We start from the raw sequence: 144,179 nt of genomic DNA on the forward strand, positions 1-144,179 counted from the left end.
TCCGTCACAGTGAGGGCCCTTAGATCCGCCACCGCACCTTTAATGGTGACGGCGGCGGACTTCAGGGCCCGAACGAACGTGCCCTTCAGGTTGCCCGACCTGTCGGCAACCTGCAGAACGACGTCGAGCGCCTCCTTCACCGCCGCGTCCAGCGCGGCAGACGTCTGCGGCACGTCCACGGTCACGCCGGGTTGGCGTTTCTCTGCTCGGGCCGCCCTTTCTTCAGTGGCCACCTTGGCCGCCGCACTGTACGCGGCCAGTGCGTCCTCCGCCTCGTACCGCCGCTCCTTTGCCTTAGCGGCTTTTAGCTCCTCGCGGGAGCGCCCGAGGCCGACGTATTCGCCCGTCGTGGGCGGTCGACCACGCCCCCTTTTGGGGGAGGGCTTCAGCCATTTGCTGATGCCTGACCCCGAGAAGCCGCCTTCGCTCATACCCGCGTCGCTCTCGGAGCCGGAGTAGCTCTCCGGCCCAGGACGGGGCCGCTTCTCGCCCTTCCGCCGACGACAGGCGGGGTCTCTCGAAGAGACCATCACCATGCTGGTGGCCGACGAGTCGGACTCTGAGAGTCGTTCCAGTCGGACCACCAGTTTTTTGGACACGAGAGTGTCTTTGGTTTCGGCGCGCGCTATTGGGGCGCCCGCCTCCACCGCCATGTTATCTTTGTCCATATGATCGCCGAGTCCGTTGTTTTTAAATGTTTTGTTTTGTTTATCCATGTATAATCCCACGAGTATGGGGGAAATAAAAAGTCCACCAAGGCAGAGCCCCCTGTACCTTGGTAACCCTATATACACCGTGAGGTCGGGTGGTATCACGGGATCTACAAACTAATGTTTTTTATTGAGGTTGTCTCCTCTTGGCCCAGCCGGTTAAGGCAAGGCCCTCGGTCCCACCACGGGCTGCGAGACATGTCCACAACACCCGGACGGGGAAACGAGTTTGAGAGGCGGTGACCTTTTAGTCTGTCCACCCAGCATCGATACCGACACTGGGCGAACCCGCCTCTCCCACCTCCTTTCTCCGGCAGCCCAAAAAGACCCCGGAGACCAACTCTAACTCGACTGACTCCACCATTGGGAGTAACCTCCAATAAATAAATAAATGAAAGATGTAAAGTAAATAAAACAAGAAAATAAAACAAAACAAAATTAATAAAAATGAGACAGAAGAAAAGAAAACGAAACGAAACAAAACGGAAGAAGAACAAAACAAAACAAAGAAAGAAAGCAGAGAGCTTCTTCCTTCCACCTTCAATTTGCCACAAAGCCGCTCGCACAGTCCAGTCTGCTGAACAGAAAAGTACCAGGAACGGCCCGTGGCATTACCGTCGCGTCAGTCTCAGCCGCGGTCGACAGGCACTCCGAGAAAACATCGGATTACTTGTCGACCCCGTTGCCCAGGGTGCACCACGTGGAGGTGACTGACATGCACCCCAACCTAACCTAACCTAACCTAACCTTTTTTTTTTTTTTTTTTTTTTTTTTTTTTTTTTTTTTTTTTTTTTTTTTTTTTTTTTCGAGGAGGAAAGGCATTTACGCCTGCCGCCCGGACACGACCGGGACGGGTATGTGGGACTCACGGGGCAGAAGGCCATCGTCCTACCCACTAAAACCTCCTCGTTTCCTTCTCACCGCATGGTGGCGGGGTTACGGGAACGCGTTAGCACACCACCGCGACCCCACCTGCGGCCGTCGCTTTGGGTGAGCGACCCACCTGTTGTTTTTTATTGAGGTTTTCTCCTCTCGACCCGGCCGGTGAAGGCAAGGCCCTCGGTCCCACCACAGGCTGGCGCCTGGATGGGGAAACGAGTTTGAGAAGGCGGTGACCGAAGTCTGTCCGCCCAGCATCGACACCGAAACTGGACGAACCCGCCTCTCCCTCCTCCTCTACTCCTCTACTCCTCCTGTCTCCGGCGGCCCAAAAGGACCCCGGAGTCCACCTATTTGCCACGAAGCCGCTCGCTGGTCCACTCTGCGCAACAGAGAAGTCCCAGGAGCGGCCCGCGACACTTCCGCCGCGTCAGTCTCAGCCGCGATCGACAAGCATTCCGGAAAACATCGGATTGCTGGTCGACCCCGTTGCCCAGGGTGCACCACGTGGAGGTGACTGACATGCACCCCAACCTAACCTAACCTAACCTAACCTTTTTTTTTTTTTTTTTTTTTTTTTTTTTTTTTCGAGGAGGAAAGGCATTTACGCCTGCCGCCCGGACACGACCGGGACGGGTATGTGGGACTCACGGGCAGAAGGCCATCGTCCTACCCACTAAAACCTCCTCGTTTCCTTCTCACCGCATGGTGGCGGGGTTACGGGAACGCGTTAGCACACCACCGCGACCCCACCTGCGGCCGTCGCTTTGGGTGAGCGACCCACCTGTTGTTTTTTATTGAGGTTTTCTCCTCTCGACCCGGCCGGTGAAGGCAAGGCCCTCGGTCCCACCGCAGGCTAGCGCCTGGATGGGGAAACGAGTTCGAGAAGGCGGTGACCGAAGTCTGTCCGCCCAGCATCGACACCGAAACTGGACGAACCCGCCTCTCCCTCCTCCTCTACTCCTCTACTCCTGTCTCCGGCAGCCCGAAAGGACTCCGGAGACCAACTCCTCCTCTCTCTCTCCGGCGGCCCAAAAGGACCCCGGAGTCCTCCTATTTGCCACGGAGCCGCTCGCTGGTCAACTCTGCGCAACAGAGAAGTCCCAGGAGCGGCCCGCGACACTTCCGCCGCGTCAGTCTCAGCCGCGATCGACAAGCATTCCGGAAAAACATCGGATTGCTGGTCGACCCCGTTGCCCAGGGTGCACCACGTGGAGGTGACTGACATGCACCCCAACCTAACCTAACCTAACCTAACCTAACCTAACCTAACCTAACCTAACCTAACCTAACCTAACCTTTTTTTTTTTTTTTTTTTTTTTCGAGGAGGAAAGGCATTTACGCCTGCCGCCCGGACACGACCGGGACGGGTATGTGGGACTCACGGGGCAGAAGGCCATCGTCCTACCCACTAAAACCTCCTCGTTTCCTTCTCACCGCATGGTGGCGGGGTTACGGGAACGCGTTAGCACACCACCGCGACCCCGCCTGCGGCCGTCGCTTTGGGTGAGCGACCCACCTGTTGTTTTTTATTGAGGTTTTCTCCTCTCGACCCGGCCGGTGAAGGCAAGGCCCTCGGTCCCACCACAGGCTGGCGCCTGGATGGGGAAACGAGTTTGAGAAGGCGGTGACCGAAGTCTGTCCGCCCAGCATCGACACCGAAACTGGACGAACCCGCCTCTCCCTCCTCCTCTACTCCTCTACTCCTGTCTCCGGCAGCCCGAAAGGACTCCGGAGACCAACTCCTCCTCTCTCTCTCCGGCGGCCCAAAAGGACCCCGGAGTCCTCCTATTTGCCACGGAGCCGCTCGCTGGTCAACTCTGCGCAACAGAGAAGTCCCAGGAGCGGCCCGCGACACTTCCGCCGCGTCAGTCTCAGCCGCGATCGACAAGCATTCCGGAAAAACATCGGATTGCTGGTCGACCCCGTTGCCCAGGGTGCACCACGTGGAGGTGACTGACATGCACCCCAACCTAACCTAACCTTTTTTTTTTTTTTTTTTTTTTTTTTTTTTTTTTTTTTTTTTTTTTTTTTTTTTTTTTTTTTTTTTTTTTTTTTTTCGGGGAGGAAAGGCATTTACGTCCGGTCCGGGGGGACCGGGACGGGTATGTGGGACTCACGGGACAGAGGGCCACCGTCCTACCCACTAAAACCTCCCCGGATTTCCGCCTCTCCGCAAGGCGGCGGGGTCACGGGAACGTTGTGACTTACAACCGCAACCCCGCCAGCGGTCGTCGCCATAAGGCGACCCATCTCGAGAGCACGCCAGGATGTTGGGGCGCGCCTCCCTCCTCTCTGTGCCTCCGTCCTGTTACGTGACGGACTCCCCCGAGTCCGCCACTGGAGGCTGGGCGTCAGGGCTTGAAGCCCCGCGGCGGATCAACAGACTGGCTCCGCCGCCAACCACACCTTAACTCTGCGGCAGCGTCCGGCCTGCGAAGGCACGTCGCCGTCGAAGAGGTCTCCTTCTTCGTTGCGGGAGCGAGTCCACGTCGTCCTCCCGCTCCCGCTCTGCCTCCTCCTTTTGCGACATGACACATGCGCTGAACCGTGACACTGCCGCCCAGATCTCTTCGCTTCCGGCCATCTTCTCGACGACGGCCGGAAGCGACAGGTCCCCACCTACAGCCGTGGATAGGACCGCGCGAGGCTCCGCCCAAGCCGGGCACTCTACGCGCGTGTGTTCCGCCGTATCCACGGCTCCTCCGCCACAATGGTGGCACTCCACCGTCGGCTCCCTACCGACCACCTCACACAGGTACCGGCCGAAACAACCGTGGCCGGTCAAAAGCTGTGTGAGGTGATACGTGGGTGGGCCGTGCTTGCGCTCGACCCACTTCCTCAGCACCGGCCGAATGGCCGCAACGAGGTCCCGGCTAGCACCCGGGACACCCAGTCTCTCCGACCACTCGGCGAATACCCTCTCGCGGGCCTCCTCTCGCCACGTCCGAACCTCACGTGGGTGGGGCCGGTTCTCCTCCGCTCTCACTGCCGCCTTGATCCGCCAATAGACCCTCGAGTTAGCCTCGGCCTCGAGGTCCCATGGCGGGCTTCCGGCGAGCAGGCACGCCGCGGTGTACGACACCGTGCGGTACGCCCGAGCCGCTCTGAGCGCCATCGCTCGCTGCGGACGTCGCAGCGAGGCGACGTTACGGGCGCTCAGAGCGTCCGCCCATATCGGCGCCCCGTAGAGCGCCATCGAGCGCACGACGCCGGTGTACAAGCGCCTGCAGGCACCTCCTGGCCCACCCACGTTCGGGAGGATCCTCCCTAGCGCCCCGGCTGCAGCCACCAACTTTGGGGCCAAGCGCCGGAAGTGCTCTTCGAACTTCCACCTGCCGTCGAGCACGAGTCCCAGGTACTTCATCGTCGACCTGACGGCGATGGAAGTTCCGCCCACCGTTATCGCCGCCCCCGGAGGTGGCGCGTTCCGAGGCCCGTGAAAGACGAGGGCCTCGGATTTGTGTAGGGCCACCTCGAGGCCCAACGCGCGGATTCGGTGGACTACGTGCGCCACCCCAGCCGTGGCGCGATAGGCCGCCTCCCGGTATGAACTGCCGCGGGCCGACACGAGGGTGTCGTCAGCGTAGCACGTGACGCTGACCCCCCGCAACGTGGCCCCGCGCAGCACAACCTAACCTTTTTTTTTTTTTTTTTTTTTTTTTTTTTTTCGAGGAGGAAAGGCATTTACGCCTGCCGCCCGGACACGACCGGGACGGGTATGTGGGACTCACGGGGCAGAAGGCCATCGTCCTACCCACTAAAACCTCCTCGTTTCCTTCTCACCGCATGGTGGCGGGGTTACGGGAACGCGTTAGCACACCACCGCGACCCCACCTGCGGCCGTCGCTTTGGGTGAGCGACCCACCTGTTGTTTTTTATTGAGGTTTTCTCCTCTCGACCCGGCCGGTGAAGGCAAGGCCCTCGGTCCCACCACAGGCTGGCGCCTGGATGGGGAAACGAGTTTGAGAAGGCGGTGACCGAAGTCTGTCCGCCCAGCATCGACACCGAAACTGGACGAACCCGCCTCTCCCTCCTCCTCTACTCCTCTACTCCTCCTGTCTCCGGCGGCCCAAAAGGACCCCGGAGTCCACCTATTTGCCACGAAGCCGCTCGCTGGTCCACTCTGCGCAACAGAGAAGTCCCAGGAGCGGCCCGCGACACTTCCGCCGCGTCAGTCTCAGCCGCGATCGACAAGCATTCCGGAAAACATCGGATTGCTGGTCGACCCCGTTGCCCAGGGTGCACCACGTGGAGGTGACTGACATGCACCCCAACCTAACCTAACCTAACCTAACCTTTTTTTTTTTTTTTTTTTTTTTTTTTTTTTTCGAGGAGGAAAGGCATTTACGCCTGCCGCCCGGACACGACCGGGACGGGTATGTGGGACTCACGGGCAGAAGGCCATCGTCCTACCCACTAAAACCTCCTCGTTTCCTTCTCACCGCATGGTGGCGGGGTTACGGGAACGCGTTAGCACACCACCGCGACCCCACCTGCGGCCGTCGCTTTGGGTGAGCGACCCACCTGTTGTTTTTTATTGAGGTTTTCTCCTCTCGACCCGGCCGGTGAAGGCAAGGCCCTCGGTCCCACCGCAGGCTAGCGCCTGGATGGGGAAACGAGTTCGAGAAGGCGGTGACCGAAGTCTGTCCGCCCAGCATCGACACCGAAACTGGACGAACCCGCCTCTCCCTCCTCCTCTACTCCTCTACTCCTGTCTCCGGCAGCCCGAAAGGACTCCGGAGACCAACTCCTCCTCTCTCTCTCCGGCGGCCCAAAAGGACCCCGGAGTCCTCCTATTTGCCACGGAGCCGCTCGCTGGTCAACTCTGCGCAACAGAGAAGTCCCAGGAGCGGCCCGCGACACTTCCGCCGCGTCAGTCTCAGCCGCGATCGACAAGCATTCCGGAAAAACATCGGATTGCTGGTCGACCCCGTTGCCCAGGGTGCACCACGTGGAGGTGACTGACATGCACCCCAACCTAACCTAACCTAACCTAACCTAACCTAACCTAACCTAACCTAACCTAACCTAACCTTTTTTTTTTTTTTTTTTTTTTTCGAGGAGGAAAGGCATTTACGCCTGCCGCCCGGACACGACCGGGACGGGTATGTGGGACTCACGGGGCAGAAGGCCATCGTCCTACCCACTAAAACCTCCTCGTTTCCTTCTCACCGCATGGTGGCGGGGTTACGGGAACGCGTTAGCACACCACCGCGACCCCGCCTGCGGCCGTCGCTTTGGGTGAGCGACCCACCTGTTGTTTTTTATTGAGGTTTTCTCCTCTCGACCCGGCCGGTGAAGGCAAGGCCCTCGGTCCCACCACAGGCTGGCGCCTGGATGGGGAAACGAGTTTGAGAAGGCGGTGACCGAAGTCTGTCCGCCCAGCATCGACACCGAAACTGGACGAACCCGCCTCTCCCTCCTCCTCTACTCCTCTACTCCTGTCTCCGGCAGCCCGAAAGGACTCCGGAGACCAACTCCTCCTCTCTCTCTCCGGCGGCCCAAAAGGACCCCGGAGTCCTCCTATTTGCCACGGAGCCGCTCGCTGGTCAACTCTGCGCAACAGAGAAGTCCCAGGAGCGGCCCGCGACACTTCCGCCGCGTCAGTCTCAGCCGCGATCGACAAGCATTCCGGAAAAACATCGGATTGCTGGTCGACCCCGTTGCCCAGGGTGCACCACGTGGAGGTGACTGACATGCACCCCAACCTAACCTAACCTTTTTTTTTTTTTTTTTTTTTTTTTTTTTTTTTTTTTTTTTTTTTTTTTTTTTTTTTTTTTTTTTTTTTTTTTTTTCGGGGAGGAAAGGCATTTACGTCCGGTCCGGGGGGACCGGGACGGGTATGTGGGACTCACGGGACAGAGGGCCACCGTCCTACCCACTAAAACCTCCCCGGATTTCCGCCTCTCCGCAAGGCGGCGGGGTCACGGGAACGTTGTGACTTACAACCGCAACCCCGCCAGCGGTCGTCGCCATAAGGCGACCCATCTCGAGAGCACGCCAGGATGTTGGGGCGCGCCTCCCTCCTCTCTGTGCCTCCGTCCTGTTACGTGACGGACTCCCCCGAGTCCGCCACTGGAGGCTGGGCGTCAGGGCTTGAAGCCCCGCGGCGGATCAACAGACTGGCTCCGCCGCCAACCACACCTTAACTCTGCGGCAGCGTCCGGCCTGCGAAGGCACGTCGCCGTCGAAGAGGTCTCCTTCTTCGTTGCGGGAGCGAGTCCACGTCGTCCTCCCGCTCCCGCTCTGCCTCCTCCTTTTGCGACATGACACATGCGCTGAACCGTGACACTGCCGCCCAGATCTCTTCGCTTCCGGCCATCTTCTCGACGACGGCCGGAAGCGACAGGTCCCCACCTACAGCCGTGGATAGGACCGCGCGAGGCTCCGCCCAAGCCGGGCACTCTACGCGCGTGTGTTCCGCCGTATCCACGGCTCCTCCGCCACAATGGTGGCACTCCACCGTCGGCTCCCTACCGACCACCTCACACAGGTACCGGCCGAAACAACCGTGGCCGGTCAAAAGCTGTGTGAGGTGATACGTGGGTGGGCCGTGCTTGCGCTCGACCCACTTCCTCAGCACCGGCCGAATGGCCGCAACGAGGTCCCGGCTAGCACCCGGGACACCCAGTCTCTCCGACCACTCGGCGAATACCCTCTCGCGGGCCTCCTCTCGCCACGTCCGAACCTCACGTGGGTGGGGCCGGTTCTCCTCCGCTCTCACTGCCGCCTTGATCCGCCAATAGACCCTCGAGTTAGCCTCGGCCTCGAGGTCCCATGGCGGGCTTCCGGCGAGCAGGCACGCCGCGGTGTACGACACCGTGCGGTACGCCCGAGCCGCTCTGAGCGCCATCGCTCGCTGCGGACGTCGCAGCGAGGCGACGTTACGGGCGCTCAGAGCGTCCGCCCATATCGGCGCCCCGTAGAGCGCCATCGAGCGCACGACGCCGGTGTACAAGCGCCTGCAGGCACCTCCTGGCCCACCCACGTTCGGGAGGATCCTCCCTAGCGCCCCGGCTGCAGCCACCAACTTTGGGGCCAAGCGCCGGAAGTGCTCTTCGAACTTCCACCTGCCGTCGAGCACGAGTCCCAGGTACTTCATCGTCGACCTGACGGCGATGGAAGTTCCGCCCACCGTTATCGCCGCCCCCGGAGGTGGCGCGTTCCGAGGCCCGTGAAAGACGAGGGCCTCGGATTTGTGTAGGGCCACCTCGAGGCCCAACGCGCGGATTCGGTGGACTACGTGCGCCACCCCAGCCGTGGCGCGATAGGCCGCCTCCCGGTATGAACTGCCGCGGGCCGACACGAGGGTGTCGTCAGCGTAGCACGTGACGCTGACCCCCCGCAACGTGGCCCCGCGCAGCACAACCTAACCTTTTTTTTTTTTTTTTTTTTTTTTTTTTTTCGGGGAGGAAAGGCATTTACGCCTGCCGCCCGGTCCGGGGGGACCGGGACGGGTATGTGGGACTCACGGGGCAGAGGGCCACCGTCCTACCCACTAAAACCTCCCCGGATTTCCGCCTCTCCGCAAGGCGGCGGGGTCACGGGAACGTTGTGACTTACAACCGCAACCCCGCCAGCGGTCGTCGCCATAAGGCGACCCATCTCGAGAGCATGGGGCGCGCCTCCCTCCTCTCTGTGCCTCCGTCCTGTTACGTGACGGACTCCCCCGAGTCCGCCACTGGAGGCTGGGCGTCAGGGCTTGAAGCCCCGCGGCGGATCAACAGACTGGCTCCGCCGTCAACCACACCTTAACTCTGCGGCAGCGTCCGGCCTGCGAAGGCACGTCGCCGTCGAAGAGGTCTCCTTCTTCGTTGCGGGAGCGAGTCCACGTCGTCCTCCCGCTCCCGCTCTGCCTCCTCCTTTTGCGACATGACACATGCGCTGAACCGTGACACTGCCGCCCAGATCTCTTCGCTTCCGGCCATCTTCTCGACGACGGCCGGAAGCGACAGGTCCCCACCTACAGCCGTGGATAGGACCGCGCGAGGCTCCGCCCAAGCCGGGCACTCTACGCGCGTGTGTTCCGCCGTATCCACGGCTCCTCCGCCACAATGGTGGCACTCCACCGTCGGCTCCCTACCGACCACCTCACACAGGTACCGGCCGAAACAACCGTGGCCGGTCAAAAGCTGTGTGAGGTGATACGTGGGTGGGCCGTGCTTGCGCTCGACCCACTTCCTCAGCACCGGCCGAATGGCCGCAACGAGGTCCCGGCTAGCACCCGGGACACCCAGTCTCTCCGACCACTCGGCGAATACCCTCTCGCGGGCCTCCTCTCGCCACGTCCGAACCTCACGTGGGTGGGGCCGGTTCTCCTCCGCTCTCACTGCCGCCTTGATCCGCCAATAGACCCTCGAGTTAGCCTCGGCCTCGAGGTCCCATGGCGGGCTTCCGGCGAGCAGGCACGCCGCGGTGTACGACACCGTGCGGTACGCCCGAGCCGCTCTGAGCGCCATCGCTCGCTGCGGACGTCGCAGCGAGGCGACGTTACGGGCGCTCAGAGCGTCCGCCCATATCGGCGCCCCGTAGAGCGCCATCGAGCGCACGACGCCGGTGTACAAGCGCCTGCAGGCACCTCCTGGCCCACCCACGTTCGGGAGGATCCTCCCTAGCGCCCCGGCTGCAGCCACCAACTTTGGGGCCAAGCGCCGGAAGTGCTCTTCGAACTTCCACCTGCCGTCGAGCACGAGTCCCAGGTACTTCATCGTCGACCCGACGGCGATGGAAGTTCCGCCCACCGTTATCGCCGCCCCCGGAGGTGGCGCGTTCCGAGGCCCGTGAAAGACGAGGGCCTCGGATTTGTGTAGGGCCACCTCGAGGCCCAACGCGCGGATTCGGTGGACCACGTGCGCCACCCCAGCCGTGGCACGATAGGCCGCCTCCCGGTATGAACTGCCGCGGGCCGACACGAGGGTGTCGTCAGCGTAGCACGTGACGCTGACCCCCCGCAACGTGGCCCCGCGCAGCACCCAGTCGTAGCCGATGCACCACAGGAGCGGTCCTAGTACCGACCCCTGCGGAACACCGCACGACAACGACCTGACGGCCCATCCGTCCGCAGTCGGGAAGGCCACCGCCCTGCCCGAGAAGTAATCGGCCACGGTACGCCGCAGGTAGCCCGGCACACCGTGGAACCGCAGGGCCTCCATCACCGTTTCCCAGGGCAGGGTGTTGAAGGCATTGGAAATATCCAGCGACACTGCCAACACCACCCCGCCCCGAGACACCTCCTCCTCGGCCAGGCCCCTCACCCTGGCGATCGCGTCGAGCGTCGAGCGGCCGGGACGGAACCCGTATTGCCGCTCGTCGAGTCCCGGCTCCATACAGCACAACCTAACCTAACCTAACCTAACCTAACCTAACCTAACCTAACCTAACCTAACCTAACCTAACCTTTTTTTTTTTTTTTTTTTTTTTTTTTTTTTTTCGGGGAGGAAAGGCATTTACGCCTGCCGCCCGGTCCGGGGGGACCGGGACGGGTATGTGGGACTCACGGGGCAGAGGGCCACCGTCCTACCCACTAAAACCTCCCCGGATTTCCGCCTCTCCGCAAGGTGGCGGGGTCACGGGAACGTTGTGACTTACAACCGCAACCCCGCCAGCGGTCGTCGCCATAAGGCGACCCATCTCGAGAGCGCGCCAGGATGTTGGGGCGCGCCTCCCTCCTCTCTGTGCCTCCGTCCTGTTACGTGACGGACTCCCCCGAGTCCGCCACTGGAGGCTGGGCGTCAGGGCTTGAAGCCCCGCGGCGGATCAACAGACTGGCTCCGCCGTCAACCACACCTTAACTCTGCGGCAGCGTCCGGCCTGCGAAGGCACGTCGCCGTCGAAGAGGTCTCCTTCTTCGTTGCGGGAGCGAGTCCACGTCGTCCTCCCGCTCCCGCTCTGCCTCCTCCTTTTGCGACATGACACATGCGCTGAACCGTGACACTGCCGCCCAGATCTCTTCGCTTCCGGCCATCTTCTCGACGACGGCCGGAAGCGACAGGTCCCCACCTACAGCCGTGGATAGGACCGCGCGAGGCTCCGCCCAAGCCGGGCACTCTACGCGCGTGTGTTCCGCCGTATCCACGGCTCCTCCGCCACAATGGTGGCACTCCACCGTCGGCTCCCTACCGACCACCTCACACAGGTACCGGCCGAAACAACCGTGGCCGGTCAAAAGCTGTGTGAGGTGATACGTGGGTGGGCCGTGCTTGCGCTCGACCCACTTCCTCAGCACCGGCCGAATGGCCGCAACGAGGTCCCGGCTAGCACCCGGGACACCCAGTCTCTCCGACCACTCGGCGAATACCCTCTCGCGGGCCTCCTCTCGCCACGTCCGAACCTCACGTGGGTGGGGCCGGTTCTCCTCCGCTCTCACTGCCGCCTTGATCCGCCAATAGACCCTCGAGTTAGCCTCGGCCTCGAGGTCCCATGGCGGGCTTCCGGCGAGCAGGCACGCCGCGGTGTACGACACCGTGCGGTACGCCCGAGCCGCTCTGAGCGCCATCGCTCGCTGCGGACGTCGCAGCGAGGCGACGTTACGGGCGCTCAGAGCGTCCGCCCATATCGGCGCCCCGTAGAGCGCCATCGAGCGCACGACGCCGGTGTACAAGCGCCTGCAGGCACCTCCTGGCCCACCCACGTTCGGGAGGATCCTCCCTAGCGCCCCGGCTGCAGCCACCAACTTTGGGGCCAAGCGCCGGAAGTGCTCTTCGAACTTCCACCTGCCGTCGAGCACGAGTCCCAAGTACTTCATCGTCGACCCGACGGCGATGGAAGTTCCGCCCACCGTTATCGCCGCCCCCGGAGGTGGCGCGTTCCGAGGCCCGTGAAAGACGAGGGCCTCGGATTTGTGTAAGGCCACCTCGAGGCCCAACGCGCGGATTCGGTGGACCACGTGCGCCACCCCAGCCGTGGCGCGATAGGCCGCCTCCCGGTATGAACTGCCGCGGGCCGACACGAGGGTGTCGTCAGCGTAGCACGTGACGCTGACCCCCCGCAACGTGGCCCCGCGCAGCACCCAGTCGTAGCCGATGCACCACAGGAGCGGTCCTAGTACCGACCCCTGCGGAACACCGCACGACAACGACCTGACGGCCCATCCGTCCGCAGTCGGGAAGGCCACCGCCCTGCCCGAGAAGTAATCGGCCACGGTACGCCGCAGGTAGCCCGGCACACCGTGGAACCGCAGGGCCTCCATCACCGTTTCCCAGGGCAGGGTGTTGAAGGCATTGGAAATATCCAGCGACACTGCCAACACCACCCCGCCCCGAGACACCTCCTCCTCGGCCAGGCCCCTCACCCTGGCGATCGCGTCGAGCGTCGAGCGGCCGGGACGGAACCCGTATTGCCGCTCGTCGAGTCCCGGCTCCATACTGCCGACGAGACGGGCAGCGAGCACCCGCTCGAAGAGCTTGCTCACCTCGTCGAGCAACACGATCGGGCGGTAGGCTGACGGCTGATCGGACGGACGCCCGTCCTTGCGGATCAGAACGAGCGTGCCCGTTTTCCACCGTCGCGGGAACCTACCCTGAGACAGGCATGCGGTGAAGAGGCGCCGCATGCTCTCGCCGAGTTCCTCCGACGCGATCTTCAGGGCTCGACCGGGGATTCCGTCGGGCCCAGGGGCTGTCTTTTTCGACCCTAGTCTGATGACAGCCGCCTGCAGTTCCGCCTCGGTGATCGGAGTCACCGGTGACCCGTCGTCCTCCTCTTGGGGCCTGCTCGCGGGCGGCACCATGGCCGGTGGCACGAACTCTCCCCGCTCGGGGAAGAGCGTGTCCACAACCCTCGCCAAGAGCTGCGGCTGGAGACTGCTGGTCAGCGGAGGAGCCCAGGGTCGGAGCTTTTGTCTCACGACCCGATACGGACGCCCCCACGGATCGCCGTTGAGCGTCTCCAGCCATTCCTCCCACGCCGCCTCTTTGGCCTGTGCTATGGCCTTCTGTAGGGCCTGGCAGGCGGTCCTATATCCGGTGTAGAAAACCCCCTCCGCGTCGTCATCACGAACCCTTCGTCTCCTACACCGAACGTAACGGCGCCGTGCCGCCACGCACGCCTTGCGCAGCCGACGGAGCTCCGGACGCCACCAGTACACCCGCCGACGTTGCGGGTGCGGCTTAGCCCTCGGCATCGCCGCGTCGCACACTCGGGACAGGGCGCCGTCGATCCGGTCGGCCTCCTGGTCGATCCGGAGGACCGGGTCGGAACCGGCCCCCCAAGCTTCGACGATGGCCGCCTCCTTCGCCAACTGTCCGTCGAGGCGGCCCAGGCACCAACGCGGACGACCTTCCGTTCCTCCGACAACAGTGGGCCGAACATCCCAACGAGCCGACGCAGAGACATCGAACCGAATATATCGGTGATCCGACAGTGTCTCCACGCCAGTCTCGACCCTCCAGTTTTGAGCACGGCGGGCCAGGGCGTTGGACGCGAACGTAATGTCCACGATCGATTCGCCCTGCCGCCGCACGCACGTGCTCTCCGACCCACTGTTGAGGACCGCCAGCCCCAACGAGACCGCCCACTCCTCGAGCACCTCACCCCGGGCATTGGCCACAGGAGAACCCCAAGCCGTTGATTTGGCGTTGAAGTCCCCCGCGACCAACACCGGTGCGGGCGCCGCTTGCCCGATCAGAGTCCCGACCTCTGCCAGCATCTGCTCAAACTCGGCGAGACTCCGACTGGGCGAGGCGTAGACGGCGACGACCGTCACACCGCCGACGACGGCCAGCACGCACCCCCTGCCCCTGGCCACACCCTCGATGGCCGGAGCGCCAGCGACCGCAGGGGCGACGATGGCCACGACCCGTTCGTGGTCGGAGACCCAGTCGTCCCGCGAGGGAACGAAATAGGGCTCCGATACCACCGCCACGTTGATCTGCCACTCTGCCATGCTTTGGACTAGGAGGTCCTGAGCCCTGGCAGAGTGGTTGATATTGGCCTGGAGGCAGCGCAGGGCCATCACTGCGTGGTCTCCATCGGCTCCGCCTCTGTGCGTGGAGACGCGGCTACCGGGCCTTTCGTCGCCACCTTCCTTGTCTTTTCCCTCTGCGCGGCGCCCTTTCCGCCCTGGCACGACTTGCTGCAGGCGGCATGGGCAGCTGGCTTACCGGCCGCAGTGCAGACCACGCAGCTGGCTACGGCGGCGGAGCACTCCCGAGCCTTGTGACCGGGCTGACCGCAGCGGAAGCACAGACGGCTTCGGTCGACGTCCCGGTCACACTTTGCCCCCATGTGCCCCCGCTCGAGGCACCGGAAACAGTGCAGCGGTCTGGGGTCGAGCAGCATGACTCGCGCCGACACCCACCCGACCCTTATGCGACCTACCTCCACGACCTTCTTCGCGGCCGAAACGGGGCAGCTCAGCCACAGAGAGCCCGAGCCGCTCGAGCCGCGAGCGATGATGCCCAGTTTAATGGCCCCGGTAGGGCAGCCGCCTTGTTCAGCGACCGCCGCCACGGCTTCCGCCACCGTCACGGAGTCGTCCAGGTCTAGTACCCTTAGTTCGACACACTTTGTGGGTCGATGGATCTGGACGATCTCCGGGCTGAGGGCCTCGCGGAGCTTTTCCGCCAGGGCATCCGCCGCCTTCTCGGCCTCGTTGGTGCCCGGCGGCACCTCGAGCATCCGCGCTCCCGTCGCCGCGGTCCGGAACCGTACCGCCGTCAAGCCGACCTCCCGGAGGCTGATCCGGCTTTTGGCCAGGGCCAGAGCCTTCTCGTAGCTCCACCCCTTTTCCTCAGCACCGGGCTTCAGCGTCAGCGTTATCGCTGCGGTGCGAGGGGGGCGGAGTTTCCTCCTAACCGGGACCTTCTTGGTGGCCCCGGAAGAAGTCGGCTTCGCCGCCGCTGGCTTGGCGCCCGTCTTCTCTGCCTTCTTTGGCCTGTTCCTAGCGACCACGGCGCTCCACGTGGCCGGAGTGGCGGCCGGCTCCGCTGACGACTGAGGAGCCACCCTCCTGGCTGCCGCCTCTTGGGCAGCCATACTTCTCTTAGGTCGCTTCGGCCTGACAGCAGCATGCTTGGCGGCGCTGGCCTCGACGCCCTCAGTTGCGTGGGAGGCGGCTGGAGCCTCCTTTCCCGCCGCGGCTACGGCCGCTGCCTGCGCTACCCTACGGCGGTCAGCGGCGAGTGGAGGCCGCAGCCGAGGCTCCGGAAGGAGGCGGCCCTCGAGGCCCTCGAGGCGAGCGTTCAGCATCGTGCTGAACTGCTCGCGGTTCGCGCGCAGCGCCTCCTCCATGACGTTTTGGAGGTTCGCCTCCGTCGCCGCCACCGGCCGCTGGCGCATTTCGGCGACTTCCCGGCGCAGCTCAGCCAGTTGGCCGGAGAGTCGCGTGTTAGCCGCCTCCAGCCGCGCCACCTCCTCCGTCACAGTGAGGGCCCTTAGATCCGCCACCGCACCTTTAATGGTGACGGCGGCGGACTTCAGGGCCCGAACGAACGTGCCCTTCAGGTTGCCCGACCTGTCGGCAACCTGCAGAACGACGTCGAGCGCCTCCTTCACCGCCGCGTCCAGCGCGGCAGACGTCTGCGGCACGTCCACGGTCGCGCCGGGTTGGGGTTTCTCTGCTCGGGCCGCCCTTTCTTCAGTGGCCACCTTGGCCGCCGCACTGTACGCGGCCAGTGCGTCCTCCGCCTCGTACCGCCGCTCCTTTGCCTTAGCGGCTTTTAGCTCCTCGCGGGAGCGCCCGAGGCCGACGTATTCGCCCGTCGTGGGCGGTCGACCACGCCCCCTTTTGGGGGAGGGCTTCAGCCATTTGCTGATGCCTGACCCCGAGAAGCCGCCTTCGCTCATACCCGCGTCGCTCTCGGAGCCGGAGTAGCTCTCCGGCCCAGGACGGGGCCGCTTCTCGCCCTTCCGCCGACGACAGGCGGGGTCTCTCGAAGAGACCATCACCATGCTGGTGGCCGACGAGTCGGACTCTGAGAGTCGTTCCAGTCGGACCACCAGTTTTTTGGACACGAGAGTGTCTTTGGTTTCGGCGCGCGCTATTGGGGCGCCCGCCTCCACCGCCATGTTATCTTTGTCCGTATGATCGCCGAGTCCGTTGTTGTTTTTTGTATTCTTTATAAATTCCATACTTAATCCCACGAGTATGGGGGAAATAAAAAGTCCACCAAGGCAGAGCCCCATGTACCTTGGTAACCCTATATACACCGTGAGGTCGGGTGGTATCACGGGATCTACAAACTAATGTTTTTTATTGAGGTTGTCTCCTCTTGGCCCAGCCGGTTAAGGCAAGGCCCTCGGTCCCACCACGGGCTGCGAGACATGTCCACAACACCCGGACGGGGAAACGAGTTTGAGAGGCGGTGACCTTTTAGTCTGTCCACCCAGCATCGATACCGACACTGGGCGAACCCGCCTCTCCCACCTCCTTTCTCCGGCAGCCCAAAAAGACCCCGGAGACCAACTCTAACTCGACTGACTCCACCATTGGGAGTAACCTCCAATAAATAAATAAATGAAAGATGTAAAGTAAATAAAACAAGAAAATAAAACAAAACAAAATTAATAAAAATGAGACAGAAGAAAAGAAAACGAAACGAAACAAAACGGAAGAAGAACAAAACAAAACAAAGAAAGAAAGCAGAGAGCTTCTTCCTTCCACCTTCAATTTGCCACAAAGCCGCTCGCACAGTCCAGTCTGCTGAACAGAAAAGTACCAGGAACGGCCCGTGGCATTACCGTCGCGTCAGTCTCAGCCGCGGTCGACAGGCACTCCGAGAAAACATCGGATTACTTGTCGACCCCGTTGCCCAGGGTGCACCACGTGGAGGTGACTGACATGCACCCCAACCTAACCTAACCTTTTTTTTTTTTTTTTTTTTTTTTTTTTTTTTTTTTTTTTTTTTTTTTTTTTTTTTTTTTTTTCGAGGAGGAAAGGCATTTACGCCTGCCGCCCGGACACGACCGGGACGGGTATGTGGGACTCACGGGGCAGAAGGCCATCGTCCTACCCACTAAAACCTCCTCGTTTCCTTCTCACCGCATGGTGGCGGGGTTACGGGAACGCGTTAGCACACCACCGCGACCCCACCTGCGGCCGTCGCTTTAGGTGAGCGACCCACCTGTTGTTTTTTATTGAGGTTTTCTCCTCTCGACCCGGCCGGTGAAGGCAAGGCCCTCGGTCCCACCACAGGCTGGCGCCTGGATGGGGAAACGAGTTCGAGAAGGCGGTGACCGAAGTCTGTCCGCCCAGCATCGACACCGAAACTAGACGAACCCGCCTCTCCCTCCTCCTCTACTCCTCTACTCCTGTCTCCGGCAGCCCGAAAGGACTCCAGAGGCCAACTCCTCCTCTCTCCGGCGGCCCAAAAGGACCCCGGAGTCCTCCTATTTGCCACGAAGCCGCTCGCTGGTCCACTCTGCGCAACAGAGAAGTCCCAGGAGCGGCCCGCGACACTTCCGCCGCGTCAGTCTCAGCCGCGATCGACAAGTATTCCGGAAAAAAAAAAAAAAAAAAAAAAAAAAAAAAAAAAAAAAAAAAAAAAAAAAAAAAAACATCGGATTGCTGGTCGACCCCGTTGCCCAGGGTGCACCACGTGGAGGTGACTGACATGCACCCCAACTGCGGCACACAATAATGCGTACGGCACGTCGCTGCAACCGGTCCAAGGCCTCAAGTAGGTACTTAGCGGAGCCATCCCAAAGGTGCGAGCAATATTCCACGCAAGACCGTACCTGTGTTTTGTACAGCAGGCACAGTTATTGTGGCGTGAAAAAGCGCCGCACCTTGTTCAGAACTCAGAGTTTCCGTGAAGCTGTTTTTATAACAGCCTCGATGTAATCCCTTGGACTAAGGTCGCAGCGAACGTCAATCCCCAGCATGGCGATTTTGCTTTGCATCACCAGCGGAGTACCACAGAGGGAGGGAAGAGGGGAAAATGTTGACTTTTTCGCCGTGAGAGCGCATACCTGTGTTTTCTTGGCATTAAACTCAACAAGATTATCAGAGCCCCATTTGGCGATGAGATCTAACGTCCTATCGAGTTCAATGACAAGATTCTCCCGCCTCTCCTCAGTTTCCGCCCGCCCAGCCACTGCGCGTCCGTGGCATCCACCATGCACTGTACTATCATCTGCATAGCAATGTATGTTCCCAAGGAAGAGCATATCATTGATATGCAAAAGAAAGAGTGTGGGAGATAGCACAGATCCCTGGGGGACCCCAGCATTCACTACATAGAATTGTGAAGCGCAACCATCTACTAAAACACGAAGGCTACGCTTGTGTAGGAAGCTGGCAATCCAGGTGCATAGCTGAGCAGGCAGACCATATGCCGGTAGCTTGGAGAGAAGACTTCTGTGCCAGACCCTGTCGAAAGCCTTGGAGATATCGAGGCTGACAGCCAACGATTCTCCATGCTTGTCGATAGCTTCACCCCAGAGGTGTGTTACGTACGCTAGAAGATCACCTGTGGACCGTTTTGGTCGAAACCCGTACTGACGATCATTAATTAGACAGTGATCTTCTAGGTAATGGATCAGTTGGTTGTTTAAAATCCGTTCCATCACCTTACAAAGTACTGAGGTGATAGCTATTGGCCGATAATTTGCCGGGTCAGACCGATCCCCTTTTTTGGGAACCGCTTGCACATTAGCTCTTCTCCAAGCCTCCGGCACACTTCCCGAAGAGAGAGAAAGTTGGAACAGGCGCGTTAACACAGGAGACAGCTCCGCTGCGCACTTCTTCAGCACTATGGCTGGTATTCCATCGGGACCGCTAGCTTTCCGTACATCAAGTGATTGCAGCTCCGCACGCACATCACGTTGCCTGATTTTAATGTCAGGCATCGTATGGCCACATGCAGGTATTGTAGGTGGCAGTGCACTACAATCATCGATGACGGAATTGTCGGCAAAGAGTTTAGCCAGGAGATCAGCTTGCTCTTGCGGACTGTGAGCTAGCGATCCGTCCGGATTTCTGAGCGGTGGCAGCGAAGGTTGGCAGAAATTGTTTTGCACAGACTTGGTCAGACGCCAGAAGCTACGGGAGCCCCTAAGATGCGAAACAAGGTCATGACCAATCTGTACAATGCGCTGTGCATCCGCTCTCGTGTATGCCTTTCTACAGGACTTGGAATTTTTATTATAGTTTGCTTTCAGTGAGTCAATGTTAGATGCCCCGCTAATACAGCCGTTGATCCACTTGCGATATGCCGTCTGCTTAGATGATACAGCATCGGCACATTCACGAGTGAACCAACGGTTACGCGTACTCCTACTGACGAGATCTGAGCTAGGAATGTAGTATTCCATTCCCAGCATGATCTCGCCAGCAACAGCAGCGGCACTAGCTGTCGGGTCATTCCCACTGAAGCAACGTTCCTTCCAAGGGACCGACGCATAGTAATCGCGCATACCGTCCCAATCCGCCGACTTATAGTGCCAAACGCGACGTTTGCATACCGCTAGTGGCGGCAGCTTGGCCTGTGGCACTCTGGTAGAAATAAGGCTGTGATCCGAAGAGCCAAGAGGAGCCTGAACCACAACCTGATATTCCACCGGGTGAGAAGTCAGCAGAAGGTCCAGTAGAGAAGGTGCTTGCCCATCAATGTCTGGGATCCTGGTGGGCTGATCAACCAGTTGGGTCAAGTCATGTGTGAGAGCAAAAGCATGAGCAGTCCTTCCAGCATGGTCAGTTTTGAGGGATTTCAACCAGGATTCGTGGTGAGCATTAAAGTCCCCCAAAAACACCAATTCCGCGTTAGGAAATTGCTCTTGCGCAGCATCTGCCACCCGACTAAGATGGTCAAATAATCGGCTTGTCTCCAAGTCACCATTGTGGGATCTGTAGAGGCACACGTAGACTCGGCTCTGACGAACCAGGTCCACACGTACCACCAACATGGAGAAGGAGGGGTCCTCCAAGCAGCGCAGTCGGTGACAGCAAACATCCGTCCTGACGAACAAGCATACTCCGGCTTTCGCTTTGAAGGATTCTTCAAGCGTGTAGCCGGGATAATTAAGGTAGCTGGTATCGGCAGGACGGAGTATTTGGGTCCGTTCACACAGACCGGCTCGGAGAGCATCGGCCTGCTTTTTTCTTTTCACACAGACCGGGTCGTATACGCTTGGAATTGGCCGGAGCGGAGCCGCCAACTATTTCACATCGACCGGCTGGAAGAGATCTGAAAGCGGGTGCGAGCGAGAAAGAGCACGCAAGCGGAGCCGGTCGGCTCCTTTTATTACTTCACACGAAGCGCGTTCAGGCATTTTTAATGACAAAAAAGGTGCAAATGCAAAAATAAACTTTACTACAATCACTCAAAACACTGTTTCCAACGTGATAAAAATCTGCTCTCCTCTCCGAGCCGGTCTGTGTGAACGGACCCTTTGTGTCTCCGTGAGAAACAACATTGCTGGCCGTGCTGTCTCGAGATGGTGGTGGACAGCGTTGAGGTTAGTGTGGAGTCCTCGGATGTTAGAGAACTCGACCTCAAACAGCGAGGTCGAGTTCTTAGACATTCCTATAGATTTCTTCCTTATTCCTAACTGTATTAACGTGGCCTAGATGGCCCATTGGTTAACACTCGTGAATCTTAACCGATGATCGTGTTCAAGGCAAGCCCCACTAAATTTTCATGTGCTCAACTTGTGTTTAGAATTCATCTCGTGCTTGACGGTAAAGGAAAACATCGTGAGGACACCTGCATATGTCTAATTTTACTGAAATTCTGCCACATCTGTATTCCACCGCATTGGAGCAGCGTGGTCAAATAAGCTCAAAACCTTCTCAAAAAGGAGAGGAGGCCTTATCCTAGCAATGGGACATTCACAGTCTGTTACTATTATTGTGACAAACTGTAAATTTAGATTTTTTAAGTTTAAAGATAAAAACGATTTAACTGCATTTCAGATTGCAGAACAGTTGCAAGGTTGCAACAATAAATCAATAAAACGCCATAAACCGGAATAATTTATTGGAAACATAATTCATATCACATTCACATAACACGTAAGTCAACTGTCGCCGCGCACTCGACCCACGGTTCCTCTCGCTGCTGACGGACAATACCTTTTGTACGCAATTGCCTAGAATGTTGCAGGATAATATGAGCCTTAACAAAATTACAAGTTATTAATTTATTTGATTACAATTATTTTTTTTCGAAGTTCGATAATTTACAAACATTTACATTCCAGTTTTGTTAATTACCTGCTAAAACAACGTAACTCTACACGCACTTACAAAATTAAATTCGAAAAAACGCTAAACGTCGAGACGTTTTGTCATCGGAGAAGTTATTCAATAGTTTTAATTATTTATATAAATCTTACGCTAATGAAATATACAGCTAAATCAGTTTGGAGACGTTTTCCTTTGTTGTACTTTATGGTCAGCAGACAAATAAATATATTTTAAAATGTAGAGGTATTTATCTCGCATTATCGAAATATTTGTATAAATTATACAAAACCGCTATAGTTTTGGAAATCAATGGCTCACCTCGATCATGTTCTACCACCGGGGCCATCTTTAACTAACAGTTTTTATATCAAAGAATAACAATAAATGACGTAAAACAAACAATGAACTAATTAATAACAAAATAATAAAAATAAATATGGCGTAACACTTGTAACGCTACTGAAATGACTGTATTACACTATAATACGTAAAAATGTCTCCAAGCTGATTCATCTGTAGACAGGTAGAAATAACGACAGATAATAAAAGCATTAGTATGTTAAAATATCAACTTTAGTATCGAATAAACGAATATATATACTATAACTTAAATAAAATCTGAATAGAAATGATGAAAGTACAATAATATTACGAATAGCCGACACGTCGGCGCGGTCGGCGCGGTCGGCGCGGCCGGCGCGGTCAGCGGTACTTCGGAACGCATATTTCAACTAAATAACAAACAACTTTTTGGTAAACTCGTTACAAACTTAAAATCTCAAGAGTCGCGGCGACGGCGCTCAGCCGCGGCTCCCTCTGCGCACTGCTGGACGCGCCTACGACTTCTTCCTGCAACACAAAGGGACCTCGTCAGTGCGCGCGAGCGGGCGAGCGGGCGGGGCGCGCCGCGGGCGGGGCGCGCCGCGGGCGGGTACTCACTGGTCGTGGTTGTCGGTGTCCGAGTCGTCGAGCTCGGGCTTGGTGCGGCGCTTCTCGTAGACGAGTATGATGGCGCAGAGCACGAAGACCTCGGCGCAGATGCCGAGGAAGGGCCAGAGCGCCGCGTACATGTCCTTGACGCGCAGCGTGGTGACGGCCGGCAGCAGCGCGCCCGCCGCGCCGCAGCGGTAGCGCCCCGCGTCCGCGCGCCGCGCCTCGTCCAGCAGCAGCACGCCGTCCGGCACGCCCTGCTCGCTGTCGGCCAGCGAGGCGCGCGAGCCCAGCACCTCCGTGGCGTCGGTGAAGTTGGCGTCGGGCTCGGTCGAGTTGGTGTACGCCCAGGAGACGCGCGAGTACGGCTTGCCCACCACCTTGCACACGAGCTTCAGCTTCTGCCCCTCGACGACGTTGGTGTTGGCGGGCAGCTTGAGGTGCGGGCGGCCGCGCACGGCCCAGCGCTGCTCGCTCGCCTGGCCGGTCAGCGCGCACGAGTAGTTGCCGAAGTCGTCCTCGTACGCGCGCGCCACGCGGAACTCGGCGCCGCCGCGCTCCAGCTGGTAGCGGTCCTTCAGCTCCCACACCTGCTCGATGTCGGTCTCGTTCTTTTTCCTGGAAATGTTCGTTGCCGTCATCTATGACGTCATTTATCGAATCGTTTCGGACGACATTATGTCGAGAGTTGGAACAAAAGCTACGTAACATACAGAGAGCATATGCGGGACAAGGTCACGGGCTCCTCGACTGCTAGGACAGTATTGTACATGCCGCCCGCACACTGTGGTGTTTACGTCAATTAAAACACGCGGAAACGGTCGATTAATACGTCACTCGTTATCTAAATATAAAATTAAGATAATTTATCCTTCTGACCCTCGAAATATTTACTTCGTTAACAGATAATGATGTGTACATATTTATTATATGTTTAACAATCAACATTTTAAGAAAAATAACTTTTTTACTTTAGATAAATATGAAACTAAAACTGAGTATATCGTTAGCAGTACATACAAGTTTAATTAATAATATTTCAACGTCGCACATGCACTATAACTCGTAATAGTTGAACTCGTAATGCATGTAGTATTTTTGGCGGTAGAATAATGATGACCGGCTGTCGACGAATGCCAAACACAACGAATAATAATTCATAAGTGGCAAAATGTGTCCAAAGCTGGGCGAGTAATTTGCATTTTACACGTACCAAACGTAGGCGAGACTGTTGTCGTTGGGCAGCTGACAGTGAAGAGAGAAGTTGCCCCTCACGTCGTACAGAAGCTCGGGCAGGTCATCGCTGGGGACGGGGGCGGGCGCAGAGGCGGGAGCGGGCGCGGTTGTGGGCGCGGGCGCTTCGCCTGTAACACGCGAACGCGTCACTCTCAACCCTTGAGCTCCTGCACTATCTACCAACCTCTACGTAACGTATGCCGTATAGGGCCGACAAACGAAACCCCGCTGTGTGGTTGCGGATAGTCTATCTGGGTATCCTACTGTAGTGGTATGATATATTGTACTAAGAATAATACAACAATAGGGCTTATTAATATATAAGTTCTTATATTTAAGACATCAATAATGGCATTCAAGCTCTATGAACAGAGCGCACTCGATTGGTACAAAACTGTGTTAAATGTATGTTACAAAAAATACCAACAACTATATGACAAAAACTAAAAAAACTAAAACATATATGACAAAAATCTAATATAACTAAATGAATAACGTTAATATTTCTTATACCATGCATTATATTCCTCTTGTCGCGACATATGTATTTGCATGTATACGCAAATCTGCAAATCCCAAACGAAGGTGGCAGGCACGCTACCCGCTGCGTCAATCGTCTCACAATTACAAGGTTTTAAAACTTTTTTAAAGTCTATAAACATTTGATGGCGAGTAAATATTGATTTGTTTATCTATCGATGTGATACTTACTGTAAACCATTAAGGTCGCTACACTCCGTTATTGGTGAGTCGGTTAGTGTAAAACTTGTGCATCCAAAAACAAATCAATATTTCAATAGTGTTTTTAATAATTACGTGTACTATCAAAATCGTTATTACTTTACAGGTCGAATCCTAGCTACTCGGATTCAACCGACTGCCTGCTGACAAGCTCTTCAACCTTAACTCACGATACAGTTGCCTGGATAGCAAATTAGAAAGCAGTTTATATCCTAATGTTAAACTAATATATCTACTATGAAAAATTCCTATTGTCTACAATTTTCTAGAATATAAATAAAACATAAAAATCAAATACTAAAAACAAAGTAATAATTTATGAATGGCGATTAAAAACGTGCGCGTCCATATAAATGTTTGTACATCACATATCAGAAATATGTAATGTAATAAAATACAGTAACGTTAACAATCTTGCGCTCAGGCATACTTCGACTTGATAAGAATTACGTTCTATAATACATTATTTTAATCGAAGATAACAAGTTAACTTAATCTGTGTCGATTGTCCCGCAATATAAACGATTTAAATGCGTCGATATACATGTTAATATGAAACGAGGACGAAGCGATAGTCGCGATTGGCAACACATCGCAATACGTAATAACGAAATATTAAAAAAAAAGATAAGAGATACTTTGTTTTCGAGATTAATACGGATAATTTAGCAACTGGAGGTGAAGCAGACTTTGTGAAAGGTGTTCCTCAATATTTCCTCAATGTCGTTCTGAAAAGGGCCTTATCCGATTTGGCCTTCCGCATAAAATCGATCGACCTCGTCCTGCTTCTTCGTGTCTGCGCCCAATACTCAACGATCTACCAGCAATCACATATATTTCCATACGTATGCTATATACCTACGTATTAGAACCTATTATTATTATTATATTAATATTAAATTGCATTCAATTTCTAATATTAAGTATTAAGATTGAATAATAATAATATACACATATACATAAATATAACATAAAGAGTGACAGCAAAAGGTTGTGTTAACAGATTTGTAAAGAATTTTTAAGAGAGATTACAAATAATATTTTGTTAAACAAAGTGACAGACACGCACACACAGTTAAGTGAAGGCGGCACGCCCTCGCGCGCATTGTGTCACGTCTCGTTCTTTATTATATGGAATTGATAAACAAAATGTTCAAAATATACTAAAGTATCAACGAATACACCGACCACCTAATTAGAAAAGCACTACGTCTAATTACGAAAGAAAAATACATTGGCTCTAACGGGCAGTACTCGTACTATTGCGTCAGTCAGCGATACAGACGATACGACTACAGTTCTATACGCCAAACTACATAAGAAATAATATTCCGACGGTGGTCGTAAATCGAAATCTAGCTACAGAATGACGACCCGTCCGACCCCGGCCCGACCCGGGAGGCGAGCGCGGCGTCGCCGGGGCCGGGCGGTCGCGAGCGAGCACGAGCACGGGCAGCAAAGCGGCGGAGACGGTGCGGTGAGGAGCGGCATGCGGCGGTACCGGCGGCGGGCAGCACCACGACGCGCACGCGGTGGTCGCGCTCGCGGCTGCACGTGTAGAGGCCGGCGTGGTGCGCGCGGGCGGCGGGCGCGCGCAGGCGGGCCGCGAGCCGCGCGTCGGGCGCGGGCGCCTCGGGCGCGGCGCGCAGGTCCGGCGGGGGCGCGCCGCCGTCCCGGCGCCACTCGGCGCGCTGCTCGGGCCGCAGCCGACACTCCACCGTTAGCGGCGCGCCGGCCGCCACCGTCACGCGACTTTCCTCGCCGGCCACGCTCGACACGGCCGCCTCCGTCTCTGCGCACGATGCTTCCTCGCTACTATCGCGCTCCCCAGACACGCGTACGCTTGTACCCCCCTGAGCACCTCCCTCGCGACCCTCTCTCGTGTCGCGAGAGATACTTCTTTCGAAGCTGTTTTTTTTGTATCTATTCTATTGATAGTCGTTTTGTTTATATTCGTCGGATATTACCTCTTTGACAATAGACGATTATTCAGAACGATTTAATTGTTAATTGCATTTCACGATGCCTTGTCCTCCTTTCATTAACAATAATTAGATAGAGTACAATTGGTTGCAACTGCTGTTTACATACAGTTACCAGTTCCTTTAACAAACTTAATTAATTACCAATCTCCTATAAATGATAATTGTAAGGCTCATTGAAAGGGAAATTATCAATATTTGAAGTAGAACACGCACAGATGTAGCTAAAGCTAGAGCTGTGGATGATCAAATGTGTTAGAAAAGACAAAAATGAAAAAATATCTATTTTATTTAACTCCTCATTTTAATCATAGAATCGGAAACAATGAACTTGAAATCTGAGAATGTGTGTGTATGGGTTTATATTCGAATATATTGTTATAATTATATATTTATAGATATATTTATTCACCCTACTTTCCTCTTCATTTTATTTGATCCACATTATTAATAGAAAACTATTATTCTGAAGCTGAACGAGATGAACTGTAAAAGTAATGGTAAAGTCCCAGTAAATAGAGCCTCATGCAGACAAGAGCAGAACTAACAAATAAAGCCAATTGCGGTGTTTGTTAAGACTTTGATACACAAAAGATAATGCTATCTCACTATCATTCATGATAACATGCGCAGATTTATACTGAACTATAAACTGATGCCTATCTCTAGCTGCCAGTAACAAACAGGATATTCATGACTTGTAATTAAAGTGCATTTAATATGTTTCCTTGTTATGCGAACTTAACTTCATGTTCAATGGCATTGCATTGTGTCTGTTGCACCAATACGCAAAGGGGTTTTTCTTTTGCTTCAAAATGATTATGTTATGTAACAAGCTATACTTGAAAACAACTTAAAGCTCTTTATCAATTCAAGTATCACAAAACTTTACTGAATTAATTAAAGCAACCGAATAACATCTTATCTGATAAATTATTCTTAATCTAATGATGATGTCTTTTGCATAAAATGATTCATTAAATAAATTAATTTATGTTAATTTAATAACCTCTGAATGAAATCTTGTAAAAATAGAAAAACCATTTGTCTTTAACAAAATCAAATCTTATTAACAGACGGATTTTAAAATAATACATTTTAGTGTGACACATAACAATGTTTTTGTTTAAACTACTGGTATTTATTAAAATAATACACAATTTACAATCGGAACCAAGGTATCGCTAATGGAGGGGAATAAGGCTGTTGCAAGGTTTTACAAAGATTCGAGTAATTTAATAAAATTAGAAAAGCGATACTACTCATGACATCACCCAACAGTCCAACACCTTCAACTAGAGCATCATTTCATTGACCTACAAAATACTTCGACATGCAATTAACTCTTTAACGATCATCATTTATCTAGGAATATCACATTAAAATATGTTTAAAATGATAAAATAAATTATTACTTACTTTGTGCCTTTGATGAAATTACACTTGCTAAAAATAGAATTGCCAAAGGCAAACAAAAAGCAGTCCGGCCCATGGCTGACACCAGCACGATCTTCTTTCGCTTCTGTGAGATTGAAAACTAGTAACCCGACTGTAATCGAATACAGTCAGGACAATAAAACTAAATATATTAGGCCCACCCAAGAACAATGGTGCGCAAAATGGCGCAGTATTCCTTTTAGAACAGTCACTGTCAAATGTCATCTAAACGAGTGAGTCAATCGGCGATCGAGGCCACTGCCACTACGGTGTTGCCAAATCCTAAAATTCTATACCTTTAGAACAGATTAGTCTTTTAACATGTATATTATCATTTTTCAAATACAATAATACCGTTTGAAAGTCGTAGTTGGTTGATGAGAATAATTTTATAATTAAGTTAGACATTAATAAACGATCTTATGTATTTGCGTCTATTAAAAAAAATAGTCATACTACCTACTAGTTTTAGTCTGCGTGTAGAGGGAGGCTTGTTATGGTTTAGGTTAATACCTAATGTTTTAAATATCAGCCAAATGATTATCGAAACTTAAGTTGAATTGGATATATATAGTAGTGTTGTGTTTATTATAAATAAACAAATTATAAATAAAATTAAAGTTATAAATAAAGATACAAAGTTGGTCACATGCTGTTTATAATGCATAGTACCAAGTTTTTTTATTCGATTCCTTCTTCGATTGGAATTGAATAGGATAGACATCTAACATTAAGCAAAACAATTTCTTTGTTATTTTTAATTATATTTGGTATCAGTGGCTTTTAATAAGTTGAAACATTTTGTAAATAATAGTATTTAATACTCTACTAATAAAGCTGTGAGTTGTGCCGTCGCAAATAAAACAGGAAATAAACATTGAATTTATTGATAGAAGGCGGGATCACACCACGCAAGGTACTTTTCCATTTAAAATATAAGTTTATAACATAGATTCTCACTAACATCTTTATTTGCAACTTTACAATAGGTTTGAATTAACATAATGTTCCACAAGTCAGTGGCAGTACTATGAAACTTTCAGTCGAGACAAAATTATCTCTCTCATAGTGAAGATCCTATTTCACAAAACATGACTTGCCAGCGACGCAGGCTACATTGAACAGGGAATTATGCTTCTAATCAACACTCACTAATAAATTAGAACATAGTAACACCTCGAAGCATTCTCACGTTTCCGATCACATTTCTCTATCACGAATACAAACGTAAAGATCATCGGGAGGTGCAGCCGCAGGAGCCGCTCGTCGCACACTCGACGGAACTATAACAATACTCATACTCTCTAAATTGCAGATCTCATGGAGCTCACGACTAGATCGTCGAATCGAGAAATTTCTACATAACTCGCAATAAATCGGAAGAACGTCACAAACAACGAACGTAAACCAAGGGGCCGGGCAGTCAGGCCCACACGCGCAGCGTGGCGTCCCACGAGGCCGTGGCCAGCGCCGTGCCGTCGGGCGCCAGCTGCACGCGCGCCACGCGGTGCTCGTGGCCGCACAGCACGCACACGCGCGCCGCCCGCAGCGCGTCCCACGCGCACGCCGTGTAGTCGCTGTAGCCCGCGAACAGCAGGCGCCCGCTCACCGACCACTCCACCGAGTTCACGCCGAAGATGACGCTGTCCTTGCCGTAGCGCGCCACCTCGCGGTCGGCGCGCAGGTCGAACAACCGGCAGCACGAGTCGTCGGAGCCGGACGCCAGCGAGTCGCCCGACGGGTGGTAGCGCACGCTGTTCACGTCCGACAGGTGCGTGTCGAAGGCCTGCACGGCGTGGCCGGAGCGCATGTCCCACACCAGCACGGCGCGGTCGCAGCCGCCCGACACGAACGTGTCGCCCATGTCCGTCGGCGCCAGGTCCAGAGCCATCACGTCCGCCGCATGTGCCTGTCGAAACGAAGCCAGACGTCAATGATACGTTTTATTAATCCTAAATCCTTATTTCCAACGATGTGTTCACCTGAAAACTTTGCAGCAGCTGACCCGACTCCACGTCCCAGAGCGCGCAGGTGCCGTCGCCGCCGCCCGTGAGTATCTGTCGGTCGGTGTTGGGGAAGAGACAAGCCGACATGTAGGAGGTGTGCGTGGCCACGGTGCGCTTGCGGGCGGCCGGCTCGTCGTCGCCCGCGCCGCCCAGCGGGAACACCGTCACCTTGTTGTCGAGGCCCCTAAAAATAATAAAATATGGCTAATATTAGAAGAGAGCACATGTATAAACAGTTCACGTGTATATTGCTGTAAGCCGACACTGCTGATGTAAACAAATTTATCCTTCTGATCGGTACCATTGTGTGGTATGTTACGGAGCTCCGTGCTTCGTCGCCGTAACCGAAACCATATTCGTTTCCGGATCCACATTCCAGCTTTTAATAAATGTGACAACTTAATATGCTTCGATTTGCACGGAAAGTGGACAAGTGTACTAACCGAGGGAGGGAGAAGGGTTGTTTGATATTTGTTTCAAAAAGTATCAATCACACAAGTCATCACATTATTCATAGTAAAAACAACGTATTTATTTTTAAAACTCGACCTCAAATATTTAGTTAGCTATGGCGCTAATACTCCTATTAGGTCATCAACCCATCTAAACTAATTATTGTAACTGATAAAAAGCGACGTTTGGAAATATCTAAGCGTTATCTAGAAACGACGAGCGAACTAAATTAACGGCATTTAAAAGCCTACCTAAAGCCTAAACGTGAAACCATGTCCATTTAAATCAGTATTAGAAGTAGCCCGGCTGAAGAATACACAACTGCAACAGTTCGAGTATCGGATACTAATCCTTTGAGGATCCTACAAGATATTTTGGCTTGGTAGCAAAATTATCGTCTTCAACAGCCATTTGGAATACACTGCTCTCACATAAACCTTTTCGACGGTGCATCTACGCTCCCGGTTCTTCACCTTCCACATCTACTAGGGCCCCGCTACCTTCTTAGTCTTCGATCCTCTTGGATGATCACTCCTCGCCGTGAACTCCATTTCATGATTTGTCTACTTGAACAGTGATCAGTCCGTAAGTTGCACAGGTTAAAAACCTTCATCTTCAAACCTTGCTGTATAAGCGACTTAAAGACTTGAGGAAGTTTGTCAAATAGTAAGAGAATTAGTAAATTTAATGCCTTGATCTGAATATACATATCTGTATTCACCGATTCACAGCGTGCTCGTTAACCGTTAACCTTGGGTTTGTCCAAGTTCCTACTTGGTACGTGCTTCCTAACTAAATAATTATATAATTATATCTCTGTCGAGCCGCTTCCGCTTACATTTTACATAAATTTCGTAAAATAGACCTAATACAATTAGAGCTAACCTGTCCATATAGAATGCATAGGAAATGCTGAAGTAAATAAATAATTTAAATCTGAATATTATAATTGTGTCCGAGATTCGAAGTCTCCTGCAGCCGATTCGCAGATGAGATAGAACTGACTTCAAGTAAAATATTAAAACAGTAAAATGAAAAATATAAATTATTTCTACGAATCATGAAAAAAAGAAAATATTTGTGATTTTTTCCTGATATCATGTCAGTGTATCATTATGTATTATCATATAATACTTTATGATAACACACATTTAGTTTACTTGGATACATGTTACATTACTTGAATTATTTGGAAATAAATTAACCCAATTGACAACTCCTTAATTAACATTGACAAAACATTTATATGTATGAAAAAATGGAGAAATATGTATAACTTATTTTCTAAATATTAGCATTAGTTTCAGAAATGCTAGTCAAAGACAAATCAAGTAATTTAGCTTTAATCTGACAGTTAACTTGTCGCCGAAGGCATCATCAGCTGCCTCCTACAACAACCAATAGGCAAAGCCAAATTATTAGTTTATTATATTTTGGCGCAGAGCTACTGTTTATTTTGTAAAAAGTGGTAAAGATTAATTCAAAGGTTTATTATGCAAAAAAAGGCCATTTTCAAGTGAGCGACAATCACTATTCACTGAATTTGTAAATATAGAATGTCCTACTTACCCTGCTGCAACCATATTCCCTGAAGGAGCATACGCACAAGCCATGACCCAGGTACTGGGCATGGAAATTGTAAGCTCCTTTGTTGCAGTAAATGCATCCCAAATGATCACCTTCCCATCCTAAAAATTAGTTTCGAGTTATTTTAACAAAAGCATATGAAATAATATTAAATATTATTAACTAGAATCACAAAATTAGAGAAACTATGAAATAATAACAAGCAACAGAATGAATTATACAAAAGAGGAAGTATCTATATATAGTGTTAAGAATATCTAATATAATTATCACTACTGGTTATGCTTTTACAGATTATTAGGTACCACTATTTTTTTTAAGGAATACTTTTTATTTTTAATAGAAGTATATAAAGGTAAACAAACCTGTGAAGAAGATACTATGTGACGTTTATCTGGAGACCAATCGGAGCATAGAACCTTAGCCTGATGACCTTTGAGGACTCGACGTAACTTGAGATTAGGGAAAGTGATAGGCTCCAACCTTTCAGCAACACAGGACACTGTGATAAAAATCAATTATAATTTTATAATTAGGATTGCAATTCTATATTAAAATCTCCATTGCAAATTTTAATTAGAAAAAGTTAATAAATTTAAAGAAACATTAATAAATACTTTATTGAAAAACTTTTTTCATAAAACTAGCATAGGTTAATATTTTTTCCAATTGAAAACTAATTGATAGAACTAGTCTAATATTAATAATTATACGTCATTGTGCATAATTCAATAAATGTAATCACCAATTTATGTTTGAGAACACTGTCACCACAAATTAAGCTTGCATACGGATATTTATACGGTACTATTTGTATGATTTCTATATTAATAAACTACTATCATTAAAATGTAGATTAATCTTAAAAAATCATCAGGCATTAAAAAAATCATACGCGTAACGTCGTTAAGTTTTTGCCGTTCCTCTTCCAGCTTTTGCTTTAGAGCTTCAGCTTCCCGCAATAACGATTCTAGAGTCTCCTCAGGGCTGGCAGCCACCGCCGTATCTGCCGCCATCGTACAACTACTTTTTGTATCTTCTATCGCCACATTCTCACATGAATATTACACAATCATTCTTACACAAAACAACCCCTAACAATTATAGGTACAATGAAATTAAAAAACGTTTATTAATAACATTTTGAATAATTGTTTTAGCTCCGATCGCTCTCTTCCCTAACAAAACTATTTCAGAAATCTGAATCGATAACACTAGACAAGTAGACAGCGTCGAAGTCGAACGTCGATCACACTCACAATGTACCTATCTATACACATATATATTTACCTACTAGGTACATCAAATCCTAGGAAGAATGTCTGTGTCATAGAGAATAGAATGATTATAATATAAAAAATATTATTATTGTACCTATTATTTTATATTTATATGAATATTTTTATACATATTGAATGAAACGTATGACTTATGACAAAAAAAAAATTAAAATTGTATAAGTGCTTTATAAAACTAAAGTTAAGATACAATTATGGATAAATATTCGAATATATCCATAATTATTCTTAATCTGTCTAAATAATTACTCTACTATCTGTGTTTCTCTATTCAAAACCTGTTTAGTGATTATATATGTACTCTGTGTCTCTATTATGACATTCGTAGAGTGGAGTGGCAGTTATTTTAAAGTTACAAAAGGAATAACCATTAATAGGATTATTATAATTAATAAAATAAATATAACTTTAATATGATGAGCTCACCACTTCATGTTGAAATTTTACAAAAACGAGAAAGTCTTGCAAGCAAGGACTACATCAAAGATATTGTTCATTCTTACTTGGCAAATTTTATTACGCTTAATCCTGGCGTTACGATCAAAATCAATGAATTAGAAGAAAATAATAGTATCAAAGATCACGTACAATCTATAACATTATGTGACGATGAACACGATTCAGAAGTGGCTATTACAGAATGCGAGTTTGTATACCATGTATATCAATTTGATATTTTCGGTGTGGAGACCGACACCATGACGGATGCTGCGTCTGGTGAAGAAATTTCGGCAGCTGATATTTGGGCACTGCCAACCGAAGAATTTCATGGCTTGTGGGAAAGTCTCATATACGATTCAAAACTTAAAGAAGAGACACTACGTTTTGTAGAAACTGCTTTTGAATTTGCTGATCGCCGCGTGGACCCCAATATTATTAGTTGGAATCGAGTAGTACTGCTACATGGACCCCCGGGTACTGGTAAAACCAGCTTTTGTCGTGCCCTTGCCCAGAAACTAGCCGTACGTTTAGGACACAAGTTTCCGCGCGTACGTCTTCTAGAAATTAATGCCCACGGTTTGTTTTCTAAATGGTTCTCTGAAAGTGGAAAGCTCGTTGCAAAACTATTTGAACATATACGTGAAATTGTAGAAGATCATAGTCTTCTTGCATGTGTTCTCGTCGACGAGGTTGAGTCACTAGCACATGCGCGTCGATCGGCGCTCGCGGGCCTGGAACCTTCAGATTCCATACGTGCAGTGAACGCTATACTAACTCAACTAGATAGACTAAAAAGGCACCCGAACGCACTCGTCCTAACCACTTCCAATGTGACAGGGGCGATCGACCTTGCGTTCGTCGATCGAGCAGACATTAAGCGACGCATTGGTCCACCTTCAGAACGTGCCGCTTATGAAATTTTACGGGGTTGCTGCGACGAAATGATGGCACGCGACGTGGTCACGCCCCGGGAGCAATTGTTCGCGCTTCGCATCCTGGAGGCGGTGCGCTTCGCGGACACGGAAGGGTCACGCGCCTCGTTGCGGCTGTGGGCCGTGGCGCGCGAGGCTGCGGCAGCGCAGATTTCGGGCCGGGCTATGCGCCGCCTGCCTTTCCTCGCTCGGGCACTGCACACTCGTGGTAAGCCATCCCTTGCTCAGTTCATAGATGCATTACAAACTGCTTTACAACAACAACTGAGTGATGCCAGAGAACTAAAAGATGATTCTCAACTGCCAAATTGTACTAAATGCGATCACTGATCAATTGTAATAGTGATATATAGACTGTAGTTACATTTATGTGATATATTTGAATACCATATTTAGCAAGTGTCATTAAACTAAAATATATAACACTACATATGTTATTAACAATAAGTCTAACGATTTATGTAATAATTGTAAAATTATATTATTATTTGAATAAAAAAAAAAAGACCTCTGAAATTGATTTTCAATATTTCCTATGATACATAAGTTCAAACAACATCTTTATATATTTCATGCATTTATTTAGCTTTTGAATCATAAGGTTTGACTGGTCTATACCAAATTAATTTTATTAAGTAGTTTTTAAAATCCACTTAGCAATCATATATACCAAATGTGTTTGTTTATTTTTTTACCATTATTTTAAAAGAAAAATTGTATTAGTTAATTTTTTTGTTATAATTAAAAAAAAAATAGTTTCAAAATGAGGTTTTTCAAAATTTACTGTATGGGGACAATAAATACTATTGCAAGTCAAAATACTGATTTTATTGAAGTCTAAAAGCGATAAAACCAAATATCGCGACAGCTTTGTACTGCGAGTATTATATAGATTGACGATCAGCGGCCGATAATCCAGAGCATGTTGAGGCCGGCACGGCCGAGGTGGGTGCGCGCGAGTGCGGGCGGGTCCGAGCGCGCTGCCGCCGCCAGGAACAGCAGCAGCGTGTGCAGAAGGTTGTTGCGGCCGCGCCCCACGTCCAGCGTCTCCTCGGCTAGCGCTAGCGCGTAGTGCGGCGGGCGCGCACTCACGCGTACCACGGCGGGCGCGCCGCCCCCCCGCCGCGCCGCGCTCGCCTCGCGCACGTGCTCCGCGCTGAAGGGCCTCGCGCCGCCGCCGCCCGCCAGCTGCCCGTCCAGGTACGTGGCGAACAGGTGCAGCACCAACTCTGCGTCCGTCGGCTTCGATGCGTCCCAGTCGGAGCCACCGCGGTCCCACCTGTAGCTGCTCAGACAGCCGCCCTGGGCTAACTCTGTGACAGTAAACAACAACTCAACATTTTCCACTAGTGTAGAAAGAAACTTTATTTTAGTATTTTACTAATACATTTTATTGTTCAATCAACAGCCAATCGTTGTCCACTGCTGAACATAGGCAACATTTATTGTTCATATAAATTGTAAATGTGAAATGTATTAGTACTAAATATTTAAAAATATTTACTTAACAGCTCCACTATTTTTAAACCATAATTTTCAGACTAGCACACAGGCAACCAGATAGTGAGTGGTAACCACCGCCCAGAAGTATGTATAAATGTACCACCAACCTCGGGAACTAGGATGTTATGTCCCTTGTGTCTGTAGTTACATAGGCTGTTTGGCGGTAGAATGTTGATGAGTGGGTGGGACCGCTCCAGGTGGGCTTGCACAAAATCCTACCATTTATAAAATGAATAGTTTTTCGCTGGTAAATCGGTAATGGAAGTTCTCGGCTACGCACCCGTTATGCGTCGAACTACGTAGCATTGGTCGGGGAAGGGCTCGAGGAAGGGCAGCAGCGGCGCCAGCGCGGGCACGTGCAGCGCGAGCGCGCGCAGCCGCGCCGGCGCCGCGCGGCCCGCCCGCAACGCGCCCGCCTCGCACAGCGCCAGTCGCGCCAGCTCCTCGTCCGTCGACCGGATCTCGTGCACCAGCCGCTCCAGAATCGTGACGTGGATCCACTGGATAGTACAGTACATGGTAAAATCCCATTAAGTCAATAAGAGTTTTGCAAATGTATTTTAATCATTAATATCTTAAGAGATCTTACGAGTCGCAGATTGAGGTTCCACTGGGTTAGACGCTGTGGATCGAGATCTAGTCGCCACCACACCTGCGGAGATCCCTGCGGTGAACTCTCCTCGAGTTTTCCGTGTCCTGTAATGCGCGATCGGTTTCTACTTGGTTTCGACGTAAAAAGGGTCCTTAAAGATTAAATTTTAATCAATGATTGTGCTGACCCGCGTCGGGAGAGGCGAGCTGGTACACCGGGGGGGGCGCCGCGCGTGCTGGCCCTGTACCCTCGCCGGCCGACTCGGCCCGTGAGCGCTCCTCGTAATGTCGCAAGTAGTCGGCAAGTGAGCCGCGGTCGGCAAAGAAGTGGTCGCTGACTGCGTCGAAGGACGACGGCGACTGCGAGTGTGCGGGTGAGGGTGCTCGACGCGATGACGAGACCGGCGAGGGGGGCGACGGGGGGGAAGCGGACGCGCGCCACGTGCGGGGCGACAGTGATAGCTCGGCGTCAGAGGTCGGCCACTTGTCACCATCACTTTCACTAGCCTGAATGCGAGAGCATTCACTTTGTGTCAAAATGAATGATGAATCTGGAAATAATATTAAGGAAAATATTATATTTCGTTTCAGTTGCACAGATATTATATTATATATGAATTAAATTAAATATATTAAAAGAATATAAATGATTTCATTTTTACCTAAATCGGCGCAAGAGAGACCGAGCAATTTTTGCTGGTCTCGTGAAAGGGGCAATTTAGCTGCTTTGCTGGGTATCATAGATAGGGCATACTGAATTAAGTTGGCAGCCAATACACCAGCACAAATAAGCTCCACATAGTGTAATATTGAAGTATGTCCTGGACATTTACACGACCTAAAATTTATTAAATATTATTTTATTGTCATAAGTGAGGGTTCTAGTTTTTTTACAGATACAAGGAATAAAATATCTTAGTTCCCATGTTTGGTACAATTAGAGTGCTAAACTCGGCATTCAAGTGCTGGCAATTACAAAAAGTGAAAAAATTCCACAGGACTACATAATAAATGCAGATATTTAAAATTAATTTATAATATAATACTAGCAACCATTGCACAAGTGTAATGCACTAATACAGAAAATGAGAACTTATGATTAGCAAAATATTAAGTAGAAATATACTTTATTTAGTAACATTTATTTATTACTTTTAATAAAAATGTGAAAATAGAAATATGAATTATATCAAAATTGTTTTGAATTGGGATTTTATGGTGAAACATAGATCAAACATTATTCATGGCTTATAGATTTGGGTAATATTATTGGCCATTGTCAAAATTTTATCTGTATCACAACAATTTTTTTGGTTGCAATTTAGAATTGATTATAACTTTTTATGTATTTACTCAAATGATATAGTGTAGTGTAAAAGAAAATTTTATATATTTGATCAATATTAAATGCCCAAGGTATCAATCATAACTATCTTAATAATGATAAATGAATGGGAGAAAATATTTTCACTAATCTATAGATTTTTACTAATGTGTAAAAGTTAGAAATAATTATTATAAGTGTACCTTAGAAGTAGACACATGCTATCGCAGACTTTTGTAGGCATTATATAATTATATATATACCCACAATTTTCTAGTGTATTGTTAAAATGTATATTCCAAGGTTTAGCTTTGTAAGTGTACGAAATCTGTTTTTTTTTTCAGAATGTCATAGTTCAGGCATTTTGTACAAATATTTACAAATTATATGTAAAACCCTTCCATATTTATCACTCTTTCTGTTAATAAAAACTGTATCAAATTAATTGCGTGGTTTAAAGTATAATAAGCGATGATATAAACAAGGGCAGATATCTAATATAAAAAAAGTTACTATTTTGGGAAAATCATATGAAATATTGAAAATATATTTTAACATATATATAATCTTACAATAAATTTAAATGTTTTAACGCTATTCTTATGATCAAGACTCAACTACTCGTACGCTGTAGCCTTTACAACAAAAATATAGTTAATGGTTTCTTAAATAATACTTACAAGTCATATGCAAATATCAGCAAAAATACAGCATTTACAATTATCCATTTTACAGAATTGGAACGTTTTTTATTTATATAATTTAAATCGATTGTTCGTTGAACCAGTTTTGAGTTTGAGCTGGGAGACCTAAAACAAAATAATGAATTAACCTCAAATAAAAATACATACACGGACGATATAAAATATCATACAGAACCTACATTTTAACGAGAACATGTAATATCACACGTGGTTTTTACACTAAAATCTATCGATTACAATAGAAGCTATCGTTAGGCTTCCCATTAGTATTTTGGAGGCAAAAATTATAAACGAAACAAAATTAAAAATGTAAATAAAACCACAGGCACCGGCAGCGGAGCACACTTAGTAGAGTGTATTAGTATATAGTGTATTAACTATTATCTATGGTAGAATGAGACAAATTGACATTTGACAACTTAACAACGACCTCTATAGAATGTTGGACGACATTAATAATGATAGAGCAAATGACAAGTACCTATGACAAATTATCAAATTGAAAAGTTTTAAAAATTTAAATAGGTACCGTAGACAGAGAAATTAATAAACGCAATGGCGATTTCTTTCTCACTTACACAGGAAAGAAAATCACGTTATAAATGATATACACAGATAGAATTGTCAAATCTTTTATCCCTTATCGCGTAACCAGTTTTATCAAGGTCCACTACTCAAGTAGCGAAACAAACTTGTCAGTTGGTGCGTTCATTGTGTTTATTATTTAATTTTTGCTTATTTTTATGTTAGAAAACGATTATAATTCAGTAAAAAGACAGAGAAACAGTCCTTATATCGTATCGAAAATTTTACAATGGTGCATTATCATATTATTTCATGTTAAAGCGATAGCAAGAAGAAAATTGTCGGCGTGTGTTTTCACGCGTAAGTACGACGGTTTTATCCCTAAATATAGTTTCTCTGTGATGTTTATTTATGACATAGCACGACGGAACCTTATATTGCATTAAAAAAGAAGATAATAGGATTTTCCAGTTTTTATCATTCATAACCACAATCACATTAGTGCTGCCAGCGTCAGCTAAAAATGTCTCGATTTTCGACAAAAAATATCGACTCGTCGCGTCGACAATGTAAACAAATAAATACGGAGTCCAATAATAGCCTAAAGTACTTCGTTATATATAAATATGTTATTTTAATTTATTCGTTCTCCTATTTATAATTTCCTAATTACATTTGTATTATTAAACATTCTTCATGAATTTATAATATTATTAGATTCCGAGTCAAGAGGTTAACGTAGCAATATATGTGGCAACCATTCTTTATTAATAATTTAATTGAGTGTTTTAGATTTCAACTCACTACATGAGATGACAATAAAGCCCCATTGGAGCTTAAAGTCCGAGATTATACTCAAGATTATTATTCATTTTCAAATGTAAACAATTACTTTTTATATTGGAAATGCAACACATTTTGTTTATTAGTTACTAAGTTGTTAACATTAAACAAATATTGAACCTTTCATTTTGTATTATTTAGTTCGTCCCAGTTTTTATCGTGAGTGCATATAATGCAATATCACGAAAACCGTGTAAATACGGCAGATCATTAATAAAAATTAAAAATCACTAAATCGCGCTTTGTGGAACGCCATTTATAGAAACTTTTTTAGTTCCGTCCCTAAGATAAGATTTCAGTAACTCTAAAGCCTCTAACGCCATATTAACTTAACTTATGAAGCACAATATCGTGTTCAACACAACCGAAAGCCATAGATACATCACAGAACACACCAATTAGGTACATCTGTGACTCTACCCAGTATACATGCTTTAAGAAGGCATACATGCAGGTGTGTGAGGGAGGGGTAGTAAAACTGTATTGTACAATATGTCGAAGGGAAACCTCTTGAAACCGTTGGTATATGTATACCTACCTGGATTATGTCATACAGATCGGTAGGACACCTTGGAGAAAGAAGTTGATCGCGGTGACAATGTTTGACAAGATTTTTCAACCAACGCGTCTAACCTGCCAAGACACACGGCGCCGAAGCATGGTCACAAATTGAATTGAAGCAGCTCGCTTAAAGTATCATTCAAGAATAAACTCAAAAATGACATTTAGAAAGCTTAATCTTTCTAATGTATATAATTTTAATAACTATTGCGATAATTTTACGATACATAAACATATGATTAGAAATTGTTTATTGTAAGGAAGACGATATAAAACAATATGCCCCCACCTAAACTGAAGGTCATTATAAATTATCTGTTTATTAACATAGTATATACTTACTTATGTTGTGGGAACAAGTTAGAATAAAAAAAAACACAAAACATTTTAAACCATAAGATTCAACTGTATTTTTAAAATGGTATTTATTTTCAACTGTTGATATAATTCAATTATATTAACAGTTTATTTACAAATCTTGCATAAATTAAGTGAACATCACCCAGGAAATAAACAATACCAAAATGGTAAAAAATTTTTAACTCCAGTATAAACATTCTGTAACTGATACGATACTCGTACTGAGGCACAATTGACTACAACTAATGTCCTGTATATCGGATACAAATCGGGGTCAGGTGAGAGTCATTGTCAACTATCCGCTATCGCTCAGTCGTGGAGTGATCCAGCGAGCTGTGCAGTAATGTGTCACACGTGATTACATTAATGAATAATTTGACATATCGTATCGTATGACGTAATAATTCATTTTAATTTCAAACGTTTCTCAAGGACCCTAAGTATTTAATTTATCATTTAAATTTACATTTCCCATAAACAACAAAAATGATATTGTCGAGTCGCGGTCGCCGGGAGCGGCTCCACGATAATATTATTGAAATAATTCTAAGACACCATTGGTTTCCATTCAATTACTTATCTTTATAGTTTCCCTTTGCAAATGATAACAGCAAGAAACAAAGCAGCATTTTATCATTATAACATTCTATTCATAGTAAGCTGGTTCATAACCATTTACGTCACCGGCAAACAAAACAAACAATTGCTTATTTTTTTATGAATCTAAAACGCTCAAAGTTATCGCTACGCTTTTTTAGTATTGAATGTTCGGTTCGATAACGAATCCATCGAACAGAGATATGTCTCTTGCAGTCGGTCGCTATCGATAACTATTTATGTATACTTGTCGTTCACCGACAACGAAGCGTAGTAAATAATTCCATATTGCTATAAGACCTCGACGTCCGAACCGTATCACGTGTGACGCACATCGTTCGGCACACCAGAAAGTGCCGGCCAGCACACCGGCTTCCGCTAGAGCTCCAACAGGTGCAGGTCCACGCCCCAGCCCGTCGCGGCCACGGAGGCCGGCAGCCCCGCCAGCAGCCGCGCGTGCCGCTCGTGGCGCTGCCCCGCGCCGAACATGGCGTGCCCCGCCGCCGACACCTGCACCCAGCCGGCCGCGCCCGCCCCGCCGGCCCCGCGCGCGCGCTGCACGGTGCAGCGCAGGCGCCAGGCCCGCGGGCGGCGCGCGTGGTGCAGCGCCAGGAAGTACGTGCGGCGCGCGCCCCAGCGCGGGCCCGGCTGCGGCGCGCCCGCCAGCTCCGAGCACCACGGCACGTGCGCGCCCGCCGCCGGCGACAGGATCACCACCACGTGGCTCGGGCCCTCCAGCTCGAGCGACAGCGTGCGCGCGTCGGGGCTCGCGTGCGGCAGCAGCTCGGCGCGCACGCGCAGCTCGGCCAGCGGCGGCGCGGGCGCCGGCAGGCGGTGGCCGCGCGACACCAGCGACAGCACGGGCAGGAAGTAGGGCGCGCCGCAGTACAGCCAGCGCGCGCACTCGGCGTCGGAGCTCGCGCGCGCCTCCCGCATGCCGCCCACTGCGGGCGAGGCGGTCGGTGTCGGTGGGGCCGGGCGCCACGCGCGGGGTGGGGGGAGGTGTGCTCACCGTGCGCATCCAGCGAGTGCGGCGTGTTGACGTCCAGCTCGGGCAGCCAGTAGAAGTCCTCCACGACGGGCTCCGGAGTGTGCAGCGTCCGGCGCGTGTGGAACAGCATGACGCGCTGCGGGCGCTCTGCGCTGTAGGGCGCGCCTAGCGGCGTCAGCACCACCAGTGCGCACGTCAGCGCCGACACCAGCACGCCCGCGTATATCTGGCCGTCGATTTCGTACTCGTTAATTGTGTCCGACTGACATATTGTAATAGTTCTCCAAGTGCACTGCAGTCCTGGCACGTCGAAATACACGAACATATACTTTAATAAGAAATGAAAACGAGATAGACGAATACCAGCGGAGCAGGCTTGCGCGCGGCCACCACCAGCGGCAGCATCCAGCTGAACGTCATGAGGGTGAGCGACGACACGACCAGCGACATCATCACCTGCGAAGCGATAGGCCCGAATCATATTAATTTTTTTTATTAAATTGTGTTCGAGCCGGAGGCATGCGGAGAGCATACTGACGTCGGCGGGAAGAGGAGCGGTGCCGGCGCGGCCCATGATGGGCACGAACATGTCTATCGAGCCCAACGCCAGGTAGGCGGTCTGTAGCGCCGGCAGCGCAGACAGCGCCGCGTGCAGCGCCGAGCCGGTCGCGGGCGAGCAGCGCGGCAGCGCCGCGAGCGCCGGCAGCGTCCACAGTAGCGGCAGGAAGGCCGAGCGCAGGCCCGCCAGTGCGCCCGCAGCCAGCGCCGCACCCGCCCACAGCGCCAGCGCGTCGCGCCACGCCCGCCACTCCCACCAGCCGCGCACCGGGGCCGCGGGCCGCCACGCGTAGCGCGCGTCCGCCCACGCGCCGCACAGCGCCGGCAGCGCGTACAGCGGCACGAGCAGGCCGGGCGACGCGTAGAAGGCGAGGCGCGCGTTCGCCACGTGCAGCAGCAGCGCCGGCAGCAGCGCCGCCGCCGCGCCCGCCAGCTGCGCCAGCGCCACGCCGCGCGCCGCGCGCAGCACCGCGCGCCACCACGCCCGCCTCGAGATGTACACTACGGTCATTGAGACGCTTTTAGACTGCGGGTTACAGCGCCCACGAGTGCGAGATGATAATGGACCTACGTTGCTTAGCGGCGTCGTCGGCGGACAGGTGCAGGGACAGCGCGAGCGTCATCAGCGTGACGACGACGGCTAGTGCGGCGGCAGGCGCGCGAGCGGCGACCACGAATGCGCCGATCACGTCGAAGAACACCGGTTGTCGCTCTCGTTCCGTGTCGAGTTCCAGGCGCTCGCTGCTCAGCAGACCTGTGAGCACACGAGCACCGTCGGACCGGACGTCGCAAGGCGAGACGCCTCCCCGTCTCACTCACCGAGCGTCAGCGCCAGCACGTTGTCGCCGGTGCGTTGCAGCGCGGCGGGCGGCACGCGCGAGGCGGTGTCGAGGCGCGTGTGGTACACGTAGCCGTTGCTACTCCACGCCAGGTCGACGCCCGACAGGTCACCGTAGTCGCGGAAGATACGGAAGTCCGTGTCTGCCGGGATGAGCCCGCTCTCGAACAGCTCCTGTGCCAGCGACGATGCGAACGGATGCGGCACCGCGCCCGCGTACACCTGCAGACCAAGCGAGCATCAGATCACGATGACTTTACTCAACGTTCGGCACTAAAGTTAGAAGGCAACCGAAGAATCACCTCCATGATCCAGGGGTCATGCGGGCCGGCCTGGAACAGCACTTCGCGACCGCCCGCGCCGCACGCCTCGATGTTGATGAACGCACGCACAGACTTCGCCCATCTGCTTATAAACATACCGTCGTCACTATCGCGGGCAACGTCGGCCGTGTAGGGCGAGGAGGGTGCGCTCACGGGTGCTGGGAGACGAAGGCGTGCGAGGCCTGCAGGATGTTCTCCTCGGCGCCGTTGAGCAGCACTATGACGTCATGGCGCAGCGGGCGCGGCGCGGCCACGAGCGCGCGCAGCGTCTCCAGCGCCACCGCGCAGCCCGCGCCGTCGTCGCTCGCGCCTGCCTCGCCGACAAAAGCCACTTTACATATGTGATATCGCGCAATGAGCAACCGATTGCTTCTATTTTATTTTTATTGAGCTGCAGTTTCTTTCAATTCTTATGCTTTTACCGCTGTGTTTGTGTTTTGTAGTTTTTCCCGCACTCTCACTTAAAAGTGTGATATTTTTTTCACCCAGGTGAAAGCCTGAAGAAGATATAAGGTAGCCTGCTGTATTTCCAACTAGCTATCCTTAGCGGCTTCGCACAAAAGAGACCGTTTATTTTTCCTACATTACTTTCCTTTCAAACTTAGAGTCAAATATATATTAATGATAGAACAGAGCTTAGCTAAAAAAAATGCAATTTTTTCAGGAAAGACACATACAGAGGTACCTGTATATAATATACCTACATTAATTGCTCATTTAATATTTTGTTAATAAGATATATCAAATCTAAACATTTTTATTGAAATAAAACTTTCTTAGTTACTTACACAGTACAGTGTGCAGTGAGTTGGAATGAAGAAGATGAAGATTTATAATTTATACAGCTTATTTGAATGCGACCTGACCGATTTCGACAACGGCGGCCAATATTAAGAGCCAACGGCGCAGGATATATTATGGTTCACTAAAGTGATAATCTTTAAATTAACTTTAAGCGTCCTCAAAAGAACTATAATGTTTAAAGTAGGATGGTAACTGAATATGCTGTAATGTAACAAATCGTGCACTTTTTTTCCTGTATACTAAACAAAAAATAATACGGTTGTGGCTTATCTTTAAAATGTAGACGTCGTATAATTATATGCTGTCACTGACATTCCTTTCGATGTTTAAGAAATCAACAAATTCATAGTGCGAATTGATACAATATTTCGCCTCAAAACAGCCTAAACTAGTTAATTTCTCTATAAGTAAGTTGTTTTATAAATAGTACCGGCCGCGGCTCTTTGTCGCGGGTAAAGCGAGATTGTCTCACCACCTCATCGTATTGGAGCTATTATTAGGCCCTTGACCTGCTGTCATGCATGTCTAAATAACTTGTTACGTCCTTCTATAACTTCATCTAGAAATAAACTCACAAGACTAGCCATTTTGTCGCCCTATGTGTCCTTTCAAATTATGTTAAGCTTTTTGTCGCCCGTTCCCACTTGGAGCGAGTGCTGCTTTCGGGTCCATATAACCTTAAATATCTTCGTTTGCAGCATAACAATGAAAGTTTTCAATTAATTAATCTTTATATAATATACTAGCTGATCCGTACCCACTTCGTTGGCGGTAAACATTTTTACTTGCGATCGATTGGCCGAACATTAACAAAAATGTCTCGCGTATTTGATATTTTAAATTATCTTTTAAGCTACGCAACCAAAAAACAAACTGTAAAAAATTAATTTTATCTAAATAAAATTTCCTTAGTAATAAAACAATTATTTTTAAATAGATTGACGTATTTTATATGAAAAAAACCGTGTAATAGAAATATCACTCAATAGATTACGACACGGTCGCGGTTCCATACCTATGTACGTCGTATTACCTCTTTAACCCTTGGTCCAAATTATATGCAGTAAAAGGGAAAAGTCTTTTGTTTTAAGCACTTCAGATGATAAGTTTACTTATTTTGATAAGAATTCATAATTGTTAATAGTATGACGAATAAACACGACCTAACGATTTAAATTATTTTTTAATATAAAAAACTAATTTTGGTGTCTTAAATATAAAACTTAGATACATGCTGTCGCTGACTTTTTAGGGCTTAGTAGGCATTATCATACCTAACAATTTTTCTCTAGAACTCAATCATATATATATATATATATTTTTTTTTTTTTTATATCGCCGGGAGGGCAAATGACTCTACTCCACCTGATGGTAAGTGGTAGTAGAGTCCAAACGCGACGACGGCCAGTACAGACGGGAAAAACGTTCTGCACTAGCCGCCTTCGCCTTGCCGGCCCGCAAGATGCCTCTTCACGCCTCGTTTGAAGGAACCCGGGTTGTAAGAGGAGGGGAATACGTGAGCTGGTAAGGAATTCCATTTTTTGGAAGTGCGACAAAGAAAGGAGTTGCCAAATTTCTTTGTTCGCGATGGAATTGATGTCACAGTTAGGCGGTGACATCGAGAACCAGCCCGCGTGGACTTAAGAAGGAAGGGGGAAGCAGGAATTAGAGAGAATAATTCCTCAGAGCACTCGCCGTGATACAGTCGATAGAAAGCGCTCAGTGCTGCTATCTCACGACGCAATTGTAAAGGTTCAAGGGTGTTTGTGACCTTTACGTCGCCAATAATGCGTACGGCACGTCGCTGCAACCGGTCCAAGGCCTCAAGTAGGTACTTAGCGGAGCCATCCCAAAGGTGCGAGCAATATTCCACGCAAGACCGTACCTGTGTTTTGTACAGCAGGCACAGTTGTTGTGGCGTGAAAAAGCGCCGCACCTTGTTCAGAACTCCGAGTTTCCGTGAAGCTGTTTTTATAACAGCCTCGATGTAATCCCTTGGACTAAGGTCGCAGCGAACGTCAATCCCCAGCATGGCGATTTTGCTTTGCATCACCAGCGGAGTACCACAGAGGGAGGGAAGAGGGGAAAATGTTGACTTTTTCGCCGTGAGAGCGCATACCTGTGTTTTCTTGGCATTAAACTCAACAAGATTATCAGAGCCCCATTTGGCGATGAGATCTAACGTCCTATCGAGTTCAATGACAAGATTCTCCCGCCTCTCCTCAGTTTCCGCCCGCCCAGCCACTGCGCGTCCGTGGTATCCACCATGCACTGTACTATCATCTGCATAGCAATGTATGTTCCCAAGGGAGAGCATATCATTGATATGCAAAAGAAAGAGTGTGGGAGATAGCACAGATCCCTGGGGGACCCCAGCATTCACTACATAGAATTGTGAAGCGCAACCATCTACTAAAACACGAAGGCTACGCTTGTGTAGGAAGCTGGCAATCCAGGTGCATAGCTGAGCAGGCAGACCATATGCCGGTAGCTTGGAGAGAAGACTTCTGTGCCAGACCCTGTCGAAAGCCTTGGAGATATCGAGGCTGACAGCCAACGATTCTCCATGCTTGTCGATAGCTTCACCCCAGAGGTGTGTTACGTACGCTAGAAGATCACCTGTGGACCGTTTTGGTCGAAAACCGTACTGACGATCATTAATTAGACAGTGATCTTCTAGGTAATGGATCAGTTGGTTGTTTAAAATCCGTTCCATCACCTTACAAAGTACTGAGGTGATAGCTATTGGCCGATAATTTGCCGGGTCAGACCGATCCCCTTTTTTGGGAACCGCTTGCACATTAGCTCTTCTCCAAGCCTCCGGCACACTTCCCGAAGAGAGAGAAAGTTGGAACAGGCGCGTTAACACAGGAGACAGCTCCGCTGCGCACTTCTTCAGCACTATGGCTGGTATTCCATCGGGACCGCTAGCTTTCCGTACATCAAGTGATTGCAGCTCCGCACGCACATCACGTTGCCTGATTTTAATGTCAGGCATCGTATGGCCACATGCAGGTATTGTAGGTGGCAGTGCACTACAATCATCGATGACGGAATTGTCGGCAAAGAGTTTAGCCAGGAGATCAGCTTGCTCTTGCGGACTGTGAGCTAGCGATCCATCCGGATTTCTGAGCGGTGGCAGCGAAGGTTGGCAGAAATTGTTTTGCACAGACTTGGTCAGACGCCAGAAGCTACGGGAGCCCCTAGGATGCGAAACAAGGTCATGACCAATCTGTACAATGCGCTGTGCATCCGCTCTCGTGTATGCCTTTCTACAGGACTTGGAATTTTTATTATAGTTTGCTTTCAGTGAGTCAATGTTAGATGCCCCGCTAATGCAGCCGTTGATCCACTTGCGATATGCCGCCTGCTTAGCTGATACAGCATCGGCACATTCACGAGTGAACCAACGGTTACGCGTACTCCTACTGACGAGATCTGAGCTAGGAATGTAGTATTCCATTCCCAGCATGATCTCGCCAGCAACAGCAGCGGCACTAGCTGTCGGGTCATTCCCACTGAAGCAACGTTCCTTCCAAGGGACCGACGCATAGTAATCGCGCATACCGTCCCAATCCGCCGACTTATAGTGCCAAACGCGACGTTTGCATACCGCTAGTGGCGGCAGCTTGGCCTGTGGCACTCTGGTAGAAATAAGGCTGTGATCCGAAGAGCCAAGAGGAGTCTGAACCACAACCTGATATTCCACCGGGTGAGAAGTCAGCAGAAGGTCCAGTAGAGAAGGTGCTTGCCCATCAATGTCTGGGATCCTGGTGGGCTGATCAACCAGTTGGGTCAAGTCATGTGTGAGAGCAAAAGCATGAGCAGTCCTTCCAGCATGGTCAGTTTTGAGGGATTTCAACCAGGATTCGTGGTGAGCATTAAAGTCCCCCAAAAACACCAATTCCGCGTTAGGAAATTGCTCTTGCGCAGCATCTGCCACCCGACTAAGATGGTCAAATAGTCGGCTTGTCTCCAAGTCACCATTGTGGGATCTGTAGAGGCACACGTAGACTCGGCTCTGACGAACCAGGTCCACACGTACCACCAACATGGAGAAGGAGGGGTCCTCCAAGCAGCGCAGTCGGTGACAGCAAACATCCGTCCTGACGAACAAGCATACTCCGGCTTTCGCTTTGAAGGATTCTTCAAGCGTGTAGCCGGGATAATTAAGGTAGCTGGTATCGGCAGGACGGAGTATTTGTGTCTCCGTGAGAAACAACATTGCATCACACCCCCACCATACCCTCGCTGTTTGAGGTCGAGTTCTCTAACATCCGACGACTCCACGCTAACCTCAACGCTGTCTACCACCATCTCGAGACAGCACGGCCAGCAATGTTGGATGGACGTTCGCTGCGACCTTAGTCCAAGGGATTACATCGAGGCTATTATAAAAACAGCTTCACGAAAACTCGGAGTTCTGAACAAGGTGCGGCGTTTTTTCACGCCACAACAACTGTGCCTGTTATACAAAACACAGGTACGGTCTTGCGTTGAATATTGCTCGCACCTTTGGGATGGCTCCGCTAAGTACCTACTGGAGGCCTTGGACCGGTTGCAGCGACGTGCAGTACGCATTATTGGCGACGTAAAGGTCACAAACACCCTTGAACCTTTACAATTGCGTCGCGAGATAGCAGCACTGAGCGCTTTCTATCGTCTGTATCACGGCGAGTGCTCTGAGGAATTATTCTCTCTAATTCCTGCTTCCCCCTTCCTTCTTAAGTCCACGCGAGCTGGTTATCGATGTCACCGCCTAACTGTGACATCAATTCCATCGCGCACAAAGAAATTTGGCAACTCCTTTCTTTGTCGCACTACCAAAAAATGGAATTCCTTACCAGCTCACGTGTTCCCCTCCTCTTACAACCCGGGTTCCTTCAAATGAGGCGTGAAGAGGCATCTTGCGGGCCGGCAAGGCGGGGACGGCTAGTACAGAACATTCTTCCCGACTGTACTGGCTGTCGTCGCGTTTGGACTCTACTACCACTTACCATCAGGTGGGGTAGAGTCATTTGCCATCCCGGGGCATATAAAAAAAAAAAAATCTACTTAACCGATTTTGAAAATTCTTTTACCAATACTACATATTCACCCGAAAAATAAAAATACTTTTCGTGTTATATTTTTCGTGTTAGTGGGATTTGCAAAGTAAGTCGGAGAAAAAACAGTCGAACGAAAACGTTTCTTACGAACGCTGCCTTAACGATGAGAGGTATATATATATATATATATATATATATATATATATATACCTCTCATATGTATATATATATATATATACACATTTTATCCGTGCAGTGACGGAGAAAGAATACATTTCACTGCCCCTCTCTTTCCCATGGGTGTCGTAAGAGGCGACTAAGGGATATCTGAGCGACCATCTGCTCACCTGGTGGTAGGATGCTAACATCCGCCTGGCTTGTTACCACCGTACGCATGGTGAAAAACTCGTGAAGTGGCTTGCAGCCGCGTTTCGAGGTCAGCCAGCGTACAGCCAGAGCCCGAGCGAGTATTGCCGCGATGGGTGTTGGTCCGGTTGGAGACGGCTGTTGAACCAATGCCGGGGGAAACTGTATTGACCTGCCGGCCAGGGAGACCCGAAGAAACGGCTGTTCCGCTGGCCGCCCGTGGCATAGTACAGGGGCCCGAGCGTGCCTAACCAGCTCGTGAGGCTGCCCCACCAGGCCACGCATAATCTCGGGGTGGACCGTCGTGCCGGTTGGTGACCGGTAGGTGGGGTCCCGGCGGCCACTTCCGGGGGGGTTCGGGGGCCCTTCCGTCCGGCGGGTCAGTGTATTTTTCCTTTTGGCAACCACTTGGGGAAACACGCCTCCACACTTTGCCCATTCCTATCGTGGCAATACATCGCTCGCTTCACGTCTCTTTTCCATTTAATTTCTCCCAAATGGCGCAACAAAAAAGAAATAACGGTCGTACAGCGGTGCTCGGTCTGCCGTGAGCGACGTATTGCCACGATAGGGATGGGCAAAGTATGGAGGCGTGTTTTCCCAAATGTTTGCCAAAAAGGAAAATATACTGATCCGCCGGACGGAAGGGCCCCCCAACCCCCCCCCCCCCCCGGAATTGGCCGCTGGGACCCCACCTTCCGGTCACCAACCGGCACGACGGTCCACCCCGAGATTATGCGTGGCCTGGTGGGGCAGCCTCGCGAGCTGGTTAGGCACGCTCGGGCCCCTGTACTATGCCACGGGTGGCCAGCGGAACAGCCGTTTCTTCGGGTCTCCCTGTCCGGCAGGTCAATACAGTTTCCCCCGGCATTGGTTCAACAGCCGTCTCCACTGGACCAACACCCATCGCGGCAATACTCGCTCGGGCACTGGCTGTACGCTGGCTGACCTCGAAACGCGGCTGCAAGCCACTTCACGAGTTTTTCACCATGCGTACGGTGGTAACAAGCCAGGCGGATGTTAGCATCCTACCACCAGATGAGCAGATGGTCGCTCAGATATCCCTTAGTCGCCTCTTACGACACCCATGGGAAAGAGAGGGGCAGTGAGATGTATTCTTTCTCCGTCACTGCACGGATAGATCCAGATATTACCTCCTACAACCTCGCAAACTTTACCTCTATAATATTAGTATAGTTAGAAAAGTTGGGGGGTAGGTACAAATGTCTTTATGGTGTAAAAACATGATTTTTAAAAATTATCTCGATACTAAAAAACCTTAATTTACCACCAAATAAAAAAACACCTTTATTAAATATTAAATGTATATTACACCAATTAAAAATGTTATATATATAGGTACTATGTGATTTTTTATTTACATAAGAATTACGATATTTACATTAAAGCCTTTAATATATGTAAATAAAAATTAAAAATAGCTACTGTACAAATCATTACCGCGTGGAACGGTCGCAACTAGCAAGAACGCTAGCAGCATTTTCCCTTTGAATTGTAATTCCGTTTCTTTGGGCGAAAAGAAAGTCATTTTTCCCTAGTAAAGGCAGTAAGACGAGGTGTGGTTTACATATTTAAAAAAGGCTTTTAATTCGACTTTAGAAATTTAATTATGAAAAAATGTCTTTTTACCTCCCGACCCGCACCGCCGAACCAGAACGTACATTCGTCAAATTTGTTTGCCGTGTTAAAATTTACCTCTCCATGATATAAAGAAGTATGACTCACCACGCACCACGCGCATATATATGACTCACATTACCAAACTATGCTATCATGATATACGTAACCGTAATAAGAATGATGATTACAGATTAATTAGCATTCCTGTTTTCCTAATTAGTATTTTATGTGTTTACAATTTTAGCGATTCTTGCAATTAGCAATCCATTAGGTTAATAAGATATAAGATATTAATTTGTCGTTCGTTTTTTTTGACAATAATGTAAATAATATTTTTCAATGGCTATAAAACGTATTTTTTTATTCGCAGTGATTAAATCTCGTCTACCTTGACTCCGGCGTTCGCTCAAACAATTATTCAGTTAAGCGGACGACACGCTCGCCTCATTTTATGACTGCTCTACCTCCAAATATATATAAGCAGCTGCGAGACTCAAAATGACTGACCAAATGTGTCGATCATGTGTTGCTATGTTAATTTTCACGCAGGAAACTATTTTTAATTAACATATGTAAATAATTTAATGGGTAATAAAAGAACTACCGTTTCTATAGCCGGTTCTTCTCGGTTGAATCTTTATTCTATACCGGCAGTAGCTTTTCATCATATTAACCGTACTTAACATTACAGCCAAATCATGTTAGAGACAGTTTTGCATTTGTATGAGTTAAGTAGGCCGCCGTCATAGGACCAGTAACAGCCTGTAAATGTCCCACTACTGGGCTAAGGTCTCCTCTCCCTTTTTGAGGAGAAGGTTTGGAGCTTATTCCACCACACTGCTCCAATAAGGGTTGGTGGAAAACACATGTGGCAGAATTTCGGTGAAAATAGACACATGCAGGTTTCCTCACGATGTTTTCCTTCACCGAAAGCACGTTACGAATTATAAAGAGAAATTAAGCACATGAAAATTCAGAGGAGCTTGCCCGGGTTTAAACACATGTTCATTTGTTAAGATTCACGCGTTCTTACTACTGTGCCATCTCGGCTTCATCATCTTCGGTAATATAGTGGTAAGTATCCCCGCCTGTCATAAGACCAATAAACAAACATTTTTTATATATATTTTTATTGTTATAGACACCTAATATTATAAACTTATTATTTATTATAATTTTATATAAGTTATTATTAAACTAATAAATGAATTAACTTAAACTTCAGCTCCAGGCATCTCGTAGTTTTCCTCATCCTCGCTTACATCCGATGACTAGTTTAGTTGTATTTAAAGCCTCGTCTCTACCCTTAAATTTCTATTGCTCTTCAATAGCATGTCGCCAAACAGAACTACATTTCTCTACAGTTACAGCATTTATTTCTACAGCTAATGAAACTAAAGCATTCAAATTCAATGCGATACATTTTTGCGACGTATGTTTTCACTATCGTCCATATATTTTCTATTATTAAATTGAGGGTTGTACGGCGGTACGGAGCACAGTATGACCGTCGTGACACACAGCGTCGCGTGGCGATTTGAAAGGTTTTCGATTATTATTTCATTGCCTACAGTAAATTCATTTTATTGAACACGTTAATGTCCCTCAATTCCATTAGCTGTAGCCAAAATTTTCGTCAAAGAATTGATAAAATATTCTTTTAGCCGTTTTCGTTTTCTATGTTTTGATCATTCCTATTTTTTCGACAGTTTACTTGAGGTTCCATATTAAAATAAAAGTTACGGTGTAACGGTAGAGAACTGGTGATTACTTGTTCACGTCATTGGTGTTCTTTTCGAATGTTTCGTTTAACTTGTTGATGCCTGCATTTTTTTATTTCTACTACACTAATGAATTATTATCTAACGAACGCGGAATGAGTTCTGAGAAAATACGGTATCAAGTATTTGTTATATCCTATAACAAATTTCGCAAATCTTATAAAAGATTAAAATATCTAAATCTTGTTACATTTTGTTAGACCCGATGTAAGCCGATTGTGAAAACAGTTCATAGTGAAGGTCCACGGGACCGGGATTAATTAAAAGAAAAAATCCAACACGAAGATTTTCTTAGTAAGCTTTTTTATTTTGTGAAAACTATTTCATAATTAATATAACCAAAGGAAACCTGTGTTTCCTTTTTTGAATTCTATTTTAAGAAAGAAGGACGTACTAATGTATGAGTAATGACTATGTAGGGAACTTATTGAAAATATTCCTTATCCATCACTGCATATCTCAAATTACTGTCAATTAAGTCACAAGATGTATATTTCTAATTATGAAATATCAACGATGAATCACTTCATTTACGACGTGATAGCCGTCATGGCGATGATGTTCTTCTGCGCGCGTTCGGGCGCAACAGCCACTCGCAACGGAAACTATCCAACACCGCGGGAGAATTTTTCCTGCACAGTCGGCTCGGCCGAGCTAGAGCAGAATATGCTTTTAGGACGGTAGGTTTATCGGCTTTATATTTTAAATAAAATAAGGGAATAATAATAATAGCTTAAAATACACATATATATATGACTACTCCAAGACGCGACGGCACTCACCGGGGCTGTCGGGCACGGTGTCGAAGTGGCAGTTGAGCAGCAGCGCCGAGCGCGCGCGCGCCGCCCGCCCGCCCGCGCCGCGCGCGCGCGCCGCCACGCTCTGCACGTCGCGGTACACGTTGCTCATGCCTGCGCACGCGACCGCTCGTTAATGTTTACCTACACCTGCGCCGTCCCCGAGAACTACCCGTATGATCTGTATTTATTATCAAATAATTCATTTTGTAAAGAACATAATGAAAGGATCTTTTTTTATGATGATAGTTTATTGTCGGGGAATCGAAGCCCCGTTAAGGAGTACGGCGCCTCTCCGGATTTAAAATTATTAGATTTATTTAATAAAAGATATTTAGTTAGCACGAAGGAACCTAAAGCCTATTAAAAATATTAATTATATACAAGCTCCTATCATTTTGTCCATACATTGCATGGATATACGTTATTATCAAACAATATAGTTAAAAAGATCTTATGTTACTTTATGATGCTACCCACATTTATAGCAGGTACATAATTTTTATGAGTCATCACTTTAACAGAAGAATGAATTTCAGACAATCAAAAATACAACTAGCGCCAACATAAACGAATTTGGGTTTCCTTTAAAAAATACTACAATAACCCGTTATGTCCGTTTACTGTTCAAAATGCTGACGCAAAACGATAGTCAGTGAAAGGCAACACCTACAGCTGTTTCAATCCACAAACTTGTGGCGAAATCCAGCATCCATATGCTCCAGTAATTGTCGGAAGCTCTATGACGATTGACGATCGATCTATTGTCCCACCTCGTGTCGTTACCACTTACCGTCGAGGAAGGTAAGGGAGAAGGCGCCGCTGGCCGAGAACACGTCATAGTCGACGCGGTTGTGTGGGGACGCCTGCGCCGCGATGCTCTTCACGGCCTCCACCAGTATCTGCACCGCTAATACCTCGTTTTCGTAGCTACCTGCTACCTGCGACAGGCCGGCACTCTTTGTATACAATTCATATTGAGAAGCTCGACATAATTCTGATACGCCACACGCCTGAGTAATTCATTAAAATAAATTCACAAATATGGTCATTGAAATGATGTTAATGAATCTAACTCTGCCAACATGGACATGCCGTATCATCAGAGAATTAAGCAATTGAAAGAAGCCTTATAAATAAATTAATAGTTTTAATCCTCATCAGCTTCGATAAGAAGCGTTTTGTTAGCAGAGTATTGCTCAGGGCGGAGGGTCTTCATAACATTGTACTTTACTCTCGGACCGATGGAGGTGAGGTTGACGAGGTGCTCGTGCGCTATCTCTGCTATGAAGCGGTCGGCTGGCGCGGAGCGGTCGAGAGGTTCGGGCAAGTGGCGGTCCACCAGCGCCGCTACCGCCAGCGACAGCGACGTGACGACGGCAGCTACCGCAATCCAGCGAAGTGGTACCACGCCCTCTTCGAATACGTTCTCCTTTACCACCTCCCCGTGCCTGTGCTGTGCCGTCACATAACATAGTTTTTATATCTTGTATGTATATTATATTAAATTTTTTATTTATTATATCTTGTATGTATGAAATTTATATTTGCGAAACAGATTCCTTTATCGGCGGGTAGGTAAATCTGTCTCTCCCGGTCGATTGGAAGTTTGTAGTTTTGTTTTAAATTTTAAGAAGACCGGCAAGTGGGCTACTTGATGTTGGTAGTCACCACCGCACCGCACCGCATAGACAGTGGCACTGTAAGAAATATAAAATATCGACAATGTTGTCCACCAACCTTGGAAACTGAAATGTTATGTCCCTTATGCCTGTTGTTACACTGGCTCGCTCACCCTTCAAACCGGAACACAACAATACTAATTGTTCCTATTTGGCGGTGGAAATAATGAGTGGGTGGTTTCCACACCCAGACACACTTGCACAGCAGTGGAACATTTCCGGTACGTAAGCGTGTGCCTTGACATACATACATAAATAAATACAAAGCTTTAAGCTAAGTTATAAAAAGTTTATAAGAACTAAACCAGAAACTGTAAAATCCCCGTTTCTAAAATAAATGTTGTTGCAAGAGTATTTGTTTTTATTAATTTGCTCAGCTACCCGCCCCGACTTCGCACGGGTAAAATAAGGATTTAATCCGGTTCTATTTTTAAGTAATCTTTATAATTAAAAATAATTTGCTAACCGATCTGTTTTGTATTTCTGCGCTAATTCATTATACAACATACGCCGCGTATTTTTTCACGCGTTATTTTAATAAGTCGTATATCGTAATATTTCTAAACTATCGGCACGAGTTTCAAGTGTAAAAGTCGACATGCATCAAGATAAAAGTTTAAAACGTTATATATTGTGAGTTAACTTAATTTACTAGTTAAAAGATAAGTATGTGCCGTCGCCGAGTTTCCTGTGGACATTCTGGAGTTCGGAGCATCGACCAAATATAGGGATTACTAATTATACTTATAGGTACAAAAGAAAATACATAAATATGTTAGAACAAACTTATTGTGGTACGAAATAACATTGTGCTGCAATAATTTCGAAATCAACCAACTGATCTGTTAAGGTAATAAATATAGCTTAAATAATGTCATAAGACAAAGTGCAGTATGTGATATATCTATATGAGTGTATCACGCTGTAAAAGTTTTGACTTACCTGTTAATTCGAGATTGTATATATCATTAAATTTTGTATAAAACCATAATACCTGTACGGTCGTTATATCGATTGCGGTACATAATTTAGCCGTCCAAAGCTTTTGACCTCGTGCGAAATGCCGCACTATGTAATACATCATATAAAAATATATGTATTTACTTTGGGAACATTACACGAATTCGTCAAAACTTTAATAATTAATATAAAGTATGCCCGAAACAAATCTATTGAAATAATTAAAATTACTAAAACAAAAAAAATAAAAAAAAATAAAAGTCCATGTCACGAAAAAAAATTAATTGTTAAGCGTATTTTATTTGAATTAAAAATCAAGATTGAAGGAATGATTACAAGTTATAATAGCATGAAATGAATAACACAACTTGTTTTTCAAAATACCATGAAATATTACCATTTTAATAAAATTACTCTTGTTTGGTAAATGGATATAAATTTAAGTCACATATTTTAACTTTTATTACAATAAAAATATTTTATAACACGGAATTCACAACAACTACGACCGGATCACATACAAAAACATCGAGAATCTGACGTATATTTGACAAATTAATAGACTTAAGGTTAACAGTGCTGATTTCTGTTAAAGTGACAAGTGACAACCAGAACATAAGGATAGATAAAGCAGAATAATATGGATGACGTTACATGTAACTAGCCTGTGCTTGATTGTGGTTGCTTTTTGTGTTTCATGTTTATTATTTAATCTGACAAAAATGTATCAAGCTGGTATACCTTACTTTTGTATACCGTGTTTTTGTGGTTAGATGATATTAGATACCTCCATGTCCATATAATAATATGTCTGTGACATTCATGGTTTTAAGTTGCTTGACTTTTAATTTATTATGAAATAGGAATAGCGTAAAATGTAAATGTTTTCAAAGAACTGTGTATATGAATTAAAAAGAAGTGATATAACTTATAATCATTATTTATATTGAATAACTACTACCAAACAAAATATCTTTAACTATTTTTAAAAGTAGCTAGATTATTTAATACGTAATGAATAGATATAAAGTATAATTGTCTTGTATTAGTGAGTCCAAAATGCATTTGTATGATGACAAAATCTAATATATATACTTTTTTTCACCTTATCGCCGTCCACTGCTGGACGAAAGCCTCTATTTAATATCGATACCAAAATATCAAATCAGTCAGCTTGTACATGTATATTGTAAGTGTACCTAGACTTGGGCAATATGCAAACAGATTATTAAAGATTACGATTACAATATGTAATCATCAAAGTAATAAAAAAATAAAAAGTTAATAATTCAAATAAATGCTCCAGAGCATTTCCATAGTCGGGAGTGATGATTGCAATGATATCGTTGCAATCGTAAATCATTAATTTAATAACATTTTGCCCAAGTCTGAGTACATCAATAAAATAAAGAAACCAATCAAAATTTTCCAACAAAAGTTAACCTTTCCTTGTTTGTCTATTTTTGTCTGGTATTCAGTCATTTTTCGTAAGCAAACATCCTAACACAAAATATACCTACCTTTTTACTTTATATTTCATAAAATTTAATCCTAAGTTGGTATAGATGGGAATTAAAGATTTCTAATTAGATGATATGGTAACACTTATCTGTTGCAGCGGTTATCAAAATAAGACCTGATGCTGATATTAATTTCGATTTCGGCCGTATGTTTAAAAATATTAAGCATTACGTTTGGCAGCTCGTTATGACAATTTGCTGCTTATTTCACGTGTTTGTCACTGTCATTAGTTATAATTGTCGAAAAACATGTTATTTTACGAATTACTAGAGAAACAGAAAAGTAGTACCTACCAATTTGCATTTATTAAAATACTTTTCAATTGCCACATAAATATTAAAAACCTTATGTAATACAAACAGATGTTTAAAAATTTTGAATTGACTGTTATTTTTAACTAAGTTGTAAAAATGTCAAAGTGGATTGGCTACGCTGTGTCCGTCAACTGTGGTGACCCATTGGGCTGCTATCAGGGTACAATATTAGAGGCCGACGGTACCACGATCACACTGACAAAAGCATTTAGGAATGGCTTTCCTTACCCAAAATCACAAGTAACTTTAAAGTAAGTTTCATAGTATAATTCAAAGTTTGAATTTTTTTAATAACACATACTATTTGTAAACAAGTCATTAACTAAGAAGTAAAAATTGTTTAAGCATGCTTTTAACAATGTCATTCTAGTTTTATTATAGTATAGCATGATGTTTTGTAAAAGTAAAATTTATTGATTCGTAGCGCAGCTGATATTAAAGATCTAAAAATAATTGAGGAAGCAAGGTTAAAACCAGCTGAACAGACCCACAGTACAGTAGCTGTAACAAAAAATAATAAAAAGGGTCAAAGAGCTACTGTTTGTGAAAATTTACAAGCCAACCCATCACACTCAGGTAACTGCCCGACTTAATGGTATTTAAGTATTGCATGTAGTTTGTTTTATACAAAGATAATGATTCGTAGGTAATCAGCAAAATGTAAGCAATACTAGTAATAAGAGTGCACCTTCCCGTGGTCCACTGTCAGTGCCCACTCGCAGCAAACCTATAGACATACAGGGGACAAGAAATAACAAAAATAATCATTCTGGTGAGTTTTGAAATTCATTCATTTGAATTATCAACATTACAAGTGTCTTAACAGTCAGTTTACAGTTTCAATTTAAAGAGCATACCAACCAACCATAGTGTAGTGTGCCGAGTTTTAATTGGTAATGTCATGTGAAAGTGGAATAAGGTATTAAGGGATAATACCTTTTCCTCAAAAAGGGAGAGGAGGCCTTAGCCCAGCAGGGGGCCATTCAGAGGCTGTTACTGTACTGTACTATATGTGAATATGGGTACTTGCTATATGTTATGATAGCCTAAAAATTTGGGTGTTAATGAACCTGAAAACAATAGACTGTTACATTACATTACATAAAATATTGAAATACTTAATTATAAATATAATAATTTGTAAACTAGATTGACAATTTAATTATGAATTTTTTGCAAAAAAATTATATATTTTGTGCAATATATAACTATGCACCACTGGTTTGCTATTTATGATGACAGAGGTAAGATATCAGTAGCTATGTGTAATAGCGGATCCTGGTAAATTCTAATGTCGTGGGGAAATACAACAATCATAATTTTATTTGTACTTTTTCAGGTAGTTATGGTAATGCTGGCTCTACACCCAAAGGTCGTACCGGGGGCCCCTTTCATGAGAAAGCACGACGTCGGAACGAGGCTTGTTTCGGAGATATGGCCGATCCTGCTCTCGACGATGACTTTGACTTTGAGGGAAATCTCGCTCTCTTTGACAAACAAGTAAGAAATAAAGTGAAAATATTTTTTCTACATTCACTGTTTTCTATTTTTTATCATCTTATATAGTCTTAATTATTATTGAGCAATAAGTTTCAATATTTGTAGTGTTACATTAAAATTGAATGTAAAAAAATTTGAATATACTCTGAAGACGTTGCTGAAAGTAGCCGACGGATGACATTGCCTTTTCTACAAAAATAATTTTTTTAGAAAAGTTTAGGCTCGGCAATGTCATCTGTCGGCTAAATTCAGCGACGTCTGGGAAGGTCTCCCCAAATATAATAAGAAGGTAAAATAACAGTCGGTATATGTGAATTTCCTAGTCTAAACTACGCAGGAAAAATTGGCTGAAAAAAACTAATCGTTTTGTTGTTAAAACTGATAAATATACTTTATAATAAAAAAAAATGTCGAATAGTTTATCAATATTCAACGAGTATTGAAATTTATCGACATACTATTTTATATTATGACAATTTTTGAATTCGTTCAACTGCTGGGCAAAGGCGGCCTCCCCTCTCGAGGCTCCGACTCGAATCATTGGGAATATATCGGCCGAGTTATATTCTCTCCGACGAGAGCACGATACGACCGCCTCCCTAAGGCCGCAACGCAACGTGGCAGGCGCTGTGGGAGGAGATGCGCTCGGCGGCGCGCCCCGACGTCGTGCGCGCGGCCGACGACGCGGCGCGCTTCCGCCACGACGAGAACGTGCTGGGAGCCGCGCCCGCCCTGCCCGCCATCCGCCTGCCCGACGAGCTGCGCGGGCCCGTCGTGTACAGCGCCGACGACGGGCGCCGCGTGCCGTCCGCCGCGCCGCGCCTGCGCCGCGACTTCTGGGACGCCATGCGGCGCTGCGGCCTGCTGGGCGCCGCGCACTCGCTGCTGGCGCGCGCCGCCGCCGACGTGGCGCTGCGCCTGGCGGGCGGCGGCCGGCGCCTCGAGGCGCGCAACGCGCACCAGGCGCCCGTGGCCGTCGTGCTGGCGGGCGCGCACCGCGCCGGCGCCTGCGGGCTGGAGGCGGCGCGCGTGCTGGCCGCGCACGGCGTGCGCGCGCACGTGCTGCTGGCGAGCGGGCCGGCCGCGCAGGACTGCCCGGAGCTGCGGCGCGAGCTGGGCGCGCTGGCGCTGGGCGGCGTGCCGGCGCACGCCAGCGCGGCGGCGCTGCCGGCGCCGGACGTGGTGCTGCTGGCGCTGTACGACCCGCTGCTGGACGACGCGCAGGAGCGGCACGCGGCGGCGCTGGACTGGGTGCGCGGCGCGCGCGCGGCCGTGGTGGCGCTGGAGCCGCCGGCCGCGGGCTGGGACGGCGTGTGCGCGCGCGCGTCGCTGCTGGCGGGGCTGCCGGCCGCGCTGCCGCCGGCGCTGGGCCGCGTGTACCTCGCCAACGTGGCGCCGCCCGCCGGCCTGTTCCGCGAGCTGCGCGTGGCGTACCGCCCGCCCTTCGGCGCCGCCTCGGTGCTGGCGCTCGACTGAAACGCATCGAACGATTATATTGTGAATATATTAGAACGTGCATTTTAAAAAGATGAATAAATTTTTATACCTAGAGAATGTGAATATTAATTGTCGCACCGCATTAAATCCTGTTGTTTATTCATTATTTATTAACAATTATCATATCCACTACGGGAGCAGAATTTGATCATGGAACTATGTTCACATTTATAGTTCCGGCGAAAGTTATTTCGCTTATAAAGTTATGCATTAATAAAAGTATCGATTTGACGGCGGACGGGTAAATGGGCATGATGTTAAGTGGTAGCCCGTAGACCTGGGTTTGGTTCAAATTAAATTGATTTATTCAATATTGAAACATTACACTTGCTTATTGATAGACCAGAAACTGCCACCGGTTCGGAAAACAAAAACACCCATCCTTGAGAAGAACCGGCGAAAGAAACTTAGCGGGTTTTCTTTTTTTTACATTTGTCATGTTTCCTTTACAAAAAGAAAAGAGAGTGAAATAACCATGCGGCGATCGTCTCATTCCCAAGGTGTGCATCATCCATAAATTCATTAATTGTATAATAACCTTTAGCACACAAACGTTCATTTACATTTTTTTTTAATTTAGCAACTGAGGCATTTTGAACGCTTTCTAGGATCCTGTTGTAGAACCGTATACATTGCCTCACAAAAGAGTTACTGACTATGCAGTCGAGTAACGAGAGTTATTAATTTGTGTTTGTTCCTTGTACCAATGTTATGAGTATCACATTTTCTCACAAAATCATTAATATTTATCCGTACATACATAACATTACATAATATAGTTAAGACTTATATAATATAACAGTTAATATTTTGATTTCTTTGAATTTCTGTCTTAGAAATTTAGCTCTTAGGTTATAGATTGCGCGAATAGCCCTCTTTTGCAGCACAAATATCGTATTGATTGCGGCAGCATTACCCCACAGTACAATGCCGTAAGACATGATACTGTGAAAATATCTAAAATATACAAGGCAAATCGTATTAACGTCGGTGAATAATCTTATTTTTTTAACCGCAAAAGCTGCTGAGCTTAGTCTATTCGCCAATCCGTCAATATGGGGGGCCCCACTGCAAATTGGCATCAACAGTAAGGCCAAGGAAGGTAGTAGACTCAACTGGATCCATTGACTCGCCATTGATAAGTACATCGACTTTTACATTTTTTTCATTTGGTGTACTAAATTTTACAATTTTTGTTTTCTTATTATTTAACATAAGATTATTGACACTAAACCAATGTACTATATCAGAGAGAGCATTGATTACATCGTCATACTGTATTTGTTTTCTTTCAATTTTAAAAACTAAAGAGGTATCATCAGCAAACAACACTATGTCATGTTTGTTGCCTACAAAAAAGAGGAGGTAATTTATATATATGAGGAATAGAAAATGTCCGAGGATTGATCCCTGAGGGACCCCCATACCGACTGAAACCCCAGGAGATCTTTTCCCATTAATGTCGACCTTCTGAATTCTATTGTTAAGATAAGAAGTCAAAAGCTCGAGCGCACTTTCTCTAATTCAATAGTGATTTAATTTCCTGACCAGAGTATCATGTTGAACACAATCAAAGGCTTAAGATAAGTCACAGAAAATCCCTAAGGCGTACTGCGGCTCCTCCCAGGCTTCACAGATATTTTTGATAAGTTCGATACCTGCGTCAGTTGTTGAGCGACCCCTCGTGAATTCGAACTATTTTCTGTGAAGCAGATTGTTTCTGTTAAAGTGAGCAAGTAATTGATTTAGAATATTTTTTTCAAATATTTTACTGAGGGTTGGCAATATTGAAATTGACCTAAAGTTATCGGGGTCTGTAGAATTACCAGATCATATATAGATAGATCAGCAGTTTTTTTGATCTTTAATGACTTAAATGTACTCATTATATCATTAGTGCTTATACTAGTGAAATTAAAGTTGCATTACATTCTCTCACATTTTCTTTAATCAATGACTCTGCACAATTGGAGAAGAAATAAGGGACTTTGTTGTCAATATTGGAATGTCGGCAAAGAATTTTTCAAAAACAGAAGCAACTTCCCGATCATTACTTATGACTTTGTTGTTACTAATAACAGACATTTCGGAGCTGCGACTGCTGATTCTACCAGTTTCACAATTAATAATATTCCATGTCATTTTTATTTTATCATGTGCATTTTTGATTTTATTTTTGATGTGTAATGATTTTGCCAAAGAGCACACTTTTAAATAATTTTGAATAGTTACTTACATAATTAGCAAAAGCAGAGCACTATGATTGTACGTTATTTCATTGTAAAGCTCGTACAATCTTTTGTAAATTACAATAGTTGCCCAGTCAATGAATTTTGAGAAGGTCTGTTTATTAACTGTTTTAGAAGTGAATATGGCGTTGAATTTGTTTCTAATTAATTTAAGCAAGGTGTTATATAAAATATTGGGAATCACATTAAAAGGTATGTTTACTGGTGGTAGGGCTTTGTGCAAGCTCGTCTGGGTAGGTACCACCCACTCATCAGATATTCTACCGCAAAACAGCAATACTTGATATTGTTGTGTTCCGGTTTGAAGGGTGAGTGAGCCAGTGTAATTACAGGCACAAGGGACATAAAATCTTAGTTCCCAAGGTTGGTGGCGCATTGGATATGTAAGCGATGGTTGACATTTCTTACAATGCTAATGTCTAAGAGCGTTGGTGACCTCTTACCATCAGGTGGCCCATATGCTCGTCCGCCTTCCTATTCTATAAAAAAAAAAAAAATGTATGGGAGACTTGCCACAATATTACATTAATTTCTCTATACAAAAGCCATAAGCCGAGATGGCCCAGTGGTTCGAACGCGTGAATCTTAACCGATGAAGGTGGGTTCGAACCCGGGCAAGCACCTCTGAATTTTCATGTGCTTAATTTCTGTTTATAATTCATCTCGTGCTTTTCGGTGAAGGAAAACATCGTGAGGAAACCTGCATGTGTCTAATTTCATCGAAATTCTGCCACATGCCACAAACCTTCTCCTCAAATAGGGAGAGGAGGCCTTAGCCCAGCAGTGGGACATTTACAGGCTGTTACTATACTACTATACTTCTCTATACGGCTTGTGGTCAAAGGAACAAACACTATCTTTTGTATTTTTTTTAATCAAAGTTAAATGATGCTAAGTGACCACAGTGGTCTGAGCTTAATTTATTAATAATTGTTTTATTTTGTGGAATATTCAAAAATTCAAAATGTTTTCCAACTTTTCCTTAAGTATACGCCAGAATGCCTGGCAATGCGGAGTTCGTTTGGCGGATTTTATTCTTACATGAATAGATTCATTCAATACCAGTCCGTGAGTTTCATGCTATTTAATACTTACTAAAAATAAAACACAGTTGTAAATTCATTTATTTATTAAAAATATACATAGTCTCAAAAAACACTCCTCGGCCAGAACATAGATGGGTATGAACCGGACCGCGGTTAAGAAAACACTCGGTATCGGGTCGGAGTCCAGTTTGGTAATTTGTACAGGTTACATTAAACTTCGACTCACGAGCGCTCGCTACCGAGGTCGCCGCGAGCGCCGTGGCGACGCGTGTTCACGTTCACATAACTTACGCCTCCCTACGGTACACGTAAATACTTTGTCAACAATCCTATTTTTAAATAATAATATTAAGTTTTAGCAGCCGATTTTTTTGGTTATGTATTTTTAGTCGATTACGAAGTTGTATGAAAACGTAAAGTAGTGCTTTAGTGTTATAACACAACTAAATAATATCGAGACGGAAGACTTTTTTATACAAATGTCTTTACATGAACACCTCGCAACACGCCGTCAACTCATCGACTGGTAACGCAAACAAGGAGACGGACGCGCATGCGCAGTTAAACCCCCCCCCCCCGCCGACCATGATCACAACACATATGTATACTTAACATCACAGCGATATGTACAACAGCTTGTAAGTTACCTAAATTATATACCTATAATTTAACATTGAACTTTAAGAATGAATATAATGATCTCTTCAAAAATAATATTATTAGTTATTGGATTTAATTATTTTCACTCCGAGTGAAGTCGAACAGTCTTTGGTCATGAGATGGCGACGGCGGCTCACCGACAGTTGACGACGTACATCTAGTAGTTAATTCCGCTCCAACACACATACAACCTACAGTGTTACACATCAGAATAAGTTAATTTTTGTGTAATCAAGTTTCCACATTACAGATCAATAGAAGTCAATAAATGATGTAAAGTAAGTTATATGTACGACCTATTACACTTCGACGGGTAGTACTTTGTATAATTCCAGTTTTAGTTGTAGTAGTAGTAGTGGCGAGGAAGATATACAGAATGTAAATGACACGAGTGGCTAGATCTGTGTATAAAGTTATCAAAACATTATTTCTAGAAGAGGATACTCACTGGAAGCTCTTAATTTACAATCTGAACGAAGAATACATTCTTCATTAATATTATCTTTCCAAATTATTATAAAATGTATAAAGAAGACAAATTATTAAAATATTGTTTTTATTCATATTATATAACTTTTTGAAATGTAGGCGCTCTATATAATAAATATTGTGTAAAATTATATATATAACTATAAATTAAAAAATAAATACGATTTTTTCATATTGAAACATATTATAAATATATTCATACTGATTGAGACTAATACCAACAGCAAGTAACACCGACCACCACACAAGCACACACTACAGGTAGAAAACATTGATTCGCGTTATCACGTACGCACTAAACAAACATTTCAACTCGGCTCCGAGCCAGCGTTTGTCTCTCAAAAATATATTATTATATAAATACGTAAACAATTACATCCATTGAGATATTAGAAAATAAAACTATTTTATAAGTCGAATCAATTCAATTCTTGTTGATTTCTTTGACTCGTTATTAGCTGCACAATACCAAAATTGTTTTTTTTTTAAATTTTATTTGCGATTATAATAAATTACAAAACCCGCTAAAGTAAGCAATATAACTTGAACGGTATAAATAAAATAACAAAAATTATTAACAGGAAACATTGAATGTAGACTGGTCCTAACGAGAAGACTGAGTTGCCGTGTGATGTAAATGTAGCGAAGCATCGACCACCGCGAGCCAAAAACTGCAACTTCAGAGCGACAACGTTAAAATGTTTGCAATGGCATTTCTTACTGGTAACACTCAACACAGACGCGGCTACCGAGCACAGTGCACTCTACTATCTCTTAGTATTGTATATTGCATATCATATTATATTATAGTTCATTGCACCAATTTTGTCAAAAAAATAAGTTTTGTTATGAATATTTTAGTTTCAGTGCAACTGTATAAGTTGCGCCTTCCCTCAACACGCTTATCTAACTAAGTGAATCATACATCTATCGCTCACTTCGAGCAGAACGCACGATCGTAACACCAATATAGGAAAACCCTTCAAACACAAGAGAATATGTAGTAAGTAAATGCTTCGGCCATAACTACCGAATTCATTATTTTAACATTACAAGATATTAAAAATGTTTTCAAAAAAGACATTACCCTAGGTTTCAAATGACTTTAAAAAATACTCGTAGAAGCCGAGCTAGCTGCCGCTCGCTTGTTTTATTTTTTCTTGTTTTATTTAAACGTCAAAATAATTGTATAACTCTCGAACATCATATCCATATAGGTACATAAACTGCTTGTGCGCAATCAACTTTTGCGTTTAAATCAAGGAAAATGAAAACGTTCTTTGTAAACCATAACAATGTAAAGATTCGTATAAAATGTTAATTGTTCTATTTAGAAACTTAATATAAAAAACCTCACGTGGCGCACTACGACGAACGTTGATATAAAATCGCGCCCGGGCCGGGCACACCGGGGCCGGCCCGGACGTGCTATCGTTCCCCCGTAACAAAAGCCATCTTCTATCATCGCGTCGTATAAACCTCGACGCACGCGTCACACGATCGCTCAGAGGATCGAGTCGGCACAGAAACAATAGACAGACAGGACCGCAGCGACGGGTCGGGCTCACAGGTCCTTGTCGGCGTGCTGGTCGGCGTGCTGGTCGGCGGCGGCGGAGTGGTGGTGGTGGTTGTGGTTGTGGTTGCGGTTGCGGTTGTGGTTGTGGTTGTGGTTGCGCGCGGGAGGCTCGTCGGCGCCGACCGCGCGGCGGATGAGCGCGTGCGCGTGCTCGCGCAGCTTCAGCAGCTCGTCCTGGATGCGCTCCGTGATCACGCGCCGCGTCTCCTCCTCCGACGCGTTCGCGCTCTTCAACCTGCGGCCGATCGAATGAGTCGTTTGTAAAGTTTTTTTATTGTTAGCAGTAGTAGGGTGATCAATAGGGTCCGTTCACACAGACCGGCTCGGAGAGGAGAGCAGATTTTTATCACGTTGGAAACAGTGTTTTGAGTGATTGTAGTAAAGTTTATTTTTGCATTTGCACCTTTTTTGTCATTAAAAATGCCTGAACGCGCTTCGTGTGAAGTAATAAAAGGAGCCGACCGGCTCCGCTTGCGTGCTCTTTCTCGCTCGCACCCGCTTTCAGATCTCTTCCAGCCGGTCGATGTGAAATAGTTGGCGGCTCCGCTCCGGCCAATTCCAAGCGTATACGACCCGGTCTGTGTGAAAAGAAAAAAGCAGGCCGATGCTCTCCGAGCCGGTCTGTGTGAACGGACCCTTAGGGTGTTCGTTGCTGATGGAGCATGTAACCGTACTTAACTTTACACATTGAAAAGTGCGTGCGTGAGAGTCTTGAAATCATTGCAGAGAGGTTCTCTTTCACACCGACACGCAGTAGTACCTACAAAGTGGTCATGGCAAAAGGCGAGTCGTACTTATCGAGCAGGGCGTGCAGGCGGATGGGTTCGCCCACGGCGAGGTAGAGGCGGTTGCGGCAGCGCAGGCGGTAGGGCTCGGTGTTGGGCAGCACGCGGTCCATGCCCTCGTGCCACACGGGCAGCACGACGGGCGCGCAGCCGCGGGCCGCGCTGTCGGCCACGAGCCGGCCCACGCCCCACTTGAAGCGGATGCGCTCCTTCTCCACGTTGACGCGGCCCTCGGGGAAGATGTGCACCCACTCGCCGCGCTCCAGGCGCTCCACGCAGAAGTCCATCGCCGGCTGGACACGGACAGTGTACACATAACGATCGAGGAGCGAGGAGACAGATCGGTCGGGGTTTTGACCGGCGAGCGGCTTGGAAGGAAACGACAAACTAAGAATCTATGGACGATTATGATGAGGGTGGAGGGTTTTTCGATGTGATCTATCTGAGCGTTTGATACCTATTATAAGAATTTAGAGATAGTAGTATTTTAGATAAAATTTGTCGAATTAAGTGATTACTTACTGATTAGCAAGGATAATAAAAAACGGTAACAATAATATTATGTAAGTGATGGAGCTCGTAACACGTCGCGTGAGCGCTTCGCTCCGTGTAAGGGATCGAAGGTTAACATTTACTTTGTAAAAGTTGAATATTTATATCTTTGTATTTTGTGTAATGTGTTTTCAATTTGAATATATTTATTTTAAGTTAAGTATCCGTATCGTCTCGGTCTCTGAAACCAAAATCGTAGCGTTGCTTATGCAGTGAAGTCGATCAACAAGCTGTACACATAATATTATCTCTCATAATGTGGTATTTAAAATATAAGCACACAACAATCGCGAACACAACAAGTTGACTGCGAAACAAAGGATGTAGTTTAGAGTTATGTACAAACACCAATCGTCACCGTCTTAGTCATCAGCATAACATTCCAGAACACCGTTTATACCTCGCAGCAGCAATGTCTCTACGCTTAATATTTTTTAAAGAATAGAAAAAGCAAATGGGTAAAGAAAAGCAATGTCGTTTTTTAGAAATTACTGTTACTACAATTTTTGCCCCAATTACGCCTAAAATTTGTGTGAGGAAATGGGATTACAGTAGACCAAAGGATTGAGATAGAGGTTTTTTCAAATCAGACTGACAGATCGTGAGATTCGACGAACAATTTCAAATAAATAAACTCTCTACCTTTATAATATTAGTATAAAGAAGTCTTTGTCCAACTGAAATGGTACCTGATAGACTCCAGCTCCGCGCACGACGGGCACACACTTCCCGAGCGCAAAGAATGCGGAGTGCAGCGCGTTCGTGAAGCAAATGTCATGCGCCGCCAGCGACCAGCGCATGCGCGCGCCACGCAGCAGAGTACCCGTGTCCAGCACCCCTGCGATTGTAGAAAAATATGATTTGATTGATTATCTTAATATTTGGTAATAAAATTTTGAACCGTACTTACAAATCTCAAATCTAATCTACTTCCTAGATTTGTTTGAATACTACCTAGTAACGATATCTGGTACCAATCGAGTGAGCTAACTGTAATAATATACAGCGTATTAAAAATAATAGAAGACGAGGCGACGTCGATATAAGAGCACAACACATACCGTCTGATGTAAGAGAAACTTCCGAGTTTCTAGCCGCTTCTTATCAGTAGTACTTACATCCCGAACCTGTTTATTATGGCGATTCTAAAGTGCTAATAGGATTTTTTTTTCTTTTTCTTTAGTAAGACTGATGACCTACGTGCTATACATGAAAGATATATAACGCCCTACACTGCCAGCTATGCATATATATTAAACTGGCAAATTGGCGGCAATAATGAATTAGTTGTAGCATTTTTTATTTTAGGCTTACAGCGTGCTACGTTTGGTTCTTCTGTTTTTACAGTGTTTTGGTAAAAATAAGTGTTTTAATTAAAACATATTTTTTAGTATTCGATGTAGTCATTCCGTGGAGTACCGGCTTAGAATAGTACTCCCCCAATCTCATCCCGTGGGTGTCGTAAGAGGCGACTGAGGGACGGGGAAAAGGGGGGATGGGCAGCAGCGTCCCCCCTCCCATAAACATCTTACCCCCCTACTGCGCTCGCCAACACGCCTGCCCAGCGCGGCGAGTATGGGCAAACCCCTCCCTTAATGGCAGATGCGCCCAAAAAAAGGCCCCCAGTTACCGGCAAGCCCGCTAGGCCCGACCAAGGTAGCGGTCGCGGTATCGGCAGGGCAGGAGGTGCTAAGAATCACCGGTTCACGGCAGGCTACCGTATAAAACGACTGAACATGGCAACGTATAATGGACGCTCGATGAGGCTGGACCATCACCTCGCCGAATTAGAAGTAGAGTTAAGTCATATAAACTGGCATATACTGGGGTTATCTGAAGTCCGAAGACAGGGGGAGGACACGATAACTCTAGAGTCCGGTAACTTACTCTACTTCCGCGAAGGTGATAACCTCTCCCAGGGTGGTGTCGGTTTTCTAGTCAAAAAGGATCTCATTAGCAGCATTGTGGAAATCAGTAGTGTGTCGAACCGGGTAGCGTACCTTGTCCTAAAACTTTCCGACAGGTACTCCCTGAAGGTCGTACAGGTATATGCGCCAACTTCGACATACTCTGATGATGTGGTCGAAGCGATGTACGAGGACATCGCAAAGGCCCTCAACGACACCTCGAAGGCCCACTACAATGTTGTTATGGGAGACTTTAATGCTAAAGTGGGAGTACAAGATAGCGGTGAATCGAAAGTCGGACCTTACGGCTTGGGCTGCAGAAATCACAGGGGGCAAATGCTGGTAAACTTTCTCGAAGCGCAGGGGCTTTTTTTGATGAATTCTTTCAAAAGAAGCCTCAGAGGAGGTGGACCTGGCGAAGCCCCGATAACGTGACAAGGAACGAGATAGACTTTATCATTTCGAATAAAAGGCACATATTTAGAGATGTTTCAGTGATCAACAGGTTTAATACCGGAAGTGATCACCGCTTGGTTCGAGGCACTCTAAATATCAACCTAAAAGCCGAAAGATCGAGAATGATGAGGTCTACTCTCCGACCTACCATGCTCCAAGCTGCTCAAGGCTCCGAAAAGTTCCAAATGGAACTTCAAAATCAATTCACCGCGTTGGAAACCATAAGCAACATTGATGAGAAAACCGACACGCTGGTCAAAATACTGCAAAACACATCCCGCAAGTGTTTTCCGCCACAGAGAAGAGACAACGCACCAAAACTCTCTGCTGAGACACTCGAGCTCATGAGAAAACGACGAGAACTACCATCGTTTTTGTCAGATAAGGCCTTAAACCGAACAATAAAAACGCTGATGCGACGCGATCTCCGACGCTCCAATACACGTGCCATCAAGGCTGCGATTGAGCAAAATCGGGGGTCGAAAGTGTTCGCTCACAAGTTTGGGAGGCCGCGTCTGACAAAACTTAAAACTGAAAATGGTGGGGTCGTTACCTCTAGGCCTGAGATTGTCGGAGAAGTAGAGAGGTTTTATGGGCAGTTGTTCTCTTCAAGATCGGATAAACCCGTGGGAATCAGTATTGATGACCAGCGCGCCCCTCTTATGCGCCATTACTCCGAGGAGCTCCCGGTCGTTGACCAAGGCGAGATTAGGGCGGCTCTAGAACAGCTTAAAAACAACAAAGCTCCGGGAGATGACGGAATCACAACAGAGTTGCTTAAGGCAGGCGGGACTCCGGTCCTGAAAGAGCTAGCAAGCCTCTTTAATTCCGTCATCCAACATGGCAAGACCCCGGAAACGTGGAGCGGGAGTGAGGTGGTACTGTTTTTCAAGAAAGGTGATAAAACCCTCTTGAAAAACTACAGACCAATCTCCCTCCTGAGTCACGTGTATAAGCTGTTCTCAAGAGTCGTCACGAACCGTCTCGCCAGACGACTTGACGAGTTCCAGCCCCCAGAGCAAGCCGGCTTTCGATCAGGCTACAGCACCGTGGACCACATCCATACTGTTCGGCAGATTGTGCAGAAGACCGAAGAGTACAATCAGCCGCTGTGTATGGCATTTGTGGACTACGAGAAAGCCTTCGACTCCATCGAAACCTGGGCAGTGCTCGACTCATTGCAGAGATGTCATATCGATTGGAGATATATCGAGGTACTGAGATGTCTGTACAACGCCGCTACAATGACTGTCCACATCCAGGACTGTAAGACGAAGGCGATCCAACTGCGCAGAGGGGTGAGACAGGGGGATGTAATATCCCCGAAACTGTTCACCAACGCGTTGGAAGACGTTTTCAAAACGCTGGATTGGACTAGGTATGGAGTCAATGTAAACGGCGAGTACATCTCACACCTTCGATTTGCCGACGATATCGTCATCATAGCAGAGTCGCTGGAACAACTCACCGAAATGCTGCGTAGCCTAGGCGAGTCTTCCCGGCGTGTCGGTCTCGGTATGAACTTGGACAAGACCAAGGTCATGTCATGTCAATAGGCATGTCGTGCCGGGACCGATATACGTCGAGGGGAAACCTCTCGAAGTTGTTAGTGAATATACCTACCTAGGACAGATAATACAAATCGGTAGGAACAACTTCGAGAAGGAAGCCGATCGAAGAATTCGCTTGGGATGGGCAGCATTTGGCAACCTTCGTCAAGTCCTCAAGTCGTCTATACCGCAATGTTTGAAGACGAAAGTCTTCAACCAATGCGTCTTACCTGCCATGACATACGGTGCCGAAACGTGGACACTAACTGCGGGACTAGTCCACAAATTCAAAGTCGCTCAGCGTGCTATGGAGCGAGCTATGCTCGGAGTATCTTTGAAGGATAAGATCAGAAATGAGATTATCCGGAAAAGAACCGGAGTCACCGACATAGCTTGCAAAATTAGCAGGCTGAAGTGGCAGTGGGCTGGTCACGTATGTCGTAGGACCGATGGCCGTTGGAGCAGACGAGTCCTAGAGTGGAGACCGCGAATCGGCAAGCGCAGCGTAGGGCGCCCTCCAGCCAGGTGGACCGACGACCTTAAGAAGGTGGCGGGCACCAACTGGATGCGGAAGGCGGAGGACAGGGAGCTTTGGCGCACCTTGGGAGAGGCCTATGTTCAGCAGTGGACAACGATTGGCTGTTGATTGATTGATTGTAGTCATTCTTGGTTTAGCTTATTAACCTTTGCAGTGTATTAAAATACAAAGGGCGACCGGCGACCCCTGTCAGCACGTATGCATCGTGTATTATTAGATCGAGCACTTCGTCCTTTCTTCGTTCTTCTTCGTCTCGTTGCTTTCTTATAAGACTGCAGATCTCGACCCAAAGTTCATCAAGTTAGATAAACTTGGGTTAGGGATTGTCTGTAACCGCGCATGAGGAAATAAAGAACTATCAGTGTCTGTTTGCGTTCACATTTGTGCACTACGTATAATTCCCGCACACTTGACTCGACGCAATTTGACTTTTGACGGAGCCGGAAACTTCGAATGATAAGTTTACTTCTCGTGTCCATACAATTATTATCGCGTCGTGATTGTGTTGTTTTTTTTTTAATTAGGTACCTGTATTATTGTGACGTGCTTATAAGAGCGTACTCATTCGATGATACGCTATTTTGAAGTGAGTATCCTTTTATATCCTATCTATCACTTACTAACATTTGACGAACGATCGTGACGAGTTCAGCGATAAAACACGAGTTTGTTTGTTCTTACAGCAACAGACTAGGTTTTTTTTTAATGAAATCAATTTTAATACTGTAGCCTAAGCCGGTACCCTAATATTATAATACTGTGAAAATAACCAAAATGTAATAATAGAACAGTATGCATTCTTTCAAGCACGATACGATGAAATGTGGGAATGCCGGTATTGGAGGCACGCGTGGTAATATTATGTAAGTAGGTAAACAGCGTGTTATAGTTTATTGAGCGCGTTGCTCACACAGGCGTCGCGCGCAGTGGGCCGGCATTACCGTTTCATAGACATATTGTACTCGTACGCACTACAGATAATGTACATGCCTAAATATTAAATATTATCTATGGTATGGTATTTTCACTGGTGGTGCAAGCTCGTCTGGGTAGGTACTACCCACTCATCAGATATTCTACCGCAAAACTGCAGTACTTGGTAATGTTGAGTTCCGGTTTGTAGGATGAGTGAGCCAGTGTAATTACAGGCACAAGGGACATAACATCTTGACGTAAGCGATAGTTAACATTTCTTTCAATGATAATGTCTATGGGCGGTGGTAACCACTTACCATCAGGTGACCCATTTGCTCGTCCGCATTAACGGCTTACTTTTTGTTTTGAAAATTTGTATAGAGATGACTTCATGAATCATTTCAATCGCAATCGCATGATTGCGACTTTTGTCCTAATATACCATATACGATTGCGACTGCGATTCCTTTTGAATTAATGAGGATTTCTTGACATACTAATGATTCGTCCGAAGTGCGAGTCTTTTTATAAATGTTAAGACATTTTTTGGAGTGTCTATTTTGTTGTAAAAGACACAAATTTAATCAGAAGACTAATTGCATGCTTAAACACAATGGCTAGGGAGTTGGCAAGCGACTAGCGCTAGCACCAATTTTCTCAAAAAATATTCATATGGTCTTTCTTTGGAATATGGTCTAGTTGTCTCTGTTTTTATTAGAAATGTAAACATTCCTGCAACAGGTAGGCGTGAGCAATTTACATAACACACCTTTTTTCAATATCTGTAAATCATTGTTAATTGTCAACGCAGAGACAACATACTGGCACGCCATTTTGAATTGCAACATGTCATCTGAATTGAGACTACAGAGGTCACATTTCAGAACTGCTAGGTGTGCATATAATATATATATATATTATAAATCATAAAAAAAACTAAATTAGATTAGTCTTTCTACGTCGACAACGACGACGTCTACTTTTTTACAAATTCAAAGTGCTGTCATTTGACAATATTGCGCTGCCGTGGTGCGGTCCTTAATGTTTCTTATGAACTAATAACACTATTATAATATCTGCCTCGTAACCATAACCATAAATAAGTGTTGTTCGCCAGTTCCCTCGCCAGAACTGGCACAGTCGGAGATATTATTATAAATCATGATATATCAAGTATCTCATTATTGGTGGTTATTTCTTTGAGGCCTCAGAGCCCGCGCTCCTATGATTTGCTAAGGATCAGGCAGCTACCTTTAGTCAACTTGGTGATCAATTTATAGAAAAAACCATATAATTGGTCCTGATTTCGGATTCAAACCTCGGGTCGAGTCAATAAAGAAGTCAGTGTTACACATGTGTTTTATGGCTTTCCCACCGAGCGGCCATAAAGCCGTTCTATTGGATTATGGTGAAGGAATAGAGAGTAGGTCTTTATGTTCACACACATAGGCACTACAATATTTCAAGCACAGTTGGCTATTCTCCGTTCAGAACGGTCAAAATAGGGGCATTATTATCGCCGGAGTATTAATTTTTTTTAATTAAAATAAAAAGACACTTGTAAAAACTATTTGAATGTCTATGAAACTTGGATAACGACCCACTGTGCGGCGCACCGCGGGCGATTCGTTCACTCGTTAATATATGCGAAGGATAACACTTGTTCATCGACAAAAAACACCGTTCAGTAGTCACCAATATTGCGCAATTCGTTGTATTCGGGTCATTTATACCGGCGAGGATTGTACAGACATTCAGCACTAACTGTATCGCCCGACATCAATATTACCTATTTTTTACCACCGTGTCATCGTGTAGTGGCGCGAGAGTAGTAGTTGCCATGTATGTCGGCCGTTAGCTAGTTTTTAATAAATATAATACGTGTATTATGCGTAATATAATATCCAGGCCGTAGATGTTTTATAATTACTTCAAGTTTAAGTTATCCGGTTCTCGGCGCGCTGCGGTTTATGACCTCCTGACTCGTGTTCGCGTGCGTCACACACATACACGCGGCTTACGTTACACGTTTTACGTTACGTTAATTGCTACGTAATTGCAAAACTTGTAAAATGACTACCGAATTGCTTTCTTCATAACACATATCATCGTCTTCGTAAAATACTAGACAGAGTCCATGAAATTTAAAGTGCTATAATTATCGCGATAGGCGATATTTATACGCACCTCGTTAGTTCAACAGACTATTAATATATAATAGTGCACTTTTATACCTACCAAGGTAATTTTAAAATAAGTTAAGATTACAGTTTAAGATTTGAAGTATGTGCTACAGATATTCAGATATATATTAACTCGTTCGCTGTTTTTCTGCGTACGCGGTGGACGATCGGTTCATCGGATTTATCAAAGATAATGAGGGCGGTCGGTTGCCGCGTCGACGAAATCGAAATCGTAGAAAAACGACAATCGAATGAACTATGGACTGCGATGTTGAAATTATATCGTATGGCAGGAAACTAGAACGCATTCTATACACGTGCGGGAAATATCGAACGCGTGGAAACGCTGCTTGCGGCCGATGCTCGTTGGGGAAAATTTTTGATTTATCACGTAACATTCAAAATTTGAAAAGTTGTTAATCTTCGTTCTTATGTTTAAAGAAACTTTTACGTGTACTTTTTACAATACATACTTATGTCATGTATTTATTATAATATACATTTATTATAATCGATGATTACTGTATATCATAATCGCGACACGCGATTATATCAGCTAGTGTGACGTATGTGATACAACTAGCATGGACAATAACGTAACGATCATGTTCTGATGTTATTCATTAAATAAGTCTTATTGTATCCTATTCATATAAATCTACTAGCGCTCATCACAAAGACGCCCAAATCGAACATTTTTACTAAAGTACGTATTTACACAAAGATGACCAGCGACAGATTTCGGTCGCGGCGGCCGTTTTCGGACTGCCAGGAGATACTTTAAAGTAGGCGCGTCTTCCCAAGCGCGGCAGGAGACTGTCAACAATTTTTCTCCGAGCAGCTATTGAGAATTGATAGAAACGAAACAAGACCTAATGTCCTCGGGATTTGCACCCTTATAAACGAAACACACGACTTATCTTGGAACCTGGCTAGTAAATGTACCCACATTTGAGTTTACATATATCTGAAAATGCCAACCAACGTATAATATTTTTGCTATTGGTGATAACAAACTAGTAGGATGACATATTTTAATGTCCTTTGTCATATTTTTATGAAAAATGTATTTATTTTCTTTATCATTTTAATACCGACATGTCCTTAGTTCGAGGCTTTCCTAGATTTATGTGCAGATTTTATAAGCACGGAAGTAAATAAGAACGAGTTAAAAGAGGGAATTAGTTGAGGCCGAGCGCATATATTTCAAAAGCTGACTGACAAAAAAATACTTTGGCACATCGTCAAAATGTCAGCCTCATATGATTGAAACAAATCGCCTATGACATAAAAAAATGCCGTAGTATGTTTGTAATCATGTCGGAGTCTAAAAGCTTAGCTGGGCCGAGCGCGGCTAACATACGAAAGAAATTCCGAAAAAATCACATTCTCCACTGCCGATACCTTCATTAGTCGAATGATTATACTAGAATTATTTTTGGGATTATTATTAAGTAATTTCTATGAACCTTTGCTCGCTTTGGTTTATTTTTTTTTCTTCTTAGCTTTTTAATAACTATATCATAGTCGTCATTTAATTTCATATAAATTTTCTGTTTAACTCTGTAGGAGTACACAGCAAATAATGTTATTCGTAATTACCAAAAGTATTAATTTACGATAGCAGTAATCCGCCGTTACGATAGTAATATTGACGCCGTTACTATCTCGTTATCTTGAATAACTGTTACATTTAACGCAACGATTTTGGATTGAGATAAAAATACTGAAGGATAAATAAAAAAGATAAAATATGGCAAACTTTAATAATTTTCTTGGTATATTAAGTGTATTAGTAGTTTGTGCAATAGAGTGAAAAGCGTATAGCAGTGTCATACCCCAAAGCCCCGGGTCGTCGAAGCACGAGTGGTGGTTGGACACGGTCAGCAGCGGCACATCGGGCGGCCGCTGGACGGCGCGCAGCAGTGCCTCTCGATTGTACACCGTCGTCTTGTTGAGAAACTCTGCAACACGCGGCGTTGTCGACCTTAATGTCTATAAATATTTTTATAAAATGATACCCAATAAACTAATCACTATTCTACATATACTTAGGCTACGTGCATCCGCATGTGTACTGGCCGCGAGGCGTACAATGAAGCACGTTGTCATAATTTTGTGTAAATTACACGTCGGTTAGTGTCATTTCGTTTTTATTGACATGCATGCATCTTTTTGTTTGGTATGCCCCGTGCATGGGTGGTAAGTATTCTTCGAAGCTCTTTCGGCCAATGCGAACGACTGACGCGGCGGGTGGTGGCATACGGGTCGCTGATGGTACTTCTCTAACTAGCAGACCGGGCCGTGCGAGGTATCTTATGAATGAGACTCCTCCTGCAGGCGGACGGCGGACGGTAGCGGATAGTAGTCTCGCGTTATTGTATGCACTAGCTGATCAATCTGATGCGATCTTCACCGAATTCGTGCGTAACACAAACTGCCGTGCAGGTGGGAATTGAGACGGTAATTTTCCTGCTCGGAGAAGTTAACGGTTGCGTTACGACAAAACGATCCCATAACACCTCTGTCCCAGAAGACAGTCATTACAGGAGTTTTAGTAAGTAAGAAACCCAAATTACGCGAGCGAGTCCCAAAGAGCCGTTTGAACGTGATGAAATTATTGTCGGCACCCTAGCGGTTTTTTTATATATGGCTTAGGCGCCATTTATACGGAACCGTATAAAATCGTATTAAAAATACGATGAATATTTCTTTAATTTCTAATTTACATAAAATCTATTCGTATAAATTGTTGTGGGTCGCTTTACTGTATTTGACCGCGACACCCCGCCCTGGCTCGTCATCTACGTCATCGCTGAGACATGTCCCTGTCTGCGATGACGTAGATATATAGGGGTGATCTTCAAGTGATTGTGTAAAAAGCGATCATATATACTGTTTTGCATTTATCCTTGAATACAATTCTGAGGAAGTTTAATATTCATAGACATTAAATGAAGCTTGATGTTATTCCAACTAAGTTACTTAAAATTCTAATAGTTTTACAAAAACAAAAATTATTATCAATAAAATATGAATAATAAATACCTACCTGATTAATTATTTATTATAACTTGTTATCAACATATGAATTTCATTATTAATTTATAAATTAGGAAAGCAAGGTAGGTAAGTTTACAGGAATAATTATTAAAATAACTTATACAGCAATACATTACATTATTTATACCAAGTCAATACTCTTCCTTAGTGCTCGGTAGTCGGGAAACAGTAAAGTAATATATTACAGCCAATAACCTAATAAAGTGCTAGGCTATAAGTTGAACTGTTTTAAGAGAAATTGGCTCACTTATTCATTCATTCAATCTAACTGAGAACATGTCAAAGAAATGTATTACATCTGGGCATAGTGCTGATATTGTAAGAGACGACCAGGTTTGAATGGTGAGTGAGCCAATGTAATACAATTTACCCCATTGGAAGGAATAGTTAATACATTTTGCAGACCCCATATCTATGGGCAGTGCTAATCTGCCTTCTAAATATAAATATACTATTAAAACTATAATAATAACTATAATATACTATTAAATATAAAAATACTATTAAAACATAACTACTACTTCTCATTTGCTATAGTAAAATAATCATTTACATTATTATTTGGGTTTTAATGTAATTCTGTTAAGGTTCATAATTCCAACTCAGTATGCTTAAGTAACAACTGTATTAAACTTACAATAAGTTTACATTGTCATGCATACATTTTATTTTTCTCAAAAAATTAAGCATAACAAGTTTATGTTTCATATAATATGATACATATACTTGACTTTTTTTATTACTCTCCCCTAAATAATTAAATTTTAATCATTGTCCATCTTGGGAGTTATTTTTAAAGTTAATATAACAATACATTTTATACAAGCAACAAATACATCAGATAATACATTAGCTTCGCTTGTGGTATCTGAATTATTGTATAATATGCTATATCAAATGAGTCAACATTTTCAATTGCTCAATTTGTTTTTCACTAATAAGTTTCAAATGACAAAGGAAGTTATTTGTGGTCATCATCATTTAAAAATTTGATTCGAGGTAATAATGACTAAATTAGAAAATTGTATGATAAATTACATTTATATAGTATAAGTTTTGATACACTTTATATTAATGAGATATGCACCGTAAGCAGGGTAGATCAGTTTTTGCTGATGTAAAGATATTTATTTAGAAATACTTGTTACCTTTTAATATATTTTATATTTTGATTAAAATTTCCTATGTATTATTGTCATTTAAAAAAGTAATTGAAATAGGGATAGTTTAAGAATCTTACCTACAATTAACTTGCTGAACAAACCGACCACTGCCACCGTGATGGAACTGGCACAGTACCACAGCCGACCCGGGTTCCGCAGGCGCGGGATGATCCACCCGATATCGTAAGCCATGTTTGCACGAGCGCACCACTCACAACCATTACAGTAACATTGATTTTTTGCTTATTTTATCATGAATTTAAATTCACGTCCATTCACCTCACGTTCTTGTGCAACCTTGCTGCTCATTCGTATTTAATTCACTTTGTGTGACATTTGACAATGACATTACTTGAAAAGATGAAGTACAATGCAAACTACTAACTCACATGACGGTCGGTATTAGTGTTGCTACACGATAATATAATATAATTTAAATCTAACATGGTACACAACATTTTATTAATAATATTAAAATATTTTTAAATGCGATTATTTTGATGGATTATATATTCTCAAGTTTCAAATAAGGATGAATTGGTACAATCAATAATATTTAAGGATTATTCTTAGAACAAACTTAACTTGTTGTAATAGAATTTATAATGATTGTTTAAAAAAAATATTAATAAAATATGTTGTTTTATATAATTTCCTTTCTATTTAAAATATAATTACCATGCTATTATGAAACAATATTTCTCTAAATTATATTATGATTTTTATAAGTTTTAAATAACAAAATTAAGCTTAAAGTCCGTAACATAAACTGAGATTCATGATTAACATTGCGCTATGGCATGTGGCTAGGCTCCACACTCTTCGCGCTTTATCTCATATCTAAAAACGGGTAAGCATATAAAAAATAGGTTGAAATAAAATTTATAAAGAAATCAAAGCTCATGCATTTATCACAAAAAATACATTTTTGCTCACGATACAAAGCATAAGAAGCGAGATATTTAAGAAAAATTGATTTATGCGACCTTTGACCCTGAAAATATTAATTATTTACTTTTTTTGAAATAATATATTTATGTAACATGAAATAATATTTTTAATATATGGGCAGTATTTTATTAAATAATTGTAACTAATACCAGAGACGTCTTAATTTTATACAAATATAAATAGGATGTTTACATTGATACATAACAAATAAATAGTGAGTCGCCTCACGCATCACTTCTAAAAAGATTAAACTCATACTCCACGTCGTGTGCCGAATACGCTTCCTTCGGTTTGAGTTGAACGAGCAAGCGTCTTCTTAATAATGCTGGTCTCACACTTGTTATTTCTGTGGTCATTGCAGTTTCTTCGTTTTCAGGGAACAGGTCCTTAAGGTCGTAAATGATTTCGGGGTCGTCGGCCACGTTGGGTTCTTGGTAAACAGGTACGCAGTATGCGCATGTGCACAACACCAGCAGAGCGAGAAAGGTGTGCATCTTTAGGAGTTTTGTTTCTTACTGGGTTTTCCTGTATTTATACTTAACATATATGTGGGATATCGTACAGTCGTCTTCAAATGTTTTATAATACATTATATTTATTTGATATCAGATAATTTTACTTACATTTTCTCGTGAAACGTATCAGTTTTTGCTGTAATGAACTATAAAATTATTCCATAATTAATGAGGACAATATAAGCGCAAAACGTTCTCATGCGCGTTGTGTATATATATAGATATATATATATATATATATATCTATATGCGCGCGGCGATATGTGACGCAGAAACATAGGGAAATTAGTAAACATAACTACGTAGCTGATAATATCCTATGTTTTACAAAGCGTGGAAAAATAAATGGACACATTTATGAAAATATATTTTTTTCAAACATAGCTGCGTCTAAATAATATTCCAATCTATAAGAATAATAGTATACAAGTTGATAAGAACTAATAGTATACAAATTGTAACATAATAATTGCGCTGAGTGTACGCGGTCGTTTTACAAAGAACTGAGAGTGCAATGGGAAACCCCAGCAATAAAACCGTTGAGTGGTGCGGTGCGTACCTAACTGATGCTTCGGACGAGAGCGCGATCACGTGCGGGCGCCGCGGTCCGTCCTATGATCAACTAAACCGTGAACCTATTTACATATTTAAAACAAAAACTAAGATATAAACTAAGATAGTTATGGTAAGTCGGAACTACATTTTAAAATTAAATAAGTTTTTTTTTATATATTGGATTTTGTTTCCGTATAGCGAATCGGATTGCGATTATTACGGAACTTTCACATTTGATAGTTTATAGTGCAAAAAGTGATATAAGCATAGTATGATTATATGTTGCTTATTTTTAGAAGTGTAGCCTTTGATCAATTACATTAACTATCAGTCTGGATATCCGGTGACTATGCCTGCACTTGGACAAAAGGTTTAGGAGATAAAGGGATAGGAGACAGTCACGTGTGTGACATATTCGCAATACGGCTGAAGAGATAGTAAGCTACAATACGTATTCGAATCTCATTATTTACCTTACCTTAGTATAACACGTGGCAAGTCGGGACGGGCAGGTAGGAACAAACATATATATAGGCCTTTGCATCTTTGACAGATGATTTAAGCGGCATCGCGAAGGCACTTGCGTTCATGACTGAAAAGACCAATGCGAGAGAGGATCCTTTGGCCGCACTTCCGACAAGTGTATGCGCCCCCAGATGGGCGGGGGTTTGAAGCCCGCTCATGACGCCTAGTGCGTTTTTCTTTTAGTAGTTTAAACCAGTCATTGTCATGCTTTGATTGACCTTCGTGAATAAGGCGTCACCACTTGGCACGGTCCTCTGCCAGTTCCTCCCATCGATTGCTAGGGATGTTAAACGCAACCATATCACGCTTAGCGCAATCTTTGTAACGGAGCATAGGCCGCCCAACAGACCTCTTTGCATCCACAACCTCTCCCAGTAGCATTTGCCTTGGAAGACGGGTCTGCTCCATTCGATGCACGTGTCCCAGCCACCGTAACCGTTTTTTTTTGAGAATGGCCATGATGCTAGGCAGCTGTGCCTCGCCTAGAACAGACTCGTTTGTCACGCGATCCTGCCATGTGATGCCCAGAATGTTCCGAAGACAGCGCAAGTGAAATGTGTTTAGTCGGTGTTCTTGTTTTGCGTACGTTGTTCACGTTTCTGCTCCATACAAGAGTGTGCTTAGGACACATGATTGGTAAACAAGCATTTTCGTTTTTACCGTAAGGTGTCTGTTATCCCAAGCCCTTGAACAGAGCCTCCCGAACGTAGAGGCTGCTTTGCCGATGCGAAAGTCGATCTCTGCATCAAGCGAGAGATTGCTCAACAAATGCGACCAAGGTAGCAAAATTTGTTAACCACCTGTAAAGGTGCGCCGTTAAGCAAGGTCACTGGTTACCCTAAACATCTTTGCGCTAAAATAACGGTCTTCTTGCAGTTTATGGACATTGAAAAGAGGTCGCACGCTCTGGCAAATTTGTCTATTAGACTCTGGAGTTGAGCTTGGTCATGAGCAACGAAGGCAGCGTCGTCAGCGAAGAGGAGACTATCTACAAATAGGTCCTCCCTGTAGCGTTTGGACTTGAGCATTGAGATGTTGTACAGCCTACCATCGGTTCGCGTGTGTAAGTGGACGCCTTGCTGTTCATCTCCAAAAGCAACCTTCAGAAGCACCGAGAAGAATATTCCGAACAAGATGGGGGCCAGTGCACAATCTTGACGAACACCACGGCGTACGTCGAATGGCGTGGATGCGTTGCCATTGTGCAGGACGGTGACTTCCATACCTTCGTGGAACGATTGCACTATCCTTAGGAGTTTTGGGGGGCATCCAATTCTGACAAGAACCGAGTACAACCCCTCTGCTCACGGAGTCAAAAGTACAAACATAAGTATGTGAATAATATTCAGTTTCTCAAGTAAAAAAAAAATTTCATACGTATTATAATTACCAGTTAATATCAAGAAAAACTTTATACCGGAAAAACATTTTTTGTCTAGTGCATGGTATGACTGAATTTTAAGCACGTGCATAAGAGCAACTATTAATAATAAGGTTAGTATACGTTTAGGTTATCAAATTAGCAATCATTCAATATTGGCGCCATTCATTGATAACGTTGGTAAATTCCAGATCGCATAACTGCTAAAATAATAAGTATAATTACTTATCTAGCGACTCCAGCATAGTTATGAGAAGTTTTAATTATAAAGCGTCGTTATTCTTGTTAAATCTTTTTTTATTGGCGATCTACAAAACTTAAAATACTCCGCATGGAGTCTTGTACAGACTTACAGTATAGTTGACGCAGTTCTAAATATTAGAAACAAAAGGAATACCTAAGAAAGTTACAGTGTGTTCGCCAAACACAGTGCGGTGTAATACTTTATACAGCATACATGACTGTATGCCGTATAAATTACTACACGTAGAGTGGATTGTACAAGTATCTTAGTATTATTTTATTTAAATGCACATACTCGGGAGCCAAACTGAAAATCAGCGTCGAGGTCAAAACCTTGACTGGACCCAAGTGGTCTCATATATCATTGTTTATCATTTTTTGATCCTATGTTAATTTATTGAGTACCACTATGTAATATTTCTTTTTTTTAAATTCTGTTTAATCATTATTTAATATGCTCTGAGTCTCTATAAATAAGTCTTCTAAGTCCTAAGATCTGGTCTCCTATAAATAATTGAAAGAGCACACATATTTTAAAACATTATCCTAAGATGTAATGTTCTCGTAAGTGTGTTGGAGATTCTGATTAAATAAATAAATAAAGTGATGTCTTGTAATGTATTTGGAAGGTCTTGTTAAACATTGTTAAAATCTATCTAAAAGTTTTTTATCACCACTCATTCATTTTTACTAATTTGAATGATTAAAAAGAATAACCATTGAATTTATCAAGTATTGCTAATGTTTAATTTGTTTTAAGTTTAATAAGTTTAATCCTCAATTTTGTATTAGGTATAATTCTTTTAAAACCGAAAGACTGCTTTTTTTTACACCTTCCTACAATTATTATTAAACGATCGCACAAATCACTTTGTATCTTGTAATGAACTTTATCGTGTTCTGGCCTAACTGATGCATGTGGTCTCTTTTAGCTCTAATATTCTATATTATAATTAAGTATATCTATTCTATTTTTCAATTGAAAATTCAAATAATTGCATTTGTGGCTGATAATAACGCCATCTATGTGTACTAGTCTGCTTAGCGTAGAACGAAACAGTTATTTAAGTCATCGCTAGATGGTACTGCACTAGAATATTAACTAAGTTTGATTTTGTTAGGTTATAAAATATTATTTTAAATTAAATAGTGAAAGTTATTTATGTGACTTTAAGATATGTAGTTATTAAAAAAATATATTTAAATGCAATTATTCATTGTGAAACTTTATTTTAATATAAGTTTGCTTATTTCGGTTACGTATGTAACGACTCCGTGGCGCAACGGTAGCGCGTCTGACTCCAGATCAGAAGGTTGCGTGTTCAAATCACGTCGGGGTCATATCAAAGATTTTTTTGTTTTTGCGTGACCTTTTTGATTATAATAATAGTTTAAAGAGAAATATTTTTGAGATAGAATAAGAATTGCCACTTTTTGACCGATCTTAAGGCAATTCATTCTACAAGGCACATTTGCCTTTTTTCAATGTTTTTTTACTACCTAAGCTGTTGCTACTCGCCGCTAGAAATCCGGGGCGCATCGGTACAATAATAGAGATGTGGTTATGTAAGTCCGATCTGGTCTGTCCTTCTAGGTTTTTCTAGTAATAAAAATTATGCCCAAAAAAATTGACATAATTTCGACTTTTTTTTTATATAAAAATGGAGATGCCGGGGATCGAACCCGGGGCCTTTCACATGCAAAGCGAACGCTCTACCACTGAGCTACATCCCCAGGCAAGAGTCAATGTCAAATTTAATATCTTATATCTGCGTTTCTCTTAAGTCGGCAGTTTTTACATTCTATTTAATCATAGTACCTAAGCGACCGACCTGCGCTCTGCGTTTTTTATTATATTATTTTATTTTCGCTAACTTAGTTTAGGAATGACATCTATAGATAAACAAAAACTTTATTAAAAATCTTTAAAGAAAGATATTTTCATTTTATAATATCTAACGTTTTATATCATAATTTCTATGTGTTTAAAATGTTAAATATTTTTTTGTAGTAATTTATTTAATTTAGCACAAAAATCAAATATACCATTTTTATCATTTTTATTAATGTTATTACAACACAAAAATTATACAAAGCCAAAGTCGTCGGAGGTATCGCTACTTATATATATTATAGTGTATACCTATGATTAAAGTGCATATTTGCAAAAGTGCGTTTAATTATAAAACATTATTGCAATAAAATACAACCACACATAATATATTTAAAACGGTACTTGATATAATGTTGTATTTACATCATAAGTATATTTTCTTTGTATAAGTTTGTCATTACTTTGTTGCATCTAATAGACGTAAAAACCAAAAATCAAAGCGGAATGTTCCTTCCAGTTTCCACTCACAAGCGAGTCCTAATAATTGTTAGATATCCAATCAAATCAGCTTACGATAAAGTTTCTGTGAATTATGTACTGGGGTTTTGACGGAGGGAAGATATTATTAATAATTAACGCCTTTTAACGGCTTGGAGGATACTTAATTCAGTGTACGCTTCGGTCACTCACACAGATCTTAGTGATCGAAGAGCGTCCGTCGCATTTTATTATAAATAAGAATTTATTATATAAATGAGTGACGTACTCAATATATTACGATATAAGCAGTAGTTTTTGTTGTTTTATCTTCATTAGCAGGTATCTACAACAAAATACATGTGCTAAACTAATGAACGCGCCGGATCCGTTCATCTCGCCTCGGCTTCCATTATGAACTCAGCCATCAGCAGCTCCATGGTGGGCGCGATGCCTTGTGCCTGGCATGACACTTTGAAACACTCCGCTACGCGCAGGATCCGCCAGCAGTGGTCTTCCTCCGCGTCGTGATGCTGCTCACATTTATGGATTAAATCCACCATTAACTTGGACAGCACCTCACCTTGTAATAAAAATGTATTAATATAGTTAACTGACAACATTAAATCTATTGTTATCCAATAACTACTTAATCATTTTATATACATATTATCTTTGTAGTTGAATGTATTGAAGTTTTTATCTAACTTTTATATATCATTAGTAGTAATAAGTAGTTATTGTTAGGTAATAATAATAATATAAATGTAACAAAGGTGTATTACACATAATATTGTATATATATCTACTTAATGTGCTATCGTTGAGAGAAACATTGTTGTAATATATAAAAATGGAAAGTTAATATTTCTCATAACATTGTCTATATAATATGATGTACATAACACATATCCTCTTATTTGTTATGTTTTTATTATTTAATAGTATGTATCTATAAGAATTGTCGACGGTAAAACTCTGGTAAGTTTATATTTACACCTTATTTTTTACTGTTTACTGTTACTGTAATTGTGTATTTTTCCTGATGTATAATGCGTTAAAATAAATAAATGAATCAGGGCAGTCAACTATAGTCAATATATATATAGAATAGAGACAACACAATTAATGCTAATACAAATACCTAAAAAAAAAAAAACTATTATTTTTTTATTATTTTTTTATAAAATCGGACCTGATATTTCTAACATCTAAGGCAGTTTTTGTTTAGAAACTCGACCTGTTCTATTGTAATTATCTATCGCAATACTTTTAAATTTGACGAAGAATACTTTGTCCTAAAACTATTCGCACACATACTAACAGCTTATTAAATTCAGTCAAAATAAACGTCAAAACGTTTTAGTGATGTTTACGATGGTTATGTTAGGGCTATGTGTTGCATTGGATTTTTGCAGAAATGTATTTTCTAATTGTTATAGATAAGACCCTTAATGGTAACGCGTTAGTTGTGCTGCTTTATACTCTTTCAATAATTCACTATGTAGGTTTAAGATTTCGGTCCTTCGAGCCGGTATACACACATAAAGCTATGTTCTGTAAATATTATGTTTTTTAGATTATTTAATAACATCTATAACATGAAGTCGAGATGGCCCAGTGGCTAGAACGCGTGAATCTTAACCGATGAACGTGGGTTCAAACCCTGGCAAGCACCTCTGAATTTACATGTGCTTAATTTCTGTTTATAATTCATCTCGTGCTTTTCGGTGAAGGAAAACATCGTGAGGAAACCTGCATGTGTCTAATTTCATCGAAATTCTGCCACATGTGTATTCCACCAACCCGCACTGGAGCAGCGTGGTGGAATAAGCTCCAAACCTTCTCCTCAAAAAGGGAGAGGAGGCCTTAGCCCAGCAGTGGGACATTTATAGGCTGTTACTGTTACTGTTACTGTTACAAATACCTACATTATAGTAGCAGAAAGTAATATTAAAATCTATCAATTATAATATGTCTATGGATTATTTGATATTTCGTATTCGTGGACGCGTGTATGTATATGTATAAGAGTGGTTGGCTACCATTAGGGAAGGACTGGATGAACTTGTCGGTGTTCTCGTGGTGCATGCGGTGTGAGTCGGTGAGCAGGTTGAAGTGAGAGCTCATGCACTTGATGGCGCAGCCCAGCTCGCGATCTTCGAACTTGAAGTCGTCGCGCCAGAAGTGAAAGAACTCTTCCATTTTGTCTTCAGACAGTTGACTCTAATCAAAATAATTAGTTAAAATATTTTTACTAATGTTACGGAGGCAGTCGGTCACTAAGAGGTTTTCGTCACCAATAGGTATGTTGGGAGATATATATAAATGGGAAATTGACATCGGAACAATACATCAATATTTTCATCAGTCCTTCCTGTCCTTATTGAAACGACTCCACTCTAATTAAAAACATGTAAGTAAGAGTACATCTGACTACGATTAGCAAGTAAGTAAGTATGTAAAATTAATTCATACAGCAGCTCTGCTAAAATATATTTTAAGATGGAATAGTATTTGTAGTAATAATATCGTAATAAAACCAATTAATCCTCATATACAGGATCACAGAGCCTCCGGGCTCGGCGACGGGAACTGGCGGGACCGGTGCACATGACTGAAATTGGATCACAAATATATCACTATAGAGATTAATTATTGATTATATGGCCATTCTGAATAATTACTTACTTCTTCTCGACAATGCTGCAATGCCTCTCCAAACCCCAGTGTTACATCTTTCATGACATCTACATTTCCTCGAACGACTATCAGGTTGCAGACCAGCGCCACCGTCCACAGGATCATGCTCGGTTGGTACACGGAACGATCCCTTCGCGGTATCGACATGTTAGCCTTTGTTTGCACAATGACTAGTCACTTCGCCTGCTCCCCTATATAGTGCATCGTAATTATAAGGTTGACAACAGTCAGTAATGTCGGATATTTGTCGCTCACAGAACACACAGTGGGCGGGCAGGCTGTTTGTCATTTTTATTGGCGTAGGCTATTATTAGAGCTTTGTCTGTTTATTGTCTTTACAATAGGTTTATTGTTAGGAGTTCAATTGAAAAAAAATCCTGATGCTGACTTGTTGTTACATTATTTAGTTTTTAATGCGCAATCATTTATTTTTGAGAATATGCGTGCAGACGTTGTATGCTAGAAAACGACATAATGACACTGTTTACTCGTTAAGCAGTGTGCGATTAACGAAGGCCATAATAATATTTTCACGCCTTATCAATACTGTGTGTGTTCACGAACGAACTTAATTGCAAGACACGTTTCACATGTTCTGCTGCAAACATGATCTGAATTTACGTCCATTAATTTTATTATTAGCAACAAAGTAACGAACACATCTCGCTCATCGCGATAGAATTAGTTTTTATGGTCAAAGTCAGATCACTTAATTGGACTCTTATCTGTCATTAGCCGATAGCAACAACAAATAATACCTGACTATACATACCACGCACATCCTAAGCCGGTGGGTCTAACAAGATGAAATGCACATTAATTCCTTATGGAACATTAGTGAGCACTAAGAAAGGATTTTTCAAAATTCGTCTCCTAATTGGAAATCGTTATTAAGGCTCACGTTCCATACAAACTTTCATTCTAATTTTTACCGTCGTAGGCTGTACAATTTCAAATATTTGTAACATCAGAAATGACAAATTTCCATACAAACCTTCATCACCAATTTCAACCTCTTGATGATGAATTTTAAAAACGCTGTTACAATTGTCCTACTCATAAATAGAAGCATAAACACTAATTTTGTTTCTATAATTAGCCCTAAATTCCTCCCTTGATTTATATTCCGTTTAAAAAAAAGGTTCTACACCAATGTTCCGAAACATACATAAGATAAACTACATTATTTATAATCATTATTATTAGGACCTGATTTTGATTGTAATACAATCAAAAAAGTAAATTAATATTAGGAGTATGAACGTAAAGAATAAGTGTAGTGTATTTTGTAGGACATATTGTGATACTCAGATAATATTTTGTGCACTCCTTCTACATAGGTATAAATAGTTTAACTATGCCAAATCTCACATTTATCAGTTTTTTAGATCATTATATATTAAAGACAAGAACTGTCTCTAATTATTTTCTCATATCCGCCGACCGCCACACGAGGCGTGCCTCCTCCTCGTTTGACGCTAAACGTGACATGATAGCAATATCACTATTCACTTATTATTTTGTTAAAAATTGACCTTGTTTGCTTCTAGTCCTTATTTGGTACACTTTAATAAATCTGTACCAATAAAATTGTCAGGGTACGATTACGAAGTAAAGACTTACTAAATCGAACTTCGTAATTTCTTAGTGTTAGGAGGTTAAAGCATCGCGTGTGCAAGTTGCGTGTGGCGCGAACACTGCGCGGGCGCATTTCTGCATCGCTTCCAATTATTTTCCCAAATCCGCCACACGAGGCGTGCCTCCTCCTCGTAACCATGTACACTTTAACGCAAAAGTATAATTGGTGATTAAGGTATAATTGTATAATTGATTTGAATAACACAGGATCACGGTTTTAAGAGGGTAATAATAATTTTCGAATCGATTTTCGAATTCCAAAAAAATTTTTAATTATTGAACTGTCTGTAAACAAAAACCATTTACGTTGGTCTACTGTTTAGTTCATCTGTGCACTGATTTAGATCTATCTTTGTGGGTAACACAAAGGAGATTGCATATTTTAAGATTATTAATTTAATATTTAAAAAAAATTGTTTCAGCTACTTAAATGTCTGATAAAACATAAGATACGTCATTCATCGCATGTTTCGACAAAGATTTCCTCGCAATTTATAAGCAATATGCAGAAAGTAAATTTAATATTATTAAATGAGTAGGCGTTTTTGAAATATCAAAAATAAAAATATTATACGGTGTACCGTAATGATATATGATTTATTATTAATTTGATTTCTATGAAAGAGGCCGACTTCTCTATTGTATGTATGTGACGTATTAATAATATTGCACATTTCGAACGTATTCTTCTACATCGGGTGCGTGAGCGTCCGGCGCGGCGCGGCGTGCTGTTGATCGTCGGGCTAGTGTGGCCGGCCGGACCCCGCACCCTGCGCCCCGTCGCGTCGGCCTTATCCGTGGGCTAGTAAAGTTATTGTGCGATATTGCAGTGACCTTGATCCGAACAACAACGAATTTACCTTATTAATACGTACATTTTAGACATTTTTCTGCTGTGCTAGAATACTATTTACTTTAGTCAGTTATGTTTATGGAACCAAACTTTAGAAACTAGAAAGTTAATAAACCAGTTAAAAGCAGAAGATGTAAAATAACACCACTCCCGTTCTTCCAGGAAGGTATTTCTAAAGAATTGATAAATTATGTGTATCTCGATAATTCACCATTAGGTATACTGTACTAGTAGTTATATACAAGTATTATATACTATGTATATTTACAGGACATTAATTATGTATATCTCGATAATTTATCATTATGTAATATCCTTCTGACCGATACCGGCCACGGCGGCCAATCTCAAGAGAGATGAGCCAATTGCATAGGACATATAATAGTGCACAAGTGTGTATGCAAACAAAACCAACAACTTTTTACTGGCCCTACCTGGTATTTGAACCCAGGGCCACCGGGTCTGCGTCCATAAACCTAGCCACTAGACCAACGAGGCAGTCAAGGAGGCAATATATACTATGTACATTGTACATACACAGGGTAATTAATAACATATATTTTGCTAAATCATCATTATATGCAATGTACATATACTTTGTATTTACGAGATAAAAGAGTACTAATGTCTTGAAATAGGACATAGTTCACTTTCTTTACTTATTATTATTTCGCAAAAAAAATCGGCGTTTCAACGTAGTACAGATTTATAATACTTCACTAGAACGAAGTTACTCTAATTAACAAGGTATTTACATATATGTAAATACATTTTGTTCATATGCTACGCTATCACAACTAGTGGTATATGAATACCAACACGTTCCGCACACAGACGCACACAAGAATGAGTCTGGTGAGTTGTGAAATGGCCTTTTTTGTCTTAGTAGGTGGTTTAAAGCTCAGTCAGGTAATGACTAGTGACAGGTCACGTCCGCTTCGATCCTCACTAGAATGTTAATTGCTCGCAACGCTACGAGCGCTACGACCGCTCGCGACACCATAACTAATATTAGTAATAAGTTCGTGTTAAAAACACGTTTAAACATGTTTCCGTTTTAAAGGTTTTGTGCAGCTGATTAATATTTAGAACTTTTTGATGATTATTGTCGTCTGTCCTAACGTATAACGCGGTCTAATTTACCTTTGGAATGAATCTCCAAACAAAACGCGGTTATAATAACGTGACTGGGGCGCCTAACTATTTCTAATCACAATTACAATAAGACCAGGCATCAGTTGATATTGATATTATATTATTAGATGAAGAATTATCCTCGAAGTTACTGAACGCAAACATTTTAAATGTGTACTCCCTCAGATATATGTGATGTTTTGTTGTTTACCAATAGTGTCTGAGAAGACTGCGTTAAAAAAACAATTCATTAACTTTCGATATATAAATACAGATTTATAAGGAAATAATTACATATTACCTATATAAGACACCCTTGCTCGGTGTCGGTAACAAAACGCACTTGGTCTTTCGTTATATTCTGTTCATTATAAGCGAATGTCGCATGTTTTAAGGGTTTATTTTTAGTTCGTTTTATTTATAAAGTGCTTGTTGGTAATATTGGTGAGTAATGTCTCTGTCAAACCGTCCACGAGATAGTGCGGATTAACACAGGTTTGCCGACGGAATATTAAAGTTAATACAACTTGATGCGCGACTTTGTTTACAAATTGTCAATTACAATGTATGTAAATGGATTATTATTTATTTATACTTATATGTACGAATATTGTCAACACACTTGTATGTTATCATATTATGAGTATATGTGGTAAGTATATTACATGTAAAAACTTGTTATATATTTAAATTGAAAACTCAACGATACAAGTTTATTCTTCTTTATGAACCATTGCTTGTATAAGATCTAGCCAATAAGTTATAGATTTATTAATTAAAACACACATTCAGACCTAATAGGTTTTAACCTTAATTTCAAATTCCATTAGACTGGCCCGACGCACGGGACAGATAAAAGTGAAGCACGGTACAGACGGACAGTCGATTTATCGTTCAATTTAAGATACAAGCGAGTTGCATCGCCAACCGCTAATTAGCGTTACATTTAAGCTAAAAGCATGCGACGCAGATTAAGCGCTAAGTAGCTAAAAAGATTATCAAGACCCCGATACGCCGACAACAGATTATTCGGAAGCGGCGTCCGATTGTAAGCAGCCTGAGCCTTGAGCCTTTCATTCAAAAGTAAGTTAAGTAAGTAAAACAGTATTTAGCATAAATACTACTGGTAGGCAGTAGAAACTGCCTACCAGTTCTGATTCTACCGAGAAAAACCGTCAAGAAAAACAGCCGTTGTTACTTTTTTCGACTAATTAAATTACATAGGTAGGTTAATTATATATATTTTAATTATTATAATTAATTCTTTCATGAAAATCAAGCAATACCTACTAACAACACAATTTTTTTTTATGTATATAATCTTGCATTGAGCAGCTTGATAAAATCGATAAAGCATTTAAAAATAATTTCCTAAATGGCTTAAAATAGTTCAATCAATCCTCCGATGACGGCTTTTAATTGTAAATTATAACAGGAGTTCATCCAGTGCTGAAAGTTTTGATGTCGGTGCTTTGTGCCAGTGATGTCACTCGAGACGTCGTTTTGGTCCTCATTGGTAACCTGTAATACATTACCGCATTACAAGTCGATCGATAGTATACGAGATAAATATGTGGTTTTTATATATATAATCGAGAAATCCTTCGACATGAAAACAATGTTTGTATAAATTGTGATGTGTGAATGTTTGTGTGTTAAATATTCAGTAAACTAAATAAAAATAGGATTTCGTCAATGAAATAAATATATTTTCACTAAGAGACGAAGGAACGAAGTTTATACAATATTATATACACGCCGCGCACATACACGGGAGAATAGAGCGTCGCGCCGTCACGGCATACAAGTCGGTCCCACCAGCGCGGCGCGACAATAGGTTTTTTCACGTAATAACTTTGGTATTTGAAATCTACCGATACAACCGACAGCACAACCGCGAGATTGACAGATCGCTGGTGCAAGATAAATATTGGCATCCTGTACCTTAGCAAACTGGTCTAAAGGTCTTATTAATTTAATCAACTTGCTATAATTATTGATTAACCAAAACATTAGATACGAGTACAAGAAGGAAATGTAAATCGTCATCGGAGTCGCTACGGATTTAGGAGAAGTAGCGATACTAACGGAGCATCATTAACAACGTTTTACACGATGAGGATGTTATCACCTTAAAAAAGGATGAAATATATTTTCCACCAAGATTTTTATTTTAAGGAATTATGTACAACATTTACAATGTGTATAGAATGGCAAGGAAAGTACGGCGCTGGACAGTCGGTAGAAGTCATAGTGATTCCGCCAATTAGCGGCAATTATCGCGCTTTGATGTCGCCGCCGCGCCGCGGCCGCCCTGTGTGTCCGCCGACGACGATGACCCATAAACATTTATGAAATAACTTTGCCAAAAAATAAAAAGCTTTTGATTCATCTTCTACACGGCCAATTGCGCGCTAGGCTACGAGCACCTACATGATTATTGCACGGATTTAATTGGATGAACGTCAAAAAACAAACGACTTTCATCCATCATTCTGAATCGTCACTTCAAAGATTCTTAAAGGCTCAACCATCAGGTGCAAATACCGTCTCACCTTTTTTACAGAGAGTGCTGAATAAAATAACATTACGGCAAAGAGTTGCATCAAATCAACTTAAAATATTTTCTATTCGTAATACTTTCTTTTTCATTTTTTTTTTATTTTTAATATACGCAGAACGATTAAAACAGCCTATCCTTTAAGTCTTGTTTGTAAACGAATCACGTAACTTTTTTGCAATGTGAGGATATAATACGTGAACGTAGTAAAAATGAAATGATTAATATAGATACACAGATAGACAGCTCTGAACAGCAACGAGTGTGCGTGTGTTGCATCAGTCGTAGGTCCTGACACACGGACACAAAATTATTAGATACTAAATCGTCGTTGTCAACGGACTGATCTGTATTCTATATCAATTAAGAGTAGAAAATAAAGTCTTTATAGCATCCATATCCATAACTTTGTCTTAGTATTATCAGTGTTATAAATAAGGAAGACGCAAAAAGTCGGCAAAGGTGATGTAGGTGTCCGTGTAACAGCCGTTACACGAGTCGCGAGTAGTTGTCGACGTAGGCGCGGCGTTTAACGAGCCCCGTGAAGTATCGCAACGCATTCTAATGGCTGACAACAAAATGTCTCAGGATTCATCAGGTCGCCCATTACCGTGACGTACGACGACCAATCGCAGTTATTTGATACAAAAAACGTTATGTGCGAAGTAAAGACGACACGCGAGTGCCGTTTCTATGTTCGCAACACTTTGTTTCTGTTATTGTGAATATTGTTTATTACCTACTAAATTTCTTTGTATCAAATTAATTATTATATATATTATCGATGTGTTAACACGAAATAGTAATTGTAGTAAATGTGAGTAAAAATTACAACGTATTGTATTTAAGTGTTTATTTTCAGAAAATTACTTGAATTTACGATACAAGATAAAAAACTTTCAACCTGTTGTACGGATCCCTTAAGTAAGGCGAGGGACAGTTTAGTAATGCTATAACTGTGCATCATTAAGTGTTGGGCGGTAATTGAATAAATTTACAATACTAATGCTATAATATATTTCTGTGTGCAGTTCCTCATTTGCTACTACAGGAAACCATTTAAACTGACTAGATTTGAAGTGGCCGTAGATTAGTTTAACTTACACCTTTGTCACTGTGAGTAGGCAATGGATTTCATTCGAGGTATCGTTTGAGGACAGCGCCTCCATATTGGTGTGCTGTAAATTTCGCTTCGCGCCAATTAATTGGATCTACGAGCTGGCGTCTGCGAGTCTATTGCTTATTACAGTGTATACACGAGTGTGTACAGGACAACTGTAACACCGTTAGCTTATAAACTGTCGAAAATGTATTTATTTGTTAAACGAAATCCACAGCATTATTATAAAATAGACTTACAACTTTATATAAGCCTGATTAGATTTACATGATTTATGCGTAACCTGCAATGATTACCTAATTAGTTACAATTTTACTGTGATATATACCTATCTGTAGATAGTCGTAAATAGCATTACTCTATAAATTTCACTAACTAATGATTTTTTTGAGTTTAATCCTTTAAAAAACTTAATTTTATTTCTTAAATTCAATTTTCTGCTTTTCCGAAATTTCAAAAAATACAAAATATAGTTAATCCGAAAGATTATTATTGATTTAAAATGGATCTTTTGAAGGCAATGCTAAAAAGGGTAATCGGTACTAAATAAAAAAGAGTCCGTCCGTCTGTAGCCACAGTCCAGTTCGTCCGTCATCTTAATCAGTATTTTATAACGAGTTGAGTATAATAACGGTCATAATTGCGTTTCATGCAGATGGATATAATTGTTATAAGTTCAATTAAATTGCTTATTTATTTATTATTAAATAAATATTATCTTATAAGTAAGGCGAGACACGTGCGGACTTTATAATTTTATCTGATCCGTCGAGTTCAATATCATAACGAAGAGACATATAAATAGTTTTTGATTAGAATATTGTATAACCTAATTGTAACATCATATATATACATACTTGTATTCACACATACTTTTAAATTAATTAATGTTATAGGTATAATCCTAATACTTTTGTGATAATATTTAATATATTAAGTACGTCTGTACGTTCATACGTTGTTTGGGGTGTTACCCGGTAGTTTTGGTACTGTGAGACTTCAAAAATAAAACCACCGAGTATGTACTGCTGGTCAGATAGTGTAATTGTTCTTTTAAAGTATTTCCAAAAACTTATATTGTACTTTAGAAAAAACATTCCTATAGCGCGATGTAAAATAGATCTAACGCCATCTATTGACGTGAAGGTAAACTAAGCAATACTAGGCATAATGTAATCTGATCTTGAACATACGTACAATATTAAATGAACTTTGTACTTGTATATTATTTTGTTTTACTTTTTTTTATTATTATGTTTGATGTGTGTGTTTTAATATTTTTTAAGTATATGTTAGTTTGTCTAGACTTTATGTTTGTTATTTTAAGCAGCACTCAAACAAGATGACAAGGCTTATCGGTGTCACGAATAAAAATAAACATTAATATTTTGTTGCTAATAAATAAATAAGTAGTTAAGACGTGAAATCGTAACAAGCAAACAAACTGACTTTCGCATTTATAATATTAGTAAGGATTATACTAATTACCATCCTCTGGAAATAACATGAGATGCAACAAATAATCTTGGTTGGTTCAGTAATCTTCGACATTTGTCGAATATTACGAATATTGTCCTTTTGCATTCAATTAATGATGACAAAGTTTATATATTAATACTTTTATCGTCAGAAGTTAATAAATTTTTAATGCGCCGCCGTATATCGCAAGTCCGATTTCATTTCCGTATAATATTAAACGTAAACATTTTTTCATGTTATCTGTTTCGGGCGGGCGGAGAGACAATTTGCATAATTATAAACATCGGCCGACTCACTCTGTCTACACTGACTTACAACCCGTTCTGTAAAACGGACAGATTGACAAATCGGTTCTGTTATAATATTAATTTTTATTTGAATAAATTAGTCACTTGTCTAGTTTATCGACCACGAAACACACCATAGACAATGCTAGGATATACGATAAGTAGCTATTTTTATAATTATATTATGCGATAAAATAAATATATCCGATATACTTAATACTACTTTAAATGCGAAAATGAGTTTGTTTGCTTGTTACAATTTCACGTTTTAGCTACTCAACCGATCATTATGATTTTATACACGTTGTATAAATAAGTGGAGGTAGGAATGTCAAAACTAGTAATTACAGTAAACATTTAAGCTTTTTTGAACTAAACGAAATTAATGCTTTTATTTAAGTAACTAAATTAAATAAGTAAAAAAATTTTTCTTTTAATCAAACACTAATGAAGTCGTCACTGTACGGATATTATAAATTATGACAAATCCTAGACAACCGGAGCCCGGAGCCTGCAGACCGGAGACATAAAGATTCAAGACATATTCATTAATACTCATACATTACTGTGATTTCGTCTCGATGCTTTAGCAAAAACTCGACTTATAGCTGTTCAGGTCACACGGAGCTATTATATCAGCGTCTGCGACCACCCGGGTCGCTGATACATCGACGGCATCATAGTAAATACTTCCGAGCGGTAAGTAAAAACGTTAAATTGCCTGTCACACAGACAGGTCGCCGATATAATAGATAATCTGTAATTTATAAAATAATCTTATTCATCACATTCATACCATTACACGTAAGTCATACACACATCATACGACGAGATATTTTATGATTATTAAATAATAGGTAAGTAAGGAGATACCCACTGGTTTGGTAATGGTGCTGGTGTTAGTGATGAACTATTTCGACTTTTTTGTCCTATACAAAATGCAGTATTTCGTAAATATGAGTATACGACAACTCATTAAGTAATACTAAAAAACGATCGCGGGCTCATTAGTCAATAATACAATGTTGACACATTGTCACAAACGATCCTCATCGCTGGGCTCGTACTGCGTGGTGACGTCGTCTCCAGAACCTGAAGTCGCTTCTGTTCGGGCTTATTATAAATTAATTGCATTTCACATGCCCATACTTAGTATCTCGTTGCGTCATTAGCTCGGACGGTTTATTAACAATTAATTCTCAAGTAAACGTTGAATAGTTATTAAAAATAATTAACGTTGCGACACCTAATTATAAAGTATCGACTTTTAGTAATATTCTCTAAAGAGCCGAGATGGCCCAGTGGTAAGAACGCGTGAATCTTAACTGATGATCGTGGATTCAAAGCCGGGCAAGCACCACTAAATTTTCATGTGCTTAATTTGTGATTATAATTCATCTCGTACTTTACGGTGAAGGAAAACGTCGTGAGGAAACCTGCATGTGTCTAATTTCACTGAAATTCTGCCACCATGTGTATTCCACCAGACCGCATTGGAGCAGCGTGGTGGAATAAGCTCCCAAACCTTCTCCTCAAAAAGAGGAGAGGAGGCCTTTAGCCCAGTAGTGGGACATTCACAGGCTGTTAGGGTTACGGACTTTTAGTAGTCTTGTGCAGCAATAGTTAACGAAGAGCAAAAATTCAAGTTATTTATGACGTCACAACATCGATTACAATATGATGTGATACTCGTATTTGTACAAAAGTTAATGTTATAAATATAAAATTTTTGAAAAATCTTAAGTTACAGAATTTAAAAGTTTTAAGTATTTATATCGAATCGTAACTTAAACGTATAATTTTACTTAAAAGTATTTTGAATTAAACTTCTCATCAATTTAAAAACTAAACTGCATTCTTTACGGTTTCTATGCAGTGACCAACAAATGTCTTACGCTGTGTGATTGATTGCCCATTAAAATGTTATTACAGCTACATTTCCAGATATTATGTCTTTTTGCTCCTCTTTTTAGGATTTAAATACTTACGCGATGTCGTCGGAGCAGTTTCGATCAACGATCGACGTGAACAGGTTTTTTTCAGTTTCAACAAAATTACATTTGTAATTGAAATTCAATAAACTACTGCGTACTGTTGCCGCTTTATCTTCAAAACAAACCGCACTGTGATATTACTGTGGTTTATATAGGTTTTAAATGCTCCTAATACAATAATTACCTTCAAAGCTTGCAAGTAACCGGTTCGCTCGTGAACACATTCCTTCGCTTCCCTCGCTTGTCCTCCGTTCTACATCGAAGGCTCTGCCGACGCTTTTTAGTTAATGTCATTAGCACTATTAGCCATGTTGGAGCGAATACACAGATACTGTTAACGTCTGTCAAGTTTTTCATTCCTCGAGTGATAGAAAGGTTACCGTCCACCGAGAAGACGTCGCTACGACGGCCTGAGATTTATGATGCTATTGCTGTATCATCTTTTTATATTTTGCTTTTTTGCAAACACACATAGGACGGATAGCACCTCGTGGTTTGTATAATGTGCTCATTACATATGATCATATTATTTATGAAATAAAAATTATAATGCAATCTCGCAATATGTAAAGAGATTTAATATTAATTCTAGAATGTTAGGGCGATATTGATGATGGTTGATGACTATGATGACAAAATTCTTAAATCTCTTGTAGCATAACATATAATATTTTACCAGTCTAAGTATAAAGTAAAGCCAATAAGAAAAGCGAATTTAACATCACCAATATTGGACACTGTTGGTAGCCCAGCATAGTGCGACGCGTGCCTGGAAAGATCGGTTGTTACTTTTTATCGCAGTTAGAAGCGGTCGTGTGAATTATGTTAAACTGCGTGAAGCCAGCGCCAGGCTAGCGATGAGACGTCCGGCTCAGATAATGCACCTTCATTAGCTAGACCGAGGTGAGCTGGGATTAATATTATATGACATGATTTACATTTGCATTTATTTTAAAAAAAAAGTCAAAATCAAAATCCTTTATTCAACATTGAAGTATTACTTACTTATTGATAGTCAAACTAGAATTTTTTTTTTTTTTTTTTTCAGCCTTTTGCCGTCCACTGCTGGACGAAAGCCTCCCCCATAGAACGCCAACCATCCCGATCTTGGGCAGTCCGCATCCATCCCGAACCTGCCACCTTTTTTAAATCGTCGGATTTTTAAATCGGTGGTCTCCACTCCAACACGTGTCGGCTCCATCGGCCATCAATGCGCCTGGAGACATGACCAGCCCACTTCCACTTCAGCGAGCTAATTCTAAGCGCGATGTCGGTGACTTTAGTTCTCTGGCGAATGTCCTCATTTCGGATTCTATCTGCCAGAGAAACCCCAAGCATCGCGCGTTCCATTGCTCGCTGAGCGACCCTAAATTGGTGGACCAGTCCTACGGTAAGTGTCCACGTTTCGGCACCGTAAGTCATTACAGGTAGAACGCACTGATTGAAGACCCTGGTCTTAAGCGACTGTGGGATCGACGATTCAAAAATATGACGTAACCTCCCGAATGCCGCCCAGCCCAAACGTATTCTTCTTTTAGCCTCCTTCTCAAAGTTGTGCCGGCCAAGTTGTTTAGTTTGGCCCAGGTAGATATATTCCTGCACAACTTCAAGTGGAGAGCCATTTACGACCACTGGTCTCGGGGATACATGACGGTTTGCCATAATTTTGGTCTTTTCAATGTTCATCCCGAGACCTACTTGTCTTGAAGAATCGCTCAGGCTGTTTAGCATCTCTTCCAAATCCTGCAGAGTCTCCGCCATGATGACAATGTCGTCGGCAAATCGCAGATGTGTAATGTGTTGGCCATTTATATTAATGCCGCGTCCGTTCCAATCGAGCGTCTTGAAGACGTCCTCCAATGCATTGGTAAAGAGTTTCGGTGATATTACATCTCCCTGTCTTACCCCGCGATGCAATTGGATTGGTCTTGTGCTCTGATCTTGTACTTGGACGGTCATGGTTGCGGCTTCGTACAAACACTTTACCACCTAGACATACCGACAGTCAATTAGGCATCTCTGCATGGATTCCAGAACAGCCCAGGTCTCGATGGTATCGAAGGCTTTTTCGTAGTCCACAAACGCTAGGCATAGAGGCTGATTATATTCCTCGGTCTTCTGTATTATTTGCCTTAGTGTGTGTATGTGGTCTACGGTACTGAAGCCTTTTCGAAACCCAGCCTGCTCCACGGGTTAGAAGTCATCGAATTTTCGGGCAAGACGATTCGTGATTACCCTCGAAAACAATTTGTAAACATGGCTTAAAAGTGAAATGGGGCGGTAGTTTTTCAGAAGAGCTTTATCGCCCTTCTTGAAAAACAGCACCACCACACTTCTGCTCCATGTCTTCGGTGTTATACCATTGTGGAGGACGGAATTAAAGATGTTAGCCAGCTCTCTCAGAACTGGTGTGCCTCCTGCTTTGAGAAGCTCTGAGGTAATTCCGTCATCTCCTGGAGCCTTTTTGTTTCCAAGTTGCCCGAGAGCAATCCTAATCTCGCCCAAATCGATGTCGGGAAGATCGTCTGATAGATGGCGTGTTAGTCTGGCTCGTGGGTCATCCGCACTGTGGGACTCAGGTGGAGGTACTCGTGATGAGTATAAATCGCCATAGTACTTTTCGACTTCAGCTAGAATCTCTGGTTTTGAGGTGACGGTTGTGCCTTGTATGGTTCTGAGTTTTGTCAGGTGACAACAGGAGGTATGTGACTTTGCAAAAACCTTTGAGTGAGTGCTATAGCATCTTCAATATTCCGGGTATTCGCTCGTCTTGTGTCACGCCTTATTAGTTTTTTAACCTTCCTGTTAAGTGCCTGACACTCAGATGGCGTCATGTTCTGCTGTTCTCGTCTCCTCGTCATCTCGTTCAGAGTTTCGCCTGAGAGCTTCGACTTACGTCCATTGCTCTTTTGTCGAAAGTAATTCTGGCCTACCTCGCGGATGACACGCACCAGACCATTGGTGGCGTCGTCAATGCCCTGCCTGGTTTCCAACATGGCAAATCGGTTCTGTAGTTCCAGCTGGAAGCTTTCGCAACCAGCTTCGACCTGAGGCAGAGTTGGTCTAAGAGTCGACTTCATTAACCGCGATCGTTCTATTTTAGTGTTAATATTCTAATAACTAGAAAATACCTCCTAGAATATCTTGTTACACATTAACTTTTTCAAATTACTTAAATTCATTTCTTAATTAATGACTCTCACCTACCTATTGTTTCCAAAGAGTTGGCAACAATATAAACAAAAGGATGGAATATTTTTTTTCATTCCAATGCAGATTTAACGTTTTAAATCTTCAGATATGCGCAAAGTCTGTCAGATCGGTGTGATAAAATAAATTGATTAATATGGTTAATGAATAAATGTCCTCGCAACTTTTTGCTTTATTTGCGAGTCCACCCGACGTGTTTACAGTCGACATGCTTTATGCACCGCACTTACTGATGTAAAATAAAAAGAGATAATTAATCAAATAGCAGTGCTACCGGTATTGATGTGTATTTGCATAGCTGCGACGAGCGTCGCCCGCGAGCCCGCAACCTGTTGCGCCCGACGACTGAGGAGCTGCGACAGGCTGACGTGTACGAAACCACTGTAAGTACTGACTTCGAAGTTCGTTTGAGTTGATATTATAGCAGTTATGTTTTGTCAGTACACATTTATATTGATCTCAATTAGATTTAGTCAAATTATAAACAAAATACACAGGAAAATAATGATATACATTAAATTTTTTATGACAAATATTTAAATTTTAAGAAATTAATTATATGAACCTGATAATTATTATTAGAGCGTACGGTCAGAAACTTGAAGATAAAAAAGAGCATACGGTAAATAATGTTACGCGTCCTGAAGTCCCTAATAAGAGGATATTAAAGTTGCAATCCTTCACGAACTCTGCCATTAAGGAGATGGCATTCGTGATAAAACAAACCGCAATTAGTCTGATTATCTAAAGCGACTGAAGCACTCGCTGGAGGCAAAGAGAAATGATAGTCTATACTATATTTAGCGTATTAGAGCGTATTAGTTTGTTAGATCGTCTGTGTACTTTTGAGAGTTTAATTATTGAAAACAGCATAACACCAGAGGACACTAAGTATTTATTTATTTCACCTGGTCAGGTCATTGCCAACTTTCTTCGATAGTTATAGCGTCAGACTTGTTACTTTATCAGGTACACCACTTTGTTCCGCTCTATATTAGCGCCGTTATAAGAGCCTTAATTTCTGCAATTACGCGTCTAGATTTATTTAATGTAAATCAATACCTTATCTAGAAATAAACTCTTCAAACTCTGACCACGACCCCGCCGCACGGCCCTGTGTATCTGAAAATATCTACAACGTATTTATTTTTCGCCTTAAATTTTCATTAGCCTTTCGGTATGTGCATGTTTCTCTCAACGATAGTTATGACAATTAATTTCAAGTAGGCGATCCATGTGACCCTTCTCACCCTATATCTACACGAGTTATATTTTACTTAAACAACAAATATTGCAGTCACACGGTAAAATTACCTAATTTCTATTTTGATAGGAGAATTATAAGAAATTTGTTCATACTTTTTAAGGAAAATGAAATATTATTCCAACATTTAGTTGCAAGACACTTAAGCACAAAAGCAGCTAAAATATTCATAATATTTATTTATTTCTGATAAGTAACTCTTTTTGACATCAGTACACCGTGACAGTTTATTATATTCGTAAATGAATTCGTACTTACATAAATACGTACGTAAATAAATTATACTTATGCAATTCAAAAGTATTAAAATATAATGTAACTTGGAGCGAGTGTGCGAGTTGCTTGTTTAATATGACTCTAATGGAAAAGTTTTTATATTTCAGTTACCGCTTTGGGATCTAAAACATGTCACTTGTCTGCCTGTCTTGCCTTATGAATTATGATATAATGTAATTAATTTCTAGTTCCAGTACCTAATTGGCATAACACATTACGCATGGAGATATGTATCAGTTGCATCAGGTCAGGCGCTCGCCAACTTTTTACATCTAATGTCGAGTTGCTTGTATCTAAGATATCTAAATTCAAAGATAATGGTTGATATTATTATCATTTACAATTTTTATTGATTTTGTGTCGATTCTTAATGATATGCCATAATAATGTAAAATAAGGTAGTATGATTCTTTTTTTAAAAATATAACTCAAAACTTTCTCTTCTCATTTGGATCTCTCAAGGTTAAAACGTTTTTTAAACAAATTTAATTTAATCTGTCTACATACTTACTCCCATTGATCCATTGGCTGCCTAATTAAAGTTTAGATTTAAGATTTTTTTTATTCCCTTACTTTAGCTCTTTATGCAAACTAATCGAAGGCACCGTTTCGCCCGCGTGGCGTCAGCTTGTGACGAAAAACCCTTAAAATCTCTCACCGTGTCTTCTTAAAGTTTTGGTATTTCCTAAATATAATAATAGCGCGTGCGGATAAAATAGCTCGGTATTGGTTTTTATTCTAGCTTGTTTTACAAACACCATTGTCTCAAGCTAAAATATTGTTATTATTATTAAAATAAAATAAAGCCTGTATTCATTCTGCACAAAGTAGATATCTAATAGAGAAATAATGATTAAAATTGGTTCACAAGTTCAGAGTTTTTCGATTATAAAAAAACAAATCTTCGTAATTGAAATTAGGAAATTCCTTTTTATAATATACTTCAGTACATAAAATAATTAATCCCGCAGGAATCGCCTGATGTGTGGTAATGTCGAAGCTTCAAAGTCATTGCGATACGACCAGCTGTCATCGGTTGATGCTGAATACGTCTCGTGCTGCGCTGGTGTGGCGAGTGAAAGAGACGGCACTAGAATAGCGGTGAGAAGACGTTATAGAAAACACTATACCTTACACTAGCTTAGCCAGGATTTGATCCTGCGATCTTCGTTTAAGATTCACGTGTGTGTTTACGCGTTAAAATTCATTGGGCCATGCCACACCTCATCTTACAGAGAGATACGATACGATAATTATTCTTTAGGTACAGACAGATCAGTCGGTGAATTTGAACGAGAAATATACAAACTAAATTATATTATAGAATACTAATAGCAATTAAATAAAGTTTATTCGGATGTGAAGTAATATTAAATATTATAATTCAATAATTATTGAAAGCTTTATAATGCTTAATGGCTATTATTGGCGCTTCGTTCATTACGTCATTAAAGCGGGTTCCTTGTAATGAAGTCAATTAAATAATAACCTTATAAAAATCTATTTCATTAATTGCAAAAGGTGTTGAGTTCAATTTGAAGTCGGACTGTCTGATTGGCGCGCGCTCATCGCCTCCCGCCCACTTCTTTTGATAGTTATTCGCTCACCAATCGCCAATGTTACCTTGGAAACCTTTTGCGTCTTCTGCTTGTCCGCACGACGGCAACGAAGTAACCGGAAGTAATCGTTCAATACGAGTTTTAAGGCAACATTTTAAGCTGAAATATTCTTAATCAAAGTAATGCAGTTAATATTTATACATAAAAATGAATAACAAATATGGTATGGTTACGCTCGAAAGGGTCTTAAGATAAAATAATATCTTTTGATCTGTGACAGGCGTATCAAGTGTGACATGCGAATCATTTTATACGAATTGAGGTAAATTATGTATTATTTTTCTAATTTTTATTTATAACTTTGAGTAATTTTTAATTTAATATCATTAATGTTATAAGAATATACTAAGAAAATAAAAAAAGAACTATACAGACATGATATTACAAAATCACTCCTTCCAAACGATAGTCCTGTGGCATTGTACCTATGACGTTGACACTGTTCTCTCTCTGAACCGCTTATATTATATTATATAGTTTAGAGGACATTTTCAATAACTGATCCCCCATTCGGTTTTACTACAACTTATTATATTTTATTATATTATAAAACTTTAATTGATGGCAACAAGGCGAGGCGAGTACGAGGCGAAGTATTTATACTTCAAGTGAAATCGATGTACGCGAATCGATGTACGTACATATGTATGTCTGGGACACGTGAGATGTTATGTACATGAACAATTGTACAGTAAAAGTCTGCGATAAAATCTTATTTCGTTGCTATTGAGTTTATCTAATTACCTAATATTTGTGTAATCTTTTGCGTTATATCAAAATGTTTTGAAAAATATTTCATATTTTATTATTTCGCTTTGAAAGATGCGACTCTTTGTATCTTTATTAAGTTTGTAATCAAATTGACAATCGTTGGTATTTGTATAACGGTTGATTTCGTTTTTTGATAATTCTAGAAGAAATAAATATTTGTATAATTTTAGGTACTGCCCGATTTTATTTTAAATTTTTAACATGATTAATATATAAGTACATATTTACTTTAATCGAAGGTATTGTTTTATAAAGTGATTCGCGACTCGTCTTGAAGGAACAAGGGGGACTTAAAAGTGCACTCGTGAAGTTGTCTGTCACGTCTCGTCGAAGGCTCACGAACAGAGAGCAGGTGCATCATCAGTCATGCGATTACAACTTTAATTGCCGTTTGATAAGAGCGGAAATCGTAATGTATAATTTTATGGGCCCATTTATAAAGGCATTAAGGTTTATGATGGACATTCATTAGTGGGGATAGAAATTAAGAAACATGCACTTGAAGCGCTCGAAAGCGCTGTTCAAGATTAGAGATATTAGCTTTTACGATTGCCAATGTCTAGTCAATGCTATCTTTATTGGGATTTTATATTATTCGAGAGAGTTCCCATTTAATGTGTTTATTTTTGTTTATGATAGTACTATTCAAGACTAACTGTAGAAGATTTAGTTGATTCAGTTGTTCAATATTTTGTATTGAGCGAAACAAGTGTTTATTGCATACGTACTTGACTATTGATTGTGTTAAATGTTAAACAATAATAAACGCGATCGAGCCGTACTGTCGTGACTATAATGTAAGTCTCCCGCCGCCTGTCGACGTGTTCGCGCTAATTTCGGGACTACTATGCGGTTTTTATTTCGTTTGTTATTGATAGAATATTAAGAAAAATCGCTATTTAAATGATGTGGAAAAAATTGGGCAGTGGCTTATAGTAGGCTGGTTGTTTATCATTTATATACTCTACATCTACATACCAGGTTAGCCTGTCATTCGCTAGAAATTAAGCTACATAGTAGGTATTACAGTAGGTACATACCGTGGCTTAGCTATTACATGACGAGGCAATGCGGTGCACCAGGACTTCTTAAGGTATCCCTCAATTTCTCCCCTAGGAGCAATATAAAATAAAAAACAAAATTAAGAGTTATTTATTTAACTAGTTCATATTTGCATACTAAAACTACCATGTACCAACTAAATATTGTTGACAGTCATAAAATTCTACTAATAGGTATATTATATAACCAGCTGGCACCGTCTATGGCCTCCATGTGTGAGTGGTGGTGTCATCTTACTTTCGTCCCACATTATGAGACAGACCTTTTGAAAATGGTGGCCCGTTATTTGTTTTCTTTTTAATAATGGTCAATACCACCCATAGACACTGGCACTAAAAAAATATTAACCATCCCTTACATCGCCAATGCGCCACCAATCTTGGGAACTAAATCGTCCCTTGTAAATACAGGCAGTATTTACTCTAGCTCATTCACCCTTTAAACGGAACACAATACTAATTGCTGTTTGGGGGTAGAATATGTGATAAGCATGGTACATACGAATGATACTCACCTCATCATCATCATCATCATATCAGCCGAAAGACGTCCACTGCTGGGCAAAGGCCTCCCCCAAGGATTTCCACGTTGGCCGGTCTTGCGCTGCCCGCATCCAACGGCTTCCCGCGACTCGTTCTAAGTTGTCGGTCCACCTTGTAGGGGGCCTGCCCACGCTGCGTCTTCCGGTTCGTGGTCACCACTCGAGAACCTTTCTGCCCCAGCGGCCGTCGGTTCTGCGAGCAATGTGCCCCGCCCACTGCCACTTCAATTTAGCAATTCTTCGGGCTATGTCGGTCACTATGGTTTGCCTGCGGATGTCATCATTTCTGATTCGATCTCGCAGAGAAACTAGCAGTATGAAATATCCATAAGTCATCATTGGCAGTACTCACCTAGCAGTATGAAATATACTTTACGACTTATTCTCATACCTACCAAATATACATAAAAAATTTCATCGCAAAAATTGATCGAACCGTTTCGGAGAAGTGCGACCACAAACACCGTGACACGAGATTTTTGTATATAAGATTTATATAAAAAAGGTTTATTAGCGACATCTGTAACAAAAAATGCAAGGCCACACCGCCTTCATCCGTGGTGGTAGGTCTTTGTGCTAAGTTTCGGCTTGAAGGGAATATTTGTCAGTGTCATTACATATCTAACATCTAAGATTTCTTGGTGACGTATTGACGGTATAGTGAATAGTTATACCGCTTAACATAGTGACCTATTTGTATCTTCGTATTATAAATAGGAAAGAGTTCAGCATATAAATACTAACTAACCCAATTTATACATGACAATTCCAAGCCGATGGGTACATAATGAGATATTCAAGTGTATTATCATTGTAAATAGTTTTCTCAGGAAGTAATATCTTGTAATTACAGCCAGTGTCTGGTAACGAGTCCTGCGCTATTACATTGATATGGCGGTATAATTGCAACGTACTATTACATGAAATTATCGACTGTGCTGCCGCCGGCGGCCGCGGGCTCTTGTGCGAAGCGAGAACATATTTTTTAATAGACGCGTCTGAGTGTGAACAAGGTAACATTTGACAATTATGAAATCAGTAAAACGATAGGATTTAGAAAGCAATAAATGATTGTACTAATTTGTTATTGTCTTATGTATGTGGCGATTTCCTTATCCATGGCCAAATGTAAAACTCACAGAGTTCCCTTAGAATTTAATTACCATTTTATTTTTGTTCTTAATTAAACTTTTTATCTAAATTATATATCAGTGACATATTAGCCAGATAAAATGTATTTTTTTAAATATTTGATATAAATGATTATTTGTTAAAACATTTTATACTTGTATGGAAAAATAAATGAGGCCCAAGTAAAGAAAACGGTAAGACTCCCAATAAGCAGTGTACGCTGAACTGGCAACTAATTTGGTGAGTTTTACGTTGTTTTTATTAAATTAACAAATTGTGACTACTGGTTACGTTTGTTCTGACGCAAAGTAAGCCCATCTGTGTAGAAGCCATCGACTCATCATCATTTAAATTCTAGTTACAAGTGTATTTCAGAATAGAAAAAAAAAACAAATATGTACCTTTAATATAAAAGTAATTTAGTTTTACTTAATCTGTGTGTTTGTTTCCCTTTGCCAACTGTCTATTGAAAATTAACTGAATTATATTTTATATTAGAGGCGCTTTTATTAAAGGGTCACTTAAATTTTAATATTTTGTTTAAATAATGAAGGATTCATAAAAAAAGAAGTAGGTAAGAAGCAAATGTGAAGTGAAGTGGAAATCCCATATTATGTACTTTGCGTTAAATAAATCTCATTAATATAGAGTTATATACAAGTCGGTTTTTGACAGTGACGTGTTTCAAATGTAAATAATATTATTTTATAAAAATAGTAATATTCTATGGAGATTTATGACACAGTCATTTGAATATCTATTACATAGTACATTCTCACATGAAATTAATTACGCGTGTGTCACGGAGAAAGGAATTAGTGATACAACGCGGTGCGGGTTCGATTATAGATTGGAGTTCAAACAGATTAATATCATACACTTGTTGGAATAAATCAGACGTGGGAGCGGCGAGCGGCGAGCGGCGGTGCGGTGCGCCCGCGCACGCGCAGATACAGATCTATCGAGTGCCGTACGGTGTTGTTCGGAATTGATATTATGCTCAAATCAAATGGTTATCTATATTATTTATTTTTAGAATATATATACTATGACGTATACACAAGTTATTGTAATTGGTTGGATTTTTGACAAATCAACGTCTTTAAAATGATATTTATGTCTTTCTTATGTCATTTCGGGTCTAAAGAGTTATTTAATATTATTTTTCTAGATGATTTACAGCGGTTCAAGTTTCATTTGAATTTTAATATACTTAGTTAATTTGAGAAGTATAGTTATATCGATAAATATAACCCATTAACGAATTATTAAAACACTAATTATTATGATTTTACTTCTTATTACTACTAAACTAAAACTAATTATAAAGTAACATCTGTAGACCTATCGAGCCGCAATCTCGCCATCAATATTTTCTGTTCCCATTGTTATATATCAAAACAGTCTTGAAAGTGTTAGATAGAGTTTTTTTCCCTGTCAGTTATATTTTTGCAATTTAATACAACTTTAAGACACTTGTATAATCAGAATAGTCACCAAAAATGTGAACGATAATTACCTCTTTAAGCGTTCTTCATAAAAATGAGTATTTAAAAAAATTCTAATTAAGTAGTTTACAACATTGTATTTTGTTAATATTAAAAATGCGGAATTAACTGTCTCTGTTTGTAACACCTTTACGGCTAAACCACCTGTTTTTTTATTCCTACCTGCCCCTCCTATTACGCGGGCGAAGCCGCGGGCTAAAACTATTTATGTATAAGATTCTTTAAAATGATGTTTTCGTGTTACCGTTATCAATGTTATTTTTAGTGTATTTTTTATGTATATAAATTATGTATATAATGTAAATAAATTTTCTGTTTTTCACGCTTTGAAAGTGTTTTGCTATTGTTGTTGCGAATTTTAATATAAATGTATTTATATTCCGACGGGATGAAATATTACGAGTATAATTCCAAGTCATGTTGTGTTTTCAGCTTGACGTGCGATGTGCGGCGCGGCGCGTCTGCCGCGTGTAACTCGAGGCGGCGTCGCGCCTCGTCGCGCGTCCACAATACTGAAACACAATCACTATGAACAGAACGAGTCCTGAACTTAGAGTACATTGCATGCATATCGTGCTGAAAACCGAGACAAAAACAAGGAAAGGATATTTAAAAACCGGACAAAGTTTAATAGTCACAAACTGATGGAATAGATACGTTCAAATTAAAGCTCGTAAACTTATTTATTTATTTATTTAACACTTTTTGCACAACATATACATAAAATGAGAGAATTAGGAAACAATCAAAGAAAAAGAAAAAAAAAAAAATGGTGCGCAAAGGCGGTCTTATCGCTTATAGCGATCTCTAACAGACAACCTTTGGTGAAAGAATTTTGTAAGAGAACAGGTAAGTGCATTTACATATAAAAAGGTGATACTAAATATTTAATAGACTACACATATCTACATCCCACTAACCACATATAATAATACATACATACATACACATATACATACATACAAATACATATATATAATTATTATATAGCATATACATATTATATATAATTATAGAGTATAAAATTATATATAGATAAATTATAAACCACATACTATTTCATACATACATACATACATACCTTACTTGGAAATGGACAAATAATAGTTTTTCAAGCGGTATTTAAAAATACTCAATGAATTCGACTGCCGAATATCTGTAGGCAGTGCATTCCAAAGTTTGATGGTTTTTGCAGTAAAAGAGTTACTGTAGGTTTGTGTCCGGCTGCAGGGGGTAACTAGTTTATTATCATCCGAAGAACGCAGGTTGTGTGCGCTGTCGCAACCAAGAAATACTTACTATTTCATTTACAACTGTACAGTGTATCTGAATGTAGAACAATCGGTTTGTGGTATAAATAGATTCTAAACAAGAAAACTGGCAAGCAAGTCAATAATATTCTTTTACAGGCATTACTTTCAAGGATTTTTTTCAAGGAATTGCAGTCTTTAATATGTTCTCAAAAGCACACAGACAATATTTCGAATACTTTCAGCACGCAATTATCGGAATAATTTAGGAAGATCGCCCGCTATTCATTTATAAGCATTGTTGTCTAGAATAGAAAGGTAATTGCATTGAGGTTAAAATGGCCGGTAACGGGCCGGGTATCGAGTTACCTTCTCTACAGTGTTTTAGGGTTGTTCTATACTGCGTGGTGGGAGATATAAGCGATTTTCATGAAACATCATTATCCCGTTGAATAGTTAGTTAACCGATAAAGTACTTTTAATGAAAATCTAAATTACGCTATGAAGTTATTTAGTTTTAAAGGTAACGAAAAATAATGAACGATATAAGAATTAATAAATCAATAATATATAATAATTATTTATTTCGTCAACTATATATATGTGCCGTCAGTGGTCGAATGTCCTTATTTTCGTTTCACTGGAGCTTTGGGTTTAAGTTTGGTTCACGACTCGTAAAATGAATAATGGTGTTGGTGTCTCGCAGCTCTCTGGTGGTGCTGAGCCTTCGCCGGAGATGACATTTGCGTCACCAGCTCTTATGTATGTTAACTTTGTATCAGCTTTAGGGTTTTCTGCAGAGTAGAACAGGGTCACTTCAACTGAAAACCCATGTGCAACAAACCGTATTGTGTATTCCCAAGGCCGGGTTCACGTTCGGACGTATTTCGTCCACGGCGGACATTCTAAAGTGAGACCGGTCAATTAAAAAGGATCAATAACCAATGACCACAAAAGTGTGTGTGCACACATGGGTGCACTCTTTTGAACTAACTCTTAACAATCCGATTTGGCGGAAAATACGACACTACTGGGATGAGTTCAGGCACACGACCAACGATTTTATTGCCTTCCGAGGCACGGGAGTTAAAGTACTGCCAATGTAATGCAGTCATCGATGAATTTCAGTTAAATTAGACACATGTTGTTTCATGTTCGCGATGTTTTCCTTGAATATTCAGAGTTACCTGGGTTTGAACCCACAGCCATCTCGCCTCAAGTAGGCAAAGTAGTAAGCCGCTCCTGGGTCATATAATATTATGTATGTTTATTCACTCAAGACGAGTTAGTCTGTATATTGAATGTTAATTGATTCAACGGCTTCTTTATTTATTTCAGTTGTGTTCGCACGAGCTTGTAATTAATACCATGTAGGTATTGGTTAAATCACTTCGAATTAGTAAAAACGACCATAAAGCGAACACTTAATAAATTGCGATGTTAGAAAAAGAGGAGAATTTTTATATTAATTTTTCTAATTGCACGAATTTTGTACACTTGTATAATCTGACAAAAAAATATCTACAAATGATCTTAATCGTTTTATTTTTCAAGATAAAATTAAAAGACATACAAAAAACATGATATAACTGCGAAATTTTTTGCATTTTATGGATTTATGCAGACGTGGCCGCGTGTGACTTGACTTTAATTAATCATTCAATTGACACCTTTCTAACGTATAATAATACATCGGACCAACACTGAGTGGGACAGGCTGAGTGGAAACCTGGTTTTCTAGAAGCTCTCGAAGAGAAAGTGAACCAGAGCAGGCGATGTTGTCGCTGTAAAAACACTTTATTGAGTTATTAGAGAGACTGTATGATCCGTATCTAATTACATCTATGTGAAAAGTCTAGAAGACACTGAAATAAACGTCGTGTCCTTATATTTTTTATGAAGAACGACGAAGTTGTTTTTGTGTGTATTATAAAGCTACTCGTTTCACATATAAATATAATCGATTTTTTTAATGAATTACACAAAAATAAGCTAATAAGACTTCCTCGGTTTTATAATACGTGCGTTTGTTTTATAATCTCTAGTGACGTTGTAATATTGTACCATATTTATCAGTTTATTTTGCACCAACGCCCATTGACATTGGCGCTGTAAGAAATGTTAACGATCGTTTCATCGCCAATGCGCCACCAACCTTGGGAACTAAGATGTTATGTCCCTCGTGTCTGTAATTACACTGGCTCACTCATCCTTCAACTCGGAACACAACAATACCAAGTACTGCTGTTTTGCGGTAGAATATCTGATGAGTGGGTGGTACCTACCCAGACGAGCTTACACAAAGCCCTACCACCAGTAAAGTCAAATAAGTCTCGAAGCAATTGCCGAAATGGCACAGTAGATGTAAAACGCGCTCGAGCGATGTAATACGAGAAGATCGCGCGTTAAAATTCGGGCAAGCACAATTTTTATTTGCATAATTTGTGTTTATCGTACATCATGCTTGGCGGCGAAGGAAAACATCGTTATGAAACCTGTACGTGTTTGAGGAATTTCGAGCACATGTAAATCCACCAACCTGGCCTCGGATTCAAGCCTTCTCTTTAAGGGGAGACAGTTACCCAGCAGTGGGAAATCTACAGGTTGTATCTTTTACTTTACTTGTAACAAGTGTACAAGTATTATAGTACATATTAAAGTTCACTTTTTATTCATTTTGCCCCGTTTATATTTTATTTTATTTGTAATTTATTAATTAAAAATGTTCAGGGTACATTATATTAAATTTGATAATAACTAATTCTCCGTAACCGTAACAGCCTGTGAATGTCCCACTGCTGGGCTAAAGGCCTCCTCTCCTCTTTTTGAGGAGAAGGTTTGGAGCTTATTCCACCACGCTGCTCCAATGCGGGTTGGTAGAATTCACATATGGCAGAATTTCAGTGAAATTAGACACATGCAGGTTTCCTCACGATGTTTTTCTTCACCGTAAAGCACGAGATGAATTATAATCACAAATTAAGCACATGAAAATTCAGTGGTGCTTGCCCGGGTTTGAACCCACGATCATCGGTTAAGATTCACGCGTTCTTACCACAGGGCCATCTCGGCTTACAATACATATTACGTGTAATGGCAAATAATACATAAATTACAAAAATAATCTTTCAACTGTGCTATTAAATAATTAAAAAAAAAATTGTCAATGTCAACTAATTCTCACGCATATAATATAATATTACATATTATCTCAAAAATATTAAATGCACAAATTAAAACGCTCCGCACAAGTTCACGGTAATAGTTTTTTTTCAGGAATCTCACCATATAAGTTACTATACCTTAAGCCTTGGTGATATGATATGAATATGAAGAATTTTCGAGTTACAAATCTGTATTTTCACACAACAACATCCGCACTACGCAGTCGCGCGCAGCAGCTGTACGGGCAGCGCAATATTGCTTGTGGACATGTCAGTAAATATATTTTGTTAATATGTTGTTATTGATATTAGATCGTAGAGTTTGTTCGTACATGGTCATACCGAGTCCCGGCATCGGTCGACTCGTTACGTGCCAATAAGTTAACTTTTCAAGTGCCACCAATTAGCAGTAACTGTCGTTCGTCATAAAAATGTCGGTCGATCAGTCGTCGGACGAGTCGGGCGGCCGGTCGCCGCATGTAATTGTTAATGTCAAAGCTGTATGATGTATGGCGTCGAAGCCCTCATAATAACTCACTCAGTAATATGTCCGGTTTCTTACTTAGATAATATCGTAACGGACTGTCTGTATGTTCCAAATGCGGAGTGCATACTGCAAGAAGCGAGACCTTACTGAGAATTAAAAAAAAAAACAATGTTTTTTATTACACTTAAAAGGAGTATGAGATTAACAAGATCTTATCTTCATCGCTTGAAATGATCTGTCACAAATGGAGTCGCAATATAATAAATAATCGTATTTATACCTAGACTTGGAATTATTTCAATTCAATTTAGAAATAATATAAATAAATTCATAAGCGAAGTCACAACGGTGAGTAGTTAATAGCGGTGTCGTGGGAGTCTCGTCGTATCTCGACGCGGACGTTTATGTAAATTGAATCACTATTTTGTATTGGAACTTGTGTTGTGATAAATTAATGTTTCGACTATTTTAATATGTATTAAATACATACTAGCAATATGTTATCGCATGAGATGGTTTGTTACAGTTTAAACGTTTAAGATAAAAAACAGACCTTATTCTTATGGTCCGGGAGGTAGCGTTGCATTTACAAAAGTCATAGTATGCCGGCTCATGTTGACAACGATAGTTGATCTTATATAGCTAATAAACAAACCGATAGTCAGCTATCATGTCGTAATATAAGTTATCTCGAAGAAATTTTTTTTGTCCATTCAACTCGTTGTAGTATGCCATATCTAATAATGGTTATTAAACGCGTGTAAACGCTTGTAATTAATGCTTAAAAGCCTAACTATAATTGGATATGCAAAACAAAATACATTTCCGACACTGCAGAGTTAATATATCCTTCCTTGGGCGAGTTATTCGTTTCTATAACTAAAAACCACATAATATACCCACTTAGGCTTATAAATTTTCCAATTAAAAAAATGTAGATCTTATTTTAAAAATAATTTATTAATTAGACATATGAACCAATAATATAAATTACAGGTATTTAAAACCTCGTATGAGTCTACAGTATATTCTGATTTAAATAGAATAATCTTTAGAACAATTGTAGAAATACAAAACATTGTAAGGTGACATGCGGAACTTACCTACTGTTACTACGTGTCGATACACCTCGGTGTCATTCATGGTGGAATAGGCTGGGACTAGTACTGCATTGATAGTATAAATTGTTTGATACTGGTCGGAAGTGTAGCGGCGGCGGTGCGGCGTGGGAGCGGCCGATTTTACTTTTATCTGTTCTCAGTACTGTAGCTTTAGTGCAAAAAGCTTCCGCAGAGCAGGTTGCGCAGGAGCAAGCGGCGGGAGGCAGTGCGCGCGCGACCATCGCTGCCGGACGACGTCACCGCGCATGCGCCGCGACTAACGCGCCATTGGCCGAAAGAATTCCACCAATCAAACCGTTACAGTTTGAAAATCGTGAGTGTCGTCGACGATACAAAGTGATTTTGTGATTTTCGTTCGTTCGTAGTGCAAATGTTGTGAAGTGGAAAGGATGTAATGAGTGATCGTCCAGTGCAATTTAAATGAGGGCTGCAGGGCTGCGCGGATGAAGAGATAAATCTTGGTGCGTTGACCGAGTAGGTTCGACGGCCGGCGCCATTATTCGTGTCGTTGCGAATAAACTGTTGGTAATTATCGATTATCTGATTCGTCTCAGTGTCTTCCGTGACCGCGCACGCATAGCGTAGTGCGTACCCGAGGGACCCTTCGAGAATCGAGATTCACACCTTGCTGTGCGACAAAAATTGTCATTACCAAGATTTTGTTTATGAAGTATTTTATAGTAAAGTATACGATTAATATGTGAGTATGTCTCCTAAGCGTAGACGAAACGCGAGCTCTAATTAGCAATCTAGTTTGACATACAAATGAAAGAGCTTTGGATGACCTACTTTGTCTATCTATTCTATTCCCTTTTACGGCGATATCACGAACATATAGCTAGGAGGAAACTAGTACCTAAATAACAATTTATAATTGAACTGAAGTCTATGAGCAATACTGGACCCTAACTTCGCTCGGCTCTGATTATTGTTTAATAAGAAAATGTTTCCAATTTTCGTTTACTTCATATACACCCATATAGTTAAACTTAAACAGCCAAATCGGTAAAACCATTTCCGAGATACACGAAATAAATTTATAAATACAAGTATTACTCATTCAATTATTTATTTATAAAATTAAAAGATCTACAGCCAAAGCTACTGTATGTTACTTCTTTGGTACAGAAGAGAAACTACTGAACTTCTTGTCAGTTATTTTCGGTATAATTACTTTCCCAACCGGTAATGTTACATGTTACAAGCAAAAGTGCTCTTAATAGGCTATTAAGAGCACTTTTGCTTGTACAATTTAATTTTGGTAAGTTGGATAACTTAACTTAGGAATCAATAACACCAAAGTTAAACAAAATAAAATTTCAATATGCGATCTTTAAAATGTTGATATTTTGATAACAGAATAAAGTTCTTAGATACAAGAAGTCTGCATGTGTAAGTCATACTGAAAGTCGGAACCAATTATGGTAAAAAATATATATTTCCCGTAGCTATATTTAAAAGACATATAATTAAATATAGTTAAATTCTATATAATGAGATGTGCACCCTTTTTAACTAATATTTTGTAATTAACTACAAAATTTGTATTAATATCTTGGTTTAAATTTTTACACATGTTTTATCATAGTTTTTTGTCACTACCTACGTTGTTAAGGAACTATTTTTGTTGCACGATTTTTTAATTTAAAAATTGAATTGTGTTTTCTCATCATAAGTGAACTGTATTTGTGTTCTTTATGGGAAATAAATATATTTAAACCGAAATTGCAATACACATATGAGCAAATAATAAGCTTTTTCCCTTCAAAAGTAATATTTGAACCTGCACCTGACTGCGCGCTGGTCACAGATCACCGGCCGTACTCGGCGGTTGACAAAAACTAACCACGTCACAATGACAATACAACTCAAGGTTGCCTGCTATTGATATCGACTTCCACATGAAGTACATTGTTGCCACTATGTACTCACTTACTGTTACATTTAAAACATTCTCAGTGTTGGAAGATTTGATATTTCAAATTAATTTTAATTAATTGCGCAAAATATGTATTATGTAGTCGCTTCATAGGTTTCGCGTGTGCTTGTAGTTTATGGCGATTTAATTCAAATAATTCCATTGGTTTCCTATGATATTGAAAAGTTTTTAGATCAATACATGGGTGTCTATTAATAACTATTAAAAACCTTTTAAATGAAATATAACGGAGTGGAAATGGTACAACTAATATTTAATTTTTAAAAACTACAACGAGGCGGTTTCATCCATTAAGTATTGTTTAGGCTTTAATAGTTGATGACATCATGGAACATATATAAAGGTACCATCAGGAACATTGTAGAAACCGTCCTATTTCATTTGTTAAATGGTCTGCGTCGTTTATGTGCTATTTTCGGTTTCGGTGACGATGAAATTCACATAAACAAACAAAAAAGAAAATGCCTTCCTTTTCATTTTCCGTCCCTTATTAAGTAAACACAACTAAAGTTTTTATATATTATATTTCATATTTATAAGCAATAGCCTAGTAAAATAAAGTAACAGCCTATAGGATGTCAATCGAAAATTCAGTGGCGCTTGCCTGGGTTTGAATTGAACTCGGAATCAACGGCTGAAATAACTGGGATGGGCTTAATTAACTCAAGTCCTGAAAGTAATACGTATGTCTTCACAATATAGGTATGTATATTAAATATATAAGCTAGCGCTTGACTGTTATCACACCTCATGGAAAGTGATCGTACAGAATATATATAACAAACAACAAGAATATTCGGAGTTGTGAGAAACCATTTGATGAAATACAACAATACGTCAACAAAAAAGCAGGCGTCTCGTATCTAGTAGACCAGTTCCCGAGCGAAACATATTACATACAACAACAACATATGTACGTACATTCATTTGACACGGAAATATTTTAATTGACAAGTATTATCCAAAATGTTTTGGTTCGCGTGTGCTCTCCGAGCGCGAGTGGATTGCCTTGAATATGAAGTGCCGGAGAGGCGGGTTAATGTGATCGTCATAAAATTGTGTTTAGACACAGTTTAATAAATAATTGATTTGGAAACTGTTTCATCGTTTAGTCGATAACATTTATTTTAATTAAAGTATTTCTATTATCTGACGCAAATACCTTTAACTTTTTTGTTTCAGTTTTAAAATATAAACAAACACTTGTATATGAACAACTAGTTTTGGCTCCGTGTTAGTGTATAAAAATCATTCCTTGTGGTTCAAGCTTGCTTCATACCGAATTTCATCAGATTCGGCTCAGTGGTTTGGCCGTGAAAGAATAACAGACAGACAAACAGATCGAGTTGTTTTCGCATTTATAATATTTGTTTAGATTCATAGAAGTTCTGATTTGAAGTAATAAGGTATTTTAAAGTCATCACTTCTGCAGACGAATATTGTGAATGTATCGTTATTATTGAGACAGGATTAAGTCATTGTAATGTCCAACATGATCAGATCCCGCAAGTCACTCGGACGTGACGTAGCAACATCGCGCGGCGCCACCGCAGCGGACAACACGGCAATCACGACGAATATTTCATTATACTCACTTATGGGTTGTGTTTGTTGACGATGTGTCGACACCAGTAGCATTCGGAGAGAGAAGTGTGAACCATTATTGTTCCTAGTTGAATAAAAGGAAATGAAATCGCCCAGTCATGAGCTGTATTATGGAACCTTACTGAGGATGTTCGCTCCTCGGAAAAATTATTAACATACCTTGGAACACTTGAAACTAAAGCGTTTAGTAATTTTGTACATAATTGCGTACAATGTTGCGTTGGGAAATAAAGTGGTCTAGAAACATGTTCTGAGCTAAGCACTGGTGTACCTTATGGAATTTAACCATTTGCATTTAATTTAGACTAAGTAAATCGAAAAGCTTAGTTTTATACTTTTCGAATAGACTTACTATCGTTCAACAAACTTAAGTCGTTGGGCAAAAAATATAGTATATAGTATATATATATATATTATATACACGAACACAACAATACCTATTTTTTACACGCTTTGTAATTAAATATATTATTAGGAAATATATAAATAAGATCGTTGTAATGTAGTTTGGTAAGTGTAAGTGCAAACCGGCCCCATGAAGTGAGCCATTTAAATTAAAAATAAAACAAGCACCGGACACGGTCGGACTGACAGCTACGAAGCAGCCAAACCTCTAATTGTAAATATTCTTCGAATAGACGTCGATTAATTGGTGCGAGTTGATCGTTATACTGAATGAGCATTGGAGAACGTGAGAAAAGTTTTTGAAAGTAGATTTCAAATCTTGCTAATATTTAGCGAGCGTTCTGTTGTTTGGCATCTCATTCGAACCTGATAAGACTGTGAGTATCACCCGCTTATCATTTTTTTATTGAGAATAATTTAATATAATATAAAATATTAATACAACTAATAACAGTCATCATAGTTGTATAACTAAACATTTATTGATCAGTAACAGCTATATATAAATTTTCTTATAAAACAGTAAACACTTGAAGATTAAATGAAGTTATTCAAGAACAGCTACTCTCAATAAATAATGCAATTGAAGATATGAGGAAGTGCAAAGAATTATTAGCTAAAATTACAAGGGGCAGTTGACTGGTGTGAAACATGGCCGCGAGCAGTGCTCGGAGTCGGGAGGAGGAGTCCTTAATACTTTGTTTGATTTATCGCGATGTTTTGATGTTGGCGAACGTTGTTGTACTAGGCGCCTGTATCCATTGATTACTTAGCTCTAGAAACGTTGAGCCAGCGAAGACCTCGGTTGGAAATAACAATGTTCATCGTCTCTTCACTGTGATGAAATCATCGCGGCATCGATTCTAACTGGTCTGAAGGATTATTACAGCTATTATTGTTTTTAAACATTAAAGTCATGGAATGACTATTAAATTAAAGGCTATTTGACTGGTTTCTAGAACCAATTCTAAGTTGTTTAGTGGTTCTATTTTGTATTTCTTTAACAGCACATCTAAATAAGCTTCAAGTGACGTCACACGTTAGTAAATAAAATATAAGGGGCAAGTTAACTTTTCATCGGTTCATGCTATACCTGACATTAAACACATAAATGTCTATGACACTATTTATATTAAAAAACTTTCGTCCTGAATGTCATTATCTTTTGGCAGGTGTGCGCTTCTTCTTCCACGAAGTTGCTCTCGGTAAGGGGATTAATTCAAAAATATAATATGGAAATCGTTAAATATTATAACGTCACATGACAAGACACCAGGGAACGCAAAGGAACGCCCATCAATGGTAGACATTTTATGACCTGTAAAACGTATACAGATTTATCCAAACGCAGACCGCTTTCGATCACACGGCGCCAGCTACAAAAAGCATGTCTTATTTTTTTTGGAATAAGCTACCCGTATTTTTTAGTTTTAAGTGATATTGTTGCAAATCGCTTTAGAAATCCGTAATCTATAATATAGATAAAAAACCATCAAATTGCAGATTTAAAAAATTTGTATAAGTCATGTAATCTTTCTCAATATTGAGTAAGAAGGGAAAGGAAATATCCTATTAGATAATTGATTCTATTAACAAAATTGTTCAGAGTCGAGCATAGTAATGATAGCGACGATACCACGTAGTTGGGACACGCGACCCGAGGAGCACGACCAGTAAATAGCCCTATTGATGTCCGTTAAGCATTTATGCATTACGTTGAGTATAACTTAAACATTAAGATTCTAAATCGTTGATCATATTGGATTTGTCATAATTTCTCTTTTTATTTTACCGGAAACATACATTTACGCGTTTCTCAACATAAAGTATATGTAAGACTCACCGGCCCTAAGTGAACCGGAATACTCACTAAAAAACTATTGGTACTCACTTCGTCAATTCTGGGCGCATACTACCGTGATGCCCTGACGATTAGCCTCCTTATGCGTGTCTTCGGGGTACAGGGAACCCACCTAACACCGGCGATATTTAAACCGAGTGGAGAAGGTACGCGCTTAGCGCTAACGCCTCCTTCCCGGTCATCTTCGGCGGATCGGATTAGCGGAGGAACTCTGCTCACCATGCCACCCCACGGTCTCATTCTGCCAAAAATTGTCATTATCATTAAAACGTATGTTAATTTTAAATAGCGCATAAAAAATTCCGCGATCTTCGGTGCAGAAGTGTTCAATCCGACCATGCCGGCAATAGAGACAGTCCTAAATTTAGTTTCATTTTAAACAATAAATAATAAAGAAAAATACTTTCAGCAATTAAGAGAATTACAATTTGTTTCGAAATTCAAATTAGGCTTTGATAAAACACTTCTCACGGAACTGCCCAAAGGTTATCGTTAGTAATGTGCTCGCAGACCCTCGCTTATGAAGTGCATTTTAAGGAAGGGTTTCAAATTTACTTATCTTTTAAATAAATTAACTCTTGGTTGGGGAAAGGGCACATTCTTAAAAGAGCAAGGGACATATTTATTATAAAACAAAAAATGACCGTAGCTGTGGCTTCGCTTTTTTTATTAGGATTTAAATTACTTGGTAGAAGAAGGGCATTAAACACTGCTTACAATGTCAGAATATAACTAATTTAGTATATTTTATGCATATTCTGTTAACAGCTGACTGAGTTCTTTGTGCTTGTAATTATGTCGGTTAACTCAATCTTCAAACAGCAATATTATTGTTGTTTTGCGGTAAAGTTACATACGGCATACGGGTAAATGGGTAGTACTTACTGCTACTAGATGAATATTGCACGCTTTTGTTCCTGCTATATTCAGAGCGAATTTTAGCTTCACTTTTTTATTTTTATGAGGCTAAGAAGTACACTCTTCGAGCCATAATGTTCTTATCACAAAACTTTTATAAACTATACATCTAAACCTTCCTGATGAATCACTCCGTACGTTGATGGAAACCGTATGGGAATCGGTACTTTCAGAGAATATCGCGTTCAAACAATTAGACCGACCCGGCGGGTCTTTGTTTTTTAATATGTAGTGATTAAATACCTACTGCGATAAATATTTCGGTTTTTAGTTTAAATTGTGAATTCGCTTCGTATTCCTTCTCGTGCGTGTCTTGTTATGATATTAAATAATATCAAAGCTTATTGAATCTTTAAGAGTTTTTTTAGAACATTCTCTGGAATGTTAATTGCTTGTAATCTCCGCGGTGGATGTGGACCGTGACGAATATTATTGCTCTCAAAACTCTGACTCTTATTCTATTTAAGATCTTGTTACACTCAATATGGTAATTTAAATGTTGAAGTAGCGTTTATAGGCGATATACGTATATAGACTTGACGGTCATGAAGTATCTGTTTTCGAAAAACTTAATACGATGGAAGGGATAAATAGGAATAGAACAGAATCATTATTTTAATGTTGACAAGTTCTATTAGATAGTTTGCAGAATATATTTTATTGAACGGCTTACATTTTTGTTAAATTTTCATCTCACAACTTCACTGTCTATAGCCCCCCTTACATAAGAGGGTTTTCTACCAACTGCAACCAGTCCATGCTTCTGAAATATATAAAAATAGTGTATTTTGGAGGTTTTTATTTGAAGCTGAGATTACTTATATATGTATATACAGACATAGCTAATTAAGTTTTCATGTGCCTAATTTATTTTAACTCGTGCTTGGCGATGGGCGATAACATCGTGAGGAAATGTGCGCGTATGCAAGATGAGAGGAGATGTAGGCCAATATTAAAAATACATTACTCTACTTTACTACTACACAGTCGGGTAATAGCAAAGTGTGATTGAGGTCTAATCGAAGCGCGAACACGAGAGCTCGAGAGATGATTTAATTTAAATATCTCAACGCTTGCGTAAGACAGCGGACTCAGGTTCAAGTTGAATGGCATTATCGAACATCTTCAGTAACATGTGCTCTTAAGAACTCGAATGTATACATACATACTTATATATAAATATGCAGGTGCCGGTGAAAGTTAGCTTTGATTGAATTTGAATCTATTAGACATATTTATGACTTCAATTAATATTTTTCTTGTATCTGGATGACTGAAATACTATCGAAAAGCGATAATAATCAAATAATATTATTTCAATAATTAATTATTAAAAATTAATGGGCTGTGTGTAATTTATAACGTGTTGTTTGAATAAGTTAAATAGCTCTAAATGTGGCTCCTGATTTTTGATTTGAATAATTTTGTAATGAAGATAATAAATAAATAAAATACAGAGATGTTTTTTAACTACCAATGATTAAGAAATGTTTTTTTCTTATAGCTACCCACTCTCACGACATTAAACTCTAAATATAAATCTTTGTACCTACAAGATTAAAACAGATGGATTTAATATTAGAATATAATATGTACATAATATGTTAAACGAAACAAAAATTCTAGTTGTACCATCATGTTCTTTACGTGTGTATATTATTTTGTGCTGAAAATTGGCCACCAGCGTCCAACGCTGGTTCAGCGATGGTGAGCGTGGGACGTTGGCAGGCCGCTACTTAATATGAAGATGATATATCACACACCACATCATTATTTCTTCTTGAGCAAACAGTTCTCAGTTCCAATCACTTAGGATATTGGAAATGGACCGGTAATTCAATAACTGTTTTATGCACTTGAAGAGACAATCGTTTTTTTATATAAAATTTGTTTGTTGCTTAAATATTTGGGTGCGCCAGCCCCACCTTAGGTTAATATACGATGGAAGTGGCATGCGTTCAGGGATAAACATGAAAGAAATAAAGAATAATCTATGTTCGCCGATCCGTAGTTCGTATGATATGATATATAATCTAGAAAATTCACATTGGCATTAGACAAAACTCGGCAGATTTAAGATTATATTTTCGTCTGGTATTATACTTTGTATTCTAAAACTGAAGACTTAGTAACCTTTACAAAAGCAAGCGGTTAGCGTATTAAAATCCTTTATTCAATGTAGAAACATTTTACTTACTTGTTGGTTGTCAGATTACAACCTACCGCCGGTTCGGAAAAGGAAATACTAATTTGACAACAACCAGCAAAAGAAACTCGACGGTTTGTTTTAGTCAAATCTTGGATTTTGTTACAAATTTTCAATATAACAAAAATTAGCCAGGAGGCAATCGTTTCATTACCATACACTCACTTATTGTACGATAACCTTTTGCACACAGGAATGTATATATATATATATATTTAATATATATACATTCTATATATATTTTTTATTTATATATATATTTTTTAATTTAGCAACACAGGCAACTTGTACGCTTTCTGGGATCCTTTTGTAAAACCATATACATTGCTGCACAAAAGAATTACTAGCCAGCTATATGCCATTTCAAGTTAAGTTTATTGCTCGTAGCGAGGTACTGTTTAGGTTTGCCGTTGCATTAGCGTGCCGTGTCCGAACGTTTTGTCAACATAACTCAGGGTAGGGAAGCGCCGCCGATATCGTATCGACCTCTTAAGAAATATATTGTTTCATTCCGTTGCACAAATATATATTGGGATATTTTGTTTATCCGTTGCTTTGCACAATTTTTTAGGGCTTTTAATTTATTATATTTCTAAAATAAATAATAATTATATAAATATAAACTAGCGCCTCAAATTTGATGAGACGAATAAATTCCTAGGCCTACATAGTAGGCCTGTACTACACCCACAGCTTGAGTAAGAAACCACAAAACGAGACTTTAATAGCACGTTTTAACGAAATTCATTCACAAGCTACTTTATTTATTAGCTGTGGTCGGAACATTAATGTGTTATTCACACGTTAATTCCACGACTCACATCTTTGAGTTTAAAAATATCAAAACATTTAATAAAATAAAGAATATTTTCCATATTCCACAATTGGATGAATTTTGACTCGTAAAACATCATCTTACAACGGTATTGCTATAAGCGGTTCTCGTGTGACGAATCGTTACACATTTTATTACTTTGGATACTAGTAAATAACGATTACTTTTGTATTTTATTTTTTGACCCATTAACAGTGAGCTCTACTGATAATAATCCGATTAATTGCTCGATTGTTTTACTTCATAAAACTCTTAACTTGATTCTTGATAAAAAAAAAATAATACGAATTACTTTACGTTATTTATCGAGATAAATTCGTATTATAGGGAACACGTCAAAGTCACGTCCCTGTTTCGATGGAAAATTTTAAATTTTTCGACAAATGACGAGCTTCTCTCGATAACAATTCTAAGTGTTCCGTAGTGTAACAATAAAAGTAACTATAGCGGCTTGAAGCGTCTATTGAAATCATCCCATCTCGTTCATCATCTGAGCCAAGATTCAGTAAGCGTTCTAGATACAGCCAAGATAGTTCGCCGCTTTCCAAACCAGTCACTCTGACCCCAGGCCATCTGGTCACCCTTGTGTAATAGGCTTGGTAATTCATATATATTCATATATATAATTAAGTTTATTGCATTTATTTTTAACCGTTGAATGGATTTATTATGTTTGCGGGCGTGAGAGTAAAATTACATTGATTTGATTGATATTCGATTTTAAAACTTAAAATGTTTCATCCTTTATTGGACTCGAAGGATGCGGAATTTCGAGTCTCGACTCGCTAAGTTACGTTAGGGCATAAAATTGACGAAGTACAAGTCGCATCGTGACTTCAACTACAAGAACCTAGAATTGAATTTATTAGGCACCTCGTTAGGTAACTGATGCTTATGGACCTTTTGTTCTTTGATTGTTCGTTTCTATCATACGACTTTGGGAATTATAAAAAAACTGTCACGACGTGAAACGATAGCGATGGGAAATATATATCGAACTTAATTTAAAAGTAAAGTATCGATATGTTTACTGGCAAACCTATTTTAATGGCGTTTGCGTCGGCGACACCTGCGCACGCGTCGTCTGTCGGCCTTGTACTTTAGTACCTTGGCCTTAACTTAGTACCTTAATGTAGGCAGTAACGGTTCGCGGTTCATTGAGTTCAAATGTCAACGAAGGAAATTTCTTGCCAATTATAAATCATCTACTTTTTCCTTTTAAAATTAATTAATTTATTCTACACCATATACAATAGCTTTTACTCGTTTGTTATTCCTTTTTGTATTTAAAGTATTCTTAACTATCAAAGCTGATATTATCAGCCACCACCTCTATAGTATATCATATGTATCAATCTTTGACTATGAACTCGCATCAGATGTTATCGGCGTCACCTAAGATGTGTGTAAATCTATTGGGTGGAACTGTTTGCATTATTTATTTATTTTATGATATATACGGGCAAATGGGCCACCTGATGTTAAGTAGGCACCAGCCATGGACGTTGATGATGTAAGATATATTAATCATTCTTTACATCGCCAGTGCTCCAACAATCTTGGGAACGAAGATGTTATGTCCCTTGTGCCTGTAGTTACACTGGCTCACTCATCTTTCAAACCGAAACGCAATAATACTGAGTGTTGCTGTTTAGCGTCAGAATATGATTTTTATATTAACTACATATTTGAACTACATATTATTAACTGTTGAAATGAAATAAAAACTTGTTAAAACTAACTTATTGTGTAAGAGTAGTTCGTATTATACGAAACAAACATTTTATGTGTCAAATTAGCTCAGCGACGAAGTTTTACTATTATTTTCGGTCCCTTACGAATATGGTTTCGAAATAGAATTAAAGGAATTTCTAATCGGCCAAACATAGTAAGTAAACAGGTTTTTATACTAACGGTTTGTTAAGAAAATATTTTTACAACTAAAAGAAGTCATGTAACAAAACTTTAATAACATTTTTACAAACTATTAAAATACCCAACACTTAAACTAGATAGCATACACGATTCCAATAACAACGCGCTTGCCCTCTCACTCCCTCCTCGATGTATTTACAAGTATAAGTTAAAAATTTAGTCTCATAATATTAGGGACGGGTCTATAAAAACACCAGTGACAGGTTTATTTATAATTAAAATTTCAGAATGGGTTTTTTTCTTCAGAAATACGTTATAATGCGACAAACATATTTATGGTTATGTTTTTAATACCGTAAAATATTACTTAACGTTTCATTTTATCTCCTTGCTGTCTTTTCATTCATATCGTGTTACGTTTCGATAGTCATTGTTCTAGGTCCCTTTCAATGCCTCTTCGGCTGGATCGTGTTTGTATTTTCTTTTGCCGATTGTTTCTGCTTCCCGGATGGTGTCGGGTAACTGTGTCCGCGCTGTTTCAGGCATGAACAGAGTAAGAGCGCCGGACACTAATGAGGTTAAACCAAATATTAAGGCTGGTAATCCGGACCAGTATGTCATCTGAAATTTAGTCAAAAATAAAATGTTACAAGGATAAGTAACTTAGTGAAAACGTAGTATCGTTTTCACTAAGTTACCTCTATTTATTTTTATACGGTTCGTGCCAGGACTCTTGGTGGTAGCTACTTTGATCCGTAACTGAATGAAGAATGATGAATGTATTAATTATATACATATTTAGGTTTTATTCGTGATCAAATCTTTTGTTTTGCAGTCAATACAGAAAAAAATCTCTGTAGGCTACCACTTTGTAAAAAATTACGAGCATACAATCAATACTAATTAGTAATTAAAAATAGGTAAGAATTTCACCAGTAATGGCGTCTGTGGCGCCAAGAGTGATCCTACGCGGCCCACCGCTGAGCAAATGGAATGCATTGAGTTACGCGTGTAAGTGGGGAACAGCTCCGACGTGTACATGTAGACAATGTTGTAGGAGAACGTCGCCAGCATCTCGAATGCCATGAACAGCGCCAGTCCCAACCAAGCCAAGCCTGTGGACCGTTAATAACGTAAATATTATTAAGTTTTAACAGTGAATTAAAATAGCACAAAGGTTTTATGTATATGATGTAATCTCTTTGACCTCGTTGGATAGTAATTGGTTTATAGCACGGAGTTGGTATTTGTCGATTTTCAGTAGGGATATACATATATATAAAAATTGTATTTGATTGACATAACTTATACTACTAAGTTTTTTGTTGGTTCGTGTTGGTAGAATCTATATTCGAACTGGTGGTAAAAAATATGAATTAACAATCAATGAATTCCTGTAAAATCACGTTCCAGGTGTGCTTATAAGAACATACTTGAACAAAGTTGAGTTGATTTTGATGAATCTAACCTTAAAATGTAAATATTGTTATTCTGAACGTTAAAAAATCAGAAAACGACAATCATAATTTTTTGCATTTAAGTTGGATGTGAAAGTAGATTCTACCAAATACTCAGTCGTCACTTTTTCAAAGTAATTGAATAAAGCCGAAACATAATCTGATCTGACGATCTGACGTACCTTTTGGCATAAAAGGCTGCGATATACAGAAAACTCCACCGACAATGAAGGACGCGATCAATGGAAGCTTTCTTTTGTACTTAGCTAGAGCCAGCCAATAGAAGATGTTCGCAGGTATGTCCATTAAAATGAGCAATGCGAAGTTCAGATATTTGTTTCCGTTGATTAGGACAGAGCTGATCATCATACCGTAGTTGATCAGAGTGATCGTGAACCACCAGACCATACATACGAGGAATCTCTGCATCATTATCTTGGATCTAAAGGTCTTCATTAACAATTTCCTGTCGTTCAACTTGTTCGAAGTTTTCTCTTCGCTGTAGTCCAACTTGTTCAATAGATTCTTGTCTATTTTGACATTATTCCTTTTCGCAATCTTTTCTATTAACTTAATGCCTTGCTCTTTTTTCCCCTTACTGAAGAGCCATCGAATACTTTCGTCAAGAAAGAAGGAGTAAGTTAATATAATGAGCGTGGGCGCGTATATGACTCTGAGGAAGTTGCGCCAGTAGGGCACCGTCCAAGCAATAAAGGGCATTATAATTTGACCAACCGTATAAAAGTTTAGTAAAATCATCTGATACAATACCGCGCGTTTTTTTTCAACGATTTCTATACCTGTTAAAATGAAAAAAAAATTAACGTATTTGCTGTTAGTAAAATTGAAATACCCATAAGTATTTTGTTATATGGTTGTTTATTTTATTAATTATACCCTATGGTTGGTTACTCTACGAACAGCAATACTTTATATTTCTGATAGACATGGAGATACATTTTTTTCTGAATAATTTCTAGAAATATTTTAAATTTCAATAATTATTTTTTTAAATGTCGTGTTTTTAATAAAATGGAAACTAACTCACTTAACATAAACATAGGAGATAGTGCGTCACCGATGGCCGCCTCTAGTCCTTCCAAGACAATGTAGAGCCAATAAGAGTTGGCGCAGCTCTTGGCCAGACCGAGCACGGCTCCCATCGTTCCAGCAAATACTGCTGCAGTTTTACGACCAAATCTGTAAATTACTTACACCGAAATGTTTTGTGAGATTATTAATTTATTTATAAACAACTATTTAGATAACAAGTACATATGGATAGCCGTTTTTTATTGCTTCCACTGGTAACAGGGAGGCTTGTACATTTTCCGCACAGATATTGATTTTTGTTTTTTTTTTTTTAATACAAATGTATTTAAATCCTGAATGTAAATTATTTTCCGACGATGTGTTCGTCAAGTTTTGGATCATATACATTAAAATGTTTTTTTTTAAATATGTCACAAATCGACCTGTCGGATATCTGTCCCTGAAGTAGTTGCCCCACCATGCTCCCGAAGCAGTGGATCGTACCCACTAGTGTTGCTTTCCAGTCGTTACACGCCAACCCGAACTGTAATCATTTTTAACTTACTTTATATTTTATTATACATTTTTTAATTTTGATTTAGTCGTTTAGTCCTGATGACTTTGTGAAAAATACGTGAATATTAACCGAAGATAGGGGGTACAAATCGGGGTTCTGAATTTACATGCACTTAATTTGTGTTTACAATTCATTTCGTGCTTGTCGGTGAAAGAAAACATTGTGAGGAAACCTGCATGTGTCCGATGATTTGCCACAAGTGTATTCACTAACCCGCATCGTAGCAGAGTGGTGGAATAAGCTTCTTCTCCTCAAAAAGGATAGGAGGCCTTAATGCAGCAGCGGGACATAAACAGGTTCTTTCATTTTACATAATTGGTATAAAGGTTAATATCTATATTATAATTATGAAGAGTTATAATTATGTTATAGTTATTATTAGTATTATAATTATGAAGAGAGAGAGAGAGAAGACACTGTAAGAAATGTTAACCATCGCTTATATCGCCAATGTGCCACCAACCTTGGTAACTAAGATGTTATGTCCCTTGTGCCTGTTATTAAATATACCTAAAATTTAAATATACCTAATCAGAATAATATCAGATAAGATTGTCTGCACAAAACTGACTTTATAGTATATACGTGTGCATAAATACATGTAGACTCTGCTCTGTAACCCTATTTAATTTCGTGGCGGAAAAATCAATACTATGTCATCTCATATTTGAAGCCTCGGGACTTGCAGACATGTGTTAGGTAGTGGACTAACGTGGTAAAGAAGACATGCTACACACGTAAATGGTATAAGTAGCGTTCAGGATCTCGGTAAATTATTTCATGCGTGAGACGGATTTGAAGTTCTCGTAATGAATTCCTAACGTTTATGATGATTTTATATAAAATAATTTTAGTTTGATCTTCGTCTTAAATTATAAAATCGAAATGAATCTTAAAACGACCGACCACCATGCGGTTCCTAGATAATTTTATATGTGAAATAGTTTATCAGGACGTACCCATTTGTTATCGCATACCACTGGAATATTACGTTCGAGGCGGACTCGGGCCTCGTGCACCGCGGACCGGTCGCAAAAAATATGCAAATCGCCTCACCGACCAGTATCGGTATCGCAGACCGCAAACAAATTGCCCCCTAGGCTCTCGCATTGTTTGTTTTATTGGATGCATAGTTCATTTTAGTCTTATTGACTGCATTTGCTAGATCTGATATGTTTTTACTCTGCTGCGTCGGAGCGACGACGACTCAAGATATAATCCTTATACCTTTGGTTACCCCCTGGAACTTAAAAGGCTTAAGTACGATCGATTAGTATTCATTTCAACAAGTAAGGTGTACGACGTAGCAATACGTTAGACGTTCGCATATGTAAACGCTATCATCAAATGTAACTACGGGCACAAGGATCATAGCATTTACTTCTCAAGATTAATATTTATTTCAATGCCAATGACATTGGTATCGGCTGCCCGATACAATAAAAAATCCTACTGCGCATCCAATTGTCACTAAATTCTAACCGAATTTAAGTTCGTTTCGTTTAAAAATAAGGAAATCAATATTAATAAATAACTGACTTAAATGATTAGGTTAATGAAGTGAGGAGCCGTCGTTATAAATTTAATATTTTGTTCTGATGTAAATCGATTATAAAAAGGTTATTATAATTCCTATTTTAATTGCGAGATTAAGGTTTTCTATTGTTTGAAATTTGAAAATTATTTATTGTAATTAAAACAATATATATTTATATAAAATAACTTTATGATTGAGTGTTATCAAGATTTTTTTATATAATATTATATACATATAGTATATACTAATTTATTTTACATAATTAGTAAAATTTAATAAAGATCAAAGTTTAAAACATCTGCTTAACTAATTTCTTAAAGCAAATTAAAATAGTAAATAATATTTAAATACGTATCGAATATATTACATTATAATAAAACGTTATCACCTTGACATTTGTCAATGTCGTATTTTTCCCGCAGTCAAATAAGACTTGAAATTAATAATAAAAATGAAATTCTACAGCGACGTTTACATTGCCATAGCAACTGGAATAATCAACAGTAGCGGCTTTAATAGATATTTTCTACATCTGTAAATTGAAGCCTGAACCAGACCATTGAGTGATACCTCGACTAAATCAAGTTTAGCGGTAGGCGAATGCGCCACATTTATTTACAACGTTCAATAACAGTTATATTAATTTATTTATCGTTATCATTTTGACACTTTATACTCATACTTATTTTGAATATAACTGTTAAGTAACAGCCTGTAAATATCCCACTGCTGGATAACACCTCCTCTACCTTTTGAGTAAAAAAGAAATATAATTAATATTTTATTGTTGTTTTTTGTTGATTGCTTACATTTAATTAAACATCTTCAGACAGTTTCCAGTATAAATTTACTTCATTCATTTAAATCGAAAGCTTAGGGCGGGACGAAATTAAGTGAACCGATTACTCGTGTACGTTATTTTCAAGTTATGTCGCTGATGATGATAATGTCCTTCTGACTAATTTCGGCCACAGCTTAATCTCTCTTGAGGTTGGCCTTATTATATAGATTAGTCAACAACGCTGGATATTTTATAGTGCAAGTATATGCAATACAGGTGCACCGCTCGACCTAGAGTTTGAACTCAGGGCCTCGAGATCCGTCTAAATACTCTATCAATTATTCTACTCACGTAATACTGCTTTAGATTCAAGTCTTCTTAACTTGACGCTATCTTATTGGAATAGATTTGTTATTCGTTAAAAAAATATTGTTATTCGTTACTAGAAATAGTGGATTGTTAAAACTATAGCTTCCAAACTATTAAATTGGTTTGCAGGGCATCATAAAACAAAACTCTATTTTAATTATTAATGAAATAAATATGCTATGCCTATTTTTTATTTTTATTTAATTTACATAACCAGAAAGTTAAATATATTCTCACTGTAAAAATAATTTAAATACACAATTACCTTTATATTAGTGTAATGTTTCTTGTACTAAGTGGTCACGAACTTGAAGATGATCCGATAAGGTTAAAACTAGAGCCTTTTGTACTACAACTGGTCGACTGGTGTACTGGTGTACCGGTGCCCAGTCTTATCTGATAAGAGATACTATTAATTGTCTACGCGTAGATAGGTCACGAAGTACTAGATATTTCCTTTGTTTTGGGTGAAATCGCTTCGTTAATAACAAAACTGCTTGCTTAGGCTTTATTAATTGTACTAATCTACATATGTTTTTTTAAAGTAAATATGTAATAGCGTGTTAATGTCCCTCTGCTAGGCTAATGCGTCTAATTCTTTTGAGGAGAAGCTCATTCCATCACGCTAATGCGGGGTGGTGGATACACATGTGGCAGATTTTCATCCAACATGTGCAAGTTTGTGCTATGACTTCTACTCGGCGAGTTGGTAGATTTCTCGATTACTCACCTCGGCTACAAAGCTGTTCGGCACATCATAAACCCACTCCGTGCATGCTGTCGTCCGATTTGTGTTGAAAACAAGACATTGATGGTTGAGGGGTGGGTGTCGAAAGCACTGCTTTAAGCCCTCGTTTTCAAGGTCGAGTGATGTTATGTTATGCCAGGGGGCGGCGAACGAGGTTATTACAGATTCGCATTCGGGCACCTGACATCTGTTTTAAAAAGACAATATAAAGTAAATGCAAAATAATAATAATTAAGTATCTTCTAATCGTAAGCAAGTTTATGGTCTTACAAATTTTAATAAGAAAATGAAAAATTATGAAAAAGCATAAGTTTATAATTACAATTAAAGTAATAAATGATTCACCTGTAGTTAACATCTTCTACGGCAAAAACATAGTTTACGTTGTACATCGAGTTGGTTGAGTAAACGAGCGCCAGCATGCACATCGTCAACAGCTGGTGTTTGCCGAACGCCCCGAGCTTACTAAGAACCTCGTCCAGCTGCACGGGCTCCTCTTCGATTTCCTTTAAGGGCACCTCCTGATTCATTTTGTTGGACATATTCAGCTATATTCAAGTATTCACGATGTTCTATCATTGATTATTATTTAAAACGTATCGAGCTTGATTTTGTGGTAAATCTGGAAAATGCGGTTTGCGGCGTTGGCATTTGATTAAATTTAAATAAGTTGCAATAATAAAATTATTGTGAATGGTGATGTTCGTATGACATTGTAATGAACGTTATAAGAACAAAAAACGTACATACCAATTCACCGGGAATGAATGAACTTGACAACAGGATGGGAGCTATTCAAACGAAATTCACTCATTTATAACGACTCAGAATTAGGGCATCCAACACTGCAGGAAACGCTAAGAATATAATCATCCTAGACGTCCACTCCTCGTACGAGACACGAGAATAATAACGTTATCGATATTTAAAATGGTAAATGCCAAGAGCGACGCTGGCTGACGAGCTCAGGGGAACTGACGATGAGTGATTCCGAGCGTAACTTGAATTGAATTGTTGACATTTTAGTTCGTTCAGGTCGAGATAACGAAGTTTGTGATAGTAAACCACTACGCGTAGAAAACTTAAGCAATCGAGTAACATTTGTTACGATTTGTAACGACGCGCGCCGCACGTTTTTCTTATATCTTTTAACACTTGAAGCAAATATTTTAATATCGAAATAAAATTATTTATTTGTCACACATCACGAAGGAGATTAAAATATAAAACATTAATTAAATGATAATTTACCATACATAATTGTACTTAAATGTCATTGAAAATTATGATAATGACTTTCTAAATTGTAGGGCGATGGCATTTTATCAAACAATAGGTAAAATAACATTATCAATAAAATATTTCTTATATTTTTAGGGTTTAGTATTTAACGTAAAGATTATGAATAAAATTCACTTGAAGTGTAGTTTTGAACAAAGTCGTCTGTAGTTAAGAAACTAATGTTAAAAATGACATTTAAACGATGTTCTTGCGTGTCTATCTTAAAAATTGTTAAGAAACTCTTAGTACTAGCTCAGAGTTTAAAGGTTATCAGTATTCATACTTCCGAGTCTCGAAAAGTATCTTAAGCCGTTACTCCTGCGTCTGATCCGGTCCTGTCAGATTGTCATCCTATCGGATAATGAGTGATGCTCTCTGTTTTCCCCATAAAGAGTGCATCTGGACTTGCAGAAACTGCACTTCTGCATTATAATATTTCTTAAACAGTGGGGTAGTAGCGTCGAGAATGACTGCGATGTCCGAAATTGGTCAGGACAAGATTACCATCATTAGTGCTTGTGATCTAAATATCTCTGCAAAAGTTCCACGTACTTTAAAAGAAAAGCAATCATGTCGCTTAGACATTTATTTATATATTTTTTTCTGAATTTTCATTGTATAATACTGCTGAAGTGCAGGTAAATATAAATCATGTCAGAGAAATCAATTTAGTTCTATTGGTGTAGTCTAGGGCTCTTAAAAGGCTCGGAGTTAATAGCTCTGATAATGGATACCTAGGGCGGGGGCGGTACAACGAAGTCATCCGCGTCATTACTTGCGGTAATGACAGCGGTAATGACTGTTTGATTGAACTCCGCCGTCTGTTGGACACATATGACTTTATTTGACTTGGTTCAATAAATATATTGAAGTCTTAACAACTCAACGATAAGGTAAAGGTATAGCGGTTACAATAATGTACTCACTATCGCTGTACACGAGTTTATCGGCAAAAAATGCGTCAACCAAATGTATGTAATATGTTTATGTGTGTACCAACTATACCCATGTAATGTTTTTTATTTTCTCTTCGTTACTTGGGCACTCGGCAGTTAGTTTTGAGTGCTGTTAATAATGTTATCTTACAAATGTTTTCTATTATATATTATCATCATATTCAACCCACATTAATCCACTGCTGGACATAGGCCTCCTCACAGGCGCGCCAGTTCTCCCGGTCCTGTGCTAGTCGCATCCATTGAGCACCCGCTATCTTCCTAAAATCGTCTGACCATCGGGCGGGTGGTCTGCCCACTGGCCTTTTTGCTTCTCTAGGCCACCACTACGTGACGACTTTAGTCCACCTTCCGTCTTCTCGTCTGGCCAAGTGTCCAGCCCATCCACTTTAACCTCGTGACATTTAAAATTATTGCAAACTCTAGATTATATATAATATAATATATATATCTCTTTACTCAACTCAACAATTATTTTCTAATACTATAATTTTAAGACGCTTAACTTTTCAATCTACATCATACATCTAATACAATCTACATTCAAGTCAAGACGTTAACGCCATGTCATATGTAGCGACATTCAATCAAATATTGAATGTCAATATTGCGATGTTTAATCGTCCATTAACTGTTATGATTACTAAAAAAAAGTCATTACATCTTTGCTTATTATAGATTATTAGAATTTTGATACGGATTTCACCATCGCTAACGTGGTTTTTTCATATGTGTTAATGTTAATAATATCAATTAAAATTAAGATATTGCACAGATTTATTAAAATTTAGCTCGCTGAAGTGGAAGTGGGCTGGTCATGTCTCCAGGCGCATTGATGGCCGATGGAGCCGACACGTGTTGGAGTGGAGACCACGCTTAGGCAAACGTAGTGTAGGACGCCCTGTGACAAGATGGGCCGACGATTTAAAAAAGGTGGCAGGTTCGGGATGGATGCGGACTGCCCAAGATCGGGATGGTTGGCGTTCTATGGGGGAGGCTTTCGTCCAGCAGTGGACGGCAAAAGGCTAAAAAAAAAAAATAAAAAAAAAAAAAAAAAATAAAAAAAATTAAAATTGATCGACAGTGTGCAGTAACAATAAAACTTTAAAAAAAACCTAAGTGAGTTATTTAATAATTAAATATATAAAACATCAACATAATACATGCGAAATTACAAGACCAAATTGTAAAGTGTAAACGGTAATAATAATTTGCGGGAAACGTTTAAAATTAATACGTTATTAATATTAATAAAGAATAATAGTGGGTGTCAAGTAAATAGTCTTATGCGTCGAACATACGACCTCCCTTTTATTTTGAATTCAGTAAATAATTACAGTAATTTGTTTGGTGCCACATTTATTTTAATTTGCGATGTGTGTAGATAAACATGTAATTATAATAAATTAGCAATGCTAATTGCAGTATAGGCTCTCAAATTCTAACTTACTTTTACAATAATGCCTTAGTTGAATTAATTGAAATAAAAAAAAGCATTTCTCACTTTTTAATTTAATGGTAAAATAATGAAAAGATGTATAAATTAATCAATTTTAAAATCTGTAGATTTTTTTTGGTGTATACAAATGTAGTATGGAATGGAGTAGTATAAAAAGTGGTCGCGAAAATAAATTGAGAATATAAGAATATTTTAAATTATTAGTAGCGTCATTCATATTTAATTGAAATTCTCACAAGCGCTATGAGATTACTGTTTCTGCGTAAATACTGAGTTATATTTGCAGCGTGATAACATGCGCAATATGTGTTATAAGTTGGCAGTTCATCTCTGGTGAAGTTAGCGCTAACTAACTCTCTAAAAAATCTCAGGAAATACCGTTCTGGTTTGAATAATTATTATTGTGTTAGATAAGGCGTTTATTGAGAAAGTCAATAGATTATATAACTTCACACTACGACCCTAAGAAGCGAAACCATAACCGTAAACATCGACCAATATGTCCGACCGTATGATGTGTTTAATTCAAATCGTAGAAACATAAAACCCCGGGGCACCCTCGGTTACAAGATAAAACTATCCAATCTTGGTCGTGAATGTCGCGCCGCAATTAGTGTTAATATTATGATTTTTCTATCTTGATGTGTTTGTCGTGTCGTGACTAGAAGTGACTTGTTGATTTAATGATATTTATATCAATAACCTTGTAATTTAGAGGACATTTTATTAAGGTGTATATTATATGTATTGACTGCCTCGTGTGTCTATCTGCCTAGAGGTCGCGGGTTCAAACCCCGGGTTGGGCCATTAAAAAGTTATTGGGTTTTTCTGTCTAGAAATTCTAAGTAGCGGCCTGGAGCTTGGAAATTATTTGGAAAAGAGAGTATACCTGCGTTTGCGCTCAAACTTGGCCAAATGCGGCCAGGAGAACAAGAATTCGATATCATACTGTATGACTGTATACTGTAAGACTTTAAATACAACATATAATAATCAATTTTAAAATGTTAATTATATTCAATATTACTTGAAAATCAGCAGAATGCTAATAAATGCTGTACTTCCGAATAATTTTTCCGAACATCCTGTTCAACGTCATTCTTTTAAGCACTACCATAGAAATTAATGTAGTCATATACGTTGCTTAACAAAATACATAAATATAATTATTTAGTTATCCTCGGACGAAGCCGCGACGGTTTATATTCTAGTACAATATAATACATTATATATCAGAAAACTTGAGGTTTTTTGCGTTAATAAAACGACGAGTTATTGTTAATGTGAGTGTATATTTAACTCATCCCGTTCAGTATCTTATCTCGGATGTCGACACTTACAATAATAGTTATTCAAGACTTTTATTTTACAAGTGTTCACAACGTCCTTGCGGTGATACTTCACCACCCACGCCACGTTCTCTCTCATATACACATGGGAATATTATGGGTTCACAGAAAAATCACCTTTATAACGCCATCATGCGATTGAATTTAAACTAATATCGAAAATAATGCTAGGACTGCTAGGTAACCCGTTCATATTTATAGATACAATGTAGGTTGGAAATGTGTTTATAAAAAGAGATTTTAAAGTTTGTCGGTTAGCACGTGGTATGCACAACGATGCCTGTCTGTCTAACACGGGTTACACCGGTCAACAGCCAGCCGTAACAGCCTGTGAATGTCCCACTGCTGGGCTAAAGGCCTCCTCTCCTCTTTTTTGAGGAGAAGGTTTTGGAGCTTATTCCACCACGCTGCTCCAATGCGGGTTGGTAGAATTCACATGTGGCAGAATTTCAGTGAAATTAGACACATGCAGGTTTCCTCACGATGTTTTCCTTCACCGTAAAGCACGAGATGAATTATAATCACAAATTAAGCACATGAAAATTCAGTGGTGCTTGCCCGGGTTTGAACCCACGATCATCGGCTAAGATTCACGCATTCTTACCACAGGGCCATCTCGGCAACAGCCAGCAATGGTTACGAATGAATTACGCGTGTTTATTTTGTATACGCGTTGAATGTTTACGGGAACAGTTAGACCACCGAAACGTATATCTTACTTTGTCAAAGCATATTGTGCTTTATTTACATGTCATACAAAGTTAAAGTTGATAATTTTGTTTGACTTTGGTGTATTTACTTCAGGTAACCGTTTTCTTCTCAGTTAATACCGAAACGGGATGCCGATTCTTATTAAACTTTGACTATATTATAAATGTTTGTGGTTCAGTACATTAGGATAAGTATTTGAGCATTAATTTGATATTCAAGCGATAAATGATATATTATTGATGCTTGTAGATTTTGAAATTGCAAGTCAATTAAACCTTTATAACTTTATAACAATAAATTGTAAGTATTTGTAATTATTGTTTTTCATTGAATTCTTATTAATCTTTAATAATCGTCTCTCTTTACAAAAAACAAAATTAGGGTGGGTTTTGTAGTGTTGGGGGGGAGGGTGCAGAGGTTTTACATAAAAAGTAGCCTATGTACTTTCTAAATACTTCAATACTTCATAATTCAACAAAATCGGTTTAGTGGTTTAGACGTGAAAGTGTAACAGACAGACGGAGTTGCCGTCATACTTGTGTAGCTGTTATTAAATTCAATTTTAGTAATATTGTTTTTTTTTTAAATAATTGAAACAATTAATATGCCACAATATAATCGAATTACAAGCCGACTTTATGAATCTAGGTCTTCATTGAGTGACGAGATCTCAAAGGTACTGTACTTTAGTGCACAAATGTGTGCCTGCAAACATAGGTGCACATAATCCGATATGACGGCAAGCCGAGTTCTGCCAACTTCCATTCTCCTTTTACTGAAAAACTTAGGACAGAAAAATCCAATAATTTTGTATGGGCTCGGCTTGTAATATTAGTAAGATAGGTGAGTATCATAGTCAACTCCCAGACTTCTAGAAACAAACACAAATAATCGTCTCGTTTACCCGGTATTTTGCTGACTCACTGGCATTACAAGCTACCGGAACTCAAAAGTACATCTTCGATGTGGTGTAAATGGCCGATCCAGCGGTGAACTGTACCACTAGTAATTTCTCGCAAAACACGTAACTGGCATAAACCTGTTCAACGAGATCGAAGCATGCAACATGAATAAAATGAAGAGTAATTATAAATTAAGATGTTC

At 41.6% G+C, this 144,179-nt stretch overlaps 9 protein-coding genes and 2 non-coding genes across 14 annotated transcripts; 3 read left to right on the forward strand and 8 right to left on the reverse strand.

Moving 5' to 3' along the window:
* Window positions 1-21,491: 21,491 nt before the first annotated feature.
* LOC126774698 (uncharacterized) lies at window positions 21,492-28,281 on the reverse strand. Its single transcript, XM_050496234.1, has 5 exons — window positions 28,026-28,281; window positions 25,988-26,416; window positions 23,861-24,011; window positions 22,657-23,265; window positions 21,492-22,566 (listed from the first exon to the last, which is right to left on the reverse strand). Exons 1-5 carry the CDS (start codon window positions 28,096-28,098, stop codon window positions 22,554-22,556), a joined length of 1,275 nt encoding a protein of 424 aa, XP_050352191.1. The 5' UTR covers window positions 28,099-28,281; the 3' UTR covers window positions 21,492-22,553.
* A 633-nt stretch (window positions 28,282-28,914) lies between these two features.
* LOC126775144 (guanine nucleotide-binding protein subunit beta-5) lies at window positions 28,915-33,359 on the reverse strand. The gene is made up of 5 exons (XM_050496927.1): window positions 32,985-33,359; window positions 32,455-32,591; window positions 32,072-32,190; window positions 30,026-30,233; window positions 28,915-29,952 (listed from the first exon to the last, which is right to left on the reverse strand). Exons 1-5 carry the CDS (start codon window positions 33,103-33,105, stop codon window positions 29,467-29,469), a joined length of 1,071 nt encoding a protein of 356 aa, XP_050352884.1. The 5' UTR covers window positions 33,106-33,359; the 3' UTR covers window positions 28,915-29,466.
* A 361-nt stretch (window positions 33,360-33,720) lies between these two features.
* LOC126774937 (pachytene checkpoint protein 2 homolog) lies at window positions 33,721-35,170 on the forward strand. The gene has a single exon (XM_050496598.1). The coding sequence runs from the start codon at window positions 33,801-33,803 to the stop codon at window positions 35,088-35,090; it is 1,290 nt and encodes a 429-aa protein (XP_050352555.1). The 5' UTR covers window positions 33,721-33,800; the 3' UTR covers window positions 35,091-35,170.
* A 396-nt stretch (window positions 35,171-35,566) lies between these two features.
* On the reverse strand, window positions 35,567-40,949 carry LOC126775149 (transmembrane protein 209). 2 transcript variants are annotated; one of them, XM_050496935.1, is made up of 7 exons: window positions 40,789-40,949; window positions 38,859-38,987; window positions 37,517-37,692; window positions 37,043-37,405; window positions 36,853-36,959; window positions 36,544-36,763; window positions 35,567-36,073 (listed from the first exon to the last, which is right to left on the reverse strand). In XM_050496935.1, the coding sequence occupies exons 3-7, from the start codon at window positions 37,593-37,595 to the stop codon at window positions 35,661-35,663; spliced, it is 1,182 nt and encodes a 393-aa protein (XP_050352892.1). In that variant the 5' UTR covers window positions 37,596-37,692; window positions 38,859-38,987; window positions 40,789-40,949; the 3' UTR covers window positions 35,567-35,660. The 2 variants fall into 2 exon arrangements, with proteins under 2 accessions (XP_050352892.1, XP_050352891.1); XM_050496934.1 differs by lacking the exon at window positions 40,789-40,949 and adding an exon at window positions 39,062-39,230.
* Window positions 40,950-42,033: 1,084 nt separating this feature from the next.
* LOC126775067 (endoplasmic reticulum metallopeptidase 1-like) lies at window positions 42,034-58,097 on the reverse strand. The gene is made up of 12 exons (XM_050496799.1): window positions 57,955-58,097; window positions 56,150-56,371; window positions 55,709-55,856; window positions 54,901-55,029; window positions 44,632-44,788; window positions 44,458-44,560; window positions 44,137-44,377; window positions 43,889-44,071; window positions 43,298-43,818; window positions 43,123-43,215; window positions 42,781-42,985; window positions 42,034-42,712 (listed from the first exon to the last, which is right to left on the reverse strand). Exons 1-12 carry the CDS (start codon window positions 57,955-57,957, stop codon window positions 42,147-42,149), a joined length of 2,571 nt encoding a protein of 856 aa, XP_050352756.1. The 5' UTR covers window positions 57,958-58,097; the 3' UTR covers window positions 42,034-42,146.
* A 1,088-nt stretch (window positions 58,098-59,185) lies between these two features.
* LOC126775150 (enhancer of mRNA-decapping protein 3) lies at window positions 59,186-62,440 on the forward strand. Of its 2 annotated transcripts, XM_050496937.1 has the most exons (5): window positions 59,186-59,643; window positions 59,817-59,968; window positions 60,039-60,164; window positions 60,732-60,892; window positions 61,517-62,440. In XM_050496937.1, the coding sequence occupies exons 1-5, from the start codon at window positions 59,489-59,491 to the stop codon at window positions 62,366-62,368; spliced, it is 1,446 nt and encodes a 481-aa protein (XP_050352894.1). In that variant the 5' UTR covers window positions 59,186-59,488; the 3' UTR covers window positions 62,369-62,440. The 2 variants fall into 2 exon arrangements, with proteins under 2 accessions (XP_050352894.1, XP_050352895.1); XM_050496938.1 differs by lacking the exon at window positions 60,039-60,164.
* A 3,315-nt stretch (window positions 62,441-65,755) lies between these two features.
* LOC126775007 (tafazzin) lies at window positions 65,756-82,076 on the reverse strand. The gene is made up of 5 exons (XM_050496717.1): window positions 81,599-82,076; window positions 79,134-79,259; window positions 70,436-70,584; window positions 69,204-69,487; window positions 65,756-68,644 (listed from the first exon to the last, which is right to left on the reverse strand). The coding sequence occupies exons 1-5, from the start codon at window positions 81,711-81,713 to the stop codon at window positions 68,398-68,400; spliced, it is 921 nt and encodes a 306-aa protein (XP_050352674.1). The 5' UTR covers window positions 81,714-82,076; the 3' UTR covers window positions 65,756-68,397.
* Window positions 82,077-86,960: 4,884 nt separating this feature from the next.
* Trnaw-cca (transfer RNA tryptophan (anticodon CCA)) lies at window positions 86,961-87,032 on the forward strand. Its single transcript has one exon. It is a non-coding gene; the product is annotated as a tRNA-Trp (tRNA).
* A 321-nt stretch (window positions 87,033-87,353) lies between these two features.
* Trnaa-ugc (transfer RNA alanine (anticodon UGC)) lies at window positions 87,354-87,425 on the reverse strand. The gene has a single exon. It is a non-coding gene; the product is annotated as a tRNA-Ala (tRNA).
* Window positions 87,426-87,910: 485 nt separating this feature from the next.
* LOC126775036 (general odorant-binding protein 1-like) lies at window positions 87,911-91,255 on the reverse strand. The gene is made up of 3 exons (XM_050496764.1): window positions 90,694-91,255; window positions 90,048-90,228; window positions 87,911-88,585 (listed from the first exon to the last, which is right to left on the reverse strand). The coding sequence occupies exons 1-3, from the start codon at window positions 90,850-90,852 to the stop codon at window positions 88,395-88,397; spliced, it is 531 nt and encodes a 176-aa protein (XP_050352721.1). The 5' UTR covers window positions 90,853-91,255; the 3' UTR covers window positions 87,911-88,394.
* A 39,638-nt stretch (window positions 91,256-130,893) lies between these two features.
* Window positions 130,894-138,329, reverse strand: LOC126774979 (solute carrier family 22 member 1-like). 2 transcript variants are annotated; one of them, XM_050496673.1, is made up of 8 exons: window positions 138,070-138,329; window positions 137,665-137,840; window positions 137,302-137,506; window positions 133,751-133,851; window positions 133,324-133,475; window positions 132,458-133,075; window positions 131,752-131,933; window positions 130,894-131,439 (listed from the first exon to the last, which is right to left on the reverse strand). In XM_050496673.1, the coding sequence occupies exons 2-8, from the start codon at window positions 137,745-137,747 to the stop codon at window positions 131,254-131,256; spliced, it is 1,527 nt and encodes a 508-aa protein (XP_050352630.1). In that variant the 5' UTR covers window positions 137,748-137,840; window positions 138,070-138,329; the 3' UTR covers window positions 130,894-131,253. The 2 variants fall into 2 exon arrangements, with proteins under 2 accessions (XP_050352630.1, XP_050352629.1); XM_050496672.1 differs by having other exon boundaries at window positions 137,665-137,941.
* Window positions 138,330-144,179: the final 5,850 nt, after the last annotated feature.

This window comes from Nymphalis io, chromosome 17, assembly GCF_905147045.1.
Source record: "Nymphalis io chromosome 17, ilAglIoxx1.1, whole genome shotgun sequence".
Lineage (NCBI taxonomy): Eukaryota > Metazoa > Arthropoda > Insecta > Lepidoptera > Nymphalidae > Nymphalis > Nymphalis io.

Bases quoted from the DNA above. Each gene is read 5' to 3' on its own strand.
- LOC126775144 (XM_050496927.1), bottom strand. From the start codon at position 33,105: ATGGCGGCAGATACGGCGGTGGCTGCCAGCCCTGAGGAGACTCTAGAA. The intron at 30,234-32,071 runs GTAAGTAGGACA...TATTATTTTTAG, and splicing joins GGGAATATGGTTGCAGCAGG to GGGCCTCGACAACAAGGTGA. The intron at 29,953-30,025 runs GTGAACACATCG...TCGTTTCGACAG, and splicing joins AGCTGCTGCAAAGTTTTCAG to GCACATGCGGCGGACGTGAT.
- LOC126774698 (XM_050496234.1), bottom strand. From the start codon at position 28,098: ATGGGCCGGACTGCTTTTTGTTTGCCTTTGGCAATTCTATTTTTAGCA. The intron at 26,417-28,025 runs GTAAGTAATAAT...CATCGTGCGCAG, and splicing joins AATTTCATCAAAGGCACAAA to AGACGGAGGCGGCCGTGTCG. The intron at 24,012-25,987 runs GTAGCTAGATTT...CGCGTGTTACAG, and splicing joins GTCGGACGGGTCGTCATTCT to GCGAAGCGCCCGCGCCCACA.
- LOC126775007 (XM_050496717.1), bottom strand. From the start codon at position 81,713: ATGGCTTACGATATCGGGTGGATCATCCCGCGCCTGCGGAACCCGGGT. The intron at 70,585-79,133 runs GTATGACACTGC...CTACAATCGCAG, and splicing joins CGACGACCCGGGGCTTTGGG to GGGTGCTGGACACGGGTACT. The intron at 69,488-70,435 runs GTACCATTTCAG...GTCCGTGTCCAG, and splicing joins GCGGAGCTGGAGTCTATCAG to CCGGCGATGGACTTCTGCGT.
- LOC126774979 (XM_050496672.1), bottom strand. From the start codon at position 137,861: ATGTCCAACAAAATGAATCAGGAGGTGCCCTTAAAGGAAATCGAAGAG. The intron at 137,507-137,664 runs GTGAATCATTTA...TTTTTAAAACAG, and splicing joins GTAGAAGATGTTAACTACAG to ATGTCAGGTGCCCGAATGCG. The intron at 133,076-133,323 runs GTGAGTTAGTTT...TCATTTTAACAG, and splicing joins ATCTCCTATGTTTATGTTAA to GTATAGAAATCGTTGAAAAA.
- LOC126775150 (XM_050496937.1), top strand. From the start codon at position 59,489: ATGTCAAAGTGGATTGGCTACGCTGTGTCCGTCAACTGTGGTGACCCA. The intron at 59,644-59,816 runs GTAAGTTTCATA...ATTGATTCGTAG, and splicing joins AAATCACAAGTAACTTTAAA to CGCAGCTGATATTAAAGATC. The intron at 60,165-60,731 runs GTGAGTTTTGAA...GTACTTTTTCAG, and splicing joins TAACAAAAATAATCATTCTG to GTAGTTATGGTAATGCTGGC.
- LOC126775036 (XM_050496764.1), bottom strand. From the start codon at position 90,852: ATGTCGATACCGCGAAGGGATCGTTCCGTGTACCAACCGAGCATGATC. The intron at 90,229-90,693 runs GTAAGTAATTAT...TATTTTGATTAG, and splicing joins TGCAGCATTGTCGAGAAGAA to AGTCAACTGTCTGAAGACAA. The intron at 88,586-90,047 runs GTAGCCAACCAC...TTTTATTACAAG, and splicing joins CATCCAGTCCTTCCCTAATG to GTGAGGTGCTGTCCAAGTTA.
- LOC126774937 (XM_050496598.1), top strand. From the start codon at position 33,801: ATGATGAGCTCACCACTTCATGTTGAAATTTTACAAAAACGAGAAAGT.
- LOC126775067 (XM_050496799.1), bottom strand. The intron at 44,789-54,900 runs GTGAGTGCCGTC...TCGGCGAGGCAG, and splicing joins CACCGTGCCCGACAGCCCCG to GCGCGAGCGACGACGGCGCG. The intron at 42,986-43,122 runs GTATTCGTCTAT...ATCGACGGCCAG, and splicing joins CGCGCAAGCCTGCTCCGCTG to ATATACGCGGGCGTGCTGGT.
- LOC126775149 (XM_050496934.1), bottom strand. The intron at 36,764-36,852 runs GTAAGATCTCTT...TGTACTATCCAG, and splicing joins GGAACCTCAATCTGCGACTC to TGGATCCACGTCACGATTCT. The intron at 36,074-36,543 runs GTGCGTAGCCGA...TTACTGTCACAG, and splicing joins CGTAGTTCGACGCATAACGG to AGTTAGCCCAGGGCGGCTGT.